Source organism: Suncus etruscus, chromosome 14 (assembly GCF_024139225.1).
Source record: "Suncus etruscus isolate mSunEtr1 chromosome 14, mSunEtr1.pri.cur, whole genome shotgun sequence".
Lineage (NCBI taxonomy): Eukaryota > Metazoa > Chordata > Mammalia > Eulipotyphla > Soricidae > Suncus > Suncus etruscus.
The window spans coordinates 39,122,708-39,252,862 of record NC_064861.1 but is presented as its reverse complement, the minus strand read 5'-3'; the positions used below and the strand labels follow the sequence as shown (position 1 = coordinate 39,252,862).

General features: G+C 57.9%; 7 protein-coding genes and 1 non-coding gene across 9 annotated transcripts; 4 read left to right on the top strand and 4 right to left on the bottom strand.

The window, feature by feature from the left end:
* The first annotated feature begins 9,960 nt into the window (after positions 1–9,960).
* PIEZO1 (piezo type mechanosensitive ion channel component 1) lies at positions 9,961–41,424 on the top strand. The gene is made up of 50 exons (XM_049787385.1): positions 9,961–10,024; positions 21,473–21,568; positions 21,762–21,884; positions 22,109–22,151; positions 22,262–22,400; positions 23,175–23,337; positions 23,426–23,639; positions 23,722–23,887; positions 23,991–24,086; positions 24,170–24,251; positions 24,401–24,498; positions 25,123–25,383; positions 25,543–25,654; positions 25,815–25,987; positions 26,077–26,225; positions 26,515–26,703; positions 26,832–26,944; positions 27,037–27,191; positions 27,274–27,450; positions 27,641–27,766; positions 28,003–28,203; positions 28,519–28,723; positions 30,778–30,882; positions 31,105–31,258; positions 31,336–31,579; positions 31,675–31,771; positions 31,867–32,038; positions 32,265–32,354; positions 32,425–32,504; positions 32,640–32,711; positions 32,945–33,045; positions 33,711–33,924; positions 34,510–34,682; positions 34,770–34,849; positions 34,970–35,083; positions 35,733–35,991; positions 36,078–36,266; positions 36,337–36,656; positions 36,751–36,879; positions 36,965–37,112; positions 37,187–37,401; positions 37,488–37,646; positions 37,726–37,873; positions 39,504–39,692; positions 39,795–39,887; positions 40,119–40,291; positions 40,376–40,498; positions 40,604–40,683; positions 40,771–40,960; positions 41,050–41,424. Exons 1-50 carry the CDS (start codon positions 9,961–9,963, stop codon positions 41,297–41,299), a joined length of 7,506 nt encoding a protein of 2,501 aa, XP_049643342.1. The 3' UTR covers positions 41,300–41,424.
* LOC126029147 (U6 spliceosomal RNA) lies at positions 12,152–12,255 on the bottom strand. The gene has a single exon (XR_007502800.1). It is a non-coding gene; the product is annotated as a U6 spliceosomal RNA (small nuclear RNA).
* Positions 41,388–45,164, bottom strand: CTU2 (cytosolic thiouridylase subunit 2). Its single transcript, XM_049786299.1, has 14 exons — positions 44,930–45,164; positions 44,636–44,710; positions 43,814–43,892; positions 43,666–43,725; positions 43,517–43,577; positions 43,171–43,280; positions 42,829–43,094; positions 42,621–42,756; positions 42,411–42,542; positions 42,240–42,331; positions 42,065–42,159; positions 41,842–41,983; positions 41,698–41,764; positions 41,388–41,624 (listed from the first exon to the last, which is right to left on the bottom strand). Exons 1-14 carry the CDS (start codon positions 44,992–44,994, stop codon positions 41,409–41,411), a joined length of 1,596 nt encoding a protein of 531 aa, XP_049642256.1. The 5' UTR covers positions 44,995–45,164; the 3' UTR covers positions 41,388–41,408.
* A 160-nt stretch (positions 45,165–45,324) lies between these two features.
* On the top strand, positions 45,325–49,464 carry RNF166 (ring finger protein 166). Of its 2 annotated transcripts, none has more exons than XM_049787127.1 (6): positions 45,325–45,537; positions 47,753–47,909; positions 48,239–48,351; positions 48,532–48,631; positions 48,748–48,855; positions 48,955–49,464. In XM_049787127.1, exons 1-6 carry the CDS (start codon positions 45,383–45,385, stop codon positions 49,018–49,020), a joined length of 699 nt encoding a protein of 232 aa, XP_049643084.1. In that variant the 5' UTR covers positions 45,325–45,382; the 3' UTR covers positions 49,021–49,464. The 2 variants fall into 2 exon arrangements, with proteins under 2 accessions (XP_049643084.1, XP_049643083.1); XM_049787126.1 differs by having other exon boundaries at positions 48,517–48,631.
* Positions 49,465–60,585: 11,121 nt separating this feature from the next.
* On the top strand, positions 60,586–64,528 carry MVD (mevalonate diphosphate decarboxylase). The gene is made up of 10 exons (XM_049786764.1): positions 60,586–60,683; positions 61,385–61,455; positions 61,674–61,788; positions 61,887–62,033; positions 62,794–62,993; positions 63,160–63,234; positions 63,318–63,536; positions 63,776–63,891; positions 63,984–64,092; positions 64,263–64,528. The coding sequence occupies exons 1-10, from the start codon at positions 60,617–60,619 to the stop codon at positions 64,341–64,343; spliced, it is 1,200 nt and encodes a 399-aa protein (XP_049642721.1). The 5' UTR covers positions 60,586–60,616; the 3' UTR covers positions 64,344–64,528.
* A 676-nt stretch (positions 64,529–65,204) lies between these two features.
* Positions 65,205–70,624, top strand: LOC126027775 (cytochrome b-245 light chain). The gene is made up of 6 exons (XM_049786789.1): positions 65,205–65,393; positions 68,940–69,009; positions 69,081–69,155; positions 69,247–69,330; positions 69,596–69,677; positions 70,371–70,624. The coding sequence occupies exons 1-6, from the start codon at positions 65,336–65,338 to the stop codon at positions 70,590–70,592; spliced, it is 591 nt and encodes a 196-aa protein (XP_049642746.1). The 5' UTR covers positions 65,205–65,335; the 3' UTR covers positions 70,593–70,624.
* A 2,835-nt stretch (positions 70,625–73,459) lies between these two features.
* On the bottom strand, positions 73,460–84,205 carry ZC3H18 (zinc finger CCCH-type containing 18). Its single transcript, XM_049786820.1, is given in 22 exon segments — positions 73,460–74,072; positions 74,174–74,270; positions 74,601–74,697; positions 74,775–74,832; positions 74,834–74,967; positions 75,047–75,215; positions 75,388–75,447; positions 75,527–75,667; positions 76,021–76,122; positions 76,345–76,470; positions 76,557–76,748; positions 78,023–78,179; positions 78,182–78,263; positions 78,635–78,752; positions 79,142–79,299; positions 79,671–79,763; positions 79,866–79,975; positions 79,978–80,013; positions 82,251–82,278; positions 82,281–82,324; positions 82,508–82,592; positions 83,676–84,205. Coding segments are annotated over 22 exon segments (2,766 nt in total). The 5' UTR covers positions 84,159–84,205; the 3' UTR covers positions 73,460–73,876.
* A 10,259-nt stretch (positions 84,206–94,464) lies between these two features.
* On the bottom strand, positions 94,465–129,913 carry ZFPM1 (zinc finger protein, FOG family member 1). The gene is given in 11 exon segments (XM_049786720.1): positions 94,465–95,606; positions 95,608–96,220; positions 96,340–96,486; positions 96,575–96,670; positions 97,589–97,819; positions 99,136–99,333; positions 99,526–99,631; positions 103,392–103,525; positions 115,456–115,563; positions 116,454–116,600; positions 129,859–129,913. Coding segments are annotated over 11 exon segments (2,895 nt in total). The 5' UTR covers positions 129,899–129,913; the 3' UTR covers positions 94,465–94,531.
* Between the last annotated feature and the right edge of the window lie 242 nt (positions 129,914–130,155).

Here is a 130,155-nt window from a genome sequence, read left to right as displayed (position 1 = left end):
CAGATGGTTTGCATGTGGGAAGCCCAAATTTAATCTCCAACACCGCGTGTTCCCCATCAGAAAAGAAAACAGAAAACAAGTACAGCTGTAGGTGTGGGCCGAACCCTGACGATGAAGAAGCTGAAGGGAATTGGAATTCCTATCTGACTAGAGTCAGCACTAGCCTCTGATGGGTTGGTTTTGTTTTGATTGAGTCATACCCCGGTGCCCTGGGATCACTCCTGCTGGGACCTTATGTGGTGTCCAGGATTGATCCCGGGTCAGCTGTGCATAAGGCAAATGCCCTCCTGGTTGTCCTATCTCTTCAGCCCCAAACCCCCCAGATTTCAAACAGCCAGTGGCCAAATTCTCGGGGGCTTTTGTGGGGCTAAGAGTTACTGTGTATGCCTTGGCTCCATGTTAGGCCCAATGAAGCGAGATTCTTCAACTATGAAACTATTAGATGTATGTATATACTTATATTTAAAACAGACTTTTCTTGGGGGGGTGGGGCTATGCCTAGCAGTTCTCAGGGGTACTCCTGACTCTGAGCTCAAAAATTAGTCCTAGCAGACTCAGGGAACCATATGAGGTGCCAGGGATTGAAGCCAGATGGGCCGAGTGCAAGGCAAATGCCCTTCCTATTATGCTATCACTCTGACCCCAAAAGTTTTCTTTACAGTGGGAGCCACATATGACTGTACTCAGCTCACTCTTGGCATGCATGCTCAGGGGACTATATGGACTGCTGGGATTTGAACAAAAGTCAGCTGCAAGCAAGGCAAGTGCCCAGCCCACTGTGCTATTGCACTGGTCCAGATAGACAAGTTCTGTCTCTGCTTTTCTGTGGGATGATTCAAAAGTTGTCTGACTGGTGCTGGCATGCACAGTGGAAAGGGCATTTGCCTTATACCAGCCAATCTAGGTTCAAGCCTCAGTACTACAGAGGGTCCCCTGAGCACAGAGCCAGGAGCAAGCACTGAGCCTCAAAGGTTGTGGCCCAAGAACAAAATAAACAAAATCCACTCACATGAAAGTCATCTGACATATTTTTGTAGATTTTTCTGTTGTTTTTTTCTCAGTCCCATCCAGGAGTGCTCAGGGCTACCCCTTCCTGGGTGTGTGGGGGATGGGTCTCTCTTGGTAGTGATTGGGGGCTCATGTGGTCTGGGGGTGGAGCCCCACTGCTCAAAACACCTGCACCCAGCCCTTTGGGTTCCTTGACTGACCATTGCTGCTTATTGTGACCCTTGTTTCTAGACTTTGCTTCATTTCCAGGGTTCCCCATCATCAATTAAAAGCTCTAAATTTGCCAGGAGTAACTCCAGAGCACTGCCAGGTATGACCTAAAAAACAACAACAACAAAAAAAAGATGTGTATATTTCTCAAAAATTTGGGGGGCCAGAGAGATAGCACAGCAGCGTTTGCCTTGCAAGCAGCCGATCCCGGACTTAAGGTGGTTGGTTTGAATCCCGGCGTCCCATACGGTCCCCCGTGCCTATCAGGAGCTATTTCTGAGCAGATAGCCAAGAGTAACCCGAGTGCCACCAGGTGTGGCCCAAAAAAAACAAAACAAAACAAAAAAAAACCCTCTAAATTTATTTTATTTATTTTATAAATTTATACATAAATTTATAAAATTTATTTATTTCACATACCCAGTGATGCTCAGAGATTACTCCTGGCTATGCACTCAGAAATCACTTCTGGCTTGGGGGACCATATGGGACACTGGGGATGGAACCCAGGTCCATCCTGGGTCAGCTGCATGCAAGGCAAACACCCTACTACTGTGCTATTGCTCCAGCCCCATACATTCTTCTTTTTTTTTTTCTTTTTTTCTTTTTTTGGTTTTGGATCGCATCCGGCAGCGCTCAGGGGTTTAGGGGTTACTCCTGGCTCTAAGCTCAGAAATCATTCCTGGCAGGCTCGGGGAACCATATGGGATGCTGGGATTTTAACCACCATCCTTCTGCATGCAAGGCCAATGCCCTACCTCCATGCTATCTCTCTGGCCCCCCTAAATTCATTTTCTGAGAGGCTCAGTCACCCAAGAGGCTGGGGCACAGCTGGAATGGACAGCAATGAGGACCAACATCGGGAGAAGCTCTGTGTGGCCTAGTTTACATGTAAACAGCAGAACATGTCTCTCAGGGGCTGCAGCTCTGCTCAGAGCCACCCTCCTCATAGTTAGGGACCACGTTGTGCTAGAGTCAGTGTGGCTGCATACAAAGCAGGAGCCTGAGCCCTGAGTTAGCTCTGCCTTGGCCCCCTCTCATGTTCCTTTTCTTTGCCCCTCCCCTTATCCAAATGTGGTGTCAGAGGGCCATGAGAAGGGACTAGATTTAATGCTCTGAGCTGCCCTTCCAGCTTCTACCCTGGCAGTACACATGGTCCCTCAAACATGCCTGGTCATTTCAGGGCAGAGACAGGAGTCCCCAAATATGCACACACTCTTTAAATGTATGAATGCAGATATTTAATGGGATTTTTGGGTTTTTTTTTTTTTGGTTTTTGGGCCACACCCGGTGTTGCTCAGGGGTTACTCCTGGCTGTCTGCTCAGAAATAGCTCCTGGCAGGCACGAGGGACCATATGGGACACCGGGATTTGAACCAGCCACCTTTGGTCCTGGATTGGCTGCTTGCAAGGCAAAAAGCCGCTGTGCTATCTCTCCGGGCCCTTTTTTTTTTTTTTTTAGGTCACACCCGGCAATGCTCAGAGGTTATTCCTGGCTCTACACTCAGAAATCACCCCCGGGGGCCGGGCCGTGGCGCTAGAGGTAAGGTGCCTGCCTTACCTGTGCTAGCCTTGGACGGACCGCGGCTCGATCCCCCGGCATCCCATATGGTCCCCCAAGCCAGGAGCGACTTCTGAGCGCATAGCCAGGAGTAACCCCTGAGCGTCACTGGGTGTGGCCCAAAAACCAAAAAAAAAAGAAATCACCCCCGGCAGGGTTGGGGGACCATATGGGATGCCGGGATTTGAACCAGCAACCTTCCGCATGTAAGGCAAACGCCTTACCGCTGTGCTATCTCTCCGGCCCCCATTGAGTGTTTTTACAGTGACCAGCATTACCACTGAATCATTCACCACCACACCCCACCAGAGACTCCATGTGCTTCGCAGACCAGGTTCTGTCTTGAGCACTACCCAGAGTAACTTACCCCCAAGCAAGCAGAGCCAGGACAGCCCTGTTTTCTGTATCCTGAATCCTGTATGCTGTTTTTACCTCAGTGTGCAGGGGCAAAGCACAATTTGGAGCATGAATTTTAATGCAAGTGGATGAATTCAGAATTGATGAGATTTACACTGAGAACTTGTGCTCACTCACGTACTGAACACATTCATGTACTAAACAGAGTTTAAAATTAACTAAAGTAAAGATGAGGATTAGTCCAATCCCCTAAACTGGCTGGCTCAGGACCACAGGACAGGAAGGGACAAGGGGGGGGGGGGGCCCAGAGGAGGGCAGGGCAAAGAGAGACAGGGAGGGAGGGCTAGGGCAGGGCAGGGCATGGAGTGCCAGGGCAGTGCCTCCCTCACAGGGCTCAGGGGTGGGGTGGGGCAGGGTGGGGCTGGGCAGGGTGGGACAGGACCAGTCAGCGGGCATGTACCCAAGCTTAGAAGTCAGGGGGCACAGACCTGGGTGGATCCACTTCCACTGGGCTCCCCAGAGGAGGAGGCACCACCAGCCCACAGGGCTGTCAATTACAGAGGTGGGTAGGGAAATGCTATCAGTCGCGTGGTTTCATCCACTAGTGTCCAATGTGGGAGGGGCAGGGCTCAGGCAGTGCCCACCTGCCTGTGCCTGGAGTCTCTGGTCATTGCCTGTCCCCTCCATCCCCCCAGCCCCAACCCACCCCATCCCTCTGGGCACACAGACCACCATCCACACCCTTCAGAGCAGGCCAAGAGAGAGCAGGGGCAGGACAGGGTAGGGCAGGGTAGGACAGGGTTGGGCAGGGCAGGACAGGGTTGGGCAGGACAGGACAGGGTTGGGCAGGGCATGGTAGGGTAGGGCAGGGCAGGGCAGGGTAGGGCAGGGCAGGGCAGGGCAGGGCAGGGCAGGTTAGGGTAGGGCAGGGCAGGGCAGGTCAGGTGTGTAAGACTGTAGAAACAGATGCTGAGTCTCTGCCCAACCATAATCTCCATTCTTGCTGCCTGGAATGGTTTGGGTTTGGGCCACACCAGAGGTGCTTAGTGATCAGGGTCACTGTAAGGTGCTGGGGACTGACCATGTGGAGCCACAGCAGGGATCCCAGTTCGTTCCTTATTTCATTATCTTTGGGCTTCCCCCTCAGATGCACCGTTAGGGCAGGAAGGCCCAGGTGGTATGGCCAGTCCATGTCAGGGGTGGGGTCGCACTGCAGACCTCTGGGAATAGCCAGAGGTGCAGGGATAGTCATGTCCTCCTAGGGCCTTATTGGTGACCACCACCCATGCATTATTGGTGGTTCCCGGCAGACCCTCGAAACCAGGATTTGGGCTGAAATGTGGGTTTAGGGGTCCTGCATAGAAGATGCATCTCAGGAAGATCCAGGAGAACCCTGGCCACTGCCCTCCCCTGGTAGGTCTGGCGCAGAGGCACCTGTACCCCTTCATCTGAACTCTAGTCATGAGCGGCTCTGCCAGTCTGCACCCTGCAGGGGATCTGACAGGGGTTAGACACCCACCCTGGGTAGGCAGGTGTGCAGTCCCTTGGGGTATCTGGGGAGCAGCTCAGGGCCAGTGGCCACACAGGACATGTGTGGGGTGGAGGGAGCCTTTTCAGAAGTAGCAATCTCCCCAAATGCTGCCTTTTAGTGTGAGGAGGCTGGGGTGAGCCTGCCTGGTCCCTAATGGCATGCAATGGCGACTGGTCTCCTCCATCACCTAAGCCCCAGGCCTTCATGGATGGTGCTAGAAGGCGCATCTGTTTGGTCTTCTGAGCAGGGAGCTGTGCAAACCTGGATGGTGGGCATAGCCACGTAAATAGGGCAGTCCATTGCAGGTGGATGTGGTCCACTGTAGATGAGCATTGTCTGTGGGTAGGTGAGCATGACCAGGGCATGTGGTCCTCTGTGTGGGTATGGCCGGGCAAATATGGGTGTGGTCATGTTGAGTGTGGCATGGCCCTGTGAGTGTGGATGTGGCCATGAAATGCAGGTGAGGCCAGGGTGAATGTGGGCGTGTGTTGGTGTACCTATCTGAGACCCTGGATTTGGGTGTAGCTACCTAAGACCCACCCATTTCTGGGAGGGGTCTTGGGAACCAGATATTAGGTGTAACCTTACCTGCAAAACCCCGCCCATTCCTGGGAGGGGTCTTGGAATAGGTAGATAAACCCTGAAGCCAGGGAATTAGAGGTCTCTGCCCTGCTGCGCTCGCGGGCTTTAGGTTCTTTGCCTCTTTTGGTCTTTGACCAGGATGGAGGCCAAAGGAAGATGGCTGAATTATAAGATGCAGGGCTAAGAATGGCCGAATGCTTGAAAGGTTATGAGATAGGCCACAACCTGTGGTGGTTAGGGCATGAATAAAGCTGATGCTTCCTGAAGCCTGCCTGTGAGTGAGTTCTATACCCGTCGCTTTCCTGGACCCCAGGCCCGCCGGTTGATGGGGGTTGCAGAGCCACGTGGCCTGGGATGGTAGGGAAAGATCCATCCATCCTTCACCATCCATCGCCATCCAGACCCATCCTTAATTATTTGATACTACAGGCGTGGTCCATGTGCAGGTGAGCAAGGCCAGCATGGATGTGGTCCTGTATGGGCATGGCCTGAATAATTTCATGGGCGTGGCAGTTTGAGTGTGGGCGTGGTCAGGTTGAGTGTGGGCGTGGTCTATGTGCAGGTGTACCATGTCAGGGTGGATGTGGTCCTGTGTGCAGGCATGTCCAGGTAGATTATGGGCATAGTTATGTATGGGTGCAGTAAGGGTAAATTGTGCGCGTCCAGGTTGGTTGTGGGCGTGGCTATGTGGATATGGGAGTGGCCAGAGCTGTGTGCAGTGCAACATTTCTCCACGTGGGTGGAGATGTCCTATTACCTTCTCCCAGGATGTCCCAATGAAGTAATGTGAAAACAATCATGTAATAGTACAGTGGGAAGGGCATTTACTTTGCTCTTGACTAACCTACATTTGATCCTGGCATCCCATATGGTCGTCTAAATTAGGGGTAACCCCTGAGCACAGACTAAAGAGTAAGCCCTGAGTACAGAGCCAGAACCTAGCCTTGAGCCCTGCTGGGTGTGGCCCCAGGACAAAATTAAAAAGTAGGGATCATGATACAGGATTCACAGTCTGGCTGGGCCAGCGGGACACAGAGGAGAGAGATGGGGAACACCCACAATTCCAGAAGACTCGAAATGACCAAGACAGACTGCTTGGTGGCTCATGGTACTCTCTGACAGAGACAGTCATAAACACCCACTACTTCCATTTTCTGCCTAATGTATAGGAGGGGCCTCTATCGATGCAGATGTCAGGAAATGGGCAGCGCCCCAAAATCTCAAGTTCCTCACCAGGGCTCAGATCACAATAGACCAGCAGAAACACTCTGCCTGAGTCTTGGTAGGGTCCTAGGTGGACAGGCAGAAATGGGGATGGGCAGATGGACGGAGATGTTCAGAGAGCCAGGATAGGCAGAGGGACGGGATGGGTAGATGGAGGAGGTCACAGGACTCAGTGTGCTTCGGGGTCTTGACCGTATGCAGAGAACCAAGTAGGTCCGTGGAGCCACTGCCGCCACCATGACGGCTCTGGCTGTGTTAAGTGCAAGACTCTGTAGCATTAAGCCCTTTTACACTGTTGTGTAACCAACCCACTATCTATTTCCAGAACTTTTTCATCATCCCCAACAGAAACCCAACACCCATTAAGTAACAACCCCACTCCCTCCTGTACCCCTGGGAGCTGAGATTCTCTTCTGCGCTGACTCTGCCTCTTCTAGAAGTTCCATTGGGGGGTGGAAGGGACCTTGTGCAGGGTCCTGCATTTTGTGCTCAGGTCTCATTCGCATGGTGCTTCCAGGTGCATCCTGTTTGTGGTGCCTGTGGCTATTGTATAGGTGTCTGTGTTTGTCCATGGAATTCATTTCATGGCCCTGTACTGGGCTCTGAAGTTGCTCTGACATTTTGTTTTTGTTTTGTTTTTGTTTAGGGAGCTGGTGGTATTTGGGGGTTCCTCCTGACTCTGCATTCAGGAATCACTCCTGGTGAACTTGGAGGGCATATGGGAAGTTAGGAACCGAATATGAGTCAGCTGTGTAAGGCAATTGCCCTCCCCTCTGCACTATCACTCTAGCCCTGACATTTGGGTTCTGTTTGTGCATTTGCAGTGCAGGGAGACACCCAGGGCCTCACCCCTGGTGGGCAGCTACTGCACTGTATCCCCTGCCCAGCACCATTTTCCATGCAGACCAGCACAGACCGGAAACTGGGACACTCCTCCAAGCTTTTACTCTGCCCCTGTTCCCAGCGGGCCTGGCTGCTATTCCAAGCTCCAATGGAGGGGCCAGAGTGATAGCAAAGCAGTAGGGTATTTGCCTTGCACGCACTGACTTGGGACAGACCTGGGTTTACTCCCCAGCATCCCATATAGTCTCTGAGCCTGCCAGGAGTGGTTTCTTTCTTTTCTTTTTTTTGTTTTTGTTTTTGTTTTTGTTTTTTTTTGTTTTTTGGAGGGGGCCACACCTGGCAGTGCTCAGGGGTTACTCCTGGCTGTCTGCTCAGAAATAGCTCCTGGCAGGCACGGGGGACCATATGGGACACCGGGATTCGAACCAACCACCTTTGGTCCTGGATCGGCTGCTTGCAAGGCAAATGCTGCTGTGCTATCTCTCCGGGCCCGGTTTCTTTCTTTTCTTTTCTTTTTTTTTTTTTTTTTTGGTTTTTGGGTCACACCCAGCAGTGCTCAGGGTTATTCCTGGCTCTGCACTCAGAAATGTGCACAGGCACATATGGGATGCCGGGATTCGAACCACTGTCCATCCTGGATCGGTGGCTTGCAAAGCAAATGCCCTACCGCTGTGATATCTCTCTGGCCCTGTGGCAGGAGTGATTTCTGAGTGCAGAGCTAGGAGTAAACCCTGAGTGCCACCGGGTGTGGACCCCCCCCCAAAAAAAAGCAAGCTCCAATGGAATCTGCTGTGAATGGAGGCCTGGGGGCCATGAGAAGTTGGGATACTCCTCACTGGGCTGGGCGCTGGGCTTATCGCTGCTCCCCAGAGGACTAGGGGGTGACAGAGGAGAGTAGGCAGGTAGGTACTGGAGACACTAGTCCTAGGGTGGCTCTTTTTTTGTTTTGTTTTATTTTTGGGCTACACCCAGTGACACTCAGGGGTTACTCCTGGCTAAGTGCTCAGAAATCGCTCCTAGCTTGGGGGATCATATGGGACGCAGGGGGATTGAACCGCTGTCCGTCCTAGATCAGCTGCGTGCAAGGTAAACTCCCTACCGCTGCACCACCACTCCAGCCCTTGGGGGGCTCTTTTTAAATCTGTTTTGTGTAAAGGAGGCACCTGCTTATGTCAAACAGGACCAAACAGCAGAATGAAAATGCATCTCTGGGTCAGTGAGTTTCCCTCCCAGGAAGATCCTTTTCCTGCCGTGTATATCTGTAAGTGTATGTATGATTATGTGAGTGTATGTGTATGAGATATGTTTGTGAGTGTATGTGATTGTGTGTGTTTGAGCATGTGTGTATATGTATCCTAGGAGGCCGCAACTTTCCTGGAAACTTTAGAGCAGCAGGAGATGCCAGTAGGAAACTATGTATCAGCCCCTGGCTTGCCCTGGCGTGCAGTTGGGGCCCTGCACTCACTGTGAGGACCAGAGAGGGGACTGAGCTCTTAGCCAGAGCTGCTTTTGGTGGGCGATATAACCCTTGCCCCTGAACTTTAGAAGTGCACTGAGCACTTCCCTTTCCCTTTGCACCAAATCCTCAGTTTCCCTTTCCCTTTGCATCAACACCTCACATGCCAGCTTATCCAGGCTGGACGTTGCCTGTGCTGTGAGGGCTCTGTGCTGTCCCAAGCATTGTTCACAGGGTGTGGGCTGAGGGCACAGGGGCTCCGGGTCCAGGGATGCCTATAACGGCTCTGCTGAGACAGACACCCGGAACCTGCAACTGGACTCCAGGTGCGGGCCTTGGGAGGGACACTCAGGACTGCGGGTGTCTAGTGGCAAAGGCCAAGGGCTAGGCAGTGGAGGGGGCGGCCAGGCAGAGGCAGGAGGCCCAGTCCAGGTCCAGAAGCCCATGACAGCACTTGGCTGGGGTTTCTGACAAGGTGTGAGCCTGCGGTTAGACACCCCCTACTCTGTTTCCAGTCCTGCTCTCTGCCCACCCGTCCACCGTGTTCTGCGCACTCTTGCTCTGGAGCCCACCTTCCGTTCCGGCCCGGTGACTCAGGTCCTGAGCGGGCAAAGTGAACAGGGCAGGGCTGGCGTGGCCGCGTGGCTGGAGCCGCCCATGCGGGCCCCAGGCCTAGCTGGCCACGGCTCCGGGGCGGTCTTCAGGGGGCGCCGTGGAGCCGGGTGGCAAGGGAGGGGAGGCGAGGAGGAGAAGTCGCCGAGCCACGCGGGGCACCCGGACCCACTGGGGCCCGGCGGGGCGCGCGCGGGGCGGCAGTGGCGGGCGCCGGCTGCGGGGGGCACGCCGGGCCGTCGGGGGAAGCGCGGAGGCGGGCCCGGGGCGGGCGGACGGGCGGGCGGGGCCCGACCTATAAAGGCCCGCGGGCGGCGGCGGCGGCGGTGCCCAGGGAGCCGCATCCGCCCGGCCCGAACCCGGAGCGCCAACCGCGCAGGGTGCCCCCCTGATCGCGCCGACCGGCCGGGCACACGGGGCCAGGAGAAGGCGCGGGGCGCAGGGTGCGGGGCGCTGGGCACGGACCCGGGCGCGGCACGTGCGTGGCCCGCCTGGTGCGCCATGGACCGCGCGCCCCGCACCTCCTCTTAGCGCCCTGGGCCGAGGCCCCCCAGCCCGCCAAGGACCGGGCCGGGCATGGAGCCGCACGTGCTAGGCGCGGGCCTGTACTGGCTGCTGCTGCCCTCTGCGCTCCTGGCCGGTGAGTGGGGCGCGGGTCCGGGGGACCCTGCGGGCGGGCACTGAGACGCGCGCCCGGGCCCCGCATTCCAGACGCATGAGCGCGGGGCGGCAGGGGTGTGTTGGGTGGGGGCCCGACGCAGGGCTAGGGGGTGCGGGCGAAGCGCTCCAAGAAGGGCTGGAGCGCCCCAGAGCTGGGCGCGATTTTCCTTTTTCCATCGGGGTTAAAACACACACACACACACACACACACACACACACACACACACACACACACACACACACAACAAAAAAGAGAGAGAAAAGAAAGAAGCGCAAACTTGCATCATGACTTCCTGGCCAATCTGGCAGCGGCGGTGGCTTCCTGGGGCTGCTGCCTGCCCTCGGGCCCCCTCGCTTCCCCTTCCCGTCCGTCTCCTCCCGTCCGCACCCCACAGCCGACTCACCGGCCAGCACTTTGGAAAAAATAGTTGGGTTCCTCCCTGCTCTGCCCCTGCGCAGGCTTCCTGCTCCGGGTCCCTGGAGCTGTGGGAGGGCCAGGTTCTGCTAGGGGAGGGCCAGGTCCTGCTTGGTGGTTCGGGTCGGGTCACCGGGAGATAATGTCTCTCTTGGACCACCCTCTGAGGACCACCCGGAGATTCTGTCCTACTGGGCCACCTTAGATCCAGGTTCTGGCCCTCCCTTGGGGGGGTCACTCAGAGGCGCCCCAGGGTCCCTCAGAGGCTTCTTGAGTTGGGAGGGCTCCCTCAGACTCTGAGCAGCAACACTGAGCCCCTGGAGTCGCTGCCAGTTTGAGGGCCCCTTCTTAGAAGGGTTCCCAAGCTCCACACTCCCTCCCCCATGTGGCCCATGAGTTCTGCTGCCCCGCCTGGCCCCCTAGGAGATGAAGTTCCATCATGGAACTGGCAGGCTCTGCCTCGGGGGCTGGTGGAAGCAGAGGAGGAGTTTTCAGTTGAAGCGTCTACAGAGTCCCTGGAACCTTCCACACAGACCTGTGCCAGCCCTGGACAGCTGGAGACTCAGTGCCCAGCTGGGGAGGGACATGAAGTTAGCAGCAGGCCTGGCGCCCAGACCCTGTCGTCGTGGTCGGCAGAGGTACACGTATGGCGCTGTGTTCAGGATGGGAATCAATGAGGTCTTTGAGGCATGAGGAGAGGAGGGCCTATGTCAGCGCCTGAGGACGGACAGAGTCACCTGAGTCCCTCGTCCCTGTGGAGCAGGCTGGGGTGGGTAGCACCTCCCCACAACAGGCTGGGATCTCCTTGTCTGGTGAGGGGGCAAACTTGAGACTCATTGTCCAGGTGTGAAAAGTGCTCTGAACTCCCATGTATGTTCCACCCAGGGGCTGGGTTTTGTAGACAAGTGATTTTTTACTTTGGAAGCTAGGGGTTTGGTGCTCTAGGATCACGCCCGACAGTGTTTGGGGGACCCTATTTGGTGATGGAGGTGGATAGATTGTTCGTATGTAAGGCAAACACCTTTCCCCTGTCCAGGCCCCTCAGCTGGGAGCGATTTAAAATTTTTTTTTGTTTTTAAAGTTTTTTTAATTTTATTTATTTTGGTTTTTGGGCCACACCCGGTGACAACTCAGAGGTTACTCCTGTCTGTGTGCTCAGAAATTACTCCTGGCAGGGGGGACCATATGGGACACCGGGGGATTGAACCGCAGTCTGTCCTAGGTTAGTGCATGCAAGGCAAATGCCCTACCACTTGTGCCACCGCTCCGGCTCCAACTTTTTTTTTTTTTTGGCCACACCTGGTGACGCTCAGGAGTTAGTCCTGGCTATGCACTCAGAAATCGCCCCTGGCTTGGGGGACCATATGAAATGCCGGAAATCTAACCGCAGTCTAGGCTAGCGCAGGCAAGGCCTTACCTCTTGCACCACTGCTTCGGCCCCCTGTCCCAACATTTTTTAATTATTATTTTTAAATTATTGATATTATTTTGGATTTTGGGTCACACCCAGTAGTGCTCAGGGGTTACTCCTGGCTCTGCACTCAGAAATCACTCCTGGCAGGCAAGGGGACCATATGGAATGCCGGGATTTGAACCACCATTTGTCCTGGATCTGCTGCATGCAAGGCAAATGCCTTACTGCTGTGCTACCACTCAGGACCCTAAATTATTATGTTTGTTTGTTTGTTTGTTTTAAATATGGAACGCTTCACGAATTTGCGTGTCATCCTTGCGCAAGGGCCATGCTAATCTCTGTATCATTCCAATTTTAGTATATGTGCTACTGAAGCAAGCACTGTGTTTGTTTGTTTTGGGGCCACACCCTGCACCACTCAGGGGTTACTCTTGGCTCTGCACTCAGAAATCGCTCCTAGCAGATTTGGGGGTCCTATGGGATGCTGAGGATTGAACCCAGGTTTGACTGAGTACAAGGCAAACACCTTACTTGCTGTGCTATCACTCCAGCGCCTGTTTTTTGGTTTTGTTTTGTTTTGGTTTTTTTTTTTTTTTTTTTTTTTTTATTGGTTATTGGGCCACACCCGTTTGACGCTCAGGGGTTACTCCTGGCTATGTGCTCAGAAATCGCCCCTGGCTTGGGGGGACCATATGGGACGCCCGGGGATCGAACTGCGGTCCGTTCCTTGGCTAGCGCTTGTAAGGCAGACACCTTACCTCTAGCGCCACCTTCCCGGCCCCCTTGTTTTGGTTTTGGTTTTGGTTTTTTGTTTTTTTTTTTTGTTTTTTTTTTGGTTTTTGGGTCACACCCGGCAGTGCTCAGGGGTTACTCCTGGCTCCATGCTCAAAAATTGCTCCTGGCAGGCACAGGGGACCATATGGGACGCCGGGATTCGAACCGATGACCTTCTGCATGAAAGGCAAACACCTTACCTCCATGCTATCTCTCCGGCCCCTTGTTTTGTTTTTTTGCTTTTTGAGCCCTGATGGTGTTCAGGGCTTACTCGTAGCTCTATGCTCAGGAATCACTCCTGGTGGTTCTCAGGAGATCCTGTGGGATGCCAGAAATTGAACTCAGGTCACCAAGGTTTGCAAGGCAAATGTCACCCCTGCTGTGCTATGGCTCCAGCTCCAACTGGGAGCTTTAAAAGGAGCAATAAGTTCTGTGCACAATATGAACCTTGGGTGCCCTGTGGGTCAGGCCTGAGTCTACTGACTCCAAGCCTTGCTGTCCCCATCCTGGGTGTTTGCCCAGACACTCTAGGCAGGGTAGGGTATAACCCTTGAGACCACAGCCTGGACTATGGAGCCCACCAGGGTCTGGCAGCTGTGGTGGGGACACAGAGGGATTGGTGGTCGGTGGTACAGGCAGGATGGGCCTTCCTGGCAACCCCGCCTTGCCCCAAAGGTGTCTCCAAAGCCTGGCTCTGTCCTGGGTCATGGTCAGGCCGGAGCCCCTTCCCTGAAAGTGTAGGCACCTTCACCATCCATCCACCTAGGGGTCTCTGAGCCTGGTGGGTGCTGGGATCCAGGATGAGGTCAGAGCTAGGCAGCCTATAATGCCCCTAGCGAGGCCACGCCCCCTTACCTCTGACCCAGACCACCCATGTGCCCAGCAAAGGTATCTGGTCCCTGAGGGACAGGCTGGGTGTTGCTGTCTGGCTGTGGGCACCAACCCGCAGGCACTTCCTGCTTTGGTTTCTGGAGATGAGGTCCTGCCCCAGGGCAGACGTGGCAGCCAGGGGTTCCTGGGGTGACGCTCACGTCACAGGTGGCTGCAAGGTCCTGCGTGGGCCTGGAGTGGGGGGACTGAAGGAAGAGTCAGCACTGCTTCCTGGGTGGGCTCCTCACCTCACCCTGCTCCTGAGGTAGAAACGCAGGTTGTGGCTTTGCTGTTTCCACCACTCAGGGGTTTCCCATCCCTCACTCAGCTGAGCTGGGGTGATGGGTGGGCAGAGGGGTCCTCCATCACTCACTCAGCAAGCTGAAGCTGAGCTTTGGGTTGGGTCAGAGCCAGGGCTGGCTCTGCTCTGGGGTGGGGCCCCCAGGTTTGGACCCTGCACCTAGGTCCTTGCTGTGTCCAGGCACTAACTGTCCCAGCTGATCACAGTGTTCAGGGACTGATCACCAGTCAATGGGTCCCAACATCCCCAGGGAGCCTCCTAGGCCTGCACACAGCCTGGCTCAGCTGCTCAGGGCTGGTATCCAGGACGAGATGCAGCTGCTGGCTGGGACCCAGTGTGGGGCCCCTCTGGGTGAGGCACATTCTTGTCTGATGCCTGCATCCCTGAATTGAGTGTCCTGGGTCTGTCCATGGCTCTGAGGCCTGGAGGGGGGATTGAGTGATCCTGACACAGCGGGATGGAGTCCCCAGCCCCCCACACCGAGGAGAGGAGGGTCCCAGTCAGGGTGAAGCATTGGCAGCTGGGAAAGGGGCTCTGCCCTGTGTAGCCCCTTATTTTAGGGGCTAGAGGTCATAGTGGGTGGGATAGGACTAGCTCACCCTCAGCTTAGATCTGACGGGGGTGGGGGGACAGCCCACCAGTTGTGAGTATTGCTGGAAGTCCAGCCCCCTCTGAGCCCTCACCCAGCTTCCCTCTAGGAACACAGGGTACCCATGCCCTGGGATGTGCCTTCCACCTTCCAGGGAGATGACTGTCTCAGCATTGGGGGGTGGGGGTGGCCCCAGGCTGGGCGACACCTTGAGGGATAGACTGTGGGAGAATCCCAGTGCGTCAATGGCTTTCACATCCCCCATTGTTCCACTGCTTTGTCTGGTCTATGTGGAGATGTGCTCACCCACTCAGGTGAAAGGAGTCATGTGACCCCAGTGCCCTCATGGGAGCTGAGAGCTAGTCTTCCCCCCCCCCTCGTCCCCAGTGCTCACCATGTGTGGGTTACATTCTGGGCTGGCCTATAGGGGACACAGCAGCCCTGTCAGCTGCTTCTCAGGGCCCCAGGGGCCCAAGGATATAGCTTACCTCTAGGAGGGCTCTGTGAAGCAGTTGATGAGCACACGGGAACTCTCTGCCCAGCACCTGCCACTGTCCACACCCTGTGGGACAAGTCTTCCACCCTGTGGCAACAGGGACTCTGGACCCCAGAGTGACTCTGTCTCTGTCCATCTTGGCTCCAAACCCCCCGTAACCTGAACTCTGTGCCCTAATAGTCTCTTCTTCTACCAGCACTCGGCCTTGGCCTGTTACTTTGGAGGGGCCTGAGCCTGGCTGGCCCTGACCGTGGTTTAGTGCCCTGACTACTGCCTTCCTCTCCCACAGGTATTGAGAGTCCCTATTCTTTTGGGCAGTGGCAGGATCCTGTACGAGCACCCTGGCTTCCCCAATGCTCTTCATGAATCCACCCACCCTTCCTGTCTCCTCTCTCCTGTGGGCCTGCCCAGAGCTCTGCCTAGGCACACTCATGGGTGAGAAGGTGCCAGGTCAAGATCTAGTGTGTGCACATGGTTCTGTATCCTGGCTCTTTTACCTGATGTGAGAGTCATTTCTCCAATTCTCTTGGATGTATTTTAGTGCATGTTTCCTTAGCCATGCAGAAACCCTTTAATTTGATGAAGTATCATTTGTTTATTTTCATTGCCTTTGCCAATGGAACATCAGGCACCTTTGATGTTGGAGCATGCTATGGATAATTTTCTTTTTTTTTTTTTTTTTTTTTTTGGGCCACACCTGGCGGTGCTCAGGGGTTACTCCTGGCTGTCTGCTCAGAAGTAGCTCCTGGCAGGCACGGGGGACCATATGGGACACCGGGATTCGAACCAACCACCTTTGGTCCTGGATCGGCTGCTTGCAAGGCAAACGCCGCTGTGCTATCTCTCCGGGCCCCGCTATGGATAATTTTCTTTGGGAGGCCACACCCAGCAATGCTCAGGGGTTACTCCTGGCTATGCACTCAGGAATCACTCCTGGTGGGCTCAGAGGACTATGTTGGATGCTGGGAATTGAACCTGGGACAGCACCATGCACGGCAAAAGCCCTCCCCACTGTGCTCTTGCTCCAGCCCCTCTACTGGTAATGTTTCTGATGTGATTTATGGGTTCTGGCCTGATACAAAGTCATGAATCCATTTTGGATGGACTTGACTGTGTGGCATGAGATGCAGATTCAGCCTATTTCCAAGATGTGGTCATGCAGTTTTCTCAGCAACAGTTGTCAGGGGGGTCTGTGTACTCGGTGTCATGTGCCCAGCTCCTTTGGTAAGAATTAGTTGCCTGTAGTCTGGAGCTCTGGTCCTTGGTCCTCAGTTCTGACCCTTTTGTGGGAGTCTTTCCCTGCCTGGCAATGTGCAGTTTGGCTCACTGGAGCCGTCAAGGTTCAGGTGGGTAATGAGCTGCCTCCCAATCTCTTGTGTCTTAGTATGGCTGTTTGTGTTTCATGATTCCACACAGACCTTATTATTGACTGTTTTGAGTTCTGAAGACTATTATTGGGATCTGAGTGAGGGTAGTGTTTAGTCTATATACTAGTATCAGCCGGATGGTTGTTGGAAACAGTTCTGATTTATCCAATCCAAGAACATGGGATCTTTTCCCACTTTCTTTTTTTCTTTTTGGTTTTTGGGCCACACCTGGCTCTGCACTCAGAAATTGCTCCTGTCAGGCTTGAGGGACCATAGTGGATGCCGGGAATCAAATCTGGGTTCATCCTTGGTCGGCTGCATGCAAGTCAAATGCCCTACTGCTATGCTATCACTCTGACCTCTTTTCCCACTTTCTTTTTTTTTTGGTCTTTGGGCCATACCTGGTGTTGCTCAGGGGTTACTCCTGGCTGTCTGCTCAGAAATAGCTCCTGGTAGGCACGGGGAACTATATGGGACACCGGGATTTGAACCAATCACCTTTGGTCCTGGATCGGCTACTTGCAAGGCAAACGCCGCTGTGCTATTTCTTCAGGCCCCTTTTCCCACTTACTAAGGTCTCCTATTTCTTTCTTTTTTTTTTTTCCCTCCCTCCCCCGCTCCTCCCCGCTCCTATTTCTTTCTTTATGCAGGAAGAAACACATGGAGCCAAAGCAATAATAGTACAGCCGGGAGGGTGTGTGCTTTACACACAGCTGACCCCGGTTCAATCCCCAGCATCCCATAGGTTTTCTTTAGCATAGAGCCAGGAGTAACCTCTGAGCACTGCTGGGTATGACCAAAAATATGTGTGCACCAACATCATATGCTTAAGCATGTGCACACATCTACAGTTTGTAAGCATATGGGTGAATGAACAATGTACTGTGCATGTGCCCATGTGAACACGTGTGTGCATGTATGAACTGTGTGATGAGCTGTGTGTACTCTATGAGCTTATATGCATAAGTGTGTGTATATGACAGGTTGTGGTCATTTCTTCAGTCCACACAGCTGCTAGCCTGTGCTGGGACCTTGTCTTCATTGCTGGCTTGCCCAGGGCTGTCTGTTCAGTTTCTGGGGGTCACACCCACCCAGGGCCCAGGGCCTTATCAGGGGCTGCAGACTGGCCCTCTGGGGGTGATGGAGCAGTGGGCCTTAATCTCTGGAGTTCAGAATTGCTCCTGCAGCTGGGGCCGGGGGACCCTGGGATGAAGCCTGAGGCCTGTGGGGCCCTGGGCGGCTGGGGGTTGTGGCATCTCCTCTGGCTGTATGGGCAGGGCCAGGCCCTGTAAAGTCTGTTTCCTGCCCTGACATATTGGCAAAGACCTTGTTTCCCTGAATGAGGGTCAGGCCCACTAGAGTAGTGTGTGTGTGAGACTGTGTGGCTGCTTGTGTGGCTAGAGATGTGATTGCATGTGATTGTGTCTTTGTGTGACTGCAATAGTTGTGTGTGGTCCCGCCTTGTTCCCACTACTGTGCCCCCACAGATCTGCTGTGCTGGGAGAGGAGTGACCCCGAGGAGCAGCCATGCAGCTAGACCAAGAGGGTTCTGGGCATCATCACTGTGTGGACTAGGTGGGGGCCTGGGACTTGGCTGAGGAATCGGGAACATGGAGACGTAACTGGGACAGAGGTTTGGGCCTGGCTGTGATACACTGCAGGCTTCGGGGACACACACAGGCTGGTACCCCTGCTGTGAGGAAACTGAGGCTTAGAGGACTCTTGCTGCCCTGGCCTCACCCACCTGACATGGGCATGTTGGACCCGTTTTTTTTTGTTTTTGTTTTTGTTTTTGTTTTTGGGGCACACCCAGCAGCACTTAGGGGTTACTCCTGGTCCTACGCTCAGAAATAGCTCCAGGCCTGCTCAGGGGACCATATAGGGTGCTAGGATTCGAACCACTATCCTTCTGCATGGAAGGCAAACGCCTTACCTCCATGCTATCTCTCTGGCCCCATGTTCAACCCGTTTGCTTTGCTGGTGGGAACCAAGTCAGTTTTCCATCAAAACAGGAAGTGTCCAGGCGCCATGTGGATTTTCGTCTCTTTTTCCAGGAGGGGATCATGACTGCTCCGTCCATCATGCCCAGGCCATGGCCCCTGCTGAGTCTCAGTGCCTATTTGGGGGCAGGAGGGTCCTATGGCCACACCTGGGCTCAGCGCTACTGTCCCATGGGGTGATGTTTAAGTTCTGGTTCCTCCAGGGCTGGGGTCATCAGCTGGGGGCACTGGTGATGTTGGGGTGGCTGGGTTGGGCAGGACCTTTTGTTGCCATGTGTGCCACACAAGCATCAACCAACGCGGGTAGGACACTGTCCTGTCACTTGAACACAGGCCATGGTCTGGCAGAGCCTTCCTAGCCAGGCCCCCGAGCCAGGTGTGGGGCTCCCTCCTGCTGGCACTGCTGCGGTTGTGACTGTGGGTTCCTGCATGGACTAGTCAGTTTGCGAGGCTGCTCAGCCCCCTGTGCTCAGCCCAGCTGACCCAGGACAGGGATGGTGCATGGGACGCTTAACCCGTGTCAGTCAGACCAGGGGCTCAGAGGGACTCATGGGCATCTGGGGAGAGATGGAGCCGTGGGTGTAAAGGCCCAAGGTGTGTGTGTAGGTGTGTGTCAGTGTGTTTATAATTGTGTGGGTCGAGTGTGTTTGCAGGTATGTGAGTCCGAATGTGCAGGTATGTGAAATGTGAATCCGTGTGTGTGTGTGTGTGTGTGTGTGTGTGTGTATGTGTGTGTGTGTGCAAATGTGTGCCTATCTGGTTGCCCATACACAGAGTGAGGGAAGGTTTTCTAGGAACCGTCTTGGATCTTCCTCAGGGCAGCATCACATATGGCTAATTTCACACCAAGCTGTGCTCCTGCCCTACTCTTTTCTCTCCCCCAGCTCCTTGTTCCTGCCCTGCCCCCCCAGTGCTGATTCCCCAGGAGGCTAGGCCCACCTCTCACCCCTGCAGAGTGGGGGGGACCTGACCACATGCGGGGGCCACCCTCAGGGTGGTCAGGCCACGTTTCTGCCTGTGACCCCGCAGGAACCAGGGTTCACTTTTATCCACATGACTGGACAGGCTAAGAGACTGAGTCATGGGGGAGGGGGCTTTGAGCATCTGCCCTGAGCAAGCCCACATTGGGGGGGTGGCCTGGTCCTGAGTGCACTAGGAGGGCCTGGAGGTACATGAGTGGTTGGGAGGTGACACAGCCCCAGTGCTGAGGAACGACGGCCCCTCCCCTCAGGCCTGGGCTGGCCCCGGGCTCCTCACGTGTCCACTAGCCTCTCCCCCATAGTACGAGACAAGGGCCGCCTGCCCTGTGCCCACACGTCCCTCCTGGCACCTGCGGCAGCTGGGTCAGGCCTGCAAGCAGCCTGAGGAATGTGCCAGGGCCTGGACGCTGGAATGTGGCAGGCGGGGCTGAGGCCTGGGACCCATGGCTGGGAGTGGGCAGGACTTCCTAGGCTAAGGGCTGAGCACTGGGGGATCTGTGGCCTGAGTGACACAGGCGGATTCACAGGCGGAGTGACCTCTAGGCAGGGCTAGTCCCGTCACTGCACGTAGCTGCCACCTCACATCCATGTCTACACTGTCATCCACATGCATGTCTACACTGTCCCCTCCCACATCTATACATCATCTCCTCTCATTGGTGTCTACACCATCCCCTCCCATTATCCTATACCTCTCCATCACCATGCCACCTTCTCCTTGCTGTTCCTGTTCCCTGCCCTGTTCCCTGCAGTGGCTCAGAGACCCTCCCTCCTTGCCTGCCTGTCCTGCCCCAACCTGGGCCCCTGGTGCTCCCTCCTACTCAGCTCAATGACCTGGTCCCGCCTAGCAGCTGCCCTTGCTGCTAGCTAGCTGGGCCCCAAGAGGAGCAAGTGTTAGCAGGCATGCTTCGTGCTGTGGACCTTTCTTGGCAGGCACCTCTGTCCTCTCCTTGTGTCAGCTCTTCTGGCAGAGCCCCTGGGTGCTTGGCTTCATTTCCCAGACCCTGAGGGGCCTCAGTGGGGGTCCTTGGTGGAGGGAGTGAAGGGAGTCAAGTGTTAGTCCCTCTTTTACAGTCCTTGCTTCTCCAGTGTATATCCAGTGGGCCAGTATCTGACCTGTGCTGGCTGCCTGTGTCGTGTCCCAGGCTTTTTAAGGCTGGTTTCTTTCTTTGGGGGAAAGGGGCCACACCTGGCAGTGCTCAGGTCTCACTCCTGGCTCAGGAATCACTCCTGGTGGTGCTCGGGAGACCTGTGGGATGCAGAGGATTGAACCTGAGAGAGACAGTCACATGCAAGGCAAATGCTCTCCCTATGGTGATGTTGCTCTCCTGTGGTCCCTCTGCCTGGTTTTGCTAGTGTCTGCTTCATTCCTGGTGGTGCTTAGGGGTGCCAGGACTGGCATGGCCTCCTGTGCAGTGTGAGTTGCTGTTGAGCCTTACCAGCCATTCCCTGGCTATCTCGAGAAAATATCTTCTGTCGTTTGGACCACTGCCATCGCCCAGTTAGGGCATAAAGTACCTTTTCAGGTACCTGTACCCCCCAGAAACCCACCCTATCTGAGATGACCTCCCCCCAAGAACTTGTTTGCACTGAGGAACAAGACTCTGCAGGCTTGAGTGTGGACTGCTGAGGAAAGCACAGATATGTGCGAGTCCCAGACATGTCAGGGTGGTCTCAGGGCCTGCAGAACTGACCTAGGGGTGACGGGGAAATGGTGGGCACAAGATGGGTGGGGAAGTCTGTGGATGCAGGGATATGTGGAAAGATGGGTCCTGGAGAAGGTGGCTGCCATGGGGAAAAGGATTGGAAGCAGCAGGTAGCAAGCAGGTGGCTCTGGGTGATGGAACTCGCCCTTCCCTAAGTGCCTTTTCTCCTGCCCCTGAGCAGGAGAATCTGAGGGGATTGTTATTGTGGGAACTGGGCATCTGCAGCAGTGCATATCATGGCTTAGGCTTCCTCTTGCAGGGGTATGACCAGCACAGGGTGCCCACTTCAGGAGGGGGTGACATTTTTCTTTTTTTTTTTCCTTTCCTATCCCCTTCCTTTTATTTGTTTTTGGGCCATACCTGGTGGTGCTCAGGGATTACTCCTGGCTCTGTGCTCAGAAATCGCTCCTGGCAGGATCAGGGAACCATATGGGATGCTGGGGATTGAACCCAGGTCCGTCCCAAGTTGGCAGCATGTGGTGTGGATAGTCCCCTGACCCCAGCCTGTGCCCACAGCCTGCCTGGCCCGCTTCAACGCGCTGTCCCTGGTCTACCTGCTTTTTCTGCTGTTGCTGCCCTGGATCCCAGGCCCGTCTCCACGAAGCCTCAGAGGTGAGCCCTACCCTGGCCCAGGCCTGTGTACTGTGAGGGGTCCTAGGTCTTGAACCCAGGGCCATTTTGAGGACTGGCCCTGCCTCTGTATAACTAGGAGGGTCACTACCTACCCCATGACATGGACAGAGGTGGGCAGGACCACGGGCATCAGGGTACCCCCACAGCTGCCTTCATCCTCACTGTGTTGCAGGTCACACTGGTCGATACCTCCGGGCTCTTTTGAGCTTCAGCATCCTTTTCCTGATAGCCCACCTGGCCTTCCAAGTTGGCCTGCATGCCACACCTCACCTGGATGAGCTGCTGGGGCCCAGTTGTGAGTTGGGGCCTAGATGCAGCATCTGAGAAAGGGTGGATGGGAGAGACGGAGCCCCGGCACCTGGGAGACCTGTTTCTGGCCAGCTGGGTAACCGCGGTTAAGTGCTGGAATGTGGAGGGCCTAGATCCAGAGTCAGAGGACACAGCCCTCTCACAGGACAGACCCTCTATCCGCTTGGAGTCCAGGAGGGGGTACTCCCCTCACCTGGCCTTTCTCTGCAGGCACCTTCTGGGAGAGTCTTTCACGACATGTGGGGATCACCAGGTGAGAGCCCCCATCCTCCCACGGGTATCCCTCATCCCCTGGTCTCCCCAGAGCATTCCTGCAAGGGTGGGGTCTGCCTTCCCCGGCCCCTCATGCATACTCACCCCTAGGCTAGACCTGAAGGACATCCCTGATGCTGTTCGGCTGGTGGCCCCTGACCTTGGTGTCCTGGTGGTGTCAGCCGTGTGCCTGGGCCTATGTGAACGCTTCTTGAGGACAGTCCAGAGGGGGCTACACCCCTGGGAGCTGGTGAGTTGGGGGGGGCCTCGGATGTGGGGACAGGGTGCAGAGGGGTCATCCAAGGGTCAGGCGTGCTCAGGGAACCCTGGCCAAGTCAGGAAACTATTTCAGGAAAGTCCGCTGGGGGGCCTGGCAGGTCTGGCTGCCAGGAAAAGATGGTGCCCTCAGGGCTGTGCTGGTCGGAGTGAAGGGGAGGAGTGGGTGGAGGGAGGGAGGGAGGCTACAGCCCCTGAACCATGTCAGGTGGCGCTGCCGCCCCTGCTTCAGCCGTGAAGTGAGGGTGTCAAGTTGTACACGTGATGTGTGTGCAAGTGTATACGTGCACATGTGTATGTGTGTGTGCACAAGTATAATATCTGTTGTACCTTTGTGCTGCTTCCAAAAAATCGCCACCCGAGCCTTTTGAGGGATGAGTTCCCTGGGCAGGACAGGAAGGATTTGTGTGTTGGGGCCAGTCCAACGGTCACAGAGGTCCTGGGCGACCCAGAAGTTTCTAGGCAGGTCTGCAGTGAGGGGGCAGGATCCATCTGGATGCATCTGGTTGGTCCCTGCAGAGTGGCTGTGAGTGTAAGGCTCAGAGCATCCTGGGCCACAGCCGGGCCATACTCTATGCTTGAAATCTCACTGGGGCCACACTGGGGTCCATGGTCCATACTCAAATCCTCACTGGGTCCATGTGGGGCTGCAGGACACAGGCCTCAGTTCCATGAAGCAACTGCGCAGCAGGAGAGGCCCCTGTGGCCTGAGCCTGTGTGTGTCCACCTCTTCCCTCATGCCTGGCAGGATGGCGAGAGAGAAGCAGATGCCAGCCCAGTGGCAGAACAGAGGGGGTCCCCTTCACATGCCCCAAAGAAGTCCCGCCTGGTTGCCCGGTTCCGTGTCACGGCACACTGGGTGCTGGTGGCTGCCGCCCGCACTCTGGCCATCCTGCTGCTGGCCCTAGCAGGTACGTGGGGCAGGGCTGGGTGCCTGAGGTGCCCACAAGCCAGCACTGGCCCAACCTAGTTCGTCTGTCTGTCCCTCCCTGCCTGTAGGCATTGTGCATCCCTCGGCCCTCTCCAGCGTCTATTTCCTCGTCTTCCTGGGCCTGTGCTCCTGGTGGGCCTGTCATTTCCCACTGGGCACCCGAGGCCTCAGCACACTGGGCATTGTGCTGGGTTGCTTCAGCTCTGGCCATCTCATCTGCCTCTACCTCTACCAGACGCCATTTGCACAGCAGCTGCTGCCTCCCACTGGCATCTGGGCCAGGTGAGGCCCTCCCCATTCCCCCCCCGCCCCCCGCCACTCTCCCACTGACCTGCCCAGTCCCCTCTCACATATTCCTCCCTAGGGTGTTCGGGCTCAAGGACTTCGTCCTGCCCCCCAACTGCTCCAGCCCCAATGCCCTGGTCCTCAACACGTACCACCCGTGGCCCGTCTATGTGAGCCCAGGTGTCTTGCTGCTGCTGTGCTATGCTCTGGCTGCGCTGCCTAAGCTGCGCCCGCCACCCCGCCAGGTATAGCCTCCCCAACTGTGGCTCTCCCCACCCCATGGGACCCTCCGCTGGGGATTTGTGGATGTTCCTCTATGGGATACTAGCCCCCGGTTCCTTTCTGCAGTGGAAGGAACGGAAGAGTGAACAGGAGCCTGAGGTGGAGCTGACGGAGGTGGGCCAGCCAAGAGCTGCCACAGACAATGAGGACAGTGCTGCCGAGGTAGGTGCAGGGGAGTGGGTGGGCCGGGAATAGGGTTTTCCCCGTCCTTGGACCCCCTCGCTCAGCTTCTTCGCGTCCTGCAGGCCACCACGCCTTTGGGCTCTGAAGCTGACAACTGCATTGTGCATGACCTGACTGGACATGGCCCTGAGCATCCCAGTCCCTGTGAGTACACGGCGGTGCTGCCACCTGGTGGCCTCACGTACTCTCGCAACTCTGTCCGGTCGGTGACCCCTGTGAGAGCTGAGGGTGGATGGTCTGCGCCCCCACCCTGTGGTGACCCCCAGCCTGACAGCTGCTGAACTTCTCCTCAGTGCGCACCAGGCAGGTTGAGCCTCGAGAAACGTCTCTCCATGGTCTTGGCCACCTCATCTTGGACCAGAGCTATGTGTGCGCCCTCATCGCCATGATGGTACGTGGAGCCACCAATGCTCGTGCTTCAGGGCCTGAACCTTACAGCACAGGCAAACGTGTGTGTGTGTATGCACATGTGTGCATACATGGCTGCATATTTGGGTCTTTCTACATAAGTGTGTTTACAAAGCGGCACTGGTGAGCCTGTGGTGTGGGCAGAGGTGTGTGCATTTGTGAACACAGGTAAATGAACTTGCCTATGGCATGTAATATGTGTGAGCGTTATATGGTGCGTACAAGTATGGATGCAGTTGCTTCTGTGAGTTCATTCATCTCTATGAACTGTCCCGGCCCTAGCCAAAGGCCCTGCCCACTGGTGTTTTAGCCCCGTCTACCATCCCAGCCTTGCCCACCTTTCTTCCCTAACCCCCTCCACCATCCTTGCCCTGCCCTGCCCCCAATCCTACACCTGCCCATGTCTCGGCCCCACCCACTTTCCCAGTCAATCTGCCCACCTCTGCCGCCCATTGTCTTGTCCCACCCCACCATTCCTGCCAGTCTGCCGCCCAGCCCCGTCCACCAATGTCCAAAGATTAACCTCGCACACTATCCAAGCCCTATCAGCCCGCCTACTATCACTGCCCGTCTGAGCCCACCCACCACCACCTGCCCTGCTCCGCAGGTGTGGAGCATTACCTACCACAGCTGGCTGACCTTTGTGCTGCTCCTCTGGGCCTGCATCATCTGGACCGTGCGCAGTCGTCACCAGCTGGCCATGATCTGCTCGCCCTTCATCCTGCTCTATGGGCTGGCGCTGTGCGGGCTGCGCTACGTGTGGGCCCTCGACCTACAGCCGGAGCTGCCCACCCAGCTGGGCCCCGTCAGCCTGCGCCAGCTGGGGCTGGAGCACACGCACTACCCTTGCCTGGACCTGGGCGCCATGGTGAGTGCCGGTCTTCTATGGGGGACCCACCTCTGTATAGTTCCCTTTACCCTGTGCCGGTCCTGCGTCCCCAGGGGGCTAGGTCAGGGCTGGGGGCCCGGAGGAGGCGGTTCCTGCGGGATCCTGCTGCTCACTGCCCTCAATGCTTCTACTCCTTAGCTGCTGTACATGCTGACCTTTTGGCTGCTGCTGCGCCAGTTCGTGAAGGAGAAGCTGCTGCGACGGGCAAGGCCTCCCGCCACACTCAGGGAAGTGAGAGTGGCCCAGCCAGGTCAGCACTGGGCAGGGGAGGGCAGAGATGGGCTGGGCAGGGCAGCACGCAGAGCAAGGCAGGGCTGGACAGTGCCAGGAGGGCGTCACAGGGTAGCCATGCCGGACTCCTGAGCCCTCACCACCGCTGCCCCTGCCCTGCCCTCCTGTCCCTGTCGCAGAGGCTCAGCGCACACTGCTGCGCAGTCTTGGGGCACTGGTGAGCGGTGCCTATGCCCTTTACTGGATCTACGTCTGCGCTGGTATGTTCGTGGTGGTCAGCTTCGCCGGCCGCCTGGTCGTCTACAAGATAGTCTACATGTTCCTCTTCCTGCTGTGCCTCACCCTTTTCCAGGTGCCATGGGGGTCGGGGCGCGGGGTAGGCAAGGCCCAAGATGCCCTGTGCTCACACTGGCGCTGACCCTGCCGTACCACCGTCCCCAGGTCTATTATAGTCTGTGGCGTAAGCTGCTCAAGGCCTTCTGGTGGCTGGTGGTGGCCTACACCATGCTGGTTCTCATTGCCGTCTACACCTTCCAGTTCCAAGACTTCCCTGCCTATTGGCGCAACTTCACAGGCTTCACAGACGAGCAGTGAGCATGGGGCAGGGCCATGGGTAGACAGAGACAGGGAGTGAGTGGCTAGCAGTGGGCAGAGCAGTGGGTATGGCCTGTGAGTGTCTGGGGCAGCAGGTGGGTGGAGCAGTCTGAGTGAAGGGGGTGGCAGGTGGGGAAGTGATTAAATGGGGCAGTATCGAACAGGGCTGTGCTGGGAACAGTGATTGATTGGGGCAGGGAGTGAGGGATATTGAGTCCTTGAGGGCAGTGAGTGGGCGAGGTTTCATTGGGGCGGCCACCGCTGACCCTGAGCTCTGTCTCACAGGCTGGGGGACCTGGGCTTGGAGCAGTTCAGCGTCTCCGAGCTGTTCTCCAGCATCCTCATCCCCGGCTTCTTCCTACTGGCCTGCATCCTGCAGCTGCACTACTTTCACCGGCCCTTCATGCAGCTCACTGACCTACAGCAGGCTTCCCCACCCTCGCCCCGTGCCCGCCTGCCACGCTGGGCTCACAGGTTCGCCCTCCAGCGAGGGTTCTGGGGGCCAGGGCGGTGGCTCTTGCCTTTGGAAGTGTGGTGGAAGGTGCAAGTGGGAGCCAGCACCAGAGTGCTGGTGGGAAGGGACTCTTGGGGGCCTGTCTCAGGCAGGATGGGGTAAGCGAGACGCCGCTGCTACAGCAGGAGGAGGAGGAGGAGCCTGCCCAGGTCGAGGGGCTGAGCACAGAAGGGTCAGCACAGACCATGCAGGTGACGGAAGGTAAGTACAGGTGAGGCATGGCCTAGAGTCCGGGACAGGCCCTGCCCCACTAGGGAGACCCTTCTGTTCACCTACCCCCACCCTATTCCCAGCCAACAAGTGGGGGCTCGTGGCCGACCGCCTGCTAGACCTGGCTAATCGCTTCTTGGCTGTGCGTCAGCGTGTCCAGGGCTTCCTGTGGCGACTGCTGGAGCTGCACGTCTTTAAGCTAGTGGCTCTGTACACCATGTGGGTGGCCCTGAAGGAGGTGAGCACAAGGCCGACCCCTCCCCAGGCTTGGGAGGCAACAGGGCTCCACCTGCTGCCCACCTCCTCATTCTGCCCCACAGGTGTCGGTCATGAACCTGCTGTTGGTGGTGCTGTGGGCCTTCGCGCTGCCCTACTCCAGCTTCCGGCCCATGGCTTCCTGCCTGGCCACTGTGTGGACCTGCATCGTCATCGTGTGCAAGATGCTGTATCAGCTCCGGGTGGTCAACCCCCATGAGTACTCCAAAAACTGCTCCGAGGTGGGGGGCACTTCCTGCCTGCAGACTATATAATTTGGCAGTACCCTTATCTCTCCCTGGGAAGGTCTCCTCTGGGACCCGACAGCCAGGCACCAAGACTGGCGGCCCCCACCTTTGCTGGCCTGGGGTGTGGGCAGGGCACAGGGGCCAGCTCTCATCATCTGAGCTTCGCTGATTCCCAACCTTCCAGGCCTCCCTCCATAGCCCCAACCTGCAGGAGAAAGAGGTCAACAAGTCCATACTCTACCAGGGGCCTGTGGACCCTGCCAACTGGTTTGGGGTGCGAAAAGGCTTCCCCAATTTGGGCTATATACAGGTAAGTGGGGGGGAACTTGGGCTGGACCTGAAAAAGGCTATGCCGAGCTAAGGTGTGGTGGGTGTGGCTCTGCGGTGGGCGTGGCCAGCTGAGTGAAGTTAGGTTGGTGAATGGACACAGTTGGGTCTCAGGCTGGTGGGCAGGGACTGGGCAGAGCCAGAGGGGTGGACAGATGTGTGGACAGGGTCAGGCTGGTGCATGTGGCTGTCACTGACTCCACCTACTGCTGCCTTCAGAACCACCTGCAGATTCTGGTGTTGCTGGTGTTCGAGGCCATTGTGTACCGGCGCCAGGAACACCATCGACGGCAGTACCAGCTGGCCCCGCTGCCTGCCCAGGCAGTGTGCGCTGATGGCACACTCCAGCATATAGACCGGGATCTGCTTAGCTGCCTCAAGTACTTCGTCAACTTCTTCTTCTACAAATTTGGGCTGGAGGTGAGGCCAGATGTCAACCCCTGACACCTTGCCCTCAGCAGAGCTCACTGCAGGGGTGCAGGTGTGAGGCCCCCCCTCCCCTAGTTTTCATGGTGAGATGCAGGTTGGAGAGGGGCTCGGGGCTAATAGTTCCGGAATGTTGGCTGTTCTGGGCACAGCCCCCCAGGAGTGTGGAGTGGACTCTCCCACAGTCTTGGCAGAGGGGTTGTGTCTAAGCTGCCCCCCACCTAGCACTCATACCCCAGCCTGCTGTGGCAGCCCCCCCCCACTCCTGTCTGGAGTGCGGTTGCTTAGCCTCCTCGCCTGCACATCCAGATCTGCTTCCTGATGGCCGTGAATGTGATTGGACAGCGCATGAACTTCATGGTCATCCTGCATGGCTGCTGGCTGGTGGCCATCCTCACCCGCCGGCGCCGTGGGGCCATTGCCCGCCTCTGGCCCAACTATTGCCTCTTCCTGACACTCTTCCTGCTGTACCAGTACCTGCTGTGCCTGGGCATACCCCCTGTCTTGTGCATCGGTGAGTGGCGCAGGGCATAGGTGCCCACAAACACAGTGGTATATCTCAGGGCCCTGACTTCATACTCACTCGTTACTTCCTAACTCTTCCCAACCAGAGTTGGGGTGGTCCAGGGTGTGAGTAGTTGGGCCACAGAGAAAGCACAATGGGTAGCATTTGCCCTACATGTGGCCAGCCAGGGTTCGATCCCCTGCATCCCATGTTTTCCCCCAAGCCTGGTGGAAGCAATTTCTGAGTGCAGCACCACTAGTAGCTCCTAAGCAGGGTGTGGCCTAAAAACTAAGCAGCAACAACAAAATAGCACCAGGGCCAGAGTGATTGCACAGCCGATAGGATGTTTGCCTTGTACATGGCCAACCCAGGTTTGATCCCGACATCCCATATAGTACCCCGAGCCTGCCAGGAGTGATTTCTGAGTGCATAGCCGAGAGTAAACCTGAGCACTGCCGAGTGTGGCCCAAAAGCAAATAAATAAAAATAGTGTCAAGGAGTCCCCACCCCCAATCCTTGGCCTGCTGTCAGCCCCGTTCCTCTCCTTAGAGCCCGCACCAGCTGCCATTTCTCTGAGTGTGATTGAACACGGGAACACATCCTCCCCTCCCCACTAGTGACCCTGTGAGGCTTTCCTGATCATCTGGGAAGAGGGAACTGGTTTAGGCTTTACGAGCACAGCAAGGCTGGGTGGCTCAACACCCTTACTGGACTACACGGGCTGGGCTATGTGGGTGTTTAAAAATATATGCCCACATGCCCGTGCAACATGTGACCCAGGCACATGGCCTGCTGCTCCTTGCTGGACACTAAACAGAACCCGGGGCTGGGCAGTGCACATTCAAGCTGGGCCCAGGAGATTGTGGGATTCAGGAGCTTGCCTTGCACACAGCCACCCCAATTCTAATCTTGGAGGGACCAGAGTGATAACACAGCAGTAGGGTGTTTGCCTTGCACACAGCCTACCCAGGACTGACCTGGTTCTATCCCCGGCATTCCATATGGTCCCCCTGAGCCTGTCAGGAGTGATTTCTGAGTGCAGAATGAGGAGTAACCCCTGAGCTCCACTGGGTGTGGCTCCAAACAAACAACAACAGAAAACCCCGTTCTAATCCTGGAATTAAACATGCCTCTGGGAGCAACTCTGAGGTTAGAACCAGGACTAGGGGCAAGAGAGATAGCATAGCAGTAGGGTGTTCATGGACCCAGGATGGACAGTGGTTCAAATCCTGGCATCCCATATAGTCCTCTGAGCCCCTAGGAGCGATTTCTGAGCGCAGAGCCAGGAGTGACACAAAAATAAAAACAAAAACAAGGTGCTGGAGAGATAGCACAGTGGTGTTTGCCTTGCAAGCAGCCAACCCAGGACCTAAGGTGGTTGGTTCGAATCCCAGTGTCCCATATGGTCCCCCATGCCTGCCAGGAGCTATTTCTGAGCAGATAGCCAGGAGTAACCCCTGAGGACCACCGGGTGTGGCCCAAAAACCAAAAAAAAAAAAAAAAAAAAAAAAAAAAGGACTAGACCGAGCAACACCAGGTGTCCTCAAAATCCAAAGAAAGGCAGGGCTGAAGAGATATCATGGAAGTAGTGCGTTTGCCTTGCATGCTGAAGGATGGTGGTTCAAATCCTGGCATCCCATATGGTCTCCCGAGCCTACCAGGAGCGATTTCTGAGCGTAGAGCCAGGAGTAACCCCTGAATGCTGCTGGATGTGCCCCCCCCCCCCCAAAAAAAAGCAACAAACAAAAAAAATCCAAAGAAAGAAAAAGCTACAAGTCTGAGAAACTTGGCCTGTGTGGAACAGTTCATGAGTGAGAGTACAATATAGGTAGTGAAAGTTTGGGGCCATGTCTTTGGGGTGTGGGTCCATGTCTGTTGGGATGTAGAGCTGTATCTTTGGGGTACAAGACTGTGACTATAAGGGAGTGAGACAGTGTGTGTTGTGGTATGGGCTGTATCTTTGGGGCCTGGGTCTATGTGTTAGGGTTTGGGGCCATATTTGTAGAAGCGGCCTCTTCAGGGCACAGTGGCAGTGTGAGGACTCACATCTGGCACCCCCACAGATTACCCATGGCGCTGGAGCCGGGCTGTCCCCATGAGCTCCGCCCTCATCAAGTGGCTGTATCTGCCTGACTTCTTCCAGGTCCCCAACTCCACCAACCTCATCAGTGAGTGTCCCCAGTGGGGAGGGGGGCATGGCGGGGCCCATGGGAGTGGTGGGCAGATGTGGGGTAGCCATATTGTGCGCATGAGTGCGTGCATGTGAGTGTATATATGAGTATGCATGTGAATATGTGAATGTGTACATGTATGAATGTGTGTGTGCATGTCTGTGTGTGAGTGTGTTGCAGTGAACACGGGCCCAACAGCCATACCTTCCCTTCCTGCAGGCGACTTCCTCCTTCTGTTGTGCGCATCTCAGCAATGGCAGGTCTTCTCGGCCGAGCGCACAGAGGAGTGGCAGCGGGCAGCTGGTCCTAACACCGACGACCTGGAGCCACTGCAGGGCGAGCCCAACCCTGTCCCCAATTTTATACATTGCAGGTAGCTGGGGGCCATGGGCAGGGGACAAAGGGGGGCAAGGAGGCCCAGAGGGCCATATCCTGGTTGCCCCTCCTCAGGTCCTACCTGGACATGCTGAAGGTGGCCGTGTTCCGCTACCTCTTTTGGCTGGTGCTGGTGCTAGTGTTCATCACAGGCGCCTCCCGCATCAGCGTCTTCGGGCTGGGCTACCTGCTGGCCTGCTTCTATCTGCTTCTCTTCGGCACCTGGCTGCTGCAGAAGGACACACGTACCTGCCTGGTGCTGTGGGACTGCCTCATTCTCTACAATGTCACCGTCATCATCTCCAAGAACATGCTCTCAGTGAGTGCCCGCTGCCCCTGCTGCCTGCTGTACCTACCCCAGCCCTGCCTGTGAGGCCTGGCTGAGCCCCAACCCTCTGTCTGTCCCTCCGCCAGCTTTTGGCCTGCGTTTTCGTGGAACAAATGCAGAACAACTTCTGCTGGGTCATCCAGCTCTTCAGCCTGGTGTGCACTGTCAAGGGTTACTATGATCGTGAGTGGGCCTGGCAGGTGGAGAGTATAGCCCAGGGCTGGGGGGATGGCCTCACACTATCACTGCTGCAACTGTGTGTCTCCATCTGTGCACAGCTAAGGCGATGGTAGGTCGGGACCAGGACTGCCTGCTGCCTGTGGAGGAGGCAGGCGTGCTGTGGGACAGCGTGTGTTTCGTGTCTCTGCTGCTGCAACGCCGTGTCTTTCTCAGCCGTTACTTCCTGCACGTCAGGGCTGAGCTGAAGGCCAGTGCCCAGCTAGCCTCCAGGTTAGGCGCAACTGGTCATCTATGGAGTGCGGGGCTCCTTCCCAAGGTGGTTCTTGCTCAATTGCCCCCTGGCCCTAGTCTGCACCCTGGAAACTGCTGGCAGGGTGTCTTGGGCACAGCCAGGGGCAGGCCCTATGTAGAGGGTCAGCAGAGTGCTACGGGCACTGAGGCAGGGGCAGGCCCCATGCAAAGGGACCCTTCTGCACCTCACTATCCTTCCTCATAGGGGCTTCGCCCTCTACAATGCTGCCAACCTCAAAAGCATCGACCTGCACCGAAAGGCCGAGGAGAAGTCCTTGGCTCAGCTGAAGAGACAGTAAGTAACACCCAGGGTGGGCACCCATGTGCTGGCCTTCCTGGCACTCAGCTGCCCGGTCCCTCCCCAGGATGAAGCGTATCCGGGCCAAGCAGGAGAAACACAGGCAGGGCCCCCCTCGGGGCCCCCAGGAGCCCAACCAGGAACTTGGTAAGCATGGGAGGAGCTTGGGGGACCCTGGTGTGACAGGTGCTTGCTGGTACCTGCCCAGACTATGCCCCTGGCACTGCTGTGTGCTTGTAGGCTGCGTCCACCGTTGATGGTCTTTTTCCCACTCCTCTACAGGCTCCGATGGTCCTGGGGACACCTCCCCACCTCAGAGGCAGTGGTGGCGGCCCTGGCTAGATCATGCCACAGGTAGGTATCCAGAGCCTGGTGCCCACCTTCCTGCCTTGTGTCCCTCCTAGGAAGGGTGGGGCTATGCAGGGAGATGTGCATCCCCTCATTTTGTCCATTGCTTTTCTCCTGCTGCTCAGACCTGTGTCTGTGCTGCCATTTTGGGGGAATGGGCTGCCCCAAACTAAGGACAAGCAGCTGAGGAGCTTCTGAGTGGGCTGGGCTAGGATTGCCACTGATCCCTCTGTCTGCAGTTGTCCACTCTGGGGACTACTTCCTGTTTGACTCTGACAGCGAGGAAGAGGAAGACACACCGCCTGAGGACCCCAGGCCTGCCACGCCGAGTGCCTTCCAGGTACGACTGCTCTGCGGGTTGTGGAGGGCACTTGCCAGGGTGGCCCTGCTGTGTGGCTCTACAATTGGTCCTAGCCTGCAGTGACTCCCTGCAGCTACTGCCCTGATCTGGTCATGCTCAGTCAAGAGTGATGCTTGGGGCCCGGAGAGATAGCACTGCGGCGTTTGCCTTGCAAGCAGCCGATTCAGGACCAAAGGTGGTTGGTTCGAATCCCGGTGTCCCATATGGTCCCCTGTGCCTGCCAGGAGCTATTTCTGAGCAGACAGCCAGGAGTAACCCCTGAGCACCGCCGGGTGTGGCCCACAAAACAAAAAAAAAAAAAAAAAAAAAGAGTGATGCTTGGTTGGGGGGTCAAAGAGAGAGGACGGGGTGAGGTGTCCACTTTGCATGCTACTGACTCTGGTTTTAGCACTAGCATCCCATACAGACCCCGAGTACAGAGCCATGCCTAAGCCCTGAGCATCACCCAGTGTGGCCCTAAACCTCAGAGTAAAACCATGTCTGTGGCTGGTCAGTAGCTACCTCACTAGCTCTGGCTTCAGCTGGCCAGACTTGGCCACAGAAGCTCTGTGCAGCCTGTCCCCTTGGGGCCCTGGAGTGGCAGAAAGACCCTTTGTGGCTCGGACTGACTGGCTCAGAGCAGGGCTCACGCCATGTTGCTGCAGATGGCGTACCAGGCATGGGTGACCAATGCCCAGACAGTGCTGCAGCAGCGGCAGGAGCAGGAGCAGGAACAGGAGCTAGAGCAGGCTGGGCAGCTGCCCACAGGTGAGTTGGCCATGGGGGTCTGGAGGGGGTTCGGAGTGTTGGTTCTGAGCTTTGTTGTGCCAACAGGTCGCCCCAGCCAAGAAGAGGAGCCTGAGTTGGCGCAAGTAGCAGGTGTGTGGGTGTGCTGGGGCGGCACCTCTATGAAGGGTGGGGCCTCCTGGACCTAGAATGACCTGTGTGAGGGGCATGGTCTCATGGGTGTAGGCAGGGCCACAAATATGTGGGCAGGGCCTCCAGGGTGGCTGAGGCCACTCTAGTGATGGGCAGTACCCCTGTCAAGGGCAGGGTTTCCTGGGTAAAGAATGGCTCATGTGAGGGGTGTGGCCTCTTGATGGATGGGCCAACATTTATGAAGGTGTGGACGAGGTCACTCAATGGGTGGAGCCACCCTATGAGAGGTGGGGGACCTCTTGTAAGAAGAGTTAGGGTGGGGCCGGAACAATAGCACAGCACTAAGGCAGTTGCCTTGCATGCAGCCAATACAGGACAGACCCCCGGTTCGAATCCCGGCATCCCATATGGTCTCCCGTGCCTGCCAGGAGTGGAGGCTGAGTGCAGAGTCAGGAGTAACCCCTGAGCGCCGTTGGGTGTGACCTAAAAACCAAAAACAAAGTTAGGGCAGCCCAGGGTTGGAGAGTCCTAGCCATCCCTATCCGTGGGGTCCCCTGCAGCCCGGGCACTACCGTTTGCTCCTAGGACGCAGCCATGTGGTGCAGCGAATGCTAAGCACTATGCAGTTCCTTTGGGTGCTGGGCCAGGCTTTGTTGGACGGGCTCACGCGCTGGCTGCTGACCTTCACCTGCCACCACCGCGCTATGAGCGATGTATTGCGAACAGAGCGCTATGTGCTAGCTAAGGGGCAGTTTCAGGTGAGTGGAAGGGGCTAGCCTTTGTGGGTGGGAGGCCTAACTCTAACCCTAACTCTAGCCGTAACCCTAACCTTACTGTGTCCGCAGGGCGAGGAAGTCCTGGACCGGCTATATGGGAGCACAGCGGGCATTGCGGAGTCCCGAGAGGCACCCAGTACCACGTCCAGGTGGGTACAGCCCCCTGCCTAGGCTGAGTGCATGAGCCAGGGCAGGGCAGTGATTAGCTTTCTGTACAGTGGGCTAGGGGCCGAAGAGCCATTGAGCAGCCAGACCGATGTCACCGGCAGCCCACTGAGCACTGGCTACAACACGCGCAGCAGCAGTGAGGAGGTGGTCCACGGACCTGCCCAACCCAGCACCCCAGCCCGCACACGCACTGCCAGTGAACTGCTCCTGGACAGGTCAGTGGGCTGCGGGTAGGGCCCTGGGAGGCATCAAGGACAACTGAATGGGTCCCTAGAAAGATAGGGCTTGTGCCTGACTTTAGGGTCTCGTAGATTTGTGGGTGATGCCTGATACGGTGCAGAGTCTGTTTGATAAGGCTCTATGTGGGCAGAGCCTCTCATAAGGCAGAGAGGATGGTTATGGGATGGGACAAAGTTGTGGGCGGGACTAGGGGCACTGTCTGAGGGTGGGGTCTATGTGGGATGGAGCCTCCAATAGGGTAGGCATGATTTATGGGTTGGGTTTGGTACAGATGGAACTTTTCATCTGAGAGGCTAGTGGACATGGCAGGTGGGCTGAGTTAATGGAGATGGAGCCTTCCATAGGGCAGAGCGTGGATATGGACAGGGCAATGTTGTGGGCTGGGGCATGTAGGGCGGGACCTTCCATAGTGTGGGGCATAGCTTATGGGTGGGGTTTGGTGTGGATGGAGCCTTCCATAGGGCAGAGTGTAGTTCAGGGCAGGGCAAGGTTGTAGGCGGGGCACTATGGGCAGAGCCTTCCATAGGGAGGGCCATGGTTACGGATGAGCAGATGGCAGCGGGTCCTGCTGGGGTGAGGCCCCTCTGTTGTCTGCCCAGCCATGCTGAGCTGTGGTTTCTGCAGGCGTCTACACTTCCCAGAGCTGGAAGAGGCTGAGCAGTTCTTGGAGGGGCAGGGCCGGTTGCTGCGGCTGCTGCATGCCATATACCAGTGTGTGGCTGCCCACTCGGAGCTGCTCTGCTACTTCATCATCATCCTCAACCACATGGTCACAGCCTCGGCTCTGTCTCTGCTGCTGCCGGTGCTCGTCTTCCTCTGGGCAATGCTGTCCATCCCACGACCCAGCAAGCGTTTCTGGATGACAGCCATTGTCTTCACCGAGGTGGGTTGGGCAGGTGCCCACGGGTGGAGGTAGGACTGGGGTGGCGGCAGCTGTGGTACGTGCCAGGCTGACCACTGTTCCTGCAGGTCACTGTGGTCACCAAGTACCTGTTCCAGTTTGGCTTCTTCCCCTGGAACAGCTACACGGTGCTCCGGCGGTACGACAATAAGCCCTATTTCCCGCCACGCATCTTGGGGCTAGAGAAGATGGATGGTTACATCAAGTATGACCTGGTGCAGCTCATGGCTCTGTTCTTCCACCGCTCCCAGCTACTGGTGAGAGTTGGGCCACTGGGGCAAGTAGGGCGCCCCATACCACCCTCCCCTCACTGCCCTGTCCTCTCAGTGCTATGGCCTCTGGGACTATAAGGATCCACCTACCAAGGAAGGTGACAAGGACAGTGGAGACAAGGAATCTGTGCCCGAAATGGGGGCCCTCCTGGGGTCCCAGGAGGAGCCAGAAGAGTCTGAGGGCCCCACTGAGGACAGCATCAAGGAAGAAACCTGGGATGATTCTGTGGGCGAGTCTCCCAATGAGCCTGAGGTCCAGGATGTGGAACTGCGTGTCAGGAGGCGAGCTGGGCGATCGAAGCACCTCGACCCTGATGCCACAGGTACAAACACCCTGTTCCCTCAGCTGCTAAAGTCCCAGGGGGCTGTGGCCCTGTAGCATGTGTTTCACCCCTCTCTGTGAGGTATTCAGGGTAGGCGGGCCAGACTGGGTGTGGGGAGTGAGCTTTCAGGTGCTGGGTCCCAACAGCCACTTTGTCATAGACTTGCAGGCTGAGGAAGAGGGACCCCAGGCTTCGAGAGCAGAGAAGCAGCGGCTGCGCCCCCAGGACTGCATCCAGATGGCTGGGGTCTGGCTGAAGCACTTTTGCCTGTCGCTGTGAGTCTCAGCCCAGGCAGCAACTCCTGGAGGGTCTGGGAGGATGTAGCCCCAGATGCTTTGACTGACTCGCTGCCCACCGCAGGACTCAGGGCGTGTACCTGCCTCTGCGGCACTTCTTCCAGGACATTCTGCACACCAAGTACCGTGCAGCCACCGACGTCTATGCACTCATGTTCCTGGCTGATGTGGTGGACTTCATCATCATCATCTTTGGCTTCTGGGCCTTTGGGGTGAGCTAATGGGACAGTCAGGAGTGGGGACCTGCCACCAGCAGACCCCTGACATACATACTCCTTGCCCACAGAAACACTCGGCGGCTACAGATATCACGTCGTCGCTGTCAGATGACCAGGTGCCTGAGGCCTTTCTGGTCATGTTGCTCATCCAATTTGGCACCATGGTGGTGGACCGGGCGCTCTACCTGCGCAAGACGGTGCTGGGCAAGCTGGCGTTCCAGGTGGTGCTGGTTTTGGCCATCCACCTGTGGATGTTCTTCATCTTGCCTGCTGTCACTGAGAGGTGGGCCACAGCGGTGGGCAGCTGGGCAAGAACACAGGGCCGTGGGGCTGCTGTGCTGACCGACTCCTCTGTCAACCCACCCACAGAATGTTCAGCCAGAACGCGGTGGCCCAGCTCTGGTACTTCGTCAAGTGCATCTATTTTGCCCTGTCAGCCTACCAGATCCGCTGTGGCTACCCCACTCGCATCCTTGGCAACTTCCTCACCAAGAAATACAACTATCTGAACCTCTTCCTCTTCCAGGGGTGAGCAGCCTCCCTGGGGGCCAAAGGGCCTTGGGTAGTAGTGTGGGGAGGTGTAGGTCTCTGACCGTGTGGCCCACAGCTTCCGGCTGGTGCCCTTCCTGGTGGAGCTGCGGGCTGTGATGGACTGGGTATGGACGGACACGACATTGTCGCTGCCCAGCTGGATGTGTGTGGAGGATATCTATGCCAACATCTTCATCATAAAGTGCAGCCGCGAGACAGAGAAGGTCAGTGTCCTGTGGGTACTCAGCATCCACACAGGTAGGAGTAGGTGCTAAGGGGTGGCCTGAATGCCAGCCAAGAACTGGCATAGCAGCACAGTATGGACTCCCTGCTTGCAATGTGTGTGAATCATCATCATGCATCGCCCCCCGCCTCTGGCAGGTGTGTGGCTACTGTGACAGGAGCAAGACTGTGACATCTGCTGCTCAGTCATGCGATCCCACTTTCTGGGCTTTCTTGGTGCCGGAACTGTGCTGTCCTCACACTGGGCACTGTCTCCTCCCTCAAGCCTCATTTCTTTGTCTCGTTGCCTGTACTTGCTGTACTTCTGGAATTCGAGCAGGCTTGGAAGACCATATGGAATGCCGGGGATCAAACCTAAATTGGGTTGACTGAATGCAAGGAAAACACCCTCTCCCTCTCTGGCCCCTAGAGCTTTTTTTTTTTTTTTTTTTTGATTTTTGGGCCACACCTGGTGGTCCTCAGGGGTTACTCCTGGCTGTCTGCTCAGAAATAGCTCCTGGCAGGCTCGGGGGTCCATATGGGACACCGGGATTCGAACCAACCACCTTTGGTCCTGGATCGGCTGTTTGCAAAGCAAACGCCGCTGTGCTATCTCTCTGGGCCCCCCCTTAGAGTTTTTTTAAGGGGAGGAGAGAAGCTTACTCAGCAGCACTCAGAGTTAGTCTTGTGTGCTCAGGGATTGCTCCTGGCAGAGATTAACTCTTATGTGGTGCTGGGGACTGAGCCCAACTTGGCTGTGTGCAAGGCAAGCATCTTCTCTATATGATCACATTGACCCACTTAAGCTTTTATTTATTTTTGGTTTTGTGGTCACAGATGATGTTTGGGGTTACTTCTGGTTCTGGTTCGGCACTCAGAAATTACTCCTGGCAGTTCTAGGGGATCATATGAGATGCCAGAGATAAAACCTGGGTTGGCGGGGCCGGGAAGGTGGCGCTACAGGTTAGGTGTCTGCCTTGCAAGTGGATGGACCGCGGTTCAATCCCCCGGTGTCCCATATGGTCCCCCCAAGCCAGGGGTGATTTCTGAGCGCATAGCCAGGAGTAACCCCTGAGCTTCAAACGGGTGTGGCCCAAAAACCAAAAAAAAAAAAAAAAAAACCTGGGTTGGCTATGGGCAAGGCAAGCGCTCTACCCACTTGTACTATTACTCAGTTGAATTTAATTATTTTGTTTTGTTTTTGAGCCACACGCAGCAATGTTCAGTGGTATCCCTATCTCTGTGCTCAGGATCACTCTTGGTGCTCAGGGGACTATATGGAATACTGAGGATTGAGTTTAGGTTGACTTGTGCATGGCAAGTGCCCTCCCCATTGTCCTATTGCTCTGGCCCCAGTGAGCTTTTTAGAGGGTTTTAGACAGCACAATATGCAGCTCCCTGTGCTGATTGGGGCATGTGTGCTAGAGCCATACATCCTGGGTGTTCAGTCGCTGGAACTGAGGCTGATTTGACTGCAGTGGGTGTAGCTCAGTCTACGCATGGCCTAATGCTGCAGCTCAGCAGCAGTTTTGATGTCTGTAGAAGAGGGAGTCTGTGAGACAGTGCATGGGCCCAAGACAGGCGACTCTGCTGGGTCTGATCCCCACTCCCCGCCTGCACCCGTCCCCACAGAAATACCCGCAGCCCAAAGGACAGAAGAAGAAGAAGATCGTCAAGTACGGCATGGGTGGCCTCATCATCGCCTTCCTGGTGGCCATCATCTGGTTCCCTCTCCTCTTCATGTCCTTGGTGCGCTCCGTGGTGGGTGTGGTTAACCAACCCATTGACGTTACTGTCACCCTCAAGCTGGGGGGCTATGAGGTGAGTGGTGTTGGGGTGAGGGTAGGGAAGAAGCTGCTAGGCAGGACCCATTCCTATCCTGGTACCTGCTCTTCCCCCAACACTGTGGCTTGCCCCCTGCAGCCACTGTTTACTATGAGCGCCCAGCAGCCGTCCATCACACCCTTCACCCAGCAGGACTACGATGAGCTGTCCCGCCAGTTTGACCCCCACCCGGTAAACTGAGTTGCCCAAACCAGCCTGGGGAGGGAATGGGTCAGAATAAAAGGCACCGCCCATCCCAGAAAGGTTGGGCAGAGGAACCCCCACCTGGGTGAGGAGGCAGAGCAGATGTTACAAGCCCCACCCACTCGAGGGAGGGGAGGGGCAGAAGATACAGGCTTCCCAGTCTGGGGCAGGATAGAAAGCCACACCCACTGATCACACCCACTGGCCTCGGCTGCGCAGCTGGCCATGCAGTTCATCAGCCAGTACAGCCCAGAGGACATTGTCACCGCATCCATAGAGGGCAGCTCTGGGGCCTTGTGGCGAATCAGTCCCCCAAGCCGAGCCCAGATGAAGCGCGAGCTGGACAACGGGACGGCAGACATCACTCTGCGCTTCACTTGGAACTTCCAGAGGTGCTGCTGGGTGTGTGTGTGTGGGGGGGTGAGGGGCTAGGAACGAGGGCAGTTCTGGCCAGTGACTCATCCTCTTGCCCTCAGGGACCTAGCCAAAGGCGGCTCGGTCGAGTACACCAATGAGAAGCACACGTTGGACCTGGCTCCCAACAGCACTGAGCGGAGGCAGCTGGCCAGTCTGCTTGAGGGGACCTCGGACCAGTCTGTGTGAGTAGGGAGCATACCTGGGCGTGGTCCGGGAGAGCAGGTGTCTACTTGGAACCAGTATGTACATGACCAGGTCTAAGAACTGGACCCCCCCTTACCCTGCAGGGTCATCCCGAACCTCTTTCCCAAGTATATCCGTGCCCCCAATGGGCCTGAAGCCAACCCCGTGAAGCAGCTGCAGCCCAGTGAGTGTGGGGGAGAAGTCTGGGAGGGGGTACAATGGCCTTTCCAGGGGGTCAGAGCTGCTCAGGTCACCCCTTCTTGGCCCCCAGATGAGGAAGCTGACTACCTGGGCGTTCGCATCCAGCTGCGGAGGGAGCGTGTGGGTGCAGGGGCTGCTGGTTTTCTCGAGTGGTGGGTCATCGAGCTGCAGGACTGCCGGGCACAGTGCAACCTGCTGCCCATGGTCATCTTTAGTGACAAGGTCAGCCCACCCAGCCTTGGCTTTCTGGCGGGCTACGGGTAAGTGTGGGCCTGGGATCAACCACAGGGGCTGTGGGGGGTGGGCACTGCAGCAGCAGGACCTACTCCCACCTGGCCAACTCCTCCAGGATCATGGGACTGTACGTGTCCATCGTGCTGGTCATTGGCAAGCTGGTACGCGGCTTCTTCAGTGAGATCTCGCACTCTATCATGTTCGAAGAACTGCCCTGTGTGGACCGCATCCTCAAGCTGTGCCAGGACATCTTCTTGGTGCGCGAGACACGGGAATTGGAACTAGAGGAGGAACTGTATGCCAAGCTCATCTTCCTGTACCGCTCACCAGAGACTATGATCAAGTGGACCCGCGAAAGGGACTAGAGAGCCCCACTGGACAGAAGAGGCCATATGCTGCTTGGGAGCCCTCCAGGGCAGGAGGGGGCCCCTGCTGCACACACACACTGCCAGGTTTTCTAATTAAAGACTTTATTTATAAAATAGGCCCATCTACGCCTGCTGCCCAGACCTGCTGGGGTTCAACTCTGCCCATGGCCAGCTCCCTGTCACTACTGTCCAGCCTGTGCTCCTGGGTCTCCTGTGTGGCTCCAGGTTTGGGACTGCATCCAAGGCTCCCTGAGCACCGGCACCTCTGACTGCGGAGTTGGGCTTCAGCCAGGATGTAGGGTGGCAGAGGGTCCAGGGAAGGCTGGAAGCAAAGGTACAGGTCAGACCCCAATCTGGCGACTGCTGTCCCCTGCTTAGCTTCAGAAGTCACTCACCAGGTCTTTCATGGTTACACGGCAGCTGTAGCACAGCTGCTCTAGGATCAGAGCCCCAGGTTCGTCCCTGCGGAGCAAAGCACACAGCTTGAGCATGGGGCCCAGGGTGGTCTGACCCCAGGGTCTGTGCCAAGATGCACTCACCTCTCACAGAACCCAGAGCAGCAGTCCTGGGTGGCCCCTGCCTCCAGCAAGCAGCTAGACGATCTAAAAGGCTCAGTACTCAGGGTGACAGATGGTGGCTGGAAGAGGCGCAAGGTCTGAGCCCCGAAAGCTGTGGCACTGTCTGCAGCATAGGACAGGTGAGGGGCCTGTGAGGGGTCACAGCCTCCCTGCCCTGCTTTGGCCTAGCCACCCCTGCACCCACCAGCAGGGTCCAGATCCAGCGGGCATAGGCAGAGCAGACAGTGCAGGGTAGCGGCACATCCGTCCTTGGGACCCTTCAACAGCTTCTCACTGGTCCTGTGGGCACAGGGTCCTGTATCACGGTCCACAGCACATGCCCCCAGCCTCCCTTATTCATGGCCCACCCGGGCACTCACCGATATACGGTGCTGACTGTGGAGGGGAACTGCTCCTGTAGCTCCAGCAGGAAGTCTTCCACCAACCGGTGGATACTGCTCTTGTCGGGGGCCTGTGGTCAAGGACAGCTGGGACTGCAGAAACCTGGACATGACATAGCCCACCCAGGATAGCCATGGGGCTGCATGTACCTTGGTGCTGATGGTGGGTGTGAACACCGAAGGGACGCTAAACAGGCGGTTGTAGAAGGCCACCTCCTTGAGCGTGTGCTCACGCATGGGCCGCACCACCACCACGTCCCTGAAACGCTCATCAGAGAAGCCCTACAGGGCAAGTCCCTCAGGGCACAGCACCCCACAGGGCAAGACCCCCAGGGCACAGCCCCCTGCACCTTGCCCTACCGTGTCCCAAGCGAGGAAGGCCCCTCGGCCAAGTGCCAAGCCGGTCATGAGGCGAATGGCCAGGCGTGTGCAGCTGTCTCCCACCATCACCTTAGAGTAGCCATGGGTCCGGGCCACATGCAGGATCAGGTGGGTCCTGTGGGGACAGAGGGAAGCTCAGCAGGGCCCCTGGGAAGGAGGGTGGGTGGCAGAGTCCCCTGTAGCTCACCGTAGCATCTGTAGAAGCTCCTCCTTGGCTGTCAGCGTTGTCACAGAATTCAACAGTTTGCAGAGAGCCTCTGTCTGGGCTGTGGGGGGCAGACAGGCCCCAGCCTGGGGCTCCTTTCCAGGAGCTGCACTAGAGTTCACTTCAGATCCCCCAGCCTGCTGGTGTTGCAGGAAACTGTCCACAGCGGCCTTGTACGCCCCCTGTGGCCCCATGGGCTCTAGTTCCTGGTCTGCTCGGCGCAGCACAGAGGGTGGCAGAAGGAAGACCTAGGGGACAATGAGAAGGTGGGAGGCCATGGGAGAGAGTGCAGCAGGAGGGACCCAGCAGGGCAACCCCACCTACCTCTTCCAAGGCAACTATGTGACTGGGGAAGGGCACCCCCTCAAGGAAGCGCTTCACCTCAGCCAGTGCCTGCACTCGCGCCTCTGGGCTCTGGCCACAGGCAGCGGCCTCTGTGGACAAGCAGAGAAGCAGCTGACATAGAGCAGTGGGTGAGACCATGAGCACCCCCACATCCCACAATGATGCAATGCAGGGTACAGACAAACAAACTTTCCTGAAGGTGGCTAGGCCTCAAAGAGGGCCTAGGCCCTTTCCACATCCATGGGTGTCCACACCCCAGGAGGCCAGAGGTGAGACTGGGGCAACCTAGATGTACATGCCATCCATCCAGACGACCTGCACATACCGTCCACATATACCACACCAGGCACGAAGCGCAGTCTCTTAGCTGAGTCCCGGCTCAGGCCCTGAGGGGAAGGGTCAGGTGTAAGACTGGGGGTCACAGCAGAACCCTGAAGGCTTCCAGAAACCCTGGAGAAGCTGCCCCATACGCACCTCGAGGACCTGCCACACCATGGAGCTAGAGGAAGCACCCCCAGACCACGCCAGCAGCACCTGAGGAGAAGAGACAATGCTAAACTATCGCGTCCCACTAGCTCCTAAGAGCTCCCCACCCACCCACCTACCTCCTGTGGGACATCACCTTTTCTTTGGGGAAGATGAGCCGGTTCTTGCCCAGCACAGCACGAAACTTATGGGTATAAAAAGCACGGAAGCAGTCTCTGCAACAGACAAGACATGTGAGCAGAGCCAGGATGTGGGAACCTAAGGACCCTCGGGACCACTGCCTCCCAGCTCTGGGGGTGAAAACAGAAGCACGAGGGGTGTGGTGCCCTGGCACCTGGTCTCCAGGAAGATGTAGTTCTAAGTGCGGCACTGGCCCTAGTTCTCAGCATTGGAACCACCCAGAAAGCTGGCCCAGAAGGGAATGGAGTGTGTGAAGGCTGCCTGACACCCTCAAACGTCCGCCATCCGTTCTGTTCAGACACTAGGGTGCATGAGAAGCCCTTCAACCTGATGGCCACCGCTCACACAGGGTTAACACTGCACCGCGGCAGGAGGAGGGAGTCCCAAGCAGGTGGGGGTGAGGGCAGTTCACATTTCTCTGGAAACCCCACACTCCAATAGTGACCAATCAGGCTGGGTCCCCAAATGAAGGCCAAAACTTGCTCCGACTCCCACCGCTAATCCACCAGAGTAGAGCGGGCTGCACCCCTTGCTCCTCATCAGCCAGTGCTCAGCGACCTCCAAGCAGACAGAGCAGATCCTTCGCCAGGTCATGCCCCGTTTCTTTGATATGTGGTCTTTGGGCACCCAAGCCTTTGACTCCCAAAATGTTTAGGAAAACGCCTAACTCCGCACCCTCATCCTCAAAAGGCGAACCCCGTTTGCGGAGCTCCGCGAATAGACAGCAAGTGCGACGCTGGCTGTAAAGCCGCGGGACAGGTACCCGCTCCGACCTTACCTGCAAAAAGCATCCCCGGCGCGGATCACCACCACGGGCTGGCCAGTCTTGCACTTCACGCACTTCTGCTCGCAGCTTTGCGGGTAGACAGAGATGGGGGACACAGTTCGTCCTCCAGAGGGAAGGTAGAACTGGAGCCAGGCGGGGTGGGCGCGAACGCGAGGCGGGGGACCGAGAGGCGCGAGCGAGCAAAGAAGGGCCCTCGCGGTGGGGCTCCGAACCGGGCCGGGCTGTGGGGCGGGGTGCGGGCGCGCGACGCACAGGCCAGAGGACAGGCCAGGTCCCAGCTCTTACCAAGGTGGCCCCCGAGGCGAGAACTCGCCCACGGGCTCCCCGTAGTCCTCGCCGACCTGACACATGTCGATGCGGAACTGTACAGCGGGCGGTGGCGACAACACGGCGCTGAACTAACACGACCGTCGCGCTCGTGACGTCATCAGAGACGGCCCGCCGACGAGTTGGGGCGGGGCGGGGCCACAGAAATCAGGGCGACGCCGTTGCGCTCTCATCGTGGCGGCGCGCTCTCATGACGTCACGGAGGTGGCTGTAGCGCAAGGCTGGGGGCGGACGCGCGCTCATGACGCCATCGAAGCGCCGTCGATGCCTCGCGCGGGGCGGGGGCGTGGCGCGCTCGTGACGTCAGAGAAGCGCCGTCGCGGCCGTGACGTTCGGGCCGGGCCGGGCCGGGCCGCGCCGGGACTGGGGCGGCAGCGGGAGCGGGAGCGGCGGCGGCGCGCCTGGCCCGGGATGGCGATGTTCCGCAGCCTGGTGGCCTCGGCGCAGCAGCGGCAGTCACCGGGCGGGCCCGCGGGCGGCGACAGCGGCCTGGAGGCGCAGTTCAGCTGTCCCATCTGCCTGGAGGTGTATCACCGGCCCGTGGCCATCGGCGGCTGCGGCCACACGTGAGTGCCTCGGCGCGGGTCCCACCGCCGCTGCCGCCGGCCTCCCAGGGCGCTCCAGGGCAGCCGGCGTCGGGCCGGGCTCTGCGTGCGGGTTTTCTAAAGTTAGGGCCGGAGCTATAGGACTGCAGGTGGGCGCTTGGCTCGTCCACGGCCGACCCGGGTTCGAGCCTTAGCATCCCCACAAGGAAGGTCCCAGCAGCACTACCAGGAGTGATTCCTGCGTGCAGAGCCCGCATGAAGCCCTGACTGGCCATCGCCGGGTGAGGTCTGAAAACAAAGAGTTCCCCAAAGTTGGAGCCAGGCTGCTTGGCTGGCGGGCGCTGCCCTAGGTCACCTCCGCGCCGGGCGACCCTGCAGCCTGGCACCCTTGGAGCGGATGAGCAGAAACTCAGTGCATAAGGTTCCTGCAGGCAAAAGCGGTTGTTGGCCTGCAAGGAAGGGAACCGCCATGTGCCCCGCCTCCTGCTCTTTGGGGTTGAATAACAAACGGTGCTGGGAGCGGGCGGAGAGGGCGCGGGAGGGCTCGTCTCCAGCTGAGCTGCGGGCTGGGGCGCTCCCACTGCTGGTTGGAGGCCGCAGAACATTTTGCAAACAAAGGCTGCTAACTTGGGTGGCTCTGACTGAGAGTGGGCTGCAGCTGTGAGTGGGTGGGTGTGCGGGTTCTATCAGTCTCCTGGGAACCCCCACATCCAGCAGCGGCCCTGGACTCTTGTCACACCAGGTTACTAGAAATCCCCCGTGCCGTCCGTCCTCTTGGCCTGCTCTTAGCCCTACCTGGCTAGTCTTTCTCTGGGTTGGCTCCACATATGCTAATGTTCATTCTCTTCCCTGGCTGGGCCTTCCCCAACCCAGGAGCACAGCCCCTTGCTGGCCCAGAGGCACTGCACCTTCCCTGGACCTTCACCTGTCAGGCCCCTCTCATTCTACTCTCCCAAAGCTTGTCTGCTCTGCTTCTTTTTAACAGCCTTGCACAGCTGGGTGAGGCAATGGGTCTCACAGAAGGTGGAGACTGTGGACTAACACACGATTAAGTGTTGCTCGGGCTTTGGGGTGACAGGATCACACTCACGCATACCGGGCATGTGCCTCCAGCTGCACAGCCTTGGACACTGGTGTCCAGCTGCCAGCCCTGCCACGAGCTCATGGAGGGTGTCTGACTCGTATGTTCAGGGTAAACCCTTGTAGGAGTTGTTTTATTTCTTCCCACAAGTGGGTCTACTGATGCCCCTAGTGAGAGCAGCTGTAAGGTCTGGGGGCCAGTGTTGTGCCCTCAGGATCTCCCAGGTTCAGCCAACAGGGTCCCTGAGGGATTCACCAGTAGTCAACATCACCAAGAAAGTATCACCTTCAGCTTAGGATATGGGGCCCCTCCTATCCATGGGGCCATTCAAATGGGAGTGGAGACCTGTATTGTCCTGGGGCACAGGAGCCTGCAACATCCTGCTTTGACCCCAAGGAGGCCAACAAGGTTTCTAGTGCAGCCCCAGTGGTTGCAGCCTGACAGCGCCTCTCATTCCCCCCACCCCGGGCACTGGCACCTGGGAGCTAGCAAGTTCTCCATGGCCTTCCCCTCTCCTCCACACAGCCTCCTAAGGCCCAACTGTCCGTGTGGCCAGTACTAGGGTTCTCTGGGGGATCTGTTTTCCCTGGGGCTGGCTTCGCCATTCCAAAGCTCAGGAGCCGTTGGTGCGTGTTGTGGATGCTTAGCAGGGCCAGGTGACAAGGCAAGGTAGATCCGCTGGTGAGGCCTGGACTCCTTGCGCTCCAGGCCATCTTGGCATTCTCACCCCTGGGTAAGAAGGGGTCCTTGTACTTAGAGATGCCAGCTCAGCTACTCCACCATCACTCAGAACAGTTTTATCAATGCCTGCCTGGGTCGGAGCAATAGCACAGCAAAGAGGGCAATTGCCCTGCATGTGGATTTGATCCCTAGCATCTCCCCTGACCCTGCCAGGAGTGATTTCTGAGCGCAGAGCTAGGAATAACTCCTGAGTGCCGCTGGATGTGACCCAAACCCCCCCCCCCCAAATAAACATCTGTGCCAGCCTGGTTGACCCTGCTCAAAGGTGGGGTGGGTATGAGGGTGAGTTTTGGTGAGATAGCCTGGTGATGAGTGGGGCTTAATGCATAGGGCCACTGATGAGCAGACCTTTGTGGGACTCAGGATAGGGTGGAACAGTCAAGGACTGTAACTGAGTGTTCCATGTCCCCCCAGGTTCTGTGGGGAGTGTCTCCAACCGTGTCTTCAGGTGACATCTCCTCTGTGCCCACTCTGCCGCCTGCCCTTCGACCCCAAGAAGGTGGACAAGGCCGTCCATGTGGAGAAACAACTGTCGGCTTACAAGGCTCCCTGCCGGGGCTGCAACAAAAAGGTGCCCGCAGGGGATTGGGAGGCTGTGACACTACCCTGTCCTACCCCGCCCTGCTGTGCCCCTCACTCCCCACCTCCACTGGGTTCGTGGCCAACAGGGACATGTGAAGAGCTGAGCCCACCACACTTGGGCCTTCCCTGCCACCCCACCCCAGCTTCCAGGAGGCCCAATGCGTCTCTCTGGCCAGCAAGTGCTGTCTGTGGATGCTGCTGCTCCTCAGTGTGGCCCAATGCTGCCCTGTTACCAGGGATCTCCCCACCCAGCCCCTCCCACTTGCCCCTCCTGGGCCCCTGCCGTGCCAGCTCCCTCCTGCAGCACCCCACTTCCAGGTGGCGCTGGCCAAGATGAGGGTGCACGCAGCCTCCTGTGCCAAGGTCCAGGAGCAGATGGCCAGCTGCCCCAAGTTTGCTCCCGTGGTGCCCACATCACAGCCTATCCCCAGGTAGGCACCATCAGGGGACCCGGAGTCCTTCAAAGAGCACAGGTGGGGGTCCCTGCTGGGAAGGAGCCCAGGAGGACAGGGAGCAAGGCCCCATGAAGGCCCCACTGGGCCTGGGCCGGGGCGGGTGGGGGCCCCGCTGCCCTGCTCATCCCCTGCCCGCCCCAGCACCATCCCCAACAGGTCCACCTTCACCTGCCCTTACTGTGGTGCCCGCAACCTGGACCAGCAGGAGCTGCTGCGCCACTGTGTGGACAACCACCGAAGTGACCCCAACCGTGTGGTGAGCTGGGTGGGGGCAGAACAGGCCCAGCTGCCTGCGTGGGCAGACCACCACCAGGACCCTGGGTACGGGACTCCCAGTGCAGCCTGGCCCAAGCTCATCCACCCTCCACCTAGGTGTGCCCCATCTGTTCGGCCATGCCTTGGGGTGACCCCAGCTACAAGAGCGCCAACTTTCTACAGCACCTGCTGCATCGGCACAAGTTCTCCTACGACACCTTTGTGGTGGGTGCTCAGGCTACAGGGGGCGGGGGAGAGGCAGCCGCCCCACCCGGGAGTCTTGTCAGGGCAGCCGCTCCAGATGACCCACAGCTTCATCCCCAGGACTACAGCATTGACGAGGAAGCTGCCTTCCAGGCCGCCCTGGCCTTGTCCCTGTCAGAGAACTGAAGAATAGGACCACCTGTCCCCTCCGTGGGGATGGACCTGCCGCAGCCCGTCCGGCTGAGAAGCGCCTCGTCACAGGGCTGGCTTGGGCAAACTGGAGTGGCTGCTCTCCTGTCTGTCCACCCATGGCTGCTTTGCCACTGCCAGCGCTATCTCGTCTGTCTGACCCATGTGGTTCTGCAGCGCCAGCCCTTCTGCACTTTCCCACAGGCTGGGCCTCAGCCTCCTGGTCTCCCCAGTGGACCCAACAGTTGCTCCGGCCTCTGTGTTTGATTAGGAACTAGAGTATTTTTATGGAACATTTACAAAATTCTATTTTTAAAGAGAAAGAGCCACACTGAGCCGTGGGGTGACTGGGTCATGCCCAGGGGGCTGCACCCCAACCCACTGCCGCCCCCTGGGATGAATGGGGGGGCCCCCGAACAGGAAATAAAACCTTTCTGAGCAGCTGCTGCCTGGTCTGCTCTACATTGCACCTGCATGGGCAGTGGGTGGGTGGCCAGTCTAGATGTGGCTGCACCCTGACATTCCCATGACCCCTTCCTGGGGCACCCTAGTGCATTCAGGGGCCAGGACCTGCCCCATAGGCCTTCCTGCCTCCTCCCAAGACTCTGCCAGCACCCACCTCCAGGACCCTCTTTCTGGACTATGCCAGGTGCCTCTTTTGGCATAACCCCTACCCACAGAAGAAGAGCAGCACCTCTGGGGGAGATTTTGGGCTACCTGCCTGCATCGTGCTGCCTTCTGGGCAGCGATATTCCTTTTTTCCTGCGCCGTCAGCAGGTCCCATCATAAATAGCCATGTCACCTGTGTCCTGGACTGCCCCTCCACCCAGTACCTCTGTTGGGGTCTGTGGGGTGGCTCTACTCTCAGGTCCAGGAACTGTGCCTTCCCTTGGCCCAGGGTGCCCACCGCTGTGCCTGATTATACAAAGTTCCTTTTCATCTGTTTATTTGCAGCAGGGGAGAGGGGCTATACCCAGTGGTGTTCAGGGTTGACTCCTTGATCTATACTCAAGGATTATTCCTAATAGGGCTCAGGGGAACCCTATGGAATGCCAGAGGGACTCTAACCCGGGTCGGCCACAGGGCAAGATGCCCTCCCTCCATATCATGTTCTCTCCTGAACTGAAAATTTATGGGCTGAAGAGCTAGGACAGCAGGAAACGCACTTAACTTGCACACTGCTAACCTGGGTTCAATTCCCCAAGCATAACCATGAATAACCCCTGAGCAACAACCAGTGTGGCCCCAAAACAAAAAGTTCTTGAGACTGTGACTCAGAGAACAAAAGGTCTCTGTAGGGATCTCACCACCTGTCCCTCTTCATCAGCCCTTATACAGCAGAGAGGCCCCTTCCCCAATCGGGACAGACACCTCCACACATCTTCCCCTGCACTGCAACAGACACCTCCACACACCTTTGCACTGCCTGAGCTCTAGAGGCCATCAGAATATTATCATGGAGCAGTGCCCAGTGTCTGTCCTGTTGTACAGACATTGACAGGTATTACTCAGGATCTATCCTGCCAGCAGAGACATCATGAGCCCAGGTTCTGTCCTGTGCACATCACCCACACCTTCTCTCCCAAAACTCCTAGCTGTGTCTTCTCAGGTCACCCTGGTCACTCTCCAGGAGTAGGACCCAAGTGGCGGTTGCATTCCCCAGATGTCCTGAGGTTCTGCCTAGCCGCCCAGGCTCCAACCTCCTTGTCCCCTGCTGCAACTACATCTAGGTACTGCACGTCCCAGCATCTTTCCTGGGCGTGGCCAGTGGCCCATCACGCTCACACATGCACCCATTGGCCTAGCCGCTGCTCTATGCTAATGAGCCTTCCCCTACTGCACCTGCCAAGGGATCAGGACCAAGACCAGAAACCAGGAGACCAGGCTAGCTCCCCAATCAGACATGGCCCTCTCCTTCCTGGTAAAGACACCAGTCTTCACCAAGTGTCCAACTATTGTTGTATGCAGGCAGAGGTAGAGGCAAGGGGTGGCTGTTCCAGGCTGGGGAGATCAAGTTCCCAACACCGTCCTGAAGCCAGGTGCTGGTCAGGCAAAGCAGGTGGGAGGGGTCGGTGCTCCTGCCATTAGTTCCCTGGACTGTCTCACTCCCAGTGAAACCTCATTGGTCCCTGCACTGCATAGGGGGTCCCACTTATGGTGGTGGGTGCCTGAGACCTCAGGTACTTGGGCCAGATTCCTTTTCTCAGGCCTCTCAGAGTCCCCTGCCTCACCCAATGTGGCAAAGCTGCCTGGGCAAGGGGTAACTCAGGAGGAACATCAGTGCCTGGCCACCACTTTCGACTCCAGAGACACCTGGGCAGAGGCCCTAAGAAAGTCCTAAGCTTCCCTGGTCAGTGCCCACCAGACAGATCAGTGACTCAGGGGACACTGTGGTCAGATACCTGCTGACCCTGGGACCAGACAGGCAGGCCCTTGGATGTACCAGGCCCACTTGGACTCTTCCTCAACTCCAGGAGGGAATAAACCCCAGAGTCATGCCAATGGACTCAGACTGGACCACAGAGGCTGGTTCCAGATCAACGGGTATGCACAAAGAAAGGATCTCAGCTGATGGTCCCTGCTCTGAGACCCAGCTCTGCCCCACCCTGGGATGGATTTGAGAGAAGACACTAAAGATGGGGTGAGAGTAGGAGGGAGCCACTCACTGTGCTCCCCCATTTATGGGACCATTTTTTATTTTGCCTTTTTGGGCCACACCCAACGATGCTCAGGACAGTTCTCAGTGGGGGCTAAGGAATGCTGGAGATGGAACCCGGATCAAGGCAAATGCCCTCCCTGATGTGCTCTCGTCCAGCCCCTCTGAGATATCTTTGTAGTCATGTGTACTTTGGGCCTCAATGAACGGTGCTCAAGTGACTAGACCAGAATCATTGGGAGGTGCTTGCCTAGCCTCCTGTGCAGGGATTCCGAGCTTGAGCCAGGTCCGTGGCTTTTCTCTGATCTTGGTGGGTGTGACAGAACCTGTGTGCAGTCTGACTCCTGATGGCAAAATTACAGTTCTAGTCCTGTGATGTTCAGGTGGTCCCCTCTGTGCCCAGCATCACCCTTATGACTGCATCCCCCAATTCATCTCCTGAAATGAGGACATCCAGGGAACATCGGGGCCAGACATCCTGGAAGTCAACCAGGTGGACCCCTAGGCTGGCTTGAGATAGCCAGCACCTTCCAAGGCTTCTGTGGCTCCAAGCTGTCCTGCCTGGGGGACCGGGTCCTCAATGCTTCCTCTGTGGGAACTGGGACAAGGAGTACGGCAGCCTGGATGCCCTCAGAGTGCACGTCTGCACCCATAGCAGTCCTGCAAGTACCCATGTGCAGGAAGTCCTCCTGGCCCTGGCTGCTGCGGGGCTACATGTGTACACAATAGGTCACTCATGCACATGGGTAGGTCATACATACACATGTCTCCCTCCCCCCACTGTCTTCTGCCTCCCCTCCCGCCCAGCGGCAAAGAGGGTGTGGGCAGAAACAAGGTTTTAGAGAATCAGCCCAGCAGACCCTGTAAGACCCACTCAGAGTGGCTATTGGATTTATGGGCTTATTTTTTTTTATTGCTTTTCAAATGATTGTGGATTTTTTTTTTTTTTTTTTGTGGTTTTTGGGTCACACCCGGCAGTGCTCAGGGGTTACTCCTGGCTCCATGCTCAGAAATTGCTCCTGGCAGGCACGGGGGACCATATGGGACGCTGGGATTCGAACCAATGACCTCTTGCATGAAAGGCAAACGCCTTACCTCCATGCTATCTCTCCAGCCCCATGATTGTGGATTTTAATCCACTCCTGGTGGTGCTTGGGCTGCTTTTGGCTTTGTGCTCTGGACTGTTTCTGCCTCTGTGCTATGGGGCTGCTCCCAGCAGTGCTGGAGATGGACTCTGGGCCTTGAACTGCTCTTGAGCACAATTAAGGGTCATTGGATTGTGCCTAGCTGCTTGGTTCCCCTGCCTTGTGCCTCTGTCACAGTGCCTCAACCCCACCATGTCCCTGAGACTCCCTCAGTCCTTTCAGTGACCTGGTTGACCCTGCCTGCTCCACAGGAGAGAAGCCCTATGCCTGTCTGCACTGCTGCAGGGCTTTTGCCAACTGCTCCAACCTGCAGGCACACCTGCAGACTCACACCAGGGCCTGCAGGCACTGCTGCCTGGACTTTGCCAGGACCTTCTCACACATGTCACTGCTGGGATGCCATGCAGACTCTGGCTGCTGCCCATGCCTTCAGCTGGCCATGCAGGTATGGACAGACTCAGCCTCTGGGACAGCTTTGCCCACGGCCTGAGAAAGGCACATGTGGCAGGGAAAGCCTCTAATGACACCCATAACTGCTGTGACACCTGCACCCACATACTTCCACCCACCAGGCACCCTGAGGACATCTGGGTGGGCTCCAGGCTGAGACCCAGCCATCCCAAGGCGAGAAAGTGGCAGGCTTTGTACAGAGGCCAGTCTGTCTGGAGCACAGGAGCTGGAGGGTTCAATGCAGCCAAAACAGAACTCAGTGCTCCTGGGACAGTGCTCTGTGCTGCCATGACAGAGCAATAGGAGCTCAGTCTGTAGAAGTAGTGATGGAGGGCTGAGGGCCTTGGGAACCTGTAGGGGCCATGGGGGACTGTGGGGATCCATGAGGTTCATGGCACTGCTCAGACTGGGTTGGCCATAGGCTGCCTTGGACTCAGCCCAGGAATACTATGCAGGGTGGCTGGTGTGTGAGTGCCCTTGGCAGGTGACCTCACAGACCTGTTCTCTTCAGGCCCTGTCTATCTCCCTGTAGGGTATCCTACCCCATGCTGTCCCCCTGCTGAGCAGCTGTTGCTCAGGCCAGTTCTGCTACTAACCCAAGTCTGACTGGCCCTGCCTGGGCCCCAGGGGATGGCACTCAGGGATGGGCATGGTGGAGGAGGGTCCTGATGCTGACCAGCCCTGGACTGGTGGCAGTAGTGTCCTGGGTTTTACTGGGCCTCCAGAGGGTGGGTGGGTGGACCCCAGGGACTTGCCTCTTTGCTGACAAACTCATTGGCTGGACTCTCACAAAATCCTCTCTCGCTGTGCTAGGGAGCAAGGGCAGGACCAGGTGCAGGTGGGTGCATAATCCCAAAATGCCTAGAGGTGCCAGGGCTGCAGGGCTGTAGGCTGCAGATCCTCAATCCTCAAAGCTGCTAGGGCCTGGTTCTGCAAGGCTCACAGGGGCCCATGGGGCCCAGTTGCTGGGTGGGGCCAAGAGCCCACCCAGGATGCCAACATGTAGGGACTGCCCACCCAGGACTGAGAGAGGGAAGAGAAAAACTACTCCTTTTATTTCTCCTGGTGTCTGAGGCTTGCTGTTCCCACCCAGGTGTTCTAAAAAGAGGGAGAGTTAGATGAAAATTCACAGGCCAGAGGTGCCTGGGGAGGCCCAGGTTCAAAGATATAAAAGTGAATAGTTGTAAAGCAGGCAACATTTCTCCAGATGCTTTATCTCTGGCCACCCCCATGAGCCAGTTGGTACTGCTCTGGTCACTATTTGTACCCCCCTCACCCCCTCAACAGTCCAAGCTTCTCCTTTTTATACCAGCAGGACAAGGGGGCTTGTTCAGAGGCGTGCCCAATCTCAACTGCCATATTTCTTCCAATTGCCAACCGACTCTCCAGCTATTTCTTCCAACTGCCATAGGTGCAGGTGTCTGTTCTGGGCTGTAGGCCCTGCATCCTCTTGCCTGTGACAGTGGCCTCTCCACCTTCCCTCCTCACAGAAAACCAGTCCTCATGGTCAGCACCAGCAAGTGGCTTTGACTTATTCCATGTGCTGACACCCAGCTCCTAGGAAGGCCATGTTCACCTCCTGGGATGAGGACCTTCAGGGACGCCCCCTGGACTCCAAAGCAGAGGAGAAACTGCTGATGTGCTGAGATATGCAGTAGTCTGAGGGGCTAGAGAGAAAGCACCACAGTATGGTGTTTGCCTTGTACACAGCCGTTCCAGGACAGATTGTTCAAATCCTGGCATCCAATATGGTCCCCTGAGCCTGCCAGGAGGGATTTCTGAGTGCAGAGCCAGGAGGTAACCCCTGAGCGCTGCTGGGTGTGACCCAAAAACTAAAAAAAAGAAAAGAGTCAGAGAGGTCAGTTCCATGCTGGCCCCACCTTCTCCCCTTCAACCTAAAGTTCCCTGCCCTCCCCCACTGGCCCAACACTGAGCCCAGGGCTCCATGGGAGCTGAAGCGCCACTGCCAGTTGCCGGGGAAGCCGCAGTAAGGCTCTATTTCTGGGCCTGCCAGCTAAATGGGGCATCACACCAGTTGACACTGAGTGGGGAATTTCACAGGCCCCAAAATAAAGTGGCAGTTTTGTTTCTTGCCCTGGGCCATGGAAAATGCTCTTATTTATATTGGGGATTTGGCAGCTGGTAGAGGGGGTGCCAGGGCAGGTATGAGCTGTACTGAGCTCGAGTGTGGCAGGCCCCACCCATTCCTCTGCCCCTCTGCAACTGAGGGCAGCTCCTTTGGGGGCAGTGTTGGGGTCCCCGTGAGAGGCTTCTTTGCCCTCTCAAGCCCCAGCCTGAGGGCTGCTGCTGCCTCTGGCTGAGGTGCTAGGCCAAGGGAGACAGGCCTGGACCACCCTAAAATGGAGGCAGCACCAAAAGCCCAGGACAACTTTCCCTTGACCCTCTGTGAGGCCACAGATAAGGGTGTCCAGGAAAACACCCATTACTACTCTGGGCCCTCAGGAGTGGAAATACCTCCATGTCCCCACCTGAGGTGGAGCCCAGACCATGGCTGAGATTGTGCTGGCAGTGCTCTGGGCACTCACTCCTGGCCTCTCTGCTCTGGGCAGTGCCCCAATGCCAAGGGCACTTGCTGGGTCCATGGCCACTTACTGAGTGTCTGCGCTGCCAGCTCAGAGACCTGCCAGGATGCAGGGGAGAGGGTAGAAGGTAGGGATGAAAGTGCAGAGTGAGAGTGTCTGTGCAGGGTTGAGGAAGCAGGGGTGATGAAGGGGTAAGGGTGTCTGTACAGGGTTAAGGGTGGAGGGGTGAGACACATGCAGGGATGAGGTGCAGAAGTGAAGGCTCAGGGGTGAGAGTGTACGTGTGAGGTGGAGAGGTGAAGGGGCATGTGCAGCGGTGAGGCAGGTGAGATTCAGGGGTGAGGTGGAGAGATGAGATACAGGGTTGAGGTGTAAAGGTGAGGTGAGGTGTAGGGTGAGGTGAAGAGGTATTGGGGTGAGGTACAGTGGTGAGGTGGAGAGCAGCAGCTCTGGGACCTTCCTGGGAAGAAGGGTGCTCGGGAGGGGCAACCCTCCCAGAAGGTGAGTCCCTGAGACTTCCCAGCGCTGACATCCCCAAGCTTCTTTTGGGGAGGGAAAGATGGGTCACCTGCACTTTCCACCTGAAAGGACAATTCAGCCAAGCATGGCAAAGGCCAAGGCCATCCCCATACTGCACTACGTGAGAGACAGTGGCAAGGAAGCTGGAGCCATAGCAGTGAGATGTCCACTAGAGGGCAAGGAGGAGGCAGAGCTGATCCTGTAACAGGGTGCTGAGCTGGAGCAGAAGAGTGGGGGTGTCCTGGGCTGGAGATGACCCTGGGGACCTCAGACAGGAAGTAGATTGGCTGCAGCTGTTGGGGGCCCTTGTGTTCCTCACTTCCACTTTTTCTTCCTGCCCCTCCCAGCTGTGCCCAGCAGTTATCCCCCACCCCTGTGCAAGTCAGAGGCCAGTGCCTGATGGGGTTCCTGCTCTTTCAGACTCAGGAGTTTGTTTTCCTGGGGGTCCAGGTCTGTAGAGACCCCAGGGAGGAGGCAAGGCCCAGTGTGGGCTCGGTGCAGGCCATGCTGGTATTGCACAGCTGGTCATGGCCCTCAATCTGCAGCCCACACTGAAGTGTTGCCACTCTAGCCTGGGCACTGGGATCACAGTTGCCCAGTGACCTGGATAGATGGATGACCCCTGGCCTGAGGCTACCCTAGGGTCTTACTATAGTGAAGTCAAGTCCCAGATCAGGCTATGGCAGAAGCTGCGGTTGGGCCCGCGTGGGAGGGGAGCTTCGGGCCACAGAACCAGCCGGGCAGCCCCACCAAAGTGGAACAGAGCCTGCGTCACCCGCAGAGCAACTCACATGCCCTGTTGTGCAAGCAGCGCCCTCGCTCGCCCTCCGCACACTACACCCCACACACCCACAAGCACCCACTTCCGGCACGCAGCAGTGCCCACAGTGGCCAGTGGGTGGCAGCAGCGCGAGCGTCCGTGGGAACAGTCCGTGGGACAGTGCAAGGGGAACAAGGGCAGGCGGGGGCAGATCTGCAAGGTGGGGAGGGCTGAGGTATTTGGGGTTCCCAGGAACAGGGGTGGGACTTTCAACCCAGAGCTAATGAGATGCTGCAGGCCTACGGGGGACACAGCTCCCCAGGACTGGGGGCTGGGAAACAAGGACCTGGTCTGTGGCTCACCTGTTTTTCAGAATGCCTAATGAGTTGGGGGGCCTGAGCGACAACACAGCGGGACAGGGGATGGGCCTCTGCCTAGTACTTGGCCGACCCAGGTTTCATCCCCGGCATCCCTAGGGTCTTTTGATCCTGCCAGGAGTAATTTCTTTTCTTTTTCTTTTTCTTTTTGTTTTGGGGGGCACACCCAGTGATGCTCAGGGGTTACTCCTGGCTATACACTCAGAAATCGCTCCTGGCTTGGGGGACCATATGGGACGCCGGGGGATCGAACCGAGGTCCGTCTTAGGCTAGCGTGGGCAAGGCAGACACACCTTACCGCTTGTCCCACCGCTCTGGCTCCAGGAGTCATTTTTGAGCACAAAGCCAGGAGTAACCCTGTAACACTGCCAGACAGATGTGGCCCAGAAATAAACAAACAAACAGAAAGAAAGAAACACTGACTGGAAGCAGGTGTATGTTTCCAGCAGCCAAGCACCCACTGCTTTGTCTGGCCTGGTGGTTGCAGAGGCAAAAGGTCTCCAGGTATCTGTGTGAGCCTTGGGTCCGCCCAGTACAGGCAGTTATCCCTTGAGCTGCGGTTCTATGTTCCACCCTTGAGGTGTGCACTTTGCGGCAAGTGCCCTCTGGGGCTGATGTCTGAGCAGGGAGGAACTGGGAGACAGACACCACAGAGATGGGGCAACCCAGGGCAAAAGGAGCCTGGAATAGTGTGAGTGGTGTGGAATTTCCAAAACTTGGGAGCCTCAGAAGTACTGAGGGCCAGGGCTGGCAGGGCGCTCTCCTGGGCTCAGGGCTTCCACATGTGGCAATGGAGCTTGGGGTGCTGGTTGTGCCCACAGCCTTGTTTAATGTCTGGGGGCCCTGGTGGTGACTGTCAGCCTTTGTTTCCTCTCAAACTTCATAAATAAAACTGCTCCACAGGAAGAAAACTAAGACCCTTGTCTAGACAACTGCCCCTTATGCACCTTACACTGCCAGCCAAAGAAGTGCTGGTTGAAGAGGCAGCAGATTCATGCTGTTTCATGGGTCAAGTCATCCGGGTCATCGGTCCATGGTGGCCCCAGGCATGACAGGTGACTCACTGACTAGGACACCAACACCACCCTGGTCTATGCACCTCCCAGGGACCCCATTTCCTCACACCTTCACTTTGAGGTGTAATTTCAGCATAACAATCACAGCCCCAGGGCCAGAGTGTTGGACAGGAGGTATGACACTTGCTCTGCACACAACTGATCCAGTTCAATCCCCAGCACCACAGAGGATCCTTGGTAGCGCAAGGCGTGATCCTTGATCACAGAGCCAGAAGTCAGCCCCGAGAACTGCTGGCTATGGCCAAAAACAATAAAACAAAACAACTGAGCAATAGGACAGTGGGAAAGGTGCTTGCCTTGCATGTGGCTGACCTTGGTTCAATTTCAGAGTCAGGAGTCAATCCTGAGTACTGCTGAATGTGGCCCAAAAACCAAAACCAAATTTTTTGGGGGGCACACCGTGACGCTCAGAGATTACTCCTGGCTAGGCACTCAGAAATCGCTCTCCTGGCTTGGGGGACCATATGGGATGCTTGGGATTCAACTGAGGTCATCCTAGGTCAACCAGGTAGAAGGCAAATGCCCTACTGCTGTGCTATCGCTCCAGCCCCACCAAAACCAAATTTTAAGAAAAGAAGAGGCTGGAGTGATAGTGCAGTGGAGAGGGTGTTAGCCTCACACAAGGCTGATCCAGGTTCAAACCCCTATATCGCATATGGTCTCCCAAGCCTACAAGGAGTGATTTCTGGAGCCAGGAGTAACCTGAGTGTTGGCAGGTGTGGCAAAAAAAAAAAAAAAAAAAAAAAAAAAAAAGGAGACTAAAGGACTCCCTTCAGTCTGACAGAAATGCTGATAAGAAAACAGGTTTAGGACCAAAAAAGTCTCTGGCTTCCCCAAGGGGCACAAATCCCTTAGCTCATCTGCTTAAGGGATCCCTGGCACCCATAGAGAGCTGGTGGTATTGTGTGAGCTGAAGTGTGAGTGCAGGAAGGGCCTCTAGGGGCAGGAGCCTTCCAGTATGGGAACACTGTGGCCCCAAACCCAAGGAATAGGGCCAGTTCCAAGGGCTGAAGATCTGGCAGGGTGAAAGACTCCCAACTCAACAAACACACACACACACACACACACACACACACACACACACACACGTCCAGGATGAAGCTACACACACATGTCCAGGATGAAGCTACATACACACACACTCACACCGGCAACCTGCCCCATCGAGACCTTCCCTGTACAAAACCCCTCACTTGGAGGTAGCAAGAACAAAGTTTCTGTAAGACCTGGGGAGTGCCAGGAATGGGGTGGGGTGGAGAGAGGAACAGAGGGAGTCTTGTGAGCAGCTGTGTGTTGAATTGGGTGCCCCAGAACCCCACCAACCATGCCTGCTGGGTAGGCTGACCACGGACAGAGCTGGGGGGACGGCTGGACCCCTCACTCTGACTCAGTCTGCACTGCTCATAGCGGGTAGATAAATGGGGTGCATTGGGGGCAGAATAGGGTTCCGAGGAGACCCTGAACCTAGAAACGTGTCTCAGGGGGCCATCCCCCTGATGGAGCTGGGAGGAAAACAGGGTCCAGAAGAGGAGTCTCCCTGCTGACCCACAGGAAAGGGGACCCAGGGGAGGCCAAGGGGGCCCCAGGAGTCAAGGTTCAGACTCTCGGTTGTGGGAGCCATTGGGACCCAGAGGAAAGTCTGGGTGGACCAAAGTGAAGAAGTTGGGGTCTAGGACACCCCAATGCGGCTGCCCAGACTGAGTTGCTGGGGCGTCTGATTGACTCGTGCTCCAGAAGGCAGAAGGCTCAGACCGTCACATTCCCCCTCCGGCCCCGCACGATCCGTTCGAGGGTCCCCGCAACAGGCCCGACAGTCTCCCCCCAGCCCCAAGCTCAGCACCCTCGGCCGCTTCTGCGCAGAGTGGGCGAAAGGGCGAAACCTGCGGGCGGGCCCAGTGTCGCGGCTCATCCTCATCCGATCCCGCTCACTGGCTGCGAGATGGGGTGTGGGCGGGGCCCCCTGCTGATTGGAAGGCGCGCGTGGCGCGGGCCAATGGCTGCGCTGGGCGGGGCTCGGTTTGCTGTACAGGCGCCGCGGCCCGGTCCGCCAGCCAGTGAGGGACGGACATGGCGTCGGCCGGGCTGCTCGCGGTGACGTGCTCGGCGCCGGTCAATATCGCCGTCATTAAGTACTGTGAGTCGGGCCCGTGGCTTCAGGGGGTTGCGTTCGGGGGACCGTGCGGCCGCTCGGTGGGAACCGAACCGCGCTCCACACCCAGCACCCGGCATTCAGCACTCAGCAGCACTCAGCACCCAGCACTCAACACTCCACTCGGCATATCAGCACTCAGCACGCAGCTTTCCACACCCAGAACTCAGCATTCGAACACCAGCATCCAGTACCCAGCCCTTAGCACCTGTCATCCGGCACCCTATAGCCGGATGCACCTGCACCCCTCACCCAACACTCTCACTCCCCACACCCTAGAGTGTGGGTTCTGCAGCTACTCCTGGCTGACCCCTCATGGGGCGGGGCCGCACTTTGCCGTCCTGGTGAGAGTTGTGGTCCCATTTTGCTGAGGGCAGGGCTGTAGCCTGGGATTTAGGGCTAGGGGTGGCACTAGGTGACCGCAGGATCGGGAGTGGGACATTCTGATGCATGAGGGTGTGTAATGCATGGGTGTTCCCCAGGGCTGGCAGCACGATGAGGTGTGCTGGGCCAAGCCCTAGGGCAGGACAGGGCATCTGCGCTTCCTTCCTGCCCACACAGGGACCTGGGTTTCTCAGGGGTGAGCATCAGGCGCAGCCCTAAAACCAAAGTTCCAGGCATTGGGAAGTGTGGCACTCGTGTTCCCTGGGGTCTCTGTCTGATACTGGACCTCGGGACTATTCTAGGGGGGAAGCGGGATGAGGAGCTGATCCTACCCATTAATTCCTCCCTGAGCGTCACCCTACACCAGGACCAGGTCAGTATGGGTGGGAGGGGGCCGATGGCCATGGGCTCAGGCATCTATGCTTTTTACCTGCTGCCAGTGTGGGCCATGGAGGGACATCACGCATGAGGGCCACACACCTCCACCTTGGGTCACACGCATGTATACATGCTCACACACACCTGGGCTCAGCTGTGGACTGTGGCATGACTGGGCAGTGCTGACTGTTCTGAGCATCCATCCTCTGGCAGCTGAAAACCACTACGACAGCGGCCATCAGCAGGGACTTCACCAAAGACCGCATATGGCTGAATGGCCATGAGGAGGATGTGAGGCATCCACGCCTGCAGGCATGTCTCAAGGAAAGTGAGTGTCTGGAGGGCGGGTGGCGTAGCTGTGGGCCAAGCTGTGGGCCAAGCTGCGGGCCCAGCTGTGGCCCCGTGGTGACCACTGTGTCCTTGCAGTCCGACGCCTGGCCCAGAATCGGAGGAGCACTGGAGAGGAAGACTCACCTTCTGACAGTCACACTTACAAGGTCCATGTGGCATCTGTGAACAACTTTCCCACTGCTGCGGGTCTGGCCTCCTCGGCAGCCGGCTATGCTTGCCTTGGTGCGTTCCTGGGATCTTTGGTGCCTTTCCTCTTCCTTTCCTCTTCCGTACCTGTGCCCTGTGGGGACCTTGTTTCCTTTTGTGGATTTGGAGGACAGTCCATCAGTGTGCCCCTGCTTCTCTGTCCCTGCCCATTCCACAGACTCCAGGCACAGCAACAGGATAGTTGAACCAGGCAGGGACGGACCCTGCCAATAGTCCCCTGGGTCCTTCCCTGAACCTTCCCAAACTGCACCTGGAAGGGCCAGAACCACAGGCAGCAGAGAGGGTGTTTGCCTTGCCCGTGCTGATCCGGGTTTGATCCCTAGCCTACCAGATGATCCCTTGAACTAGTCAGGAGTGACCCCCCAGTGCAGAGCGGAGTCACACTGTTTTTGGGTCATGTCCCTGAGCACTTCCAAACCCAGCCAAACAGTGGGGGTTGGAGAGTTAGCAGAGCGTTAGGGCATTTGCTTTGTATTGCTGTCAACCCAGGAAAAGATGGTGGTTCAAATCTCGGCATCCCATATGATCCACCACCCCTCCACCCCATCCTCGTGCCTGCCAGGAATGATTTCTGAATGCAGAGCCTGGAGTAACCCTTGAGCACCACCGGGTGTGACCCAAAAGCCAAAAAAAAAAACCAAAACAATCCAACATCCAACCAAACAGCACCTTCAATCTCACTCTGCGGCATAGCTGCTGGGTGGGGGGGGAGGCTCTGGGGAGCTTCTGGATCTGGGGTGCGCTTGCCTGACCCTGAGACCTACCATGCCCACAGCTTATACACTAGCCCGTGCCTACGGGGTGGACAATGACCTCTCAGAAGTGGCTCGCCGGGGCTCAGGCAGCGCCTGTCGCAGCCTGTATGGCGGCTTTGTGGAGTGGCAGATGGGTGAGCGATCGGACGGCAGGGACAGTATCGCCCGGCAGGTGGCCCCTGAGTCCCACTGGCCAGAGCTTCGCATCCTCATCTTGGTGGTAAGGGTGCATAGGGCAGTGGCAGGCCTGGGACGAGGGGTTGGTACGGGGGGGGGGGGGGACCTCAGCCCGGAGGATCATTCTAGAAACAGTCTGCATGCTAGGCGCACCACTTTGCTTGGTATGGGATGAGGGCGGTGTGGGTATCAGTGTGTCCCACGTGCAGGTAAATGCTGAGAAGAAGCAGACAGGCAGCACCGTGGGCATGCAGACCAGCGTGGAGACTAGTGCACTGCTTCGGGTAGGGGCACCCGGCACAATCGGGGGTGGGGGCATGGCCAACTGGGACCCTGCAGTCCGCTCACTCACTACCCTCGCTCACAGTTCCGGGCCGAGTCAGTGGTGCCAGCGCGTATGGCCGAGATGGTGCGCTGTGTGCGGGAGCGGGACTTCCCGGGGTTTGGCCAGCTCACCATGAAGGACAGCAACCAGTTCCACGCCACCTGCCTGGATACCTTCCCGCCCATTTCCTACCTCAACGACACGTCCCGGCGCATCATGCAGCTTGTCCACCGCTTCAATGCCCACCACGGCGACACCCAGGCATGGCTGACTCTCTGTGCCTCGTCCCTGTCCCGTTGAGCGTAGCCCCTGGTCCACTGGAACCCTGGCACCAGCCAGACCTGGCCCTTCCTGTGGCACGTGTTGACTGTAGGCAGTGGCCCAAGCTTGAAGCAAACTAGACGCTACTGGGTCACTCCTGTGCCTGAAGAAGGGTGAGGGCAGGCGGTGCCCACTCGAATGCCCACTCACTTTCTGCCCACCCACTCCCGTTCCCTCAGGTGGCCTACTCCTTTGATGCGGGCCCCAACGCCGTCATCTTCACCCTAGAGCACACACTCCCTGAATTTCTGGCTGCTGTGATGCACATTTTTCCTCCTGAGGCCAATGGGGACAAGTATGTGGTAGTGCCTGATTGGGGGGCCGTGTCAGGCAGCTGCCCTGCTGTGCCTGGGGCTCTCATCCCCTGACCCGGGTCCTGTATCCCAGGTTTCTTCGGGGGCTTCCGGTAAAGCCTGTGCTGCTGTCAGATGACCTGAAAGCCGCACTGGGGGCAGAGCCCAGCCCTGGGGCTGTTAAGTACATCATTTCCACTCAGGTAGGCGAAGTGGGTAGATGGGACTTGTCTACTCTCTCAGGGGTCTGTGCTGCCTTGGGCCCTGCTTGGCCGACAGGTGCTGGTGTGGGCCCTGCTAGGGGTGCGGGTGTCACATGGGGACTCAGTTCCATCTCCTGTTGCTTCAACCCTATGCTGGTTTCTACTCACAGGCTGGGCCAGGGCCTCAGACACTGAACAACCCGGAGGAACACCTCCTGGGACCCGACGGCCTCCCAAAGTCTGTCCAGTGACGCACTGCTGCTCACGACTGAACTGAACTCAGCCCGTTGGGAGCGGGGTGGCTGCCTGGCTGTGTGAGGATCCTCTGCGTGGGCATTGGGGCCCAGAGACCCCAGGACCGGCGGGTGCCACCTGACTCCATACCCAGTAGTGTTGGGGGCGGGGCCCCAGTAATAAACACAGCTGAGCTCTTTTATTTTGGCGGTGTTCAGGGGTCACTCCTGGCTCTTCACTCTGGAATTACTCCCACCAGGCTCAGGGACTGTATGGGATGCTGGGGATTGAACTTGGTCCACTACCTACGTGCAAGGCCAGTGCCCCCTTTCCGCTGTGCTATCGCTATGGCCTTGCTTCTCTGGGTCTTGTTCCAGTGTCCATCCCTTGTGTCTAGCTCCAAAGGGTCGGGGAGGTCACCTGGAGTGTCCTCCTACCTGTCTGGGTGCCCCCCTCCGGGGAGCAGCAGGAAGGAAACTGGGCCTGTCCGCTCTGGAAAGGAAGGAGAACTCCCCTGTCTCTGCACCCAGCTGAGGCTCTTCCTGGGCTGTGGCTGGGTAAGGGCCTGGACACAGGCTGCCTACCTCCTGCCTGGGACCTCGGTACCGGCTGCCCAGTTCAGCCCCGTAGGAAGTGGGGGCACCGCCCCTTGGGCAGGCTCAACCTGACCCACTGGACACCAACTCAGTCCAGCCTCCCGGGGTGGTCCCAGGAGTCACCGTGAGGATGGGGCGGAGCCCGGCCGGCGCTGAAATACGAATCTGGGTGGGTGGGACCCAGTGGCCCCGAAACTTCTGCGGGATAGGTGGGCCCAGGCCTGATGGGCGGGCCCGCCTGGGTGGGCAGTGCGGGGAATTTGTGTATGACTGGCCGGCCCGGCGTAGTGGGCGGGCCCGGGGCACTGGGCGGGACCGACCCGAGCTTGGTGTCGAAGCCCGGAGGGCAACTCCGGAACTCCGCGATCAACGAGCGAGCCTTGCGCAGGCCGTAATCCCAGTCCCGCACCGCCATGGGGCACATCGAGTGGGCCATGTGGGCCAACGAGCAGGCGCTGGCCTCGGGCCTGAGTGAGTAGGCGTGGCGGGGTGGGGTCGGGGGCGGCGGGGCCGCAGACCCCGGAGAAGGGAGGGAGACAAGCCAGGGTCAGAGTGTGGGCAGGGTTGTGGGGTGACCCCCTGGGCCAGAGCCAAGGGCCCGCTGCAGGGGGAGCTGTGGAGATATCTGCTGGCTCCTGGGGCAAGAGTTCCAGGGAACCCTCGGCCTCCCTGGTCCCCAGTCTCCAGCTCCCCTGCCACCTGCTGCTCGGCCTGGAGCCCCCATCCGCATAGGGAAGTTGCAGCTATGGTGGTTTCCGAGTGTCGTCACGCCGGACACGAACCCATACCGACCCCCATCCCTGAAGTGGAGGCGCCTCTCTCCTGCTTCTCTCCTGCTCGTATTCGAAGCACTTACTCTGGAGCACCGTGGGGGCATTGAGGGTTGCAGTTGTTGGAAGCCCCCAAGTCCTGCCCAGCGTTCCCAAGGGGGCTTAAACGAACAGTGCGAGATGTGGCAGAGGGAAGAATGGCCTAGAAGACCTGAGCACTCTAGGGAGGGGTCTTCCCCATCATGCACACGCATAACCCTGTTCAGGCACGGGATGGAGTGGAGGGCCCTCTGCCCTGCCCCTTGCCCCCATACACTGGCACTGCTTCTGCAGGAACCCACTAGGTCCATGTCACCTTGGCTGAGGGCAGACCTCCCTTGTGTACCTGCCTCCCACCAGATGCACTTGCCCACTCCTGATTTGGGCTTCCTACCGGAGTTCACCCTGTCTGAGCCCCACCCTGGGCCTTTTTGGTGTTCCTGCTACATCACACCCACACACTGCAGCCTCTCAGGGTTGAGGCAAGAAGGCCTATTGGCTGGCAGCCCTGCCCCCACATGGCCAAGCTCACTGAGAAGGGGCAGCCCCGTGGTGCCCACACATCAGCGCCCTGTATATGTGGGGGTCTGCTGGGATGAAAAGAGGAAGATGAGGGCTCGGAGAGATAGCACAGCGGCGTTTGCCTTGCAAGCAGCTGATCCAGGACCAATGGTGGTTGGTTTGAATCCCGGTGTCCCATATGGTCCCCCGTGCCTGCCAGGAGCTATTTCTGAGCAGACAGTCAGGAGTAATTCCTGAGCACCGCCGGGTGTGGCCCAAAAACCAAAACCAAAACCAAAAAGAAAAAAAAGGAAGATGATGGAGGGGGGAGAGATAGATAGGGGAAGAGATATGAGAGAGAGAGGGGTGGTGGTGCGTGGCTGATTCTAGTTTGATGCCATCACCACAGAGCATCTCCTAAGTACCTCAGGAGTGATCCCTGTACACAGATCCCTGAGCACTGCCGTGTGATACTAAAAACAAAAATAAGGACTGGAGAGATAGCATGGAGGTAGGGCGTTTGCCTTGCATGCAGAAGGACGGTGGTTCGAAGCCTGTCATCCCAGGAGCGATTTCTGAGAGTAAAGCCAGGAATAACTCCTAAGCACTGCCGGGTGTGAACTAAAAACCAAAAATCAAAAAAAATTATATATATAAAGACAAAAATAGAGGGGCCTGGGGCCAGAGAGATAGCATGGAGATAAGGCATTTGCCTTGCATGCAGAAGGACGGTGTTTCGATTCCTGGCAACCCATATGGTCCCCCGGGCCTGCCAGGAGCGATTTCTTAGTGAAGAGCCAGGAGTAACCAACCCCTGAACGTTGCCGAGTGTGACCCAAAACCAAAAAATAGAAATTAAAAAAAAAATAATAAGGGCCCGGAGAGATAGCACAGCGGCGTTTGCCTTGCAAGCAGCCGATCCAGGACCAAAGGTGGTTGGTTCGAATCCCGGTGTCCCATATGGTCCCCCGTGCCTGCCAGGAGCTATTTCTGAGCAGACAGCCAGGAGTAACCCCTGAGTACCGCCAGGTGTGGCCCAAAAACCAAAAAATAAGAGGAGCGATGGCACAGTGGTACAGTGTTTGCCTTGCACGTGGCTGATCCAGGACGGACTGCAGTGTATCTATCTCATTATGTCCCCCAAGCCAGGAGCAATTTCTGAGTACATAGCCAGATTAACCCCTGAGCGTCACCGAATGTGGCCAAAAGAAAAAGACAAAAATAGAAAAGAATAGGGGCCGGGCGGTGGCGCTGGAGGTAAGGTGCCTGCGCTAGCCTAGGACGAACCGCGGTTCGATCCCCCGGCGTCCCATATGGTCCCCCAAGAAGCCAGGAGCAACTTCTGAGCGCTATAGCCAGGAGTAACCCCTGAGCGTCACAGGGTGTGGCCCCAAAAACCAAAAAAAAAAAAAAAAAAAAAAAGAAGCCAGGAGCAACTTCTGAGCGCATAGCCAGGAGTAACCCCTGAGCGTCACAGGGTGTGGCCCAAAAAAAAATTAAAATAAAAAATAGAAAAGAATAAAAGGGATGAGAAGCTGTGGTTGAGCACATCTGTCCCCAGACTCTCATCTGTCCCCAGATCTGCAGCAGCTGAGATAGCCAGGAGTAACCCTATTCTCTGCCAAGCACCCTGAAAACAAGAAGGAAAGAGGAAATCAGAGAAGGAGGCCTGGATGGGGGTGGGTGACCTTTCACTGGGGCTGTGAGCTGGAACAGGGCAGCCATTCCCAAGGAGGGTGTGAGCTGGGATTTGGGTGACTCCAGGGACACCCCGGGCACAGAGCTGCCAGGTCAGCCAAGCTCTGCTGTTCAGGGAGCTGGCTGAGAGTGGGCTTAACTGTACACCATGAACCAAGACCATGTGCCTACACACATGGTGGGTTGCAGGCAGGAAGCAGCAGGAGAATGAAAGAATGAGCATGACATGGAACTTACTAGAAAGATCAGCTCCTCCGAAGGGAGGGGACATGCACCCAGGGCCTGTATGCCCATCTCCTGCACCCAAAGAAGGAAGGACCATGGAGGGGATAAGACTGAGACAAGACCTGGGAGAGCAGAACAAAAATAGCAAGGAAGAGCAGGAGGAGGAGCTAGAGGAGGAGCTAGTGTGTTCAGGAGTAGGAGCTGATGCAGGTATAGGAGCAGGAACTGAAGTAGGTGAAGATTCATTATAGGTTGCCTCAACCCTTAAGTCCTGAGTTTAGGCTGGAGTCAGCTTGTTTTGAGTCCGGCTGGAGTCAAGCCTTAAGGTTGCCTTTAGGAAGGACTTTATTTGTTCCTGTCCACCCCCGCGGTGCTAAGGAACCGTGCAGTGATGGCTAACCTTTTTGAGCCTGAGTGCCCAAACTGCTGCACAATGCCCGGTCCTCCCAATGCCAGTCGGCCTTGTTGCCAGGTGAGCTGCAAAGCAGACACCAGCATACTCGCCTCCTGCCTCGAGCACCGCATATCTTAATTGCGGACCCCTTCCCACATGCCAGCTGCAAGGCCTTTGCGTGTCACAGGTTCACCATCGAGGGATAGTATCTGGGAGCTGCAATTTGTCCTGTGTGCTGCCCAGGGAGGAATGGAGGGAAGGTTGTGGGTATCTGGGACAATACATAATGAGAGCCACCCTGCCTTGGGCATCCGCTGACCCTGTCTGACCTGACCCTGTCTGTCCCCATCTAACCCCACTGACCCTGCTGACTTTTCTGCCTGCGCATAGTCCTCATCATGGGCGGCATCGTGGCCACGGCTGGGCAGTTCACGCAGTGGCACTTCGGCGCCTACTCCATGTATCCTCTCAGGGTTTGGGGGGCAGTGGGGACAATGGGTTCTCCCAGGTGGCTCTTCCTTGACGGCTCAGTGTGGCGGGCGTGTTTGTGTGCTTGCTGGAGTATCCCCGAGGCCGGAGAGCACGTGGCTCCACTGCAGAACGCTGGTGAGTAATCATTGGGGCCTGTGAGGGGGTGTGGATGGCGTGTGAGGTGTATGGACAGCTCGGTGAGCGTCACCCTGCCTGTCCCCCGCAGTGGACAGAGGTACCTGAGTAAGGTGCTGCAGCTGCTTGGGCCGCTGGCCAGGAACTACTACATCCGGGCCTTCCTGCATCTGGGGTGAGTCACTGTGTCCCACCAGCCGCACTGGCCCTTGATTAGTTGCCCACTGAAGGCCTGAGGGGCTGTGGGGGTCCTGGCTCCATGCCCTCTCCTCCGAGCTCCCGCCCAGGTGGGTGAGGCCTATTGAGGCAGGGCCAGGTGCCCCTGAATACTGCTGGGTGTGACACAAAAGACAAAAATCAAAAAGAAAAAGAGGTGAGAAGCTTGGCCTTCCCTGGAGCCCAGGCCCCATCGCTTCAGCTGTGCGCTTTCCTCCCTGCAGGCTTGCAGTGCCTGCGGGCTTCCTGCTGGCCACCATACTGGGGACAGCCTGCCTGCTCATCGCCAGTACCATCTACTTGCTGGTGAGTGCAGTGGGTGGCCTGGAGCCTTCCCAGGGTCATAGCCAGCCCAGGGGTGCTGTGCAGGGCCGGGGCCAGAATGGGGTTAGTTGTCCTATAGAGGAAGCCTCATCCGGTTACTCCAACACTTCTATTTGTCTCTCGGCCTCCACAAGCTTGGGTCAAGTCGACAACTCCGGGTGAACCTTGGCATCTTGTTGCTTGGCCCCTCTTGCCACTGCTCTCTGGCCATGAGCTGTAGTAGAAGGTTCTCTTTGTGCCGAGCATAGGCTCTCTCTTGTCCAGATGGCCACAGGGTTGGAGCCATGGACTTGGCTGTAGGGTCACTGGCTGCCCTGTGGATGTTGTGCCTGCCACTGATCTCAAGTCAACTCTTTTTGGGCCACACCCGGTGACGCTCAGGGGTTACTCCTGGCTATGCGCACAGAAGTCGCTCCTGGCCTGGGGGACCATATGGGAAACCAGGGGATCGAACCGCTGTCCATCCAAGGCTAGTGCAGGCAAGGCAGGCACCTTACCTCTAGCGCCACTGCCCGGCCCTCAAGTCAACTCTTGATGGGACTTAAGAGCCCGCCGAGTCCCAGTCCCGGGGTGAAACTCCACAATATTTGGTCGCTTCCCCTTCAGTTGCTCTCAGGGACTCTTGAGGGGGATGGGCCCAGCTTTCTAGTCACCAGCCCTGTGTGACACCCCCAGGCGGCCATCCGCGGTGAGCATTGGGCCCCCATTGAGCAGAAGCCCAAGCAGCGGCCACAGGCCAGCGCCACTGTCAAGCAACCGCCCAGCAATCCCCCACCGCGGCCCCCGGCCGAAGCTCGCAAGAAGCCAACTGGGGAATTAGAGGGAGCAGCCGACTCGGATGTGGCAGCAGGGGGCCCGCAGGCCAACCCCATCCCTGTGAGCGACGAAGTTGTGTGAGCAGAGCCTTGACAATAAAATGCCAACTGCTGCACTTGGGGACTGGTGATTGTGGGTCCTTGCTGCCTGAAGCTCAGTGTCCCTCAGCAGTCATGTGTGCTTTGGGGATATTCCACAAAATATGGTAACCCAAAAGGGGGGGGCCTGAGATATCAGGCCCTGCTCCCATCCTGACTGCAAACACATCCATGTAACAGCACATGCTGACGTATGTACATAAATATGTGCTGCGATATACATGAGAGCATATACTCTGTAGTACACAAAACATGCAACATTTGTGTAGCACACATTGTGCATGACACACATGGCACAGTATACATATATCACACACTAATGCAACACATATTGCAACCTACAGGTACCAAGCAATAACACATGCAACCTCAGTGCACCACACAGTGCACAGACAGTATGAACACATACCACACCATGTGGCATGCATCATGCAACATATAATAGCATGGGCTGGAGAGATAGCATGGAGATAAGGCATCTGTCTTGCATGCAGAAGGACAGTGGTTCAAATCCCGGCATCCCATATGGTCCCGAGCCTGCCAGGAGCAATTTCTGAGCATAGAGCCAGGAGTAACCCCTGAGCATTGCCGGGTGTGACCCAAAAACCAAAACCAAATGAACAACATATATATATAGCATGCAGCACATACTACATGTGGCTACGGGACATCCAATAGTCATGCAATAAACCCAGCATGTGCATATAAACCACACCACACACACAAGCCTTCATGCACACACATATAGGCCTCAGCCTAGTCTCCATCACGGTCCATTTCAGCTTCTGGCCTCTACCCCAGTGTCTACCTCAGTGGTAGGCCAAGCCCCATGTGTTGCCCCATGTCTCACTTCTTCATATACACCCAGATCTTGGACATGGACACCAGGAATGGCCACATAGGTGCTCATTGAGGGAAGACCTCCCAGGTATGAGAAGACACCTCCTCCCGAGGCCCTCCCTGGGCTGGGGTGACAGGCAGATATACAGCCAGGTCTCACCTGATGAGCTGTGCAGGTCTGTCCTGGACCCTAGGTTCCCCCTCCCTAATCTGTCCCTGCTCTCCCTCTGGTGTTGGGCCCTCACTGGCCCTGTTTGAGGATGCACTGGAGATAGGAGGGGCCGGGGGCCCCAGGCTTCCCTGCTGTGCATGTGGCAACATGCTCATGTTTCTGGAAGGCCAGCCTAGGTTCCCCCAGCTTGGGTGCAGGGTTAGTGGGAGTGCACCCGCTACAGGCTCTGATGAACCATACACACACACCAGTCCCTAGGCAGGAGTGGGGCCTGAGCAAGGGCACAGTGGGGAGGGTATTTGCCTTGCACACTGTCGACCCAGGTTTGATTCCCAGTACCCCACAGGTCGTCCCCCCCCCCAAGCACACCAGGAATGATGCCTGTCATTGGTTGTGGCCCAAAAGGCAAAATCAAACCAAATAAACCCAGAAATGCAGCTTATTCCAGGCAGGACTGGGGTGCTCTGGGCCAGATCAAGGTCCAAGAAAGAAACTCCCAGAAACATGATGAGGGTTCTCCCAGCAGCCCTCCAGGAGAGGGACCAGATTCTGCTGCCCGCTGTTGTGCTGACAAAGCTGGTGAGGCCGATTAGTGAGCAGAACATACCACAAATAGAAATATATGGGCGGGCCCGGAGAGATAACACAGCGGCACTTGCCTTGCAAGCAGCCGATCCAGAACCTAAGGTGGTTGGTTCGAATCCCGGTGTCCCATATGGTCCCCCGTGCCTGCCAGGAGCTATTTCTGAGCAGACAGCCAGGAGTAACCCCTGAGCACTGCTGGGTGTGGACCAAAAACCAAAAACCAAAAAAAAAAAAGAAATATATGGGCCCGGAGAGATAGCACAGAGGCGTTTGCCTTGCAAGCAGCCGATCCAGGACCAAAGGTGATTGGTTCGAATCCCGGTGTCCCATATGGTCCCCCATGCCTGCCAGGAGCTATTTCTGAGCAGACAGCCAGGAGTAACCCCTGAGCACCACCAGGTGTGGCCCAAAAACCAAAAAAAAAAAAAAAAAAAGTTGGGGCCGGGAAGGTGGCGCTAGAGATAAGGTGTCTGCCTTGTAAGTGCTAGCCAAGGAACGGACCGTGGTTCGATCCCCCGGCGTCCCATATGGTCCCCCCAAGCCAGGGGCAATTTCTGAGCACTTAGCCAGGAGTAACCCCTGAGCATCAAACGGGTGTGGCCCAAAAACCAAAAAAAAAAAAAAAAAAAGTTAAAAAGAAATATAAACATAAATACACATGAACTTGGCTCACAGACAAGAGAGTATTGCAGGATGTGGCTGTAGCTGATGGGCCTGAGAACCTTGTGGAAGGCGGAAACTGGGCCGGAAGAGCCTACAAACGAAGGCAGAGAGGGATGCTGGTTCTCGATACGGCAGCCCTGACCCAGGCCAGCTTCTGCTGGTATCAGCCTGTCCATTTCCACACTGTGAGGACCAAAAGAACCCAGGGGTCACTACACGGGAACCATAACAGCCCCTACTAGCTCTAGGCACCTAGCAAGGGCACCACTGGGGTGCTGAGGTGGTCAGAACAATGGGCAAGGGGGCAGAGGGCACCATAGAGGCAGAGGTGGGGGGGGCAAAGGGCAGCGAGGAGGCAGCTTGCACTTGAAGCACAGGCTGTCCCCTAACAGCTCACTGAAAAGTGTACAGACAGGGATAGATGCAGGTGACAGATGCATGCAGGAGAGGGACATACTAGGGTCCTCTCCTGTGAGGGGCACTGGGTTTTGGGCCAAGGGAAGCCTAGCTGGGCTCAAGAACAGCAGGGGTAGAGCCACTGAGAGGCTGTCATGTCCCAAATAGTTCCCATATCACCCTCAGGTGAGGTGGCTGCTTATCAAAATAGTTTATTTCGGACCCTCAGAAAAACACTCCAGAGCAGGCGCCCACACGCCCTCAGCCTCCCCACCCCCCGGTATTCCTTTCCTTTTTAAATCAACTAAAACAATTTGATGCGTAAAATAAAAGACAGGAAGTGCTTCCCGGTCAGACTTGAGTTAAGAACACGTGTCCACCTCGATCCTGGGTAGAGGAAGGGCCACCAAGAGAGCAGACCCAGCTTGAGCAGCAGGAGGCAGCTGGCCCAGAGGCAGAGCCAAGTCTGGCTGCCTTAAGGGGCCCATCAGGTGGCACCTATGTGGCTTCTTTCCCAGCTGAGAGACATTTTTTGTCTTTTTTAATTGATAAAAAGAATCAGCCCATGAGACATTGGCCGCCTGATGCTGAGCGTGCGCTGGCCGCTGCGGCTACACCTTGCCAGGAATCTTGGCGCGCTTTCGGGCAATGGCATCTTCTACGGCCTTGAGCTGCTTCAGGAGCTCCTCGCGCCGGGACAGGGTGCTGGCCTTGCCTTTGGGGCCAGCAGCACTGCTCTCCGATGCCTTGCCTGGCACACTCGTGACTTTGCTGGTGCTTTTGGACTGGGGAGATAACTGGCGCTTCCTGAGGGAAGAGGGCTGAAGGTGAGGCCCCCAAGGCAGACCCTGGAGTCTCGAGACAGCCCACAACCTCACTGCAGTGGCTCCCCAGAATCGAATGCTCACCTGTCTGCCAGTGCTGGAGCAGTCTTAGAGTTCTGGCCTCGTTGCCGCTCTGGTTTTGGGGAGCCCACCCTCCCGCCAGACTTCCGGTCCCGAGAGCCTATAGGAGGGGAGTAAGGGTGATGGTGACCTGGGGGCTGTGACTGGTGGGTAGGGAGGGGCACAACTTCTCTGGGTTTGCATCATCTTCCTGTTGGCTCAGTGCCCTGCCCACGAGAACTGGTTTGAGCTGAGGAGTGCAGGTGAATCAGATGATGCCCATGGGGAGACCCACAGAGCTGGACGCAGAGGACACGGGCAGCCATAGTAAATGACAAGAAGCTCAAGTGGCTGTAGCAGCAAGTTTCCAACAAGGATATACTTGTGATTCCTCCCTGGCCGAACCCCACACCCCCTCTGGCCCCCATAAGGGGCTGGGGTCAAGGCTCACCTCGCTCTGGGGAGACATTGGTGCGCTTGGCAGGAGGCGGGCTCGGCCGCTCTTTGTCGGAAGGTTCATAGCGCTTCCTGCTCACCTTCTCTGTGGCCTACAACAGAGGGACTGTGAGCCTGGGGTGGGTGGGGTGGTGGGAGAGGTGGGGGGGACCTGGCCCCCTGGGCCCACCTTGTTCAGCAGCGTCAGCTTGATCTCCTTGTGGGCCATGAAGGTGCCCTGCTGGCCAGGGCGGCGTTTGCTGAGCTGCAGGAGGCTCTGGGCTATGCGAACGGGCCGTGGGACGTGAGGAACTTGGAGCTTGAGTAGATGGATCTCGCTTCGCTTGTCCTCCTTCACCCCCGTCTTCCTTCTTCGAACTTTCCTGCCAACAGATGGGCTGGGTGCATATGTGTGCCCCCTGCCTCCCTGAATTGGCCATTTGGAGCCCACAGGTCCCTCACCCTGGTACCTTTGTCCTTCCGGGGCTGGGCCGGGGTGGGGGAGCGTGAGCTGGCAGAGGACACAGGGCTGGCCAAATCAGCATACATGTCGTCTGAGTCAACGCTGTGCGCTGAGCTGCTGCTGGACGAGCCACTGGATGCCGAGGACACGCTGCTGACACTCAGCGACCTGCACACGCACACGGCACCATGGCCCGCCCGCCCCGTGGCCATAGACAGATCCCTGAGAGGCAGGGCTGAGCCCTTCTATGTATGCTGTGCTGAGTGACTCCCTGGGACATAGTGGGGCGCTGGATCAGATGTGGTGGCAGCTCAAGCCCAGTTGGGGCCCCAATACTGACCTGGACCGGGAGCTGGAGCCGCTATAGCTGCTGCCACTGCCGCTGCCGCTAAGGGTCCTCCTGTAGTACACAGAGGCTTGTCCACATGGGCCAGTCATACCTGGGCCCCTGCCCTGGGCTGGCCCAGCCTGATGCTCACCTCCTTGGGGGGCTCCGGGCCTGGCGCTCCTTCCTCCGGGCCTCCCGTGGGTCCCCTGGCTTGGCAGGCTCTGGAGCAGGAGCAACAGTTTTGGTGGCCTGTGGCAGTGGAGGCAGGGCTGGTTTCCGCACTGGCTTCTCCCTGTGGGTGGGGACAAGTGATGGTCAGACATGCTGACCTCAGGCCAGTGTCTGTCCAGGTAGCTATGTGGATATTCACATTCACACACATATGCACCTGGGTACAACTGGAAGTTCCTAGAGTATGTTCCTGCCTGGAGGTAAGGTTCAGGCCACCAAAAGAGGCCAGAGTGTGGCTGTGTCTCCCATAGGAGCCCCTGGCCTCACTGAGGCAAATTCTCCCAGGAGGAACCAACCACGTTTGCCAGCAAGGTACCCCAGCAGGCTGGGTAGTGGGTACCCCTAGCTCTGGGACCCAGACAGGGATGGCTCTGTACAGGCCAGTGGACCCAGAAGGGAAACTCTCCTACTTACCCTGCTTTCCCGGGAGGCACGGTGGACTCCCCCTTGGTTCTGACAGGCCGATGTGGGGAAGGTGTGGGGGATGGGGAAGGAGATGAGGAGAAGGACTGGGACCTGGAGGGGAGAAAAAGACAGGAATGAGTCAACCAGGACTGCCTAGACCCGCACAGCCAGGTTCACTTGCTGCCAATGGGCTGCCAAAGGTGACCAGGTGACCCTAGGAATCAAGCCCAAGGTGCTGTGTGCAGGCGCACTGACCTCTGTGTCCTGGGGTGTGTGTGTCCTGGGTTGCATATGTCCCACTTGGGGAGCCCTGATTGCGCAGCTGCGGCTCACCTGGAGCGGCTACCCGAGAAGGAGCTGTGGCGGGAGGAACGGCTAGAGTAGGAACTGTAGGATGAGGACCGTGACCGTGACCGCGAAGAGCCCGAACCCGAGTAGGATGACGACCTGGATGATGACCTGCAGCAGGGATAGACATCATGTCCCCTCCTTGTTCATGGCTCAGGAAGCTCCATGTCCCTCCGCCCCAGAGTCTATGGCCTCACCTGGAAGAGTTGGAGGCTGAAGCAGATGAAGCCGAAGTTTTCCGGCGCCTCCGTGCCCGGCTAGGGGACACTGACACCCCGAGTTTTTTCTTGGGGGACTTGGACCGGCGCCAGGGATCCTTCCACTCATCGGCACGCTTCACCTGGGGCCCCACAGAGGCGCCTTCCTTCTTTGGTGGCTCTGCTTGGCGGCTAGGAACAGACAGGGGCTGGCTTAGAGGCTCCCAAGGCCCCATAGGGAGAGCTGGTCAGGGCTCAGTGTCCAGATACAGGAGGCCCTGGTGCCCTGCACTTGACAAGGCAGGAGAATACAAGGTAGAGGGGAACCAAGAGAGCCAATGTCCTGCAAGACCCCCTGGGTACTGCCTGTACTTGGAACTTGACACTATCCTAATCTGAGCAACAGGCTCCATCTTATTACACACACACAGATGCACACACTGAACATACACACACCTACACATCCATGCACACACAACTGCACTTGCATACACACTGGACAACCCCCTCCACATGCCTGCATACGTGCATACACACATTCCACCCTTCGAAAAAGGAATGAAAAAATTCTCATTTATCATGCTTGCCAACAGAGCTCCAAGAACACATGTGCAGGGCCTGGAGAGATAACACAGCGGCGTTTGCCTTGCAAGCAGCCGATCCAGGACCAAAGGTGGTTGGTTCGAATCCCGGTGTCCCATATGGTCCCCCGTGCCTGCCAGGAGCTATTTCTGAGCAGACAGCCAGGAGTAACCCCTGAGCACCGCCGGGTGTGGACCAAAAACCAAAAAAAAAAAAAAAAAGAACACATGTGCAACACAGAAGGAAGAAGGCCTTTTGGAGCTTGGTGTGACAGGTGAAGGTGCCTACTTCAGGGCAGTGTCCAGGCCAGTCACCCGAACCCAATATTGAGACAACAGTGAGATTATATGAGGGGCTGTTTGGACCAAACTGCCATAGGGGCCATGGGGGCACAATCAGGGCAGAGTCAAGGCTCCAGGCTCTCGCCTCCAGACTGGTCTGGGGATAGTGGGATAGTGAAGGCATTGCTAGGCCCTGGCATTGGGCTCTCAGGCAGAGCCATCCTTGTACCTGGCATAGAGTCATAGTCCATCAGCTCAAACAGGAGAAAAGAATCTATGTGGGGCAGGTAGACCAGAAAACCGGTGCCACAGATCCACAACTGGAAGGGAGGATGTGGACGGGCCTTGATACGTCCAGACCCAGGACTCCAACTGACTCCAGATGGATCAGATATGGAATCATCAGCCTTAACTGCACAGACACAGGTCACCAAAGCTACAATGCTGTCACCAAAGACACCATAAACCGCAGTTCCAGACCAAGGGCAAAGGGGCTTGCTGGAGTGGGGGAAATGAGCTAAGAACTGGCAGGAGGCCAGGCAGGCTGGGTAGCATAGTCCAGGTTGCCCATAGAAGGCGCAGCAAAAGTGCACGTCTGTCTACCTGGGGGGCTGTGGAGAGCGGGGTTTGAGCTTGTCCTTGTCCTTGTCACGCTGCTGCCGGTCTTTCTCATCTCGTCTGGCCCGCTCGCGCTCCCACTCCTCTTTCCGCCTCTGCCGGTCCTTGTCTCTCTCGCGCTCCCTCTCCCCTCTCTCGTTGCCCGCCGTTCCCGTTCACGCTCTCGCTCACAGCTCCGTTCACGCTCCCGTTGCCGGGTGTCCCGCTCTCTTTCTCGCTCGCGCTCCTTTGAGACAAGCAGCAGGGTTGGCCTCATGGGGGAGAGGGGAGACAGAAACCACCCTAGGCGAGGCACTCTGGTGACTTGGCAGCTCTGGCAGAAACACCAGGGGACAGGCATGGGGCTCCCACTACCCTGGAGGTTCCCACTAGCCAGGAGAGGAGGCTGTGTGCTCCTGTGTCCCATGGTTCACTGGGACCCTGGGAGCTGGCGGCTGAAGGGAATAGCGAGAGCCACACCAAGGTGACTCCAGCATGCTCATCTTGAGGACCAACAAGTCTCTCTGAGAGACATGGGCCATGAGGTGATAGCACCTCCAGAGTGCTCCAGGATGTCAAGCTTATGTCCCCCTGCAGTTACCCCAGATCCCCACTCACCCGGTAGCTGTGGTATGGCTCTGCTTCTGTGTACTGCACCCGAAAGTTCTCATATTGCCCGCCCCGCCAGAACCGCTCCACCTCGTAGTCATAGTAGGGGTCGGCGTAGGGCTCTAGTCTGGAAGAGGGGGTGAGGGTGGTCAGGGCAGGGATAGATATGGAGGAGGAAGAGGAAGCAATTAGGACAGGAGCCAGGAGCTAGGACCCAGGAACCTGTTCCAGCTGCCGATGAACGGAAAAGGGAGCATTTTTGTCAACTTTAGCCCAGGAAAGGACCACCATGGCCGGGAGAGCAAAGAGCAGGATGGAGCACAGGTGGAGCATGAAGACATGGGAAGGCTGTGAACAGCCCAAGATGGGGAAAGGGGGCTCAGACCCTTTCAGGGACACAAGGAAAGTATGGAGGAAAGGGGAGTGAGGGGCCAAGAACTGTGGCGGGTTGGTAGGAGGACCACTGATCAGTCCCTGTGGAAAGCCCCAACAGCCCTGGGTGCCCACGGGCCTCACACAGGGTCGCGGACATCCCTCGTGAGCCGGCAGGTCCAGTCTCGGAGAACCTCATTCTCCTTGTCAAAGCCTCGCTCATCCTCCCCAATGGTCACAGTTAGTCGCTTCTCCTCAAAGTCTGGCTCCTGTTCTTTCCGGATCGTGGCTTTTTTCAGGACCTGCAGAGGGCAGGTACAACCATGATAAGCAGATAGGCTGGACAACAAGGGGTGGGGTAGGGAGACAGGCTCCCAATGCCCACAGTGGCCACTCACACAAGGCTTGGTAGAGGCAAGCATGGAATGGGGCAGAGGTGCGAGGAAGAGGTGAGGGTGAGGCAGAGGCAGGCTGGGGAAGACCTGGGGCTTCTATCTTTGTGCCATTAGAACTGACTTGGGACCCCAGAGGCCTGCTGCCACCTGCTCCTTTGGGCACTCTGCCTTGGGCAAAGTGTGAGCAGAGGTGGCAGGGAGCTGATGGTAGCCCTGAAAAAACTCAAGTTTTCTACCCACCTCCTCAGGGATCCCCCAGAGCCCCATTACTCAGTTACCTCCTTGGCGTGCCGGAGTCCTCGCTCCCAGGCACTCTCGGTGGGAGGTTCTGGAGGAGGTGGTGGTAAGATCTCATCAAGCACTGGCCCACCCTGCAGGAAACAGAGAATTGAGGGAGCGGGAAACACAGCAGGACAGGTACCAGGCCCTGGGCACTCCCATTCCACCCACACAGTGCCTGGCAGTGGACGAACCCAGGGGTTGGTGGGCATCAGTGGGTGTGGCCCCAGGGGTGGAGCGCCATTGGGTGGGAAGGGCTCAGCCTTGCTGATGAGGGAGTAGTTGCCCTTGTCGTTGACGCCAGGTGGATAAAGCGGCAGTTCATACCCCAGGTGCAGTTTCCTAGGGGGCAAAGATCAGTGGTTAGTGTAGGAGGCTCAGTGGCAGTAGTACCAGGCATTGCCCCTCCTGAGGCTCTGAGGATATTGGGGGCCTATGGGCTGCCCTAGGGATCCCTGGTCTCCCGCCATCCCCTCCCAGGAGACCTGAAGGGGCTTCTGTGGTGGGAGGGAATCTGCAAGGAGGCAACCAAAGGGGACATGGTGGCCTCAGGCTGAGTTCTTCCCTTCCCGCAAACTGTAGGAGAGGGGGCCATGCACACACACTCTCACTCATGTGCACACACACTGGCAGAGGTGCCATGTGGGGGATGGGCCCAGGAAGCCCAGGCCTGAGTTTTGCTGGTCTGCAGACTCAGATGGGGGTCATGGCAGTTGCAAGGGACCCAGGGCCAGACTCTGCCCAGGCACAGAGAAGGCCCTGGGCCTCTGTCTGGTCTCTGAGTCTCACACCAGGAGGCAAATGGCAACTGTGTGCCTGGAGCCATAGCCCTGAGTCCGGAGGCAATGCTCCCTATCAGTCCCATACTGCAGCTCAGGTTCAGGCAGCCAGAATGGAGCACATCAGCTGCAGAGCCCAAAGGCAGATCTGTACCCACACCCAGCTGCCTCCATCCACAGCCACACACAAACGTCCAGAATCTGGCCTGTCTGGAAAACGGAAGAGGCCCCAAAGTGACTGTTGTGAACCTGCTGTGCATGGCCTCAGCTCTCAGGGTTCTAGGGTGACACCATCAACTCCCTGCACAGCAGAGTAGGTAATGACCCTCCTAGGAGCACTTGCTATCTTGCCCACCTCAGTGCCTGTATGACTAAGTCCTGGGATCTGGCTGGGGTCACAGGCTGCGGTCAGGCACAAACCTGTTCCCTATCAGCTCAGGGGCAACCAGGGCACCATAGAGAGGCCAGAGCTGGAGAGGAGGACATTCTGGCGAGGCCAGGGCCCCAGCAATTAGGCTCACCCCAAACAGCTGTTGACAGGGTGTGGGGAAGAAAGATGCCTGTGCTTCACCTTCCCCAGCGGAAAACACCATCAATATTGCAGAGGCAAGCCTAGAAGACCATGTTGTTGCGCACACACACACACACACACACACATGCTGCCACACTGTGAGAATATGCAGTCAAAGGACACATGATAGCAGAGATGAGAATTCAGGTCCCCACTTTAGCGCCCTGCAGTTTGGAACTGTACCTGGCACTGAGGCTGCTCAGTGGGCAGAGACCTTCCCTTTTATTGTTTCCGGGCCACACCCAGAAATATTCAGCATTACTAGCTTTGCATTCAGAAATCACTCCTGGTGGTGCTTAGGGACCATATTGGATGACAAGGATTGAACCCAGGTCAGCCATGTGCAAGGCAAATGCCCTCCCTGCTGTGGTATCACTCTGGCCTCCACTTCCCTCATTTGGGGGCACACCCAGCAGGGCCAGAGGCAGCTTCCCCAGAACCCAGAGGACATGAGGAGCCAGGGTTTGAGCCACAAGATGCACCAATTCCATGTTAAGTCTGAGCACAGAGAGTGCGGAGGAAGAACAGGCTTGTTTTTGAAGACTTCCCAGGAACTTTGGGTGGAGACAGCCCAGTCATCTAAGGTAGGACAGGCAGACTCACAAATGGGCAAGCAGAACAAAGTAATGGGAGTGTCCTGCATTGTGTCCATTTGTATCACTGAACCTTTGGCTACTAAAGCCAAAATGTGTTCAGATCAGAAGTGGCTATTCTGTATCTGGAGCCACACCTGGAGTGCTGGAGATGTCTCTGGGTTGTGGGTGGGGTCCTCTTCTGAGAGTACTCAGAGGACACCAAGGGACCAGGACCAAGCCACTGTTTTCATCTCCTGCAGACCAAACATGTGCTGAACCTGAGTATATCACTTGGCCTTTAACAAGTGTCTTAGAAAAACTTAGGGGTAGACCGTGTGTGGGGGCGAGGGCACTTGCCTTGTGTAGCTACTACTCTGCTGCCAATCCCCAACACATGTACACTCTGGAGCAGAAATAGCCCCTGAGCACTGTTGGATGGGGCACACTGCCCCCAAACCCCAAAGTAGTCAGGGCTTGGGGTTGCCCAGCACATACCCTCCCTGAGGGGAAGAATGAGCCAGGTGAAAAGAGAGCCCCCAGCCAATGCCGGGCCAGGGCAAGCCTGGCTCCCCTCCTCCGGTGCCTAGGCCCTCCAAGCCCTTCCTGCGGCATTGGTTGCCTGGGAGGCCCTGGGTGGGAGGGCGTTGCTGGTACCTTTGACCCGGCCTCTGAGTGGGGACGGAAATTTGGAATTGGTGGGAGAAAGGTGGACAACGGTGGCCCCACATCTGGAAGAGAAGTACAGGGACGCTTGTGAGCCTGTTGCGCTCCCACTGAGCTGCCGGCGGAGGCCTCCCGGGGCCCAGGTGCACCCCCATATCTGTCCCTGGGCCCCCAAGAGGGCTCGAGTTCCCCTGGACTCGCCATGGGCGGGAGCTGCCGTTCTCTGTGCTCCTGGCCCGCCCAGTTACCTTTCATGAAGAAGCGGCAGGTGGGGCGAGGCCTCACCTTCCTGTCGCTGGGGTCCTTCACTTCCCCCTCTTCCAGGTCGTCGTCCTGAAACGGAGGACGGGCTGAGGGTCGAGGTGGGGGCCCACCTCCCTGGTCTGCCTGCACCCTGGGCACCATGCGAGGCCAAGGACACAGCCAGAGCAGGCTTGGTCCCTTTGGGATCCAAAAATGCTGCTTGTATTCTCAGGCATGTGGGGTGCGGGGAGGATGTTTGAGTCAGTGGTGGCAAATTGTGTGTGTGTCTTTGAACAAGGGGCTGGAGGGTGTGCAAAGTCTGAGCAGGGGGCTCCACAAGAGCACAGGGACCTGCCCTGCCCCCAGGGCCCCATTAACACCCTGCCAACATCCTCCAGTTGTGCCTGAATCTCCTGCTAGGTGTGAGTTCTGAGCCCCTTGTAGGCATCTCAGTGCCTGAGTCCAGACCCTTGTGGGGAGCAGCTGATGTGGAAGGAGGCATATTTCCACCCTTCAGGACACCGACCCTGAGTGGACCGGGGCACTGACTGGCCCTTTCAGAACATGCACAGAGATGAGCACAGGGGTGAGTCCCACACAGGGTAGCAAGGGCTGCTGGAGCCTTGAACAACCCTCACTGCTGCAGTCAACCTGGGCTGGCCCACAGCCCAGCAGCACACCCAGTGGCACTCCAGAGGGTTCTGAGAAATGCCTGTTCTTGAAGGGGTGTGATAACATGAGGTGGGAGTAGAGAGGCTGCTGCTGGGTGTGAGTGGTGGTGATGACCTGCATCCTCACACCAGGCAACCTCGACTCCTCCCTGAGGAGAGAGAAGGATGCATGCAGTCTTGGGTCTGACCAAAGTCTCACCCCAATGGGTCCCACATGTACACATAGGAGGGTGCTCCATTGCGGAGCCAGCCCTGGACTCCTCACCACCTGAATGCTGAAGCCTGTGAGCACACACCAGGCCCCAATTCTGTCCAGAGAAGCAGCGCAAGGGAAGCAACCCCAGGGTTAACACAGGCACAGCCCCAGCTGGCAGGAGGGTGGCAGTACAGTGGGCACAGGCTCCCCACACTGCTGCAGGCACAAAAGAACAGACCAGACCATCCCCTCTCCCAGGTGGGGAATCCACTTCTCCCATAACCCTGGTTAATCCCTCACACTCACGTCGATCTCACCATCGTCGATCTCGCCATCATCGTCCTCCTTCTTCTTCTCCTTGCTCACCTCCTCAGACTCCTGTTCTGCAGTGTCAGGAGCAGCGGCTTCCCCCTGCCCCCCCGCAGTGCTGTCGCCCTTTTCCTCGGTCTCTTCCTCCTGTCCTGTGGGCACTGGTTCCTCAGGCACCTCCTCATCATAGTCCAACTCGTGCTCGTCCAGTTCCCGGGTCACTGATGAGGCCTCATCCCTCAGGTCACTGGTGTGGTCCTCCTCCCCATGTGGGGGGCTCCCGGAAGCCCCGGTCAGCTCACCGGCCGCCTCCTCCTCCTCCTCCTCCTCCAGGTCAGAAGGCTGACCCCCCACCCCATCCGCATCCTGCTCGGACCCACTGTCCCGCAGGATGTCATCATCTGACACGCCTGGCTGCTCCTCTTCCTCCTCGTCCTCTGGCGAGCGTGGGTCCCGGTCAGGACTCTCAGCCACATCCATCGGTGCCCACCGTTCTTGGAGGGGGAGAGAAAGAGGGAGAGAGGGTAAGAGAGGGTGATGGGGGGAGAGAAAGAAAGAGAGAGAGAAAGAGAGAGAGAGAGAGAGAGAGAGAGAGAGAGAGAGAGAGAGAACAGAGACCCAGTTTAGCTCCAGTGTCCCGCTGGGTCTAGGAGGAGGTACTCATGGATCCCCTGAAGAGTACAGAGCAGAAGTCCCTTGGCCTGCAGGGGCCCTGGACATGGAGCCTGACGACAACTGACCCATAGGCAACAGTTCCCAGGACTCTCTGAGGAAGAGAACTGGGTTCTGCCTTCCATCTGCAGGAGACACCAAGGGGCCCCACAGGGGCTGAAACTCTCACACACACCACCACTTGCACCATGGAGTGGCTGTGCCCTGCCTGAACTCCACATCTCTGCCTTCCTGTCTCTCAGACCAGACCCAGGACACCCAAAAGTCAAGGCTGTGCTGACCACTGGTGTCTCCCTGGCCGCCTTGTCTGTTTAAAATTACAAGATGGTCCTGATGCAAACTCACCCCCACAATAGATTGAGCGGTTACACGACCTGGGATGGGGAAGTTTCTCAACTTCACATCTGATGAGGGAAAGCGATGGTGAAGGATGTCAGGTTGCAGCCAGTTAGTTATAAAGAGTGAAAAGGCCACTTTGCTGTTAGTGGGAATGAACTAACTGCTTTACCTGAACTCATGCCAGCACAAGCACTCTATAGTGAACACCCTCAGTAAGTGTTTGTGTCTGTCCATCTGCTCAGGGCCCTCGTTGCCAGAGTCTGTTCTGGATCTGGCAGTGCTGGGCACTGAGGCCACAGTTCCCGCAGGGCCGACACGGGCAGCACAGTGGCCTCACCTGCCAGTTCAGCTCCCTCCCACCATGGAATGATCGGGGGGGGGGGCGCTGGATGTCTGGGGGATATGGGGGGGAATCTGCTCAAAGACGGCCCATTTCTTGGGGGTGCTGAAAAGGGGAGGCAAGCCAAATGGGTTTGTGCTTCTTCCTTCATCTCCTGCCTCAGCATCTTCGCGACAAGATGAACAACTTTGAGCAATTACAGCATCTAGAAGAAGAATGCCAGCCACGGAGCCAGCCTCCACCTCTAAACTAAACTCAATTCTCCAGCTTGGCAGGGAGACCCAAACTCACAATCATCTGTAACTGGGGAGAAAGGAAAAACCTCGGTACATCGGTTAGCTCCGCAAAAACTCTTGCGAGGCTTTCCCTCGCAGAATCAGTGCCATTTCTACTCACAGACAGCGTCTAGGGCATGAACTCCTGCACCCAGAGTGCCAGGTTAAAGAAAAAAAAACATCCCCACGGCCAGGCGTTTTCGCGGGATCCAAGCCCAACTCTGGCCCATTCCGCGAAGCCCACTATCCTGGCTCCAGGGGGAGGGCGAGGCCCAACGGGGAAGGGCCAGGGGGGGGGAGGCCGTTGCTTCCGCTCCTTACACTGGACGTCCGTGTCGCGCCGCACCCTTCTCCGAAGGGCCCCGCAGACTCACCGGCACCCGTCAACCGAGTTCATTGAAAGCGACCGGGACTAGCCGGCCCCCGCGGCCGTCGCTCAGCGCGCAGGGAGGCTTCAGGGCCAGGCGCTCCCGGCATCCGTGCGGCGCTCGGTGGCTCGCCAGGCGCCGGGAGCCTCGGATCGGAGCAACTGCTCCCGAGGGCTGGGAAGCTACGAACAGCCCGGAGAGGGCCGCACGCGCCCCGCCGGCAGCCGGGGGGAGGGGAGGCGGGGCCGGGGAGCGGGCGGCGAGTTCCCGGCGGGTCGGCGGCTCCGGAGTGAGTTCCCCGGGGGCGCGCCGCGGGCCCCCCATATCCCGTTCCGTGGGCGGCATGTGGCGGCGCCGGGTCACCCGTTCCCCGGAAGAGGAATGACAGCTTCGAGAGCGGCCGGCGCGGCGCGGCGCGGCGAGCGTGGCCCGACGCGATTGCGCTCGCCCGCGTCGCTGCTGCCCAGGCGGCGGGACCTCGAGGGCCGCCGTAGTCCGGGCCGCTCCCCGCCGGCGCCCGCACTCCCGGGCCTCGGCCCTGCGCCGCCCGCCACGCTCCCGCCCGGCCTCCGCCGCGCCCCGCCGCCGCCTACCTCAGCGCGAGGGCGGGGACGAGGCCACGGCTCCGGGGGGCGGCCGACGGGGCCGCGGAGACGACCGTTGCCTCGGCCCTTCCGCTCCTCACAGGCTTCCGTCGCTCGGGGCGCGACCGCGGGCGGAACAAAACGGGGCGTCCACTACTCCGCGGGTGGGCGGCCATTGTGACGACGTCATCAGGCCGCGACGGCCGCCCGCGCCCGGCGGGCTTCCCGCGCTGGCCCCGCCCTCCGCGGCTCACTTTCCGTGCCCCGCCACTGCGCAGGCAGGCGCCGGCCTGGGCCACGCCTACCTCGGAGGGAGGCGGAGTCCGCAGCCCGCGCGCCTTCTAGCGACCCCCCACACAGATCGGCGCCTGCGCGGTTGGGGGCTGAGCGCTTGGCGGTCACGGTGTGGCCGCTCGTGGCCTATCCGGACCGCGCGCCGTCGCAGATTGTCCGCGAGAGCTGAGCCCGGCGGCTTGCGTTCGCAGTGCCCGAGCTGAATGAAGGAGTAAAGCAGAGCAAATCTTGGGGGTCTTCATTTGTGCCTCTAGTATTCCTCAAGTCGGCATCTCGCTCTCGGGAACCTTCGTGGACTGGCGCAGGCTCCTGGGCATTTTTTTTTCACGCTCCTCAGACCGTGCGGGAGGGACCTGCCCCGGTGGCAAGCGGCTCCTCTGAGCGAACGAGTGGACGAGCTAGTGGCCAAGCAGGACCCACCGGCGCCGGAGCCCCTTCTGGGGAGAGGTCGCAGCGGTCATCACAGGATCCAGCGCTTACAGCGTCTAGGATGGGAATCAGGCCCTAGCTCTAAACTATGCCTCCGGGGCCGGAGAGATAGCATGGAAGGTAAGGCGTTTGCCTTGCATGCAGAAGGACGGGTGGATCGAATCCCGGCTTCCCATATGGTCCCGTGAGGCTGCCAGGGAGCGATTTCTGAGCGTAAAGCCAGGAGGAACCCTTGACGCCGCCGGATGTGACCCCAAAACAAAAACAACAATAACAAAAAGTTGCCGATCAAGGCCTTTACATAGCTGGAGAACTGAGGAAATGACCCAGCATGGGTGACAAAGGAGGATCAAGTGGGCCTACTGGGGTAAAAAGGTGGAGAAAGTATGTCCCAGGCAGAGGATCTGTGTGTGTGAAAGTCCTGGTGGCAGAAGCAAGCAACTGATTTGTTTTAAGAAATGAAGAACTGGGCCCGGAGAGATAGCACAGTGGCACTTTGCCTTGCAAGCAGCCGATCCAGGACCAAAGGCGGTTGGTTCGATCCCGGTGTCCCATATGTCCCCCGTGCCTGCAGGAGCTATTTTCTGAGCAGACAGCCAGGAGTAACCCCTGAGCACCACCGGGTGTGGCCCCCCAAAACAAACAAACAAACAAAAAATAAATAAAGAACTGTCTAGGGGCCAGAGAGATAGCTGGAGTAAGGTGTTTGCCTTGTATGCAGAAAGACGGTGGTTTCGAATCCCGGAGGTCCTATAAGGGTCCCCTGAGCCTGCCAGGAGCGATTTCTGAGCATAGAGTCAGGGGGAACCCCTGAGCGCTGCCAGGTGTGATCCAAAAACCAAAAGAAAAAAAAAACAAACTATGCTCCGTGGGGAGAACACACCTCACAACCATCTACGCCTGGGGGGAAGGACAGTCAGCCCCACACCCAGCGTGGCCACGTCCTCGGCCTCCTTTGGTGGAAGCGATGCTCGGAAGTCTGTGCAGACTGGTCACTCCGGTGGCACTGTGGAGCATCGCCCTTGCGGAAGCCAGGTCTTGTCGCCCGCCACCAGGACGCTCACTACCTCTTGACTCTAGAGAGGCCCACAGGGATTCCGCTTGGTCAACGAGCTGCAAGGCTTGTCCTCAAGCCAGGAGGATGACAATCCCCAAGTCCCTGTCACTCTCGGACACCAGTCTCCAGGGCTGCCCCTGAAAAGTTGTCATTTGAGGCTTCCCAATGCTGCAGGCAGACCCATGGCCACACCTGGAGGGGGAGGCACTGATGGAGCTTTGGACTACATGCCTTCCAACCCCATGAGCTGTCTTCTGTCTTGTGGTCTCAGAGACCTCCGCAGCCACCCCAGTAGTGGTTTCGTGTAAGGAGCTCAGGGTGCCCCTGTACTGTCTCTCTCTGGCCCAGTGCTGATATTTGCTAAAAGCTGGGAAGGGAGACTGGAGAGCAAGGATGTGGGAGAGGAGGTGGAGGGATGACCCAACCCAGTAAACCTCCCTTTGCTCCTCCCTCCTTCCAGTGCTAGCCACCTGCAGGGTCAATGCCCGCTCCCACCCTTTGCCAGTCCCCTGTGGCTACACCAGTTCCTTCCCTTTGCAATGCCCCTTGCTCTCCCTCCACTGCTCTTTTCTTTGCCACCCCCCAGACCTAGTATCATCATTGCGGCAGCCCTGAGCAGCCAGTGGGGACATAGGCAGTGCCCAGAGAGTGACTCCCAGCAAGGAGATGGCTATGTCCTCGTGCCCTGGTGAGACCTGGGTTGGCTGGTGATCTGCAGCTTCTCCCAGAAGCCTATGACAAAAGTGGGGCTTCTCCTCTGATGCTCTCTCTCTTGGGAGCACTGAGGGCTCCTCCCCAGCCCAAGAGTCCTGCATTGCCCCTGGCAGTTAGCAGTGAGGTGGAGATGTCGTGAGGTGCCCTGCAAGTTTTCTGCTTGGTAGACTTGGGGTGCCATCCTCCAACCCTGTCAAGAGCCCCTAGGAGCAGGAGCCCCTACTGGCCTGAGAGACATGTGATAGGTGATTCTCCTCTGCCTCCCAACGACTCCTGAAGATCCCGGAGCCCTGGGGTCCAACAAGGTCTGAGCCTGTGCCCAGGAGTTTTGTGTCTTTCGCAGGCACCTGAGACCTCCTAGGACATGGTCCCACCACGCTGGGCCCAGGGCATCCTTCTTGTCCCAAGGACACTCTTGGAGGGCATCCTTGCTTCCCACTTCCACCTGCAGCTTGTCCACTGTCTCTGATCCTCACTGCTTTGCTGGCCCAGTTGCCACAGCCTGAAAACGTTCTCCAAAGGTTCTACTCTCAGGCCAGAGAGACAGTAAAGCTGGGAAATTGCTAGCGTTTTTTTTTGTTTTGATGTGTTTTTTTGTTTTTTGTTTTTTTTGTTTTAGGGCCACACCCGGTAATGCTCAGGGGTTACTCTTGGCTATGTGCTCAGAAGTTGCTCCTGGCTTGGGGGACCATATGGGACACCGGGGGATCGAACCGCGTCCTAGGCTAGCGCAGGCAAGGCAGGCACCTTACCTTTAGCGCCACCGCCCGGGCCGGAAATTGCTAGCTTTACATGCAACCAATCCTGGGCTCCCAATGGCCTTCCTGAGCACGACTGAGTGTGGCCTAGAAATGAAACCGAACAGGCCCTCCATAAACCCAGCAGGCCTGCATCCTTTTATCCATGTACCTGTCTGTGAATTTTGCCCTCATCCCCATGCAAGGTGCAGGTACCCAAAGGGGGTGCTGGTTCACCCTCTCAGTGTCCCAAAGCTGGGGCTGGTCAGTTGTAGCAGAAGTTCTTTTGTTTTTGTTTTTGTAGTTTTTGGGTCACATCCAGTGACGATGCTCAGGTGCTATCCCTGGCTCTGCATTCAGAAATTGCTCCTGGCAGGTTTGGGGTATTCTATGGGATACCAGGGAATCAAACCCAGGTCTGTCCCAGGTCAGCAGCATGCAAGGCAAACACCCTACCGCTGTGCTATCATTCCAGCCCCATGTAGCCAAAGCTCTTGTCCTATCTGCATGCATGGAGTCGGGCATGAGGTCCTGGCAGCAAAGCACGTGCTTGGCACTTGCACTTATGCAGTGGATTCCACCTGCAGCACCATCGCTGTCCCACAAGAATGGCAGTTTGGGGCCAGAGCCATAGCACAGTGGGGAGGGCATTTGCTTTGCACACAGCTGACCCAGGTTCTATTCCCAGCATTTCATAGGGTTGCCACGAATGACTTGAGAGCAGAGCCAGGGGCTGAAGAGATAGCATAGAGGTAGTACAATTTGCCTTGCATGCAGAAAGATGGTGGTTTGAATCCCGGCAATCCATATGATCCCCCGAGCCTGCCAGGAGCGATTTCTGAGTGTAGAGCCAGGAGTAACCCCTGAGCACTGCTGGGGGTGTGTGAGAGAGAGAGAGAGAGAGAGAGAGAGAGAGAGAGAGATGAGAGAGAGAGGAGAGAGAGAGAGAGAGAGAGAGAGAAGAGAGAAGAGAGAGAGAGAGGAGATGAGAGAGAGAGAGAGAGAGAGAGAGAGAGAGAGAGAGAGAGAGAGAGAGAGAGAGAGGAGAGAGAAGAGAAAAAAAGAGAAGAGAGAGGAGAGAGAGAGAAAAAAAGAGGAGAGGAGAGGAGAGAGAGAGAGAGAGGAGAGAGATGCCTGTAGCTCCCACAATGGCCACAAGGGGGCACAGCAGCTCCACAGCGGTTGAGGGCAGCAAGGCTGTTCCTTGTGCCGGGGCAGTCAGTGCTGAAGCTGGTCCCTTCTTGCTTCTTTGTGCATACAGGAGTGGAACAGGTCCTTGGACTCTGGTGCCCAGAATATGCTCCACCAGGCCTGGGGTAGAGCTGGTTCAGACATTTTTTTTTTTGGGCCACACCCGGCGATGCTCAGGGGTTACTCCTGGCGGTCTGCTCAGAAATAGCTCCTGGCAGGCACGGGGGACCATATGGGACACCGGGATTCGAACCAACCACCTTTGGTCCTGGATCGGCTGCTTGCAAGGCAAATGCCGCTGTGCTATCTCTCCGGGCCCTGGTTCAGACATGTACCCTTAGTCTGGACTCACGTACACACTTGTGATCCCACGTGCACACCACCCACTTATCACAAACCACACACACACACACACACACACACACACACAAAAACACACACTACCCTTCCACCTACAAGCTTACTGGTCTGGCCACACGGCTGAGTAGTCCATGCAGGTGCCTGCCTGATCCTGACTTAGAGAAGGGAACTTCCTCTCCCTGAACAGACCTCCCTGACTTAGAGAAGGGAACTTCCTGGCTGTGCCACCAGGCTTTACTGTGCCCCAGATCTTGTCCCCCTGTCCTGAGGCAAGTGGGTCTCTGTACACAAGTCATCTTTGTGATGACCCAGCCATCTGCAAAGGGCTCCAATATAGGGAGGCAATGCTGGAATTGGGCTTGGGTTTCCTGCATCAAAGCTATGAAACTGCATTTAGCCCTTTGAGCATCTCCCCAGCAGCACAGGAGCCCTCCTGCGTGTCTCTGCCAACAGTCCCCACTCTGCAGGACACTTTCCAGTGGTCTTGTTCTCCTGACCCTCTTGAAGAAAAGCCTGCACCCCTCCAGGAACAGATGGGGTTGTAGGCAGAACCCAAGAATGCTGATGAAACCCAATCAACAACTGAACAGGAGTGGGGTCAGTGTGGGACTGGACACGCCTCTAGGGCTCCTGGGGAGACCTGGAGAGTCCCAAAGGGATTAGTGGGGCCAGAGCATAGCAGCACAGTGGGTAGGGTGTTCGCCTTGCACACAGCTGACCCATGTTTGATCCCTGGCATCCCACATGATCCCCCAAGCCTGCCAGGAGCAACCCAAAAGCTGCCAGGTATGGACCCCAAAACCCCAAAAATCCAAAATGTCTACTGAAGACGCCACAGGATTTGATGCTGGTGGCTGGGGGAAATGTTGCTCACCTCTGGCTGCAGCTTTCTGAGTCATGCCCCCCTAGTTTCTGACCCCCAGGCCATGAAGTCCATCCCAGTGGGTTCTCACTATGCACAGGAAGGTCTTTCTGAGCCTGTGAGTCTGTGAACCAGACTCACCCCTCCTACCTATCATCTACTGAGAAGGTGGTTCCAGGGGGCCCTGGAGCAGGAGGACCTGGTGGGATGGAGGCTTGGAGTCTCATCTATCTCCTCTCTGCTCCTGCTCCTTGGGGCTGGCGGAGGGTCATGGAAGGGAGGTTTCCCTTGGGAACCCCCGTTCCTGTGCACTTCAGCTGCTGCCCCTCCGTCAAGGTAGTTTTAAAGCTCTGCCAGGCTAAGCTTCTTTTTTTTTTTTTTAGTCACACCCGGCAACACTCAGGGGTTATTCCTGGCTCTACGCTCAGATATCGCTCCTGGCAGGCTCGGGGGACCATATGGGGGGATGCCGGGATTCAAACCACCGTCCTGCATGCAAGGCAAACACCTTACCTCCACGCTATCTCTCCGGCCCCTAAGCTCCCCTCTTGCCCTGCTGTCCCTGTCCCTGTCAGCCAAACCCAGCGTTTTTTCCAAGGGGCAGGCACAGCTCCCCCATGCCTGGCTCAGCTACACACCAAGTGTCTAGGGCCTCCCGGGTGGGCAATGGCAGGGGCTTGGGTTTGTGGTGGTCTATGCTGTCCCGGGTCAGAGCCAGCTCCAGGAACAGAGACAGAGAGAAGCAGGGAGGGAGGAGCCCTGGGGTGGGAGTAGGGGTGAGTCCCCATGTCCACCAGCCAGTGTCTGGGCAGGTGACAGGGAGAGTGCAGGGAGAGCACACAGGATGGGGACAAATGAGCTTGCTGGGGTGCCAGGAACAGAGGGGTTGGGGAGGGTGGGACTGGAGTGGGCCTCTGGGTGTACGGGGCTGGCAGGCATTGGGAACTAGAGCCCTCAGTGTTCTCCTGAGAGGCTGTGCTGCTAACCTAGCACAGCAGTGGGCCAGGTGGGGCTGACTGCCACAAAGCTTTCCCCTGGGCAGAGCTCAGGGTGACTCCTGGCTCTGTGCTCCAGGATCTTTTGTAGGGATATGGGGACCTGTGCAGTGCAAGGGACAGAACAGGGGTCAGCTGTGTTCGAGGCAAATGACTCAGCCCTTGTCCTAATTCTCTAGAACACTTTGGGGGTGTGTGTAATTTCACACCCAGGAGTGCTCAGGGCTTATCCCTGTGCTCATGGTCATTCCTGGCAGCATTTGGGAGGCGCTGGTTGGAGTCAGGTGATTGTGACCCTGTAGGGCCCTAACTGCTGCTCTTTTATTGGCTTCCCTTAATCATTAAGGCTTAATGCATTTTTGTTTTGTTTTGGGACCATACCTCGTGGTGCTCAGGGATCACTTCTGGCAGGCCTGGGGGACCATAATGGGATGTCGGAGATTGAACCTGTTGCCTGCATGCAAGGCAAATGCCCTACCCACTGTGCTATTGCTCTGGACCCAACACCAGCCTCTTTGGAACCTTCCAGGTCTCCTCCAGGAGCCAAAGGGGCATGTCCAGCACCACACCGCCCCTTTAATGCTTCATTAGAGGGTGGAGTTCAGCAACACGTCCTTCTGGAACCCCCAGACAGAACTGAGTGAGGGGCTGGTCAGTTCCTGGAAGAGCCCAGACAGGAAGCTGCCAGGAAGGGCCCCCCACATAACCTGGGTCTAAGGGACTGGGTAGTCTTGGCATGGCCAGAGAAAGGGTTCTGGGGCAGAGAATGAGCCTTTCCGAACATCCACCGTTCCTTGTGGACTGAGCAGGAAGGAGTCTGGGAAAGTGAGGGGTGGGAGCAGCAGTCCTGGCTAATTCAGAGCATGAAGGCCAGCTTGCTGACCTCTGACCTCACCTCTGCCTGTCCTGGGTGAATGGGGATGGGGAAGGACTCAGGTGTGGGCAGAACCCCGTCACCTTTGGCCCTGTGCAAGAGCAGGAGTGGTGGGCAGGTCTTCTTAATAGCCAGGGGATGTTCCTGATTTTTTTTTGTTTGTTTGTTTGTTTTTTTGGACCACACCCGGCGTTGCTCAGGGGTTACTCCTGGCTGTCAGCTCAGAAATAGCTCCTGGCAGGCACGGGGGACCATATGGGACACCGGGATTCTAACCAACCACCTTAGATCCTGGATCGGCTGCTTGCAAGGCAAACACCGCTGTGCTATCTCTCCGGGCCCTGATTTTTTTTTTTTTTTTTTTTTTTTGGGTCATACCCAGCAGCGCTCAGGGCTTACTACTGGCTCTACGCTCAGAAATCGCTCTTGGCAGGCTCGGGGGACCATATGGGATGTCGGGACTCTAACCACCGTCCTGCATGCAAGGCAAACACCCTACCTCCATGCTATCTCTCCAGCCCCGCTCCTGTTTCTTAACTCCAGATGTGTATGGGGGAGTGGCAGCAACCAGGTCCCCTGTGCCCAGAGACAGGGTACAGCTTGAGCGGGAAGTATAGACCGGCTGGCCCCAGACAGAGCCTTAGTGGCTGGCGTGGGTTTCCGGGGTCCAGAGAAGCAGGCCGTGCCCCACATACTCCGCAAACTGAACTCCTTTATTAAGTGCCAAGGGTCCCCGCAGGCCAGCCAGCCTGTGCAGGGTGCTCACTTCACGTGCTCAGCAGCGTGGGACGAGCAGTAGTACTTCTTGTGTGCGATGAAGGTGGACAGGCTGCTGAATTTGATGTTACACAGGCGGCAGAACCTCTGGCTGCCGTTGGCCACAGGCATGTGGGGGCTGCCCTTGTCCGAAGGGGCCGGGGCAGGGGACGCAGGTGGGCCCGGCCGGGGGTTGCTGTCCGGGGCCAGCGGTGGCTCCCGGCGCTCGGGGCCTCCGGGGTTGGGCTGAGGACTGTCCCGGGGCACGGTGGGCGACGAGGTCCGGGCCTCGCCCACCCGCAGCCCATGCGCCAGGCGTAGGTGCTCCACGAGGTCCCCGCGGACCAGGCCGTTAGGGGGGCAATAGGGGCACACGACGGGGGCGTCATCGGGGCGCGGGGCAGCGGGGCACGCATACTTCTTATGCGCCAGGTAGGCGTCGAGGCTGTGGAAACTGACGCTGCAGGCCGTGCACTCGTGGTAGTCAGCCAGCGCGGGCAACGGTGCCTCCGGGGCCTGGCGCCGGGGCTTCTTGCTCAGGTCGATGGGGCCGTCTGGAGCGGCGGGGCCCGGCGAGTTGGCGGGCTCGGGGGCGTGGCCAGGCGCATCGGGGGCGTGTCCGGGCAGACTGGGGGCGGAGCCCGGCGGGCCCGAGACGTAACCTGACAGGCTGGGGGCGGAGCCCGGCGGGATGGGGGCGTGGCCTGCCGTGTGCAGCTCATAGAGCTTGCGTCGCCGGCGCGTGCGCAGAGGCGGCGGCGGCGGCGCTGCAGGTTGCAATGCAGGGGTTCCCGGGGTCCCGGCGGGCGCTGGCCGGCGCGGGGGCGGGTCGTGGCGCGAGGCGCAGTAGTAGCGTTTGTGCACCATGTAGGTCTCGTGGCGGCTGAAGCGGATGTTGCAGGCCTCGCACAGCGTCCGGCGCGGGTTCTCGTCCGCCTCGTCCGCCCCGCTGCCCGGGCTGGGGCTGCCCTCGCTGCCTCGCCCAGTCTCAGCCTCGGCCTCGGATGCACCCCCGGGGCCGTCCTCCAAGTCGCCGCCGCTGCCCCCCGGCGAGGAACGGGGCGCGTCGGACGGCGGGGCAGGGACCGCGGGGGGGCCGTGGCGGGCGGCGGGCCGGGGGCGCCTCGTCGGGCGCGCGGCGGCCCGAACAGTACAGGCGCTTGTGCACGTAGAAGTTGTTGACGTTGTTAAAGGTGATGTCGCATTCGAAGCACGTGGCGCCCTTGGGTGCCCCCGCGAAGAGCCCGGCCTGCGCCCCGGCGCCCCCCTGCAGCCGGTTGTGTACCAGCTCCGACATCTTGGCCAGGATCTCCGAGGCTGGCGGCGCAGCGCCCGCGTCCAGGACAAACGGCGGCAGGAAGAGCGCGCCGGCCGCCAGGCCCAGCTCGCCAGGGCCGGGACTCGAGCCGGGCGTGGGGCTGCACAGCTCGGCCTTCACCCGTGGGGACGGCGTCCGCAAAGGGGTCGGGTGCCCAGGCTCTGCCTCCGGCTCCTCGGCTTCCACCTTGATGGTCCGGGGCGCCAACGGGGTCTCGCTGCTGGCCCCGTTCTGGGGGGCCGCCCAGGCCTCGCCATTGGTGACCTCCGCCAGGGCCTTCCTGTCTGCTCCCGAAGGCGGGGTGGGCGCCAGGTCCCGGTCGGCTGAGGCCAGGGTGCATTGCAGGGTCGCGTGCTGCTGGAAGGTGGTCAGGCTGTCTGCAGGACAGGAGAGGAAGAGAGGAGTCCATTCAGGCCTCCCCGGGCAGCAGGGGGCTGGTGGACTCGGGCCAGCCGCTGTGCACCTCCCGACTCCCGCCTGGTGCCCACAGGCTCACCGAGGGGTAGTTTGGACACCGGGTGCCCCTGGCCCGGGGAGTAGACCTCAGCCTTGGAGCCCGGCTGACACACCATGTGGTTGGTGACCAGGTGGCTGTAGAGGATGTCCCTCGTAGTGGAGATGAAGCCGCAGCTGTGGCAGACACCTGGGAGGTGGCCGTGGCGTTAAGGCCCGTCCGTCTGTAGCAGAACAGGGTGGCCCCCGGACACCACCCACCCTCCCAGCCCGCCTACCGCTCAGCGTGTCTGTGTGCACCCGCAGGTGTCGCTCGCAGTTGGCCTTGGTAGTAAAGGCAGACAGGCAGATGAGACAGGCGAAGGGCCGCTCTCCTGCAACACAGAGTGAGTGAGGGGGCGCGGGGACCACCTCACCTGCAGACATACCTTGGCCCAAGGTGGAGGATGTTCTGGGGGCGTAGCCACAGTTGCAGTGGGCAGAGTTGTAGGCCAGAGGGGGCAGTGGGCATGGCTATGTTCGCACTGGGTGTAGCCAAGGCTCAAGGAACAGAGAGCGGGGCTGGAAAGATAGCATGGAGGTAAGGCATTTGGCTTGCATGCAGAAGGGTAGTGGTTCAAATCCCGGCATCCCATATGGTCCCCTGAGCCTGTCAGGGGCGATTTCTGAGTACAGAGTCAGGAGTAACCCCTGAGCGCTGCTGGGTATGACGAAAGAAAGAAAGAAAGAGAGAGAGAGAGAAAGAGAGAGAGAGAGAGAGAAAGGAAGGAAGGAAAGGAAGGAAAGGAAGGAAGGAAGGAAGGAAGGAAGGAAGGAAGGAAGGAAGGAAGGAAGGAAGGAAGGAAGGAAGGAAGGAAAGGAAGGAAGGAAAGAAAGAAAGAAAGAAAGAAAGAAAGAAAGAAAGAAAGAAAGAAAGAAAGAAAGAAAGAAAGAAAGAAAGAAAGAAAAGAACAAACAGAGGCAACTATCCTGATAGGTGGAGCTGCAGCCCAGAGCATGGCCACCACTTGGTGTGTTATGCCGTAGCCCAGAGAGGGGGCAGTGGGTATAGCCAAGCAAGACAGCTGGGCTGTGGTTAGCATGGCTGGTAGACAAGGAAGGCAGGGACTCAGGGATGTGGTGTGCGTGGCCTGGAGGGTTTTACTGTAGACAATACCACCCCCTGGATGGGAACAGTGAATGTGGCCTCAGGGCCACAGTTGAGTGACTGTGGCAGGGAGGATACAGTCTCGGCCCAGAGAGTGGGCAGTGGGCATGACCGTAGAGCCACAGTGGGGAGGGCAGGGTCTCACCGCTGTGGCTGCGCATGTGGATCTCCAGGGAGCTGGCGCTGGGGCAGCTCTTGCGGCACTGCGGGAAAGGGCACACATGCTCGTTGGGGTACGCATCCTTGGGCTTCTCATCTGAGGCTGCGGCAGGGGCTCCCGCACCCTGGCGGCTGGCACAGTAATAGAGGAGGTGGGCCTGCAGGTTCCGCTCGCTCCGGTACCAGATGCCGCAGTCCTTGCAGGGAAAGACGTCCTCTGGGGGAAGGGAGAGGGACGGCTTAGCCCAGGGAGAGGGTGGTCCTCTGGATAGGTCAGCTGGAACCCCACCCCCGTGAAGTCCAAGAGATGCTTGGGCACAGGGACCCGGACAGTGAGCACAGCTCTGGTTCAGCTCAGCTGTCCTCAGGTGGCTGTTCTCTGGTCCTCATCACTGCTCCCACCAGGACCATCTATTCTTAGTTCCTGTCCAGTGGATAGCTGCCCATGTAGAGGGCAAGGCAGATGTGCTCATTTGGGGCTTGACATTGAACCCTAAACTCCCACCTGTCTATGCAGCTGGCGCTGGACCTTATCTCTGCTGGGGTCCTGGCCACCCAAGGTCCTGTGGACCCCCCCCCCCCTCTACACTGCTCTCTCTGCACTGAAAACTTTCCATGGGCCTTAGCCCCACTGGGCCCAGCCAGTGAGCAGCCTCTGGGCTTCTTTTTGCTCTTCGGGTCAGTGCAAGGCTGGGATCCAGCACCTCAGCCTCTCTGAGGCTGGGGCATCCTGCTGACCTGCCCACCATTGCCATACTAACGCCCAGCCAGACCCCAAGAGTCAGATGGTCCAGCCTTTTCATGGGAGCGAGTGTGGTGACTGTGTGAGCTACCCTTGGGAGCAGGGTCCCAGTTGCACTTGAATAAAAAAGAAAATGTCTATAGGGCTCAGGGGACTCCTCTGACCCAGGAAGAGCTGGCTCAGGTGGAGGAAGAGATAGCACGGGGGAAGGCATTCATCTTACATGGGGCAGATCCAGGTTCAATCCCTGGCATCGTAGATGCTCCCCTGACCCTACCAGAAGTGACACATGAACACTTCTGGGTATAGCCCTCTCAAAAAAGGGGGTACTTGGCCTTCATACCCTCCCCTTCAGGCCTCACAGCACAGCAGCTGCCTTTGCTGACTCACCTGCTTCAGAGCACCCCTGCCTGGTGGCACCCTTGGTACTGCCCTGAGCACCTCAGTGAGTCCCTGTCCTGCCAGTCCCTGGCACCCACCTCATTGTGTAGCTCGTGCCTATGCCCGCCTACACCCCACCCCCAAAGTTCCTACACTGAGCGCTGGGCCTAGAACAGGAACTTCATGTTAAGTGGTGGTGGCTCCAGGGCCCCACCCCCATGTTGGCTTAGCTCTAGGTGAGAGACATGAAGCTCAGTCTGACCCCACAGTTGTATGGTGGTGTAGGATAGGGCAGGGCAGGGCAGGTGTCATCAGCTCAGAGTCCTCTTCTTTCAGGTCCCCTCCATGCCCCAGGTGGTGCTTCGTCTGTCCCTCCCTTGGGGTCCCAAGACTGGGCTGGCATCACTCACTGTTGACCACTGCAGTGGCGAGGATGGAGGCCATGCCGGCCTGCTGGGGCAGCAGCTGAATGTCAGGGTGTGTGGGTGCAGGCTCCTTGGGTTCTACTGGCTCCCCCTTCACAGCAAGGGTGGGCTCGGCCGTCAGGACCACTCTCAGCAGGGTGCCTGCGGGCACAGGCTTGGTGAGCCTGCACCAGAGAGCTCCATCTGTGGGCAGGGCAGAGGGAGCTTGAGGGCTGTGCTTCTCTCCAGACAGGGCTTACACAGGAGGGGCGCCTGGGGCTTGTTCCCGCGGCAGCCTGCAGGGGGCAGCATCGGCCAGCAGGAAGGGCAGCCACCACCAGCCCATCCCTCTCATCCCGCAGCGGCCCCCAGACCTCTGTGCCCCCCAGCACTGACCCTTCCTGTGGATTTCCGCGTTGGCCTCGGCAGCGCTGGGTGCCCGTGGCAGCATTGGCAGCCAGCAGCACGCCTGGTCGTCAGGCAGTAGAGCGAGTGCCAGGCCCTGCAGAGAGGGGCAATTAGCAGGGCCCCCGGGAGCTCCCTGCTCGCCAGTGCAGGTCTGGACACTGCTTGCCCACTGCAAGCAGCAAAACTGGTAGCCCCCAGCCCTGCTATCACCCCACCCCAGGCTCAGGGTCCTCCCAGTGACCTCTGAGGGGACACTAAAGCACGAGGGGGCATGTAGCTTCACCTGGGACCAGAGGGTCTCATTCCCTGCAGCCTCACCCTGTGGGGCAGCCCCTGCCTGAGGGGAGCCTGGGTGAGGGGCACATCCTGACCCTCCTCCCTTCAGCCGCAGAGGCCTGGCCTTCAGGATCGCATGGCACTTAAGGTCAGACCTGGGCAGGACCCTCCTTGGTCCCCACCCTATGGCAGAGTAGGGGCACTAATTTGGGAAATGGCCAGGGCACTCCATTACAGCTCCTGGTAGTACCTTTCCCTTACTGCAGCGGGTGGGCTGGGTCCCAGAGGGAGCACAGTGTTGTTCTGGGTCCCTAGCGGACAGACTGGGGTTGCAGCACAAGGGCCGTGCGCTGTGCTGGTCCCGGTCCTGGTGGTGGGCAGCAGGCAGTGGGCAGGCCCTGCAGAGCCCTGATGAATATTAATGAGCAGGAAGTGGCAGCCACGGCAGCCGAGACGATATGAAATCTAATTATTGCTCCCCATATTTCTAAGCCCGCGCGAGACTGACAGCCTCCCGGCTGGTTTCATGCTTATCGCTCTGTGGGCCGCGTGTTCTCGGCGCGATAAAGCGGGCGCTCTGCTGATGCGGCACAACCGTTGGGTCTCCGCTGTCCGCGCAGCTGTCAGAGCCCCTGCAGAGTGGGGCAGGGCAGGCATGGACTGAGTCCACTAATCTTGTGGGGTTCAGGGTCACCCCATGCTTGGACATCAGAGCTCAGTTACTTATTCTTTTCCCTTTCCCGTATGTAAAATCCTGGAGTCTGTTGGGGAGGGGGGCTTGAAAATGGTCAGGGACCACCCACAAGCCCTGCGGTGGATTGGCCCAGCCCAGAGCCAGGTCTGCTGCTGGTACAGACTGTGTCCAGGTCAGACCCTAGCTGCCAGTCACTACAAGTTCTGACCCGGGTCACACACACAGCAGTCCCTGGCCACCGCCAAATGCTTAGGGAGCCTGGTTCTGGGTGGGAGACAGGCCCTGTGGACATACCAAGCGAGGCCTGTGCCTGCACATCTGTCCCCCAACTGTGACTGTCCCTGTGGGAGTTTGAACTGTGGGGTGAGCACTGAAGGAGGGGCTGGAAGAAATGAGAAAAGATCAGAGAAAGGAGAATGTGGGGTTGTGGGGAGGGACAGTAGTCCTGTCTCTACATCCCGTAGGCATTTGGCATGGCCAGAGGGCCCAGAAACAGCAGTGAAATCTCTGGTGCATTTCCAGCCCCTACATTACAGATGGGAAACTGAGGCAAGAGAGGTGGGGCCTGTGCCAGACACTGCAGGTTCTGGTGATGCAGCATGTGCTCAGGGGCTGCCCTCTCTGCCTGGGCCCCCCATAAACCTGACCTGCAGCTCTGAGTATAGGAGGTACTGAAGGATCACCCCGAGAGTATAACCCAGGCCTGTGAGGGGATTGTGAAATGATGGGGTCTCATGGTAAGAAGTCTCCCATCTTGGGACTCTTGATCCAGTGGCAGAGAGCAGGGAATGGGGTGTCCTGTCCTAGCCAAGCACTGCAGAGGATCCAGGTCCAGCTGCTCTGGTCCCAAGACCCCTGGAGGCAGCCCTGAGGCTGGCCCCCATGAAATGCTGGGACTTTTCTGAGCTGGGATGTGTTGTATATGTAAATATTTTAGGGGATTATTATGTTACTGACCCTACCCTGGTCGGTGATTGTGCCCTACCCTAGGGTGTGACCTGGCATTCTGCCCCCACCCTAGGGTGGTACCTGATTCTGCTTCCACCATTGGGTGGTATCTGATCCTGGGGGATAAAAACAAGTGTCTGTGGAAGGCGAGAGGCTTTAGACTTCAGTCTTGTCCACCAAATAAAGCTAATATTTCCACAAGCCTGACTGTCTTCGAGCTGTTTACCCGCCGTTTCACCTCAAAACCGTCTGCTGGACAGGGTGGCAGACGCGTGCTCTGAGCTGGAGGGGAAAGACCTCATCCTCCATCCCACCATCATCCAGCCCCATCAAGGGCTGACTTGCAACAGGATGGATCATCCTGGGCTGAGGCAGCTGGGAGAGCTAGGCTAGGGCGTCCATGGCTTAGGGGCTATTCCCACAGAGCCAGCATGTGGGGGGCTTTGAGCAGACCCCTGGGGAGCAGCACCTCCCCTGTAGGTATTGGTTTCCCTGTCTGCAGCATACAATGTTTGCTGAGTCAGGACAAACCCCACATGGCACAGCTGCTGCTGCCTCTCAGTACTCAGTGCTCAGCTGCCCATGAACCAGACCTGGATATTTCTCCTGCCTCTGGATGCACTTGAACCCTGGGGCTCTGAGTCCTGAATTCCAGGGGTGAGTGAGGGACCTGATCCCCCTCCCTGGCCCAGCAGGACAGTGTCTCCTGGCTCAGTGCCCCTCTCCACAGCAAGGACCAGCCCAGGCTGCTGATAGGACCATGTGGGGCAGTCGGCAGCATGATAAGGGCCCATGAAACGTTAGCGAAAATATTTAGACAATAAACGAAGGATGGGAAGGCGCCTATCTAAGGGAAATCAATCATCTGTGTGTGTCTGGACAGTGGCGCCAGGGCCAGATAGAGCTCCGGGGAGATAAGGGTTAATCAAGGATTTCACTCTGCAGAGATAAAGCGGGAAGAGGGGCTGGGCCCCTAGGAGTGCTCCCCACTGTGCTGCCTGGCTTAAACTCCCAAGAGTGTGTCAGGGAGGAGAGGGGGGCTGGAGGGTATCAGGGTGTCCTTAGTGTGTTTCTGGGCCTGCTATGGCCCACAGGACTGTTGCAGGGCCTTCTGGGTGCCTTAGTTGGCTCATCTGAATGCACGGTGAGGTGAGAAAACCAGGGCTTGAGAGAAGGATGCCATGCTGGTCCCCCAAAACAGGTCCCTGAGAGGAAGCAGACCCCTTTCCATCCACCTGCACTGTCCTCCTGTGCTTCTCCCCTGTCCCTGCCTCCCCTGTGCTGCCTTCTATCCCTACCCCTGTACTTCCCTCACTATGCCTTCAGAGCAGGGGCTGCTTGCCTGACTGTGTTTAGTGAAACTGAGTTTGGGGAGGCTGGATTGGTGGTGAAGCTCTTTGGGGCCTTCTCTGCAACCCCCAAAGACCTAAAGGCACCTGGACCATGGGGGAAGGACAGGAGAAGAGGGTCAGGGGATGAGACTCTGACCATGGCAGCCCGTGGGGCCCGTGGGCCCCAGTACCCACAGATTCCTCTCAGGACATGGCCATGTGGTCACCTAGCTCACCTCTGGCCACAGCTGGGCCCAGTGGCCAAGAAATCCCAGCCTCATGGGCTTGGTCAGATGGTGCCTGGATCCAGCCACAGTGGCCCAGCCCCTCTGGAATCCAATGTGTGCCCCCACCCCAACCCAGTTCATCACCATCAGAGACACCAGGGACACAGGGATGGGGCCAGAGGGAACCCAGGGCTGTACCAAAGGTGGAAAAACACCTCAAGCTCTCCAGAAGCCCCACAGCACCTCCTTCGAGGAGCCCTCTAGTATTCCTCTGGTACTCAATCCAAAGTTGAGCATCTTTACAGCTGTCATAAGCTGAGAGCTCCAGGTACTAGCTGGAGAGTGGGGGTGTACAGGGGCGGAGGGAAGGGTCCTTACCGGTTCTGCCTTCCCTGGAGATGATGCTCTGTACTGGATGCTTCCTCGGAAAGGCCCCCAGGCCAGGCCCTCAGCCAGGCTGCTCCGAGCCCGCACACACATCTGTTCATCCTGTAGCACCAGCTCCAGTTCATCTGCAGGGAGAGGGTGTCCTGAGCAGACAGGGTTGGTGACACAGGGCCTGGGCTTAAGTTCTCAGGGAACATGGAAGCTGCTACTGGGGGAGGTCGCTCAGGGAGCTGTAGGCAGTCCCATACATGCAGAGTCCCAGATCTGCAGAGTGCATTTGAGAGAAACTGAAGCAGATATGAGCACCCTGACAAGCCCTCAGCAACGCAGCACCACAACAGGGAGGCTGAGCCCACCGTCCACTGCCCACAGACAGCAGAGGGGAGGCAGGGCCCCCCTCCTGTTCTGAAGCAGTTTGGGGCCCATCTCTACACAGAGGGGACCTATCTGTCTCAGGTCCCAATGCGGAGACTCTGTGCAGTGGGCCAGGGCCAGGTATCCCAGAGCTCCACCCAGAACTTGTATCTTGGCGGTAGCCATGCAAAGGAATACAGGGACCTTGGATATCCGGCAGGGTCTGAAGCAGGAGTGAGGCCACTAGGGATGGGGGAAGGCATGTCCACACAGATATTCAATACTACTCTGGACCTTAGCTTGTTTTTCCATGGGGGCCACGCTTGGTACTGGGGATACTCGGGGGACATACTATACCCCCCCATGCCAGTTTTGTTGCGCAAGAGTCACCTTCAAGCCCCACTTATGTTTGAAGGCTCTGAGCGGCACAGCAGCTGTCCTGGATCACACCAGGTTCCTGCCTACCTGCCAGGTGGGAAGGTGGGGAGGGACTTACATAGACCACACCCACGACAGAGGCGGTGCTTAAGAGGCCACACCCTGCTGTCGGGAGGAGGGATTTTTCCATAGACCACACCCACATCAGAGGCGGGGCTTCCACAGATCACACTGCCTGACAGTAGTCGGGCCACCCAGTCTCTGTCACCTGGCGCCCGGGCCCTAGGAAACCTCACGTGGCCTGGCCTGGTCCTGGGTGAGCAATGCGGCCTGCGGATCCACTTCCTGGAGTCCCTATGGGCAGGCTGTGGCCTTAATGGCCTGATTATCAGATAACTGCCGGGCTAATGGTGGAGATAAGGTGTAAATACGCCAGGAGGCCCAGCTAGAAAGTTCTCACTGGGCCCTTGTTTTCCCGGGCAGATAAGGTGGCAGGGGACCAGGCCACGCTAGGAGGCCGGCGCCCCTTTATCAGCCTTCTGAGAGGGGGCAGAGGCGGGCTCTGTGGCATTATGACCTGCCAGCCCAAGCTGCCTGTGCCAGAGCCCAGTAGGCTGGCTGGGAGGGTGGACCCGCTGCCCCACATACACCCCACAAACACATCAGCCTGGCAGGGCCTCCAGCTTTCCAGCATGGAATAGGGGGCCAAGGGGTGGTGCTGGAGACCCTGTATGGGGCCTCAGCAAGGCCCAAGGGGTTGAGTGGTGACTGGCAGGTGGATGGTGGAGGCCATCAGCTCTGCCTCAGTCTGGGAGAGTCCTTGGGCAGAGCCTGAGTACCTGCCAGACCTCCACTACGAGCCATGGAGGCAGCTGAGCTCCCCTGGGATGTGAGAAGGGCATCCAAGTACCCCACTTTTGCAAACAATTCTCCCCAAAAGATACCTGGTCTGCAGCAGGCAGGGCGGAGCTGGATTTTAGGCAGGGCTTGGTGTGGGTGGGTGGAGACCCAGGCAGCCTCATAAGTGGAAGGGGACCTCCAGTCTGCTGTCTTGTGCCACCTTTGGGGCCTGGAGCACCCCCAGCCACCCTGAGAAGCACCCATAGACTGGGGCCGGTGGGCAGTGATGTTTCCGGCCGTCTTGGGGTATCACGGCTGCCAGAGAATACTGGCTCTTGATAAAGCTGGCCAGCCTAGCCCAGCTGAGCACACAGCCCTGGTGGCCAGGAAGTGCCTCAAGAGAGGAGCCCCATGGGGAGGGCCAGGCTAGGGCTATGGTGGCTTGTGCAGCTGTGGGGTCCCATGTGCAGCCCCCCAGTTCCTGTCTGGCCCCTCCCACAGGTACCTGGCGAGTGAGCCCCTCCTAACCCAGCCAGCAGAGCCCGGCACCCATGAGGGTATGGGGAGGGCCATGCATGGCAGCAGAGTGATGGCAGGAAGAGACAGTTATTTTGAAGCAGCCTCTAAAATTGGAGGCCCGCAGTTTCCTCCATGGCAGGAAACCTGGGCTAGGCCCCATACGGTTGCAGAGCCCCCAGATCCCTCATTCTGGGCTCCCAACCCAGAACTCCAGGGAGGGCAATCAGGCAGGGTGAGCTTCCAGAGGGAGGTGGCTGCTCTAGCCTCCTCGCAGCACTCTGCCCTCCTCCTCGCAGCACTGTACCCTGGCCAGGTCCTCCCTAAATGTCTGCCCAGAGTGGAAGAGAGGCGACACCACACATGCAGTCCAGGTTCCTGTGACCCAGCTAGTCCCTGCTCCAGCAAAGCTCCAGCCTGATACGCTCCAGTGAGGCTCAGCAGCTGCCCAAGGGTCAGGGGTTGGAATCGGGTATCAGGTCAATATCTGGATTGAGAGCGAGGGTGAGAGGTTGTGAGCCTCAGTTTCCCCATCTGCTCTGGCATCAGTTTCCCCATCTGCAGGCCTAGGCGAGACGAAGACTGACTTGTTCTGGTGAAGGCACCAAAGCGTATCAGACAAATATGGCCACAGAACTCAGTCCAGAGCACCTAGGGACCAAGAAGTCAACCTCCTGATCCTTACAGGATCAAGGCTTATTACGGACCCCAGGCCTCAGTTTCCCCGTTGAGCCCAAGGCTGGGCCCCCAGGGTCACAGCCCTGAGGGGGGTTCTGTGCCTTCCCACTGGCCCCTGAAGACAGCTGGGGGTTTGGCTCATGGGTGATGCCTGACCCAGGGCCCAGCAAGCCCCACTGGTGTGAGAAACACACAGACCCTCAGCTACTCAGGCCCATGGGAATGTGGGGCCTCTCCTGCACCCTGCTGGAAGGTCCCCTGGAATGACCAGCGTCCCTGCACTAGTCTGGACCCCCCTTGACTGGACGGGGCTGTGGGTTCCCACAGGGGTCACCGCACTTCCCGCTTATCTGGGCCCCGCCCAGCTGCTGGGGAGCAGCTGGCAGGCTTTTGGGGTCTTATCTCAGGGATCATGCTGTTTACCTCAGATAGTCAAGGAGGGAGGAGAGCGGGAGAGGGGCCTCGCCCTGTAGCCTTCTAGAAGTTTCCGAGCTCCAGGCAGGGTGGGTGGCAAGTCCTAGGGTGTACACATGAGGGGACCCCCACTTCCTCCTAGGGTGACTCTGACACCCTCAGTCATGGTCCAGCAATTCTAACCTGCTGACTGCTGGGCCAAAGTCACTCCTGTTGAAAAGGGAGAGACAGGGGGGCAGAGCCATAGCGCAGTGGTAGGGCATTTGCCTTGCATGCGGCTGATCCAGGACAGACATCAGTTTGATCCCTAGCGTCCCATATGGTCCCCCAAACTAGGAGCAATTTCTGAGTGCATAGTCAGGAGTAACCCCTGAGTGTCACCAAGTATGGCCCCCCCCAAAAAAAAAGGTGGGGCAGAGACAGGAGTCTACTTTCTAGAGACCACGGGGGCTCCACCTCCGTTAAAAGACAATGTGATGCTGAGGACTGAAACCAGGGCTTCATCCCCTGTGCCCCTACAGCCCAGTCACATGTCCTCTGAAGCTGTCCCTGCCTGAAGCTGCTATAGTGCCTATGTGAACAGTATTGTGTCCACTGGCTCAAGCCATGCCTGAAAGCCATATCTACAAACAAGAGGCTAAACCTGCCCCACTACTGGGTCTGGGGTGGGAGGAGACCTGTGGGGATAAAGGAAGGGTTGGAACTAGTGATTGAGCTGTGCAGGAGTAAGGGGCAGTGGGGTTCATTTTTCTAGCTCTTTGTTTTTTTTTTTTGTTTGTTTGTTTTTTGTTTTTGGGCCACACCCAGTGACGCTCAGGGGTTACTCCTGGCTATGCGCTCAGAAGTCGCTCCTGGCTTGGGGGACCATATGGGACTCCGGGGGATCGAACCACGGTCCATCCTAGGCTAGCGCAGGCAAGACAGGCACTTTACCTCTAGCACCACTGCCCGGCCCCTTTTCTAGCTCTTTGTGAGTTGAGTTGAAGAACAAGGTTCAGGCTGTCTGGATGGGACACACAGCCAGCAGGGACCCAAAAGGTTAAGCTCAGGTCCCTCAGAGGTAAAGCTGGCTCCAGGGGCCCGGAGAGATAGCACAGCGGTGTTTGCCTTGCAAGCAGCCGATACAGGACCAAAGGTGGTTGGTTCAAATCCCGGTGTCCCATAGGGTCCCCCGTGCCTGCCAGGAGCTATTTCTGAGCAGACAACCAAGAGTAACCCCTGAGCACCGCCGGGTGTGACCCAAAAAAGCCAAAAAAAAAAAAAAAAAAAAAAAAGTGGCGCTGGAGGTAAGGTGCCTGCCTGCCTGCGCTAACCTAGGACGGACCGCGGTTCGATCCCCCGGCGTCCCATATGGTCCCCCAAGAAGCCAGGAGCAACTTCTGAGCGCATAGCCAGGAGTAACCCCTGAGCGTCACAGGGTGTGGCCCAAAAACCAAAAAAAAAAAAAAAAAAAAAAAAAAAAAAAAAAAAAAAAGCTGGCTCCAAACTGGGTGGGGACCCTCACTCATGCCAGGGGGACTGAGGGACCGTCTTGATGCTGGACAGTGCTTTACACAGACCTCAGATAACAAGGGACCATCACCCTCAAGTAATAGGGGTAGCACACTCAGGGAACATGTGGTCCTGCTGATGCCCTTCAGGTGTTCTACCTGGCAGGTAACAGGCCCATATGACTAAGCCCCCTTCTTCCACTTTGTAGCATCTTTTTTTTTTTTGGTTTTTGGGTCACCCCGGCAGCACTCAGGGGTTATTCCTGGTTCTACGCTAAGAAATCACTCCTGGCAGGCTCGGGGGGCCATATGGAATGCCGGGCTTCAAACCACCGTCCTTCTGCATGCAAGGCAAATGCCCTACCTCCATGCTATCTCTTCGGCCCCATGTAGCATCTTTTATTTCATGTTCTGGGCATCCTGGGACACAAGCTCAGATGTCACTGGGGAGAAGTTGGGAAGAGGGTCCAAGGGATTTCAGCCTGTCCCTCCTCTGTGCTTCTGCTGGCTCACCTGCCCTGTCCTTGTCCCCATGCTCCTCCATCCCTGAGCTCCTCCACCCTGCATCCACATGCTCCATCCCTATGCTCCTCCATCCCTCTATCCCTACCACCTCATGTCCCACATCCCTGTCCCTAGTGGGCAGGGGTAGGCCTGCCTGGGCCCTTGGGATTAGTGCCTGATTCCACTGGAGGGTGTCTGAGGGCTGTGGGATCCCTAGGCCCAACCAGCCTACTGTGGCCTGCTCTCAGGATCTGCTCTACGGGGGGGTGGTCCTGTGGCCCCATGTCCTGCCCCATGGTCAGGACCCAAGAGGGGGACCATCTGTACTGTCCCCATCCTGTCTCTGCCCAGCAAGGGCACGACCAGCCTCCAGGCACCAAGCCAGCAGACTGGGAATCGGGCAGCAGCTGTGCAGGCCTCATCCAGCCCTGACTCTGGGGCGGCTGCTTGGGGACCAACCCCACCTGTGGGAGGTGGCTTTCAGGGTAGATGAGGGAGCCCCAGCCATGTTGCCCCACCCTGCCTGCCAGCTGAGGCCTGTGAACAGCCGCCCTATCGCATGAGCATCTCGCAGTATTGATTTTTTTGACACAACAGCCCATCTTTATCGGCTGAACCCTGGCCCCAACTAATGAGGGAACCGTGGGGTGGGGCCCCTCTGCCACCCCAGGCCAGGCAGGGGGACACCTGGGTCTCTACCTGGACCTGAGCAACAGGGTCTGCAGGTGAGGGGCTGGATGCCTCAGGGCGCAAGTCCCAGACTCCCATTCCTGTCCCTACCCTGACTGGAGCTTTCCAGGCTCCCCAGCAGTCCAGTCGGTGCTGAGCAGCAGGGTCCCTCCTCTCACTGCCCTTGCAGGGGTAGCTGTAGCTCTTGGGTTGATAGATCCTTCAGAAAGAAGACTTCGCCCCTCCCCACACCTCTCTTCCTTTCAGGGACAAGGCAAGCCCAAGGCTGGTGAGTGGGAGCTGAGCCCCAGATCCCCACCATGTGGTGCATCATTAATCTACATAATCTGGGTCCTAGACCAGAGTCTGATAAGTGAGTGGGGCCAGAGGACTGGGTGGAGCTGAGAGCAATAGGCGGGGCTGAGAAGACTGGGTGGGGCCTAGAGGACTGGGGAGGGCCAGGACTGGGCAGGACCTGGAGAACTGGGCAGGATTGGAAGACAGGCCCTTGTGGGGAGCACTGTTTTGGGTGGGATGAGATGTCTGGGGCCTGGGGAATGGCAGGTAGGTGAGAGTGGAGGGCGTAGCCCTGTTGAGCCCCACACAGTTCGCTCCTGCTGATCTGGCGCTTCAGGGGTCCCATAGACTCCCACATTCACTCCCATTCACTCCCATTCCATACTCTGCACTTGGGGTGTTTCTCAAGCCTTTGCCTCCAGGGCCCTGAGCGGGGAAAGGGGATGGGGGAGTCGATTGGGAAGAACCACCTACAATTCAGCACCAGGAGTCAAGGCAAGGTTCTGTGGGTCCTGGGACGGCACAGGCAGCAGGTAGGTGAGTGTGAGGTTGAGGATGGTACAGGGGTTCCAGGAGGACGCTAGAAGTGGGCACAGACTGTTGGGATGGGCAAAAGTGGGGGCCCTTGCAGATGGGGAGCCCTCCCCCAGCCTCCTGATAGAATTGTGCTTCAGGCAGCCCCATGCGTCCTTGCTGGCAGGATATGACCAGCCCTCCAGCCGATGGCAGTCCCTTTGTCCCATCTCCAGGGACCGATCTTATCGGCAGCGTCCAGCGACACAGTAATGGAAAAACGCAGCGAGGAAATCAAAAGTTACGCACAGAGATAGAGGAACCAGAAAGAAAGAAATGGGGCCTGGCATGTGCATGGGTGGGGGCTGCAGACAGGTGGGAGGGCTGGGGGCATGCAGTGGGTATGACCACAGCCTGGGGGTCAGAGGGCGGGTAGGCCAAGCAGGTGAGTGTAACTCCACCCTGGATTTAGGTGTCTTCCCATGACAGTATCAGATAGAGGCTTGGCATCCCCCTGCCCCTCTGCAGATGACATGCTGCAGCCAGGCTAGACTGGGCCAGCAGAGGCCTCAGCGGGAGGGGCTCGTGCTCACAAGCAACAACAGTCGCAGCAGCAGGACTTGCTCCAGTATCCATGAGAGGAACAGGACCAACACCAGAGGCTGCATCAGCGCCAGAGGCTAGATCAGTCTCATGAGCAGTAAAGCACTAGTACCAGTGACAACATCAGTATTATTGATAATATCAACACCGGTGACAGCAACAGCATCTGTCGCATAGACAACAAAGTACTAGTACCACTGACCACACCAGCGTCAGTACTGGTAACAGCAACAGCATGAGTATCACTGGCAGAAAACTGCTAATGCCAGTGACAGTACCAGTATTAGTGATAGTATCAGCATGGGTGACATTATACGCTCTTGTATCCGAGGTAATAAAGTACTAGCACCTGTGACAGCACCGGCATCAGGGATAGTATCAGTACTGGTGGCAGCATCAGCATCAGTATCAGAGGTAACAAAGTACTAGTGCTAGTGACAGCTCCAGTTCTGACCTGAGCATCCGCACCAGTGACAGCACCAAAACCACTGAGTACTGGCAACACAGCACCAATATCACTGAGCTCCAGTGACAGTACCAATATCACTGAGTACCAGCAACCATACCATTATCATGAGTATTAGCAGCAGTACCGATCACTGAGCACAGCACCCCAAAATCACTGAGTACCAGAGACAGTACCAATATCACTGAGCTCCAGCGACAGTACCAATATCACTGAGTACCAGCAACCATACCATTATCATGAGTATTAGCAGCAGTACCGATCACTGAGCACAGCACCCCAAAATCACTGAGTACCAGAGACAGTACCAATATCACTGAGTACCAGCGAAAGCAACTATATCACTGAGCACAGTGATAGTACCAATATAATGAGCACTAGTGACAGTATCAATATCACTGAGTGCCAACACCAGCACCGTGCCCATGACAGTGCCAGGACCAATGTCTGTGACTGTATAGCACCGAGACCCTGGTGTTCGCGGCAGCACCATGAGTCCCAGTGACAGTGGAGGACGGGTACCTGTGCAGGAAGGCTTTAATGCCAGCAAGTGCATGCGAGTGTGAGGAGCACGGGAGCACTGATACTGCAGGAAAACAGTGCTTACAGGGGCAGGGAGTGGTGGGCACCATAGAAAAAAAAGGGCCAGTGATCCGGAAGTGCTGGTGACACCGGAGTGACAGGGACATGACGAGTGGTGTGGCACTGGGATTCGGGGTCACATGCATGCCTGCGTGTACATGTGTGTGTGTGTGTGTGTGTGTGTGTCTGTGTGTCTGTCTGTCTGGCTCATGGGCTGGACCCCGAGGGGTGGCAGGCAGGGTGGGGTGGGCATGGGCTGAGGGGCGCAGCGCAGGCAGGCAGGCAGGAAGGGCTGAGGGCGGGGAGGAAGCGTGGGACAGGCCCGAGATAGGCAGCCCCGGCCACAGAGTTGGCCCGGAAGGTGCTGAGGTCAGCAAAGCGGCTGGGCTGGGCGGGGTCACCTTCTGCCACGGGGCTGGTGTCCAGCTGAGGGGGCCAGACTATGAGGGAGACTGGTCAGTCACACCGTGACCCCCACAGCTGCCATATCCTCGAGTGGCCCCATACCAGCAGCAGGCTTTAAGGCCTTGACCACCCCAGCCCCTTAGGCTGCACCCTGGGGCCCTTACTCTGATACAGGTGGGCCCCAGGGTCTGCAATCAGCACAATGGACCCAGTGAGTGCAGGGGAGTGGGAAGGAGTGCAGTGTGGGGGTCTGCAGTCAGCCAGCCTGTCAGAGGGTGGGGGCAGTCAGAACAGGCCCAGGAGAGGATGCCATCAGGCTGGTGCCTCTAAGGAACAGTTACAGACCAAGCCAGGGATGCCAGGGGCCAACTCCATCTCTCCTTGTGCCTCAGTTTCCCCATGTGGCCAGGGGTACTTGCCAGTCCCAGTAAGAGACAGTTGGGTGGTTCTACTGTGGCAACCATGTCAGTGCTAGGGATGTGCTAACTGTGGGATCAGCCTCCCCCTGGAGCTTAGGAGCACTGTCCAGTGTCAGCCTCTCCTTGCCCTACTTAAGCACCCTGCGGGGCTGTTTTAAGAGCTGAGTCCCAGGATGTATGTTCCTTGATTATCAGCAAAGACAAGACCATGATTCCTCTGCACTCTACTTCCAGACAGTGCTCTCTGCCACTGTTGCCTTGCCCCTGCCCCATGCCAGGCTTTCCCTGTACTTTGCACCAGTCCTATCCATCAGCACCCGGGGCCTCACTTCTTCCAGGCCCCTCATCGCTAGCTCCACAGGTCCACTGCACCACACTCTTCCATTATCTCATACCCTTTAGGCCCTGACTAAACTGGGAGCTGCAGACAAAGAAGTTTGCTAAGTGACTAACGGACCTCTCACCAGCCCTGGAGAGAGGTGGCCACGCTGGAACCACACCCACCTCCTGCAGTCCAGGGTGCAGCTGTGTGGGAAAGGGCCATGAGGGGGACAGGAGTGGGGTCCCAGGGTCCCTCTGGTACCCAACCAGGCTAGCCTGAGGTTGCCGTGCCCCTCCTATGCCCTGTCTAAGAAAGTAGGTGGCCGGAGCAGGACAGGGTGGGCTGAGGGGTTTGGGGGTCATCTTCAGATTCAGCATAAGGGGCCATGTGGGCCATGCCTCCAGCCACCCCTGCAGGACCGAGCCCATGGAGCTAACAAGCCACAGAACCCCAGTTCTTTGTCAAGCCCCCACACTGCTCATGCCTATGTGGTCCCTGGGTACCTCAGTACCACTTGGGAGGTGAGTAGCTTGAGGATGTGTAGGTCGGATACACACCATGCCAAACCCAGAGGAGCTCCTGTATACTCAGGACCAGGCACTGGGAAGCCCAGGGCCAACTGTGGCTCCAATGGCCAGGGGCAACTCCCACTTACCACTGGTCAAGGTTGGGGACAGTCTCAGTCAGGAGTTGGGGTACAATTTGTCAGGAGTTGGGGTATAGTCTGTCAGGAGTCAAAGTACAGTCAGTTAGGAGTTGGGATAAAGTCAGTCAGGATTTGGGGTACCATCCTAAGAACTGAGGTAAAGCCTCAGGAGTCAAGGTACAGTCTATCAGAAGTCGAGACACTGTCGGGAGTTGGGGTACAGTCTATCAGGAGTTAGGATACAATCAGTCAGGATTTGGGGTACAGTCTTAAGAGCAAAGGTAAAGTCTAAGCCAAAAGTCAGGGTACAATTTGTCAGGAGCTGGGGTACAGTCTGTCAGGAGTCAGGGTATAGTCTGGCAGAGTTTGACTGTCAAGAGTCTTCTGCTCTGCACATGAGGAAGGGTCAGAGACCCATAGTCACCACGTCTTGAGAGCCCCAAGGGAGACTCAGGGGGAAAATGAGGCTCAGCACCAGCAGATGCCATGTGGGGGTTAGGGAGCAGTGAGGTGTGGAGGGGCTTGCGGGTGGGTGCTAAGGGCCCTGCTGGCATGGCGGCCCCATGGCCAGATAAGGCTGCACCGCAGCCTCCGGCTCTAGGCACTGATAAAGTGGGGCTGGCAGGGCCTGATAGTGGCCGCCCCCACGGCGGTTGGCTGGCAGCTCCTGCTCGGGCCCTCACTGTCCCCTGAACAGAAGCTGGTATCTGTGGGCACTGTGGGGAGCCCCCCAGGCCCCCAGCCCTCAACCACAGCCTAGGCCACAGGGCCCACCCATGCTGGGGCCAGTCCGACATGTAAATTGGGGGCCAAGCAGGCAGTGAGGGGGACGCTGGGCTCCGCTGGACATGGTACCTAGGCTGTCACTGGATCTCTGCAGTGACACTGTTCTCAGGCTGTACCCTGGCTGGGCCACCACTATCTGCTACCACCATGGCCCCAGCTCTGTAGCAAGTGCTTGGTCCATGTCCCTGGTCACCAGCACCTGGAGGACTGGCTCTGTGGGGGTGAGGGCTAGGTACTGCCCTGCCGGGACCCACAGATACTCTGTAGGTGCACCGTGCCCACTGAGGGAGCCCAACTACAGAGGGCTGGAGGGGCGGACATGGCATCTGACTAAGACCACCAGCTCATGGTACTCTCGACTCAACCTCCCGCAGACTGGGCCTCACTGGTACTCATGGCAGGATGTGGGAGCACATGTCCATGGCCCCCAAGGCTACTGAGCACCTTGGCAGATACCACAAACCACACGAGTGTTTCTCTGGACACGGCCAAACCCCTAGTGTTAGGATTGGACCTGTCAGGGAACGATTTCCCCAAGGATGGGTGCCGGGCCATCTCCCTAAGGCCCAGACCCTCTCCTGGGGTCCAGGGTAAGCCCCTGGTCTTCATAGGGCAACTGTCCCACCCATGCAGCCATGATTATAGCCATTTCTGCCACTAGACCCCCAAACCATCAGCTCCAGGAGCCATGAGAGTTACTGATCCAGAACCGCTGAGGCAAGTGACAATGATGGTCACATGGGGTTCAGTGGGGCTGGAATAACATGCCAGAGGGCACCCAACTTCTTTTGAGGGGGGCCACACCTGGCAGTGCTCAGGGGATACTCTTGGCTCTTTGCTCACAGAGCACTTCTGGATAGTACTCAAGGAAACCATATAGAATGTCGAGGTACAAGTGCCCTGCCTGTTGCTCCAGCCCTTCTCTGAGCCCCATTGGGCATCTATCCCCTGAGCTGTGCAGCCCCAGGGCTGAGTGCTTTGCTGGTGTGGCCCATCTCCTCCAGGATGTTCACCAGGACTGTCTCTATGGCTCAGCCCAGGCCCCACCTGTTTCCCCACCTTCTGGCCACAAAGTTGCCAGCAGGGAGGGCCTGAACATTCATCCCGTGGCCAGGTAGACCCATCAGTCTGGGGCCATCAGCATTCCCCTTCTTCCCCCATGCCTCAGTGTACCTGGGCCACTCCAGGAGCTGATGGGCCCCAGCTGTGAGGGCGGCTCCGTTGTGCCATCCAGCTCTGGACATCCTGGGCTCTCGAGGGGTGCTGAGGGCAGCTGGGGGTCTGCATGAAGGAGGGGGAGGAGAAGGAGAAAGAGGAGAAGAGAGAAGGAAGGGGACACATCAGGGCCCTGTCCCGTTGTGGCTTAGGACCCCTCGCCCACCACCCCTCATTAACTGGGAGTTAATAACCAATGTTCCCACTGCTGTTAATGATTAAAGCACAGGCTGGGCCGGACACGTGCATGGGCTCCTGGAGCCCACAAGGCAGCTGGGGGCCCTCGGCACCCCACACCCCACAGCAGCCCAAAGGGCATGTTTGTCTTGGGTTGCCCGATAACCAGCACAGCCGATCGATGGGCCCCCATGAGGGGCCGTGACGTCACTGCCGCGGTTATTAATACCCGCGATAAGGGCCGTGATTAGCATCGCCCGAATCAATCACACGGTATAAAAGTCCTATTATTTTTGGCTATAAATCAGCAGGCTGGCGTGGAGGCAGATACAGACCTTATCGCCCCATCGGCTGCCTGCCCGCGCAGGTGCTCCCGCCGCTGGAACACGGGGGCCAAAGTCCCGGAAAACCGCCACTGCCCTTTGGCACCAGACACCACCCAAGGGGCTGCAGTGAGGTGGGGGGGACTCTGTGGTACCCCCACAGAGGGGAGCGAGTCTGGGGTATGTGGCTAGAAATGGGTACACAGGGCACCCCCATCCTTTGCCTCCACCTGTGGGCCCCACCTTTGGAAAGGCAAATGGGGGAATTTGTGTGTGGCTTAGGATAGGGGGCTGGGTGTGTTTGGGAGTGTCAGGACCCTCTCCGCCTCATTCTGCCTCCTGGAACTTGGGAAGCAGATCTGAGGGGTCCTTTGGTACACTATGGCAGGTAAACTGAGGCTGGGGGATATTGGGACTGGGTAGCAGCCCCTCACGGGTTGGGGGGGTCCCACTCACCAGGGCTGGGTGGGTTCTGAGCTTCAGTTTCCACCGCGGCTTCTGGTTCAGGGTCTTCTGGCACTTCTGGACTCGGCTGCAGCCCATCGAGGAGTGGGGTGCTCATGGCCTTGCCCTCCTCTCCCACCTCCATGTCTCCGAGGGGACCTGTGGGCCAGCCATGATCGTGAGGGCAAACCAGGCCAGGCAGGGACATGGTGGGCACAGCCAGAGAGGGGCCCAGAACCCCACGACCTGACAGCCTCCACCGGCCGCACCTTGACCAGGCTCAAGTCCCTTTGACTCCACAGCCTGCACCCCAATCCCAAGGATGCATACCACCCCAGCCTGTATGCACTGTACCCCATCTGCTGTGCTCAGGAGCCAAGTTACGAGGTCCTGGGGTGTCCCTGATCTCCCAGAGTACTCAGGGGTGTGGCTGCCATGGGAGCTGTGGGAGTACATCAGACAGAGGGGGCATGTGGGATGCCTGATCAGACCACAGGGGACAGAGGGGCTCTGAGGTACCCACCTGCCCCATCCCCTCTGAGATGTCTGCCCTGCCGAGCCCTGTCCTACCTTGTCCTGTTTTGTCCCTCTGCAGATGCCCATCCTGGGCCATGAACCACCCACCCAGGCCCCTCCTAAGTAAAAGATAGAGCTGGGCCCAGAGCAACTGCACTGTGGGTGGGCTCTGGCCTTGCATGAAGCCCACCTGGGATTCTATCCCCCAGCACCCCTACAGGGTCCTGAGTCATCAGGAGTGACCTGAGCATAGCTGGGTGTGGCAGAGCTGAGCAGCATCCTCAGGGGCCAACTCTGGTTCCCCTGGGCCCAAATCCCCTGTGGAGTACAGGGGCAACTGAAGGACTCAGTAGGCATGGAGGGGTAGGGGCTGAAGCGGGCAGGGGTCAGGCAACTGAGGAAAATTGTGTTCGAGTATGTGTGAGTATACATGTGTGTGAGTGTGTGGGTCTGTGTATATGTGAGTGTATATGTGGTCATGTGTGTGTAGGCATGTGTAGTGTTGTGGTGTGGGTTGTGGGTGTGTGGATATACATGTGTATGAATGTGTCACTGTATGTACATGTATGTTACAAGAATATGCATGTATTCGTATGTGTACATATGTATGTGAGTTTGTAAGCATGTGTTTGTGTATTAGGCTTTTGTTTGTTTGGGGGCCATAACTGGCAGAGCTCAGGGGTTATTCCTGGCTCTGCGCTCAGAAATTGCTTCTGGCAGGCTCAGGGGATCATATGGGATGCTGGGGATCGAACCCGGGTCATGTGCATGCAAGGCAAGTGCTCTATCACTGTACTATCACTCCAGCCCTGTTTATTTGTTATCTATTTATATTTATGTGTATATCTGTGTGTTTGTATATCTATGTTTGAGTTTGTGTGTGTATCTATGTTTGTGTGTATCTGTGTGGGTTGCTGGGTTTTTTGTTTGTTTCTGGGCCATACCTGGTGATGCTCAGGGTTTACTCCTGGCTTGTTCTAAAAAATCATTCCTGGGGCTGGAGAGATACCATGGAGGTAAGGATTTGCCTTACATCCTGAAGGACGGTGGTTTGAATCCCAGCATCTTATATGGTCCCCCGAGCCCGCCAGGAGCGATTTCTGAGCATAGAGCTAGGAGTAACCCTTGAGCACTGCTGGGTATGACCCCCCCAAAAAAAAGAAATCATTCCTGGCAGGTTTGGGGGACCATATGGAATACTGGGGATTGAACCTACGTTGGCCATATGCAAGGCAAATGCCCTACTCACTACACTACCACTCCAGCCTCTGTGTGTATCTGTTTTTCTGTATCTGTGTGTGTGTGTGTGTGTGTGTGTGTGTGTGTGTGTGTGTGTGTGTGTATGCGCGCACGCGCCATCTCCCAGATTGCTCTAGGCCCTCCCTGTGCCCACACCTCAAATGTAATTACAGGGCAGGTGCCCCCTTTAACCCCCCACCCCCCGACCACACACAGGGGCCCGGGAGCTAAGCCCTTGCTCTCACTCAGGCCCACACGCGCACAGGCTCGGGGCTGGGCACACCCCAGACCGGTCAGACTTGTGCCCCAGGGACAGGTGGGATCATGACCCTCCATGACCTCAGCCATCTGGGCAGGGCAGGGAAGGCTATGCTGAAGGTGGGCATGAGAGGGGTCTGCACCTTGCTGGTGGGGCATATCCAAGCCCCCCCACAAGGTGCCTAGGCGGCCACCCAGCAAGACAGTCCCCCATGGGCCCTGCGGGAGAGCAAAGCTGGAGCCTGCACAAAGCATGTAGATAAGGCCAGAGATTTATTCTAATTTATTCTAATGCTGCTCTAATGCTCCGGCCCAGTTAGGAGGACAGGGCCAAGCCTGAGGTCTCACTGTCACACCCACAAGCTACAGATGAGCCCTAAGTGGGCAGTGCTGAAGTCAGCCCCACATGCCCAACCCCTTTTGTACCAAGAAAGCCAATACTGCAGCCGGGACCAGACGAGAAGCAAGGGACACAGCCAGAACACCTGTCAATGGGGTGGGTGGGGCCCACGAAGAGCCCAGAGCAACAGTACACCAAGCCCACCGAGGCCCCAAACCCCCTCCCCATTAATCTGGTGGGAAAAGATGGAAACAGAACAGCTGTTTGATGGGGAGATAGCCTGCAGACAGGCTCCTGCTGAGCAGAATTTCATCAACTGCTTCAGGCTTCAAAAAGTCCATCCTCAACTGCCCTGGCCACCATCCTTCTCTTCCTTCATCCCAGTCTCAGAGTCCCACTATCTCTCCCTCTCTCTGTCCATTTCTCCATCCTTCCATTCCTGTCCCACTGCTCCTCCATCCTTCTATTTTTCCATCATCCGTCTATCCATCCCTGTCCCTCCATCTTTTCATACTCTGTTCTTCAATTCTTCCATCCTTCTGTCCCTGTCCTCTGTCCTTCAATCCTCTCACCCCTCTTTCCCTCCATCCTTCCATGGCTCCGTTTCCCTCTCCTGGTGTCATTCCCAGGGATTCAAAGAGCTGCTCATCAAGGCAGCAAGCAACTAAAGCCTGACCAATACCTGGGCAGATCCAGATGGTAGGGTACAGGGGAGCAATAGGGTGTGTGGGGCAGCTGGGTTAGTGGGGTATGTGGGCACCCTGGAGCACAGGGTCAGCTTGACACACCCATCTTAGACACATGCCCACCTAGAGCACATGGGGGAGCACAGAGCACTGTGAGCTTGTCAGTTCCCGTGGGGACCCCTCTTCTTTCCAACTAACAGCTTTTGAGGTCCCCCTCATGTGCCAGGACAGAAGCTGTGGCCTGACATCACTCCCATAGCATCCAAGGGGATGCAGACCTGGGCAGCCCATTTACGCGATGGGATGTTCTGAGTTCCTCCAAGGCCAGAGCCCCCAAGTTACCAAGATGCAGTGTCTAGGAAGAGACAAGGAGGGAAGGGGTGGCAGACAGGAGGGATTCCTAGAGGAGGTGGCAAGAGGTGGGAAAATATGGTCTGGGTAGAGCCAGGCTCAAGCCCAGATGGGGACAGGTTTGCTGCTACAGAAAGGTCCCTCTGGGGACAGCCACACCTGTGCCATGGAGACAGAACTTCCCCTTTGCTGTCCAGTCCAGATTCTGCCAGGAATCAGCCCCACCCAGGCTGGTGGGCACAGTGGCCAGATCAATGGCAGGTTCTGACTTTCCCAGCAATGTGGCCTGACCAGGGACATGGCTGGGGACAGGCCACTCCAGAGGCCCTAGGGTCCTGTTCCAGAGACCCCAGCTGAGCCCCAAGTGCCTTTTGACCTAGGATGCCTTCCACCCCATGTGCTGAGTCCAGGGTCCCAAGAATAGCCCCACCCACCACAGCTAGGAGAGCAGAGCAACAGGGTAGGTGGCCATAAGGGGAGGCCCAATTTTTTTTTGTTTGTTTTTGGGTCACACCCAGCAGCCCTCAGGGGTTACTCCTGGCTCTCCACTCAGAAATAGCTCCTGGCAGGCTCGGGGGACCATATGGGATACCGGGATTTGAACCACCGACCTTCTGCATGCACAAATGCCTTTACCTCCATGCTATCTCTCCGGCCCCGGGAGGACCAATTTTTCTCATCTGAGGACTCACAGGGGGAGAGTCCCAGGAGGACTTGCCACCACCTTCCCTTAGAACACGGAGGGCAAGGATCAATCCAAAATAGGCCTGAATCTGCCCACTTTCCTCACACCCTCTGTAGGTCCATGAGGTAGTGACTGAGTCCATGAACAGTGACCAAGTCCCCAAGACAATGACCACATCTATGGGATAGTGACTGGATCCACAGAACCCCCTCTATCTCTCTCCCTTCATCTCTCTCTCCATCTCTCCCTTTATCTCTCCCTCCATCTCTCTCTCCAGCTCCCTTACCGCCTACCCATTCCCTGCCCCCCACCCCGGGCCAGGGAAAGCAGAAAGCCAAGGCCTGGTTTCAGCAGAGATAATGTCCAGGCTGCCAAGTGAGCACCCTGCACCCCTCAGCCCTGCAGTCCTCTCCTGTATCACAGCAGCACCATCTCTGGGCTGACACTCGGCCTCCACAGATCCCACGAATTGGCCAGAGGACATTTGGGCCAGACACAGGGCAAGGCACAGCCTGGGAAGAAGGGTCAGGGCCAGGTCGGGGAGAGTCAAGGAGGGACGCAGCGGTCACCGAGACAGAAGATAAGCAGATGCACCAACTCTGTGGGCGCACTGTGGAGGGGCCATGCCCTCGAGACAAGGCCTCCTCACCACTCCCCAGCCAGGACCTGGAGCCCACCAGGCAGAGCCTTGGGCACTGCAGAGGGACGAGGAGACAAGTGAACAGGATGGAGCAGGAAGGAAGGAAACACAGAAAACTCAGTACTGAGGGGGCATAAGAGTCCTACAGCACACTTGGGCCACGGCCATGCCCAGGCCAGAGTGAACTGGCACTGCTCCCTCGGGTGAGGCTGGCCCCAGTGAGGGGCTGGCAGGGTGCTAACGGGGGTCACATGACCTCGGTGCTATCTCCAGGGACAGATACTGACCACAGGACATCCACAGCCCCCTCAAGCCCTATCATCACTCTAGGGTGAAGAAGAGTATGGAGTCTTTTTTTTCTTTTGGGGAGGGGGGTTTGGGCCACACCCAGCGATGCTCAGGGGTTACTCCTGGCTGTCTGCTCAGAAATAGCTCCTGACAGGCATGGGGGACCATATGGGACACCAGAATTCGAACCAACCACCTTTGGTCCTGGATCGGCTGCTTGCAAGGCAAACACTGCTGTGCTATCTCTCCAGGCCCAGAGTATGGGGTCTTGGGGGTACCTGAGGGCAGCAGGAACAGAGAGAATGAAAAGTGCTCATCTCAGCTGGGGGTCTGCACTGCCAAGGCCCTTCTGCTGACAGAGCAAACAGAGGGTGGGGCAACTGGGGAGTGTCCTGCAGCTGACACTCAGAGCTGCTGGCCCATCTCCCAATGCTGCAAGGCCCCCTAACCGCACACCCATGTCTGAGGCCCGTAGAAGGAGTCTGGCCCCTTCCCTGGACCCTCTACCCTCTCTCACCTGCCAATCAGGCTGGGCCCAAAACATTGGCTACACGTCCTGGGAGGCAAAGGTGGACCCAGAACAGGATGAGTGGGAAAACTGGGGTCCGGGGCAGGAGGAGGCCCCATAGTTCCATCAGGCTCCTGAGCTTGATGCTCTCTCTGAAAGGGCACTGGGGACCGGGGGTCAGCATGCAGCCACCCCAGGACCCACACATCCCTCCCTGAGAGGCCCATCCCTGAGAGGCCCATTGCAGCTTGGCAAATTCCGGGGCCCACAGCCACTCATCTGCATTGCATGTCATTTGCCATTGGCTGTCATTGAAGCTAGTCTGGCCCCAGGTGGGAATAGGTCGGCTCCACTGTACAGTTTTTTTTTTGGGGGGGAGGGCATACCCGTTTGATGCTCAGGGATTATACACCTGGCTAAGCGCTCAGAAATTGCCCCTGGCTTGGGGGTACCATATGGGACGCCGATGGATCGAACCGCAGTCCTTCCTTGGCTAGCGCTTGCAAGGCAGACACCTTACCTCTAGCGCCACCTCTCTGGCCCCTCTACTGGACAGTTTAAGAACACTGGGTTAGGAGTACAGCACAAGAAGGACTCACCTTTTGGTACACATGTGAGTATTCATGGGTGCCCATGTGTTCCATGTGTGTGGGTATGCCTTAGTGTTGTTAGCGAGTCCTTACTGTGTTATGTGGTGAACGGGTGTGCACACATAAAGGTTGGCCTGCATGCACAAGTATGCATTAGCATGTGTGCCTTCATGTGTCAGCATGTGCGCTTTAGTGTGTTTTACTGTGTGTTAATGTGGCTCATGTGTGTATCTCTTAGTGTGTGCATGAATGCTAGTGTGCTCACCTGGATGTGTCTTGGTATATGCATGCACTCGTTCCATTAGTGCATGCTCATATGTCTGTTAGCATGTGGATACATGCCAGTGTACACGTGTCTGTGAAACATGTTCATTAGCTTGCACACATGTCTGTTAGTGTGTACACAAATCCCAAGGGTTTAGCATGCACACAGGTGTCTGTTAGCATGAACATACATGTGCACAGTAGCATGCACACATGTTCCTTAGCATGTGCACATGTTCCATTAGCCTATGCCCACAGTCCATCTGTACACGTGTGCTTGTTAGTATGTGCACATGTGTGTTGGTGTGTGCAGTTTGTCCGTTAGCATATGCACATGTGTCTGTTGACATGTACATCTGTTAGTACGTGCACACATGTCCATTAGTGTGTTCGTGTCTACCATGTGCATTCCTGGCTGTTGTTGGGGGATGGGAGACAGTAGCTGCAGCGAGCATCCCTCGGCAGACAGCCCTTTATCATGGTCCCTGGTCATCTTCTGCTTGGAGGGGGACACGTAGCCCACCCCAGGTGGAAAATGAATAGAGTTCTGCTTCCTCTGCTCCCCGATCTGTGCCTAGCTAGAAGAGTGAGCTAAGCTGGATGCTAGCAGTCAGGAAAGAGGCAGGCGGTCAGCGGGTGGTCCTGGCTGACTTGAAACCTGAGTTCAGGGCCAAGTCTTCAGTCCATGCACAAATGGGGAAACTGAGGCTTAAAAGGGCAGAACCTGGCCTGTCAAGGAGGCAGATCCCCTCACTTGCAGCTCCCTCAGACTCTGGCAAAAATGGGGTTGTCCAATGTGGCCTCAGGGTCCTGAAGTAGACCCTCACAGGGACCCTGTCAGTGAAGGGAAATCCCTTTATCACCTGGGTACCTGTCACTTGAGGGATCTGATGCCTGGGACAGAAGAGGACAGGACCCCCTCTGGGGTGCATGGGGCACCCCAGGAAAACAGGTCAAGAAGGTACCAAGCAGCTCAGCTGGACAAACTGAGGCAGAGCCACGGCTCCTCCCATGCTGTATGGTCTTGGATGGGTTTCGTGGCCACTTGGGGCCAGGTATGCCAGAGGGGGTCTCCCACAGGCCATACTCTGGCCCTGCACACAAAAAATGCTCCCTCAAAACACAATTCACACTTGGCTCCATCCACACACCGTTGAGGCTGGTGTTTGGGGCATCCTGAGTCCCCCACTCCTACCAGCCCCCGCAGAAGGAGCACCTGTCCCTCAGCTGCAGGCTTAGAGACTCTAATCAGCCCTAATCGCCCATCAGTGCGGATCTCCAGACAGCTGAAGGGGCAGCTTAATCCCGACAGACGGGGATGGACGTTCCCAGCTCAGCTGCCACATGGGAGGTGGGTGGTTGATGGGCGCAGGTCAGGCAGGGCATGCAGAGAGCAGACTGGGCAGTGGACAATGACCTGATTTCCACCACTAACCAGCTAGCTTCTAGGAGGGCCAGAGCGGGGGTGGGCACCGCATTCTCCCCAAGGCTTTTGGCAGTTAGGGGGACCCAGGCCGAGAGTTGTAGGCACTGGCCAGACTCCAGGCCAAGGGGATTGGGCAAGGTGGAAATCCCACACACACACCAAGGTTCTGGCCTGCGCTGCTCCCATCAATACTGTCCTGCACCCAGCCTGACTCCTCCCATGGCCTAATTTGGGGCCCCTGGACACTGTCTGGGGAGGGCCGATTGGGGGCCAGGGAGGCCGGTAGAGCTGGCCAAAGGCTTCCTGAGGCCCCCCCCATCCCCTCTCCTCCCTACCTTCTTTTTCAAAAACATAATTTATCTGTGTATTATCAAGAAATCCAGACACTTTAATCAGTGAGCTATGAAGTCAGAATTTCCATTCTTATCTGCGGGAGGAGTGGAAATGGAGCAGATAGGCTTGGAGGGACGGCTGGTGGGGAATGTTAATGGGGGGAGGCCGGTCTGTGGGCCGCAGAGACGCCCTATCTCCCCCATTATCGGGCCTGTATCTCCCCAACCATCTCGGCGCGGTAATGGGGCCAGTTCAACTTTCCCAGTTATCACAGCGGCTGAAACTGCGCCCGCCAGGCCCAGCCGAGATGCACAAGCGGACAGACTTGGGCCAGCTGAGCCGGCAGCCTGGCGGGGACCCAGGGGCTCCCCACCTACCAGGGCCTCGCTCAAGGGCCCCTGTTCCCTGCCTGGGAAAAGATCTGGCATGGGTGGATCTGAATGTGAGTGAGAGCTCAGCAAGAGGAAACTGAGGCAGGGAATGTCTCAGGGCCATGGATTGGGAGGGATGGTCCTGGCCTGCTCCATTTAGCAAAGGGCAGATGGGCAGATGGGTTCCTTGTGCAGCACTGCCTGGACATACCTCCCCCTCTGCCCAGCACCAGCCCCATTCTTTCAGGGAGGGACCCCTATGTTGGGTCCCCTCTGCAGCTTGAGGGCTGAGACGTCCAAGGGACCTTGGACCACAGAGACACAACTAGGTTCTCCAGCCCATGTCCTCATTCCTCCTGGGTCAGACCTTGAGAGGCGCTCTGCCTCAGTTTCTCCTCTGTGCACCTTGAGATTTTGTCCCTGAGCTATGACACAGGGGCCAGTGAGACTGTTCCCAAATGAGCTGAACGCCAGCCACTAATAACAGCCATCAATGCCGGCCACCAATACCAGCCAACCAATACAGGCTACTAATACCAGCCACCTATACTGGTGACTAATACCAGCCACTAATATCAGCCACCAATACAGGCCACTAATGCCAGCCACCAATACTGGATACCAATGCTGGCATGACAGGAAGGAGCCTCCCAGGATCCACCCTAAAGGACAGCCTTGGAAAGTGTTAGTAAAGCCCTCTTGAGCTTCACACACAGGTATGTGTGTCTCTGGGTCTCATGGAAGTTTTGGTACCATTATGCACCTGACCATTGGGAGACACCAACCTACATGGACATCTTGGCCCCAGCAGACAACCCTGGTCCCCAGGAGTGTCTTTGGCTGAAGACTGGGTTGCCTCATGGGGGTGCAGAAAGGTTAAAGGGGCAGTACCAGGCTATGTTCAAGAGGCCATGGGCATCGTGGCTGTGTTACTGCTGGGGCCCCACCCATTGCCCCTCCTCACCTGCAAAGTGTACCTGGAAAGTCCAAGGGCCCCCAGAGGATTCACTGTGAACCCCAGGCTGACAGCTGAGCCACTGGAGTGAAGCAGGGTCACCCCATGGGGTGAGGGGGCAGAACTGTGCTGCTGATGGTCCTAGCACAGAGCCCAGGCGTGAACACTAGGCTGGGAAGACCCTGTCTGGATGAACAACACCAAGCACTGCCTGGGGGAAGGAAGACCAGGGGATACATTTGCAGATGAGGAAACCGAAGCTCACTCTGGGCTGGGTTGGGGCCTCTAGAGTGGCCAGCAGGGTCTATATCCATTCAGCTGTGAACCTGATGGAAGCTTTCTAGAAGACCCCCTTTGCAGAGGTAGGAAGGGGAGAAGAGCTAGGTGGCAACTAATTCTGGGAGGGCAGCCTGAGGGTGACTTCCCGAAAGGCTCCAACAGCTGGCGGGGAGGACACACAGGGCTGTCCAGTCCTGGTCCTGGTGGGCAGTGGGTCAGGGGCTGTGGCATCAGCTTCCCTCTCTGTGAAATAGGGTCAGGGCAGCTCCAGGAAGGTGTGGAGGGGAAGTAGTATCCAAAGGGTGAAAGTGACCGTGGGCAGCAGCCCCTCTGGGGGGCCTGTTCATGGCGGAGGCTGAGGATTGTTCAGGGCCGCCAGGTCCATGGCCGTCTGGTTGGCATAGAAACAGGAGATAAGGCCACAATTAATGGCATCACGTTCCCTCCTTCTTTCTTCCTCAACTGACCCATTTAAATCCCTGGAACTGGTACTACACAGAACTCCTGCTGACCCCGAGGTGGGGTGGGCTGGGGGGCAGCCAGGCAGGCCAGGAGCCTGGGGCCCTGCTGCACACTAGTGTGTCTTGGAAAGGGGGGCCCATTTCACAGGTGTGGGGACTGAGGCAGGCAGAGGCGCCGGGTCTAGGGAACAAGTCACTTCTCCTCCCATGATGTGACCAATGTTCACATAGGTCATTGGGATGGACAAGACACCCAGTGTTACTGAGGTCCAGCATGAGCCGGTGGCCAAGGGCCAGTCACACCACAGTGCTGTGCTGCCTGTTCTTCTGGGGAAAGTAAGGATACAGATGGCAAAGTCCCCAGTGTGAGGCTTAAGACACAAGTGAGCTGGGAGTCCCCGTGCCCACCCTGTGTCTGCATTGGGAGAGGGGAAGGACCGAGCCTAGTCCCATGTCCCAAAGCACTGAGAGGGTCAGAGCGAGAGCACAGTGGGGAGGGCGTTTGCCTTGCACATGGCCAATCTGAGTTCGACCCCCCGCATCCCACAGGTCCCTGGAGCACCACTAGGAGTGATTTCTGAGTGCAGAGCCAGGAGTGACCCCTGATCACCACCAGGTGTGGCCCCAAAGTAAAACCAAACAAAAGAAAAAAAAAGCACCACCCCTGCCCCAGGTCTCCAGAAGCAGTTGAACAGCCTCTGGAGATGTTAGAGTGTTGGGGTCCTCTGGGGTGCTGGGGTGCCTAAGGGAGCAGCGATGGCTTGGAAATGGGGGAATTAGTCATCAGGTAGATGAACTCTGTCAACGTGTATAAGCACCCACCTCAGAGTTGTCCAGGACTAAGGGAATGGGGTGATGTGGGGGGTGGCCCAATGGCCCAGGGTATAGCCTCAATACCAGCTTCCCCTCGGCCCCTGGGGTCTCTGACTCCTTTACTCCCATGGAGCTATCCCCATAGTCCCACTGGGCTCTGGATGATTCCTGTCCCATCCTCAGAGAGGGAAACTGAGGCCTCGCCTAGCCCACTCCTTAGACTACTGGCTCATCCCCCACAGCACCCCATTTTTTGGACCTGACATTGTCCTTGGTCGTTCTGCTTCCCACGTCCCCCCACTGCTTTCATATTCCTCAAAGAGGGTGCGGTGCACACACAACCAGCGCTCAGTAGGGGGCCCAGACGCAAAAAAGAGGTGTTCAGCACAGGACACGCTCCCCAGAAAGGCCAATCTGGGGAGCAGGGGTCACCTAAGCCCTGAACGTGTGGACTGAGGGACGCCCTGGGGGAGGTACAGGGAGTCACGATTGGGTACTGGGCAGGCGCCAGCCCTACCCCCCCCCCACACACACACACAGCGGGGTCCACCCTCCATCCGGGCAGTGCCACCCTGGCCCCCAACTCCGCCCCGAGGCCAGTATGTGTGTTTGGGATGGAAACTTGCCCGGCCCCCCGTGGCCCCGCCACTCAGATGGGGCGCGCTGGACCCGTCGTCGCCTGGACCCGGCTGGGCCTGGTGGCCAGAGATAAGGCCCCTTATCGCTGCCGGGCGATCGCCATCCGGACGCCCTGGCCGGCCCTTATCGCGCTCGCATCGACCTGGGCTCGGCGGGCCGGGGGTCCCCCGGCGCCCCCCGCCCTAGAGCGCGCGCCCTCGGGCCGCCCGCCGCCCCCGCGTGTGTGTTTGAAGTTAATAAATGGAAGCGCCTATCGCGGCCGCGATCGGTTCGCGCCCTATCGCGCGGCACATCGATCTCCGCCGAACAAAAGGCGCTCGCAGGCGCGGGAGCGGCGGCGCCTGCCCGCCCAGCCCGGCCCCGGACGGGCCTCGCACCCCTGCGGCCTGTGCGCAGGTGAGGCCGGCGCCCCGCGCACTGCGTGGGCTGGACCGGGCCGCGCGGGAACCACCGCGCCCACCTCTTCACGCGCACGATCTGCCGGCCCCGCACCTCCCGCGCATGGGCCCCGCTGCCTCGCCCAGCGTCCCCAGAGCTCCTGGGCACCGCACCGCACGCGCGCGCGCCCCTGGTCGCCCCAGCTGGGTCTGGCGCTGCTCCGGTGCAGTCCGATCTGCGCTGGCGATCGCCTCCGACCCGCGATCTCCCGGCCCGCCCTATCTGCATTTCTCATCGCGCCCAGATACACACGCACACCCCAACGGGCCCGACCGGGGTGCACGGGGAGGAGGAGGGGAAGGAGACGGCAGAGTGGAGCCAGCGCGGCCGTGGGTGGGTGGCGGGCAAGGCTCAAGTTGGCGGAGAAGGCGGCTTGGGGGAACAGGTCCCCTGGAGCCTGGAGAGGGGGCCCGGGGCGTGGAGGGCTGCGTGCTCCAAGGCGCACTTTGGGGGTCCTGGGTGACAAGCGGCTGTCTCTTGGGGGCTCGGGTGGCCCTGCGACCTTCCCCCTGGGGCCTGGGGGACCCTGCGCCAGCCTGCCGGTGCAGTCGGAAAGTTGTAAAAGCGTGGAGCCAGCTGCGCTTCCTGTGGGTGGCCCTTTCCCTCCCCACGCCCTCGGCGCGTGGGGACAGCGGCCAGCCCCGTCCCGGGGGGCCAGGGGGCCAAAGAGGGTGAAGACGCTGTGCGCCCAAAGGCAAGACCCGCCGTGGGCATCCCAGCGCGCGCGCACGAGGGCCAGGGCCGCGGGACTGTTGGCCAAGGAGGCTGGAGACGAGTCTGGGGTCCCAGCGCCAGAACCCGCCCGCGCAGAGGTCGGGGAAGACTCGCCCTCACCCCCAGCCCCAGCCCGGCCGTCCCACACACCCCTCCCCGCACCGGGCTGGCCCCAGGCCGGGGGCCCCCTCTCCCCACCCCCGTCTCCCTCTCCCCTCTAGATACAAAGCCCGAGAGAGTCAACCCGGGAGAGATAAGATCACAATTTCAGCCCGTCCCGACAGAGCGATCTTATCAGGATGGGACTTGCAGAATGGAATATTTTAAACTTTATCTCGGCCCACATCGGGCCGCCTTATCGCCGCTCCATCTGGGGGGTGCGGGGGAGGGGCGCGCCGGGCCGCCGGCTCCCCGCAGCCCCCCGGCCGTGGGGACCGGGCAGCCCCTCGCGGCCCGGGCTGGGGGGAGGACCCCCCTTAGGAGCCCCGGCGGCGGGAGGACCCCCCCACCCAGTGCGCGGCCCGGCGCAGAGATTAGATTACGGCGCGCTTGGCACGGGCGCGGGGGGCGCGGCGCGGGGTGAAGGTCGGCCGGGCCGAGCGGGTTCGGGGAGCCGCACTCACGCCTGATCTGCCGGGGGTTGCTCTGCTTCCTCCTGGACATGTCTCCGGCGGCCCCTCTAGCGCCGGGCGGGCGGCGGCGGGCGGCGCGGGCGCGGCGGGGCGGCGGGGCGGTTCATGCCCCCGGCCCCCGGCTCCGCGGCCGCCCCGCTGCGCGCCCCAGCCCGCCGCGCCGCCGCTGGGGAGGCCGGACAGGCCGGGCCCGGACCTCCGCGCGGGCGCCGGGCGGTGCCGCCTCCTGAGATCGCGCGCAGACGCCGCCGCCGCCGCCGCCGCCGCTCGGGAGTCTCGGGGCAGCGC

What these genes read in the sequence shown, in the direction of transcription:
- MVD (XM_049786764.1), top strand. Translation starts at nt 60,617, where the DNA reads ATGGCGTCGGCCGGGCTGCTCGCGGTGACGTGCTCGGCGCCGGTCAAT. An exon ending in TATCGCCGTCATTAAGTACT is followed by an intron (nt 60,684 to 61,384) that starts GTGAGTCGGGCC and finishes GGACTATTCTAG; the next exon opens with GGGGGAAGCGGGATGAGGAG. An exon ending in CCTGAGGCCAATGGGGACAA is followed by an intron (nt 63,892 to 63,983) that starts GTATGTGGTAGT and finishes CCTGTATCCCAG; the next exon opens with GTTTCTTCGGGGGCTTCCGG.
- PIEZO1 (XM_049787385.1), top strand. Translation starts at nt 9,961, where the DNA reads ATGGAGCCGCACGTGCTAGGCGCGGGCCTGTACTGGCTGCTGCTGCCC. An exon ending in GACCATGCAGGTGACGGAAG is followed by an intron (nt 26,945 to 27,036) that starts GTAAGTACAGGT and finishes CCCTATTCCCAG; the next exon opens with CCAACAAGTGGGGGCTCGTG. An exon ending in TCCACCGCTCCCAGCTACTG is followed by an intron (nt 36,267 to 36,336) that starts GTGAGAGTTGGG and finishes CTGTCCTCTCAG; the next exon opens with TGCTATGGCCTCTGGGACTA.
- RNF166 (XM_049787126.1), top strand. Translation starts at nt 45,383, where the DNA reads ATGGCGATGTTCCGCAGCCTGGTGGCCTCGGCGCAGCAGCGGCAGTCA. An exon ending in ATCGGCGGCTGCGGCCACAC is followed by an intron (nt 45,538 to 47,752) that starts GTGAGTGCCTCG and finishes ATGTCCCCCCAG; the next exon opens with GTTCTGTGGGGAGTGTCTCC. An exon ending in GAAGTGACCCCAACCGTGTG is followed by an intron (nt 48,632 to 48,747) that starts GTGAGCTGGGTG and finishes CCCTCCACCTAG; the next exon opens with GTGTGCCCCATCTGTTCGGC.
- LOC126027775 (XM_049786789.1), top strand. Translation starts at nt 65,336, where the DNA reads ATGGGGCACATCGAGTGGGCCATGTGGGCCAACGAGCAGGCGCTGGCC. An exon ending in GGCGCTGGCCTCGGGCCTGA is followed by an intron (nt 65,394 to 68,939) that starts GTGAGTAGGCGT and finishes GCCTGCGCATAG; the next exon opens with TCCTCATCATGGGCGGCATC. An exon ending in GGCTCCACTGCAGAACGCTG is followed by an intron (nt 69,156 to 69,246) that starts GTGAGTAATCAT and finishes TGTCCCCCGCAG; the next exon opens with TGGACAGAGGTACCTGAGTA.
- CTU2 (XM_049786299.1), bottom strand. Translation starts at nt 44,994, where the DNA reads ATGTGTCAGGTCGGCGAGGACTACGGGGAGCCCGTGGGCGAGTTCTCG. An exon ending in GCCGGGGATGCTTTTTGCAG is followed by an intron (nt 43,893 to 44,635) that starts GTAAGGTCGGAG and finishes TGTCTGTTGCAG; the next exon opens with AGACTGCTTCCGTGCTTTTT. An exon ending in TGCTCTGGGTTCTGTGAGAG is followed by an intron (nt 41,765 to 41,841) that starts GTGAGTGCATCT and finishes TTTGCTCCGCAG; the next exon opens with GGACGAACCTGGGGCTCTGA.